We start from the raw sequence: 143,766 nt of genomic DNA, 5'->3' as shown, positions 1-143,766 counted from the left end.
ATTGAGGATGCAAACACAAACCATTTTTTCCAGTTATTCTCCAAATAGGTTTTTGGGTCAGACTTCCAGGAAAAAGGAAAAATATGAAAATTTAGGTCTGAAAACATCTTTTCTTTCTTTCTTCCTCTTAAAGGTAGATATTTTATTCAGATTTAGCCCTTGATTCTTGGGCTAAAAATCCTGTCAGTGCTGAAATGCATGGAAATTATCTTAAAGACTTCATGAACGCCAGAACGTCACTTATTCTATACTAACTTTTAAAATGTAAATCAGAAATTATAGTTTCTGTGTGACCAGTTTATCTAGAACTGGAAAAATAAGACATAGTGAAAGAAGTAACTTGAATGCCTTAACTGGTACTGAAGCTGCATGTATGCTGACTCAAATCCTCTTAACATTTAAATTTCAGTGCAGCTCCACTCATATCTAATGACAGGTGGAATATTTTGAATACATAAGTCACTGATGATTACTGTCATGCCCTCTGTGCCAGGATGATAAAAATACGTCTTCAGTCTCTACTACCACTTCCACTGTTAACTCTATTGAGAAATTTTCAAGTAACAGACAAAATTCAGGGAACACTGAGACCAAAAAAACCCATTCCTTGTTTTAAAGTGTTCATCATATTACTTATCTTTTGCTTTTTTGCCTTTCCAAACTTTAATTTACTCATATTTCCAATTCTTCTACATACAGACTTACAAAAATATACTTCGTGCTGTGTCTTTCCTTAGTACTTGCCCATGTGAAGGGAGGGCAGTGTCTTTCATTAAATCACTACTCACTAAGTTCATACTGTAAAGAAAATGATCTGATTTGAAATTTTCTAGCAGCATGCTTCTGTATGGAATGTTTTTTCCCTCATTTTTATTAGAAAATGCTGATTCCTGGAAACCAAAATGTTTCAACAACAACAAAAAAAAGACACTTTGTCACACTGCTACCAAATGACAGATTTCTGCTCAACTGAAGCAAAAGCTTCTTGTGGTTAGTAATCTTTGGGTCTCACAATGCCACAGAAGCCACACACATACCACAGAATTTCCTGGTACTCTGCTACAGAGTTCTCAGGTTTTAGGGCCCTGCTTTACTTGAAGGCATTGTTCAGGGTTACTGCCTCAGCTGTTTCAGAAAAAAAAAATGATGTGAGGAATTCATCCAAGATAGGAATGGCAATTTACTACATCTTCAAAGATACACATTCAAGTAATACTTGGTTTTCAGAAACAGGATTTCTTTTTTGGTAGGAAATTCTAGGACTTTCTAAACTTTTGTTCTCCTCTAGAGGCATTTTTTTTTAATATGAATTTCCTAATTTCCTGGAGAACACATATTTGGAATTGGTGCCAGTTAGACATTTCCGGTGAGACAACTTTTTAGACAGTTAAGCAACCAGATAAACATATAGTTAAAAAAAACCAAACCAAAACAAATCCTCTTTAAAGTTTTTAAACATGTGTCGGAAAACTATCTACCATCTGGTAAAACCCACCTGAGCACAAGGCATACTTCTGTTCTTCCTTCATAGAGGCACTTCGTTTTATCTTCACAAGTGTCCTTGTTTGTTTTTGACAGTGAGACACAGGCTATTATGATCTGCTCCTTAGTGGGCATTTGCTTTTCAGTGAGGTGATCATAATCCAGGTGTGGCAGATAGGGAATCTGATGATTACTTCAGCTGCATGTCTTTCTTTCTTCTCCTGTAATTCTGTGAAGTATGGCAGGTCAAGCAGCCTGGAATGTCACCCACAACTTGTCCCTGCCATGAGAAAGACAAAATATCAGGGAAAGTATTACCAAGTTAGATTATCAAGTAACTCAAGTACAGATTGAAGAATAACATAAAATCCTCTCTACAAACAAGAGGCCTAGGCCCAGTCATCCCCTATTATATAAGGAGTGCAACCATCTCAGCATTTCAGGTGTTTCTTAAGGCCTCATGCAACCAGGAGTGCTCAGATCTCCTGGTTTCTGCCAAAACACAGCCTCTGAAATCCAGCCAACAGGAGAAAGAAGGATGTGCTTTAACTAGATGAGCTAACCAGACTGGCTTTGGTAGCAGCCAAGAGCAGACTTCAAAGGTTACTCCTTAATTATTTGAAGGTCTCATAAGCACCTCTTATCTCAGGCAGTTGATTGTAGTATACTCCTTTTATATTCATATGAATGTGCTATGTATGTTGGTATTATTTGTCTTTTACAAGTGTGGTGAAGACTAATTTGTTTGAGAAGTCCTTTTTAATCTGGGGGAATTCTGTAGATTGTTTGCTCCTGTAAAGCAGGCAGGAGGAATGCCAAGATCCAGAGCCTTAACTTTACACCTCTAATGAAGACATCATGTCGAAAAAAAGCACCTCCCACTCTGCTCTTGCTCACCCCACTCTTGTTCCTTTAATTTTTGTTTATTTTTAGACATTGTGAAGTTTGTAAAAAAACCACTGTTGCTATTAACCCATAGGAGAGGTATCAATAAAAGCAAACTTGCCTCAAAGACACAAGTGAACCTTGAGCCACCAAAGATGCAATGAGAAATCATGTCACCTTGTCTTGTTGTGAGAAACGGCAGACACAACATGAAGGACAGTTGAGGATAATTTAACTTTGAAAAGCTACTCTTGTTCTTACCATACACAATGTTTCCCATGCAACAGTGTAATAATGGCTTGAAGACACTGGAGAACTACTTAATATGCAGAAATGAACTGCTACTAAAGTCTTACCAGCAGTGTTTGCATTGGAGCCATCATTGTCCAACCTTAGTTTAGATTCCTTACTGTGAATTAATGGCATAGAGTACATTCCTTTTGTTTACATAGAGCCCAGCCATAGGCAGCTTCTCTGATTTGATGTTACTATTCAGTAAAACAGAAGCCCTGTATAAGAAAATAACAATATGTAAGGGAAGGTTTAATGGCAAAATGAAACAGATGAGCAATTTACATTAGCAAGATGTGCCACGGCTGGGTGAAGTCAGGTTTCAGAGGATTGCCAAGGGTATTGCAAACCTCTCTGCTTTAATGGATTGAATGAAAAGACATTCATCTGAGACTAGCAGATTATTTAAAATCAAATGTAGACCATCTTGTGCTTGAAAAGGAAAGCACTCAGAAAAGATGCTGTAAACAGTATTTCCTCTGTTTTTCTGGCTGCCCTCACACATTTTTAAGAAGGCAAACAAAGCAGTATGACTATGACTCTAAACAAACTCTGATAAAGCAAGTCTGAAGCTCAGATTTTCTATATATTACACTTGTCAGGTGGTGGCACTTGAAAGGGCAGAGCATCAATCAAGCACAAGACACATAGGGCTTGTGTCTTCATAAAGGTTTAGAGAAGCAATGCTCCCAATTAGAATTTTTTGGAGGCTACCATCACAAATGAGGCTGAAAATTAAAAAAAAAAAATCTTATTTGCTAAAATAGTATTAAATATATAATATGGGCATTTTTCCAAACCTTCACAATTGCAGCTTCATTGTTGTTGATGATTCTTTTAGACTGTCATATGAAGGCTCTGAGGTACTGAAAAAACACCTCATGAAAAAAAGAGTGTACATTCTTATTGTGTGGCATAAGTAAGCAGTCAGGACAGATCCAGTTAGTGACCAGAGGGAAACTACCTCACATTCTCCTCGTCCCCCTCATTCACCTGAAAGGGTAAGAGTATGGTTCCTGCTACATGCTGTGAGGAGGTGCATCTGATTTATAAGGAGAGGAGTTTCTTGGGAGCTTGGCTGTTCTTCCTCTTCCCTTGTGATCTCTGCATACCTGAGGTAATTGAGAGAGCATCTGCAGATGGAAGTATGCCCTTCCTTAAGGGCTGCAGAGGAAGGTCAGACATTTTCTGAAGGTGTATGCAGTCAATTCCCAAAATACACCACCACTGCTGAAATCAGTGACAAAATAGGCCTTGATTTGGGAACTGATAGTATTTTTGCACTTTAAATGTAACTCATTTACTCTGTGATACAAAAGGCACAGCTAATAGTGAACGTGAATCACACAATTACAGAATCACAGAAATTATAACTATTGCTTACTTCTTTTTAACAAAATCTTGGTTTGCATGCTAACATTCTGTATTCTCTAAAAATGTTAGAGATTCTATAATGTGACAGCATGACTGGTAATTTAAATTCTGCAAATACTAATCTTTTTCAGATTTGCATCTGTGAATTAAATCTTATATAAGTCCTTTCAGAAGAAATTAATACAAAGATTCTGTGGCTAAACATACTTAAGGGCTACATAGCCAAGAATCAGAAGAATTTTCTCAAAATGAACTGTAATCTCCTCTAAATTTCAGGTTTTTGCAATAGTTTGTCCAAATAATAGCAGTTTTAAAGAAAAGTATTTTCTGCTGGTAGAAAATATGGATGCAAAGAACTACTAAATTACAGATAATGTCAATACATCTGGTTTTAATTATCTCTGGTTAGGCTATGCTTACTAAGGGCAGAGAGAATTGAAAGGATTAGCTGGTATCTGAAAGTGTAGCCCGGAGCAGGACATGAATTATGTTACCTATTGTCCAGCTCCTCATAATGATGACCATGTCTACTGTGGGATAGTTCTTGGGGTGCAGAACCTTCATAGACAGATGTGAAAGCAGACACTAACAGGACTCCAAAAACAAGGGTGCTAATCTTAGAATCCACCTCTTGAAGACAGCTATGTTTATGCTTACCAGCTATGCTTAAATTTAAAGAGAGTATTTATCACTCCTGTTATGATTACTTACTGGTTTCATTGTAAGGCAATTAAATATTTGCTGGTTTATGAAGTTTTGCCGTGTACTACTTTAACTATTTGGATTGCTGGCAACTGGAAAAAAACCTAGAGCTATTTTAATGCCATAAAAAAAGACTGTTTGATTTTTGGATTTATTAATTGAGAGATTCTTCCTGACTTTAACTAAGAGGCACTGTTCAAAATTCAGAGGAAAGGTCATTAATAAGAAACAAAGGGCAGAGAACAGAGACAATTTCTGATTTATCACAAAGTTCAGACCATTTTTGGTGTTTCCAGCTAATCTACCATGAAATAACAATTACAAGTATTTAAAATGCCACAAACTACAGATGATATTATGTAAGCAAATACCACCTTCTATATCCATTTTCAAAAAACTGAAGTTTAGCTTATGAAATATAGTTTGAATTTTTGTTTCCAAACAAATAAAAGGTTAGATTTTGAATATGTTAATTTACTAGTTTATCTTCCCTCATTTAGACCGTTTCCTTGCCTATGTAAGCAAAAAGCTGTGCAAATGAAAAGTTGGGAGGTTTTTTTGCTAAATATAGTGGTGTTAGTAGTAGTAGCTTCATGGATTGTGTTCTAATATCTAAGCCTGTGAGCTACACATTGTGGACATCTTACAAGGTATCATTTAATAACTGAAAAATTGAATTTCCCAGAAGTTCAGGAGTAAATAAAAATTCGTCTTCAAATTAATAAGATGTATACATGCTTCCTATATTCAATGCGTGCTTTTACCTTTTCTAGGTTAAATGGTTTCACACATAACAGGAAGATGGAAATAAAATCTAACAAAACAGAATTCTATTTTTGTTTAACTTGGTTCATTTCCCACTGTTTCATAAATATATTTTTCCTGACTGGCAAATCACTAAAAAAATCTGTTTCACCAAAGCATGTTTCAATCTAACTATAAGACAGTCTTTGTCATAAAGATGTAGAGTTTTGGCTGGATAGTTAACCTAAATAGACTGACAGCACACTGCATGAAAGTGAAGACCAGAAAGATATCAATCAGGATTTCTTGAGGTTTCATTCACCTCCTACATCACAATAAATTATAGCTACCTCTGAATGGGCAGTCAGTGTACTTAGTATTTTCTCTGGTATATCAGAGAATTCTAGATAAACTACAGATAATATTTAACCATCCTTTCAGAGGAAGAAAAGAATATGCAGCTGTGTTCTGGCTGCACTTACATGCACTGGATGTAGGGTGGTAGAGACTTAGTCATTGAGACTGTGAGTAGAGAATAATTAAATAATTAAGGAAATGAGACGTGAAAAAAAAGGCAGGAATAGGAACCTAACTACATAGGAATAATTATCCTTTTAGGCCAGACCTATAGTAGGTGGATATCGGCATAAATCCACAGGTGGTTATACTTAATCTCTAGAAGCTCTCAACTTCATCACTCAGTAGCAAGGCAGTTAGCACATTTAAAAGGAAATAAACTTGGGAGGTGTGTTTTATGGGAAAGCTCATCAATTCCAGAGTTTGCAAAGAAAATAGTATTTCTGAACGGCCTTTACAAGATGCAGTCCAGTAGCAGTTACAACACACCAACCCTTCATACTGTGGAAGAGCCACACCCTGCAGTGGTGCCAAAGACAAGCACACACCTTTCATGTTGCTACTTGTAGAAGAAGCTAATTGCAAAGCACTCTGCAATCCTCACTGTGACGAATTCATTAACTTTAAAGGGCAAAAACAGATTTACTGACTCCAACGAGCTTTCATTTTTATGTTTGGATGGAAGCAGCAGACTGAAGTCTCCAAGGGTGATCCAAGACCGTTGGTCATAGATGAGGAAATTATCAATTAATCAAGGCTTAAATCTACAAACAAGTTTTAGTGCTGTCATTCTCATTTAAATCCTGCAAAGTTAGCTTGTTGCTTAAGAACTGTGGACAGAGACAGCTCCCAGACCTTTGTCTGATGACTTCTGCCTAAAGTAAATGTACTGAGACAGTGCATGTTTTGGAAGGTGGTGTTGCATAGCAGGAAGACCTGATCTCTCCTATCTCTCAAGCCAGGTATACTCCTGAGGCAGAAGCTGTGGAGTCAGACATGGATGGAGTTGGGAAGCTCTAGTCCTTGCTTTCCCTTTACCTACAGTGGGCAGGATCTGGACGGTATTTAGACCCCAGTAAAAAAGTAACATTTTAGTGCATATACAAAGTTCTTTCTTGAAATTATGGTCACTAAAGCCTTTAGCACTGTTTGTGCACAGGGACCATGAAGAATGCCCTTCAAGCAGGGATCTTGTAACTGTTGCTATTTAATCCAAAAGTCAGTTTACACCAGCCTTTTCCAGCCTCTGGCACTCCTACCCATTCAAATATGTTCAAAAACTAACAGCTTTACTAGACTCATTAACATTTTCATAAGGTTCCTGAAAACATCAAATTAATTTGATATATTTGTTAAATTCTATGATCTGTAACATTCTGTAATCTGTATTTGATAACACAAACTCTTCCAGTAATTATATGCCTTCAATTTACTAAAAAAACAAGACTGTAGATGTAGCATGATAATTTCAAATATCATGAAGATTTGAATATGCCTGCAGATTTTACAGACTAAACAAAAGTCAGTTTACAGAAAAAAAAACAAGTCCAAGTAAGAATATTTGCCTATATGAAACAGTCATGGCAGCTGTTCAGAATTTTACTGCCATTTGTTTGAAGTTATTCCTTTATATCAGCTGCCAGCCTGGTAGCGTGAGCCAAATAAAGAATTGGGTATGGGTTTGGATACCTGTCACTCTGTTAGGGCCTTATGCAGGCCTGGCATAAAATACTCGTCATGGTGCCAGTATCTCTGTAGTGGGTAGCAGGAATTTAAAAATCACTGATCCAACCCCTGTAAATAATGGGTTTGTGTACAAACTCCATGCCTGAAGGCACGCTTACTGACCGGGGTCACAAATGTTCTACCTCTGTTTCTGTAATTTTTGCAGCATGTTAGGACCAGCTCTGGTAACTAAAAAGCAGTGGGAGCCTTTTCACAGACTTCAGTGGAAAATGGATGAGGCCTGAAGTAAAGCAAACAACTGCCTGCTAGTGAATATGGCCAAAAGCAAAATGAGGAACGTCTCATTCATTTTCCCAAGCTCAAAAAAGATATTTACAAGATGCTTTTAGTGGGGAGGATGGACCTCTGTTGAAATCCTGAATTAAAACAGTTCCAGGCAATTTGCTCTTCCTTCTTCTTGCCAAGATGCTACTTGAGTAAAACAGCGGTAAAGATACCCACTCATGTAGGTGCTGTTGGAAAAGAGGTTCTTTGTAAAGAACAGGTTAACAAGAGAAGCTGTGGATGAACCATTCCTGGAAGTGTCCAAGACCAGGCTGGATGAGGCCCTGAGTAACCTGGTGAAAGGTGTCCTTGGCCATGGCAGGAGGGCTGGAACTCAATGCTTTTTTAAGGTTCTTTCTGACCCAAACAATTCTCTGATTCTATGACATGCTAAAGAAATACAAGCATTAGAGAGAACAGAAGATGTGAAATTGGAAAAAAAAAAAAAAAAACCCAACAAAATTGAGAACAACAGCAAGAAAAGTAAAGCAATAAATATTAAATAAATATCTGGCTGGGCATACCTGCCATCCCAAGGCCATTTCCATTCTCTGACCATACATTTTTATTAGTCACCAGACCTCTTTCCTGATAAAGCATCACTGTTGTTGCTGTAAACAATCAGAAATATGAAACCTGTTTTTCCTGGTGTATCTCAGTGAAGCCAGCTACGCAATCCAAGAAGCTCTCTATGATCTGTGAGTCCTTAATTAAAGAGCCACTTTGCATATCTCCTCCTTCATCTGGCTTTTCTCATGGTACAGGCCTGTGAGGCAGGTATAAATTTTTAACCCTGTAATACAGACTAGAGTTGGGTTAAATTATTGGTTTAGTAATTTAAATTAAAAACAAACTGGTGTTAAATGCTGTGGTAATGACATTTCCAATTACTAGTAAATTCCTAGGAGTTCTGAAACACTTCAAAATCTAGTGTAAAATTTAAAGGAAGAAAAAATAAAGTTAAATAGAATGTGTCATGCATATATGAGCCCTCAGTTGGCTTTTTCAGAAATATTTTTATGTCTATATTTAATATTTATTAATAATAACATGGATGCTGATAATATTATCCAGAAGAAAAATGCTGATGTTCAATTTACAAGGTCTGGTGGGCCTGAATCTTCAGAAGAAATCACCTGTGTGCTTGCTTTCCCACAAGAAGGGATCTGTTTTTTCATCTGCATTTAAAATTAACACAGAGGTTATAGAAAATACCAGTGTTATCCTGCAGTTTAGCAACAGACCCCTTTAGATAGGAGACCCACCCTCAAAATGAAGAATGTGGTATAGAAGGGTAAGCATCCAAACAAATCCTTGCAATTGTTTTAACCAGATGGCATAAGACAAACCTGGGAGAATGAATGAAACCCAGTGAAAGAAACAGAACCAAGATGAAACTATAAAACCAGGAGCAACACTTTTTAAATTACTTTTCTTAAAACAGGCATCTACTAACATCTAATTTAATTTCTATCCTTATTAAAAACAGACTAGAAAAAGGAGCTGGAAGAGATTTAGAGAAGTCAGATGCATTTAATTAGAGGAGCCAAACAACTGCAAGTATTTGGTGGTGGTCACCCACAAATATCTTAGTTCCTTGTTGTATGTAAACTTTTCAGGGTTAGGTCAGTAGCCCGACTTTCTCCATAAAGTTATGACAATTATTTTTAATATGAAAAATCATAATTATGATTGAACAATACATAGAGCAAATAGCATTTCATCAGTTCTTTTTATGACCTGTATGATGCATTGTGCCTCACTGCACTGTGAGACACTAAGAAGTGGTGAAGGAGACAAGAGTGTGCCTGCAATTTATCTCCATGAAATATCCACCTGCAGCTCATGTCATGTATTCCAGGCACCCAGAAGGCTGCTCCCAACTGCTAAATATACATGTTGTATATTTACAATATATGTATATTTATATTTATTGTATATTATTATTTATAAATGATATATTCTATATTTAAATTTTCTAGTAAGCCAAAACGCACCCTGTCCTCACAACAAATGGGAAGTTCAATTTTCAAAGCGATTTCCATCTAACAATTAGATATAGCAATTTAGATATCATAGTGCTTTGGGGCTGCTTGAAAAAATGGTGGCATTTGACTCCAAGAAGGGACTTGTAGAGGGTACAGGGTCCTTCACCTCCATGTTTCTTCACCTCCACCTGACTTGCACACAAGATAGAAGTGGTGTTTTTCCTCTTCCCAAGTCAATATCCTCCAATGCCAAACTCTCCACAGACTATTCATCTGTCTCAGCAAAATTCTGTCCACCAAAGACTGTGCCCAGTTTTATGTTTCTGAGTGAAGAAGGTAGATGAAAAACAATCAACCAAAATAAACCCAGCCTATTGTTAGACACCCAACTAAGATATGACTCCAGGCTGCAGAAAAAAAGCTAGGTTGCACAGCAATTCACCTCTATCGTGTCCATTATTGTTCACATTGTCCATATCCTTATACAGCTTCATGCTCTCTGCACTAATTCACAGCTTCAAGGAAGTGCTCATAGTGCACCACCCTGCCTGCTAGGAAGGCAGATGTTGCCATGTCCAAAAGGGGTGGAAGTTCCAACTATAATGAGACCTGGATAAGGGCTAAATATGTTGGTATAGAAACCCCCCATGAGAGTTTGCAGAGCTTTGACAAACAGCAAGATGCTCAGAGGACAGCTAAAATGGGAATCAAGGAGTTATTATTCTCTAGTTTTATGGCTTGTGTTACATGCCTCTGCAGAGAGCACAGGGACTAACACTATCAGCCCTGTATCCTGGCTACTGGGTCCAGGTGCATATTGGATAAGTGAAGCCACTAACCCAGTCATGTCCTTCCTTGAACAAGCAGGTTGGGAGGAATGGAAGATGAGCAGAGCTCTCAGTACAAAATCCACCCACTTGACTAAGCACACCCTGCTAATCTCCCAAGTCCCTCCCCAAGCAGTATCAGCCTTAAGTGGCAGATTTCAGTTTTGTTTCATCAATGACCTTTCCTTAAGACCTCTCTACAGGGAATTACGTGATTTTGCAATCTTTTAAATTCTGTTTCACATGAGAATCTTGAGGAGCTTTGTAAACATTGATGGTAAATATTATTAAATACATTAGGCTCAGATAGAAAGGGATCTAGTAAGATGTCCAAGATCATGTAAGTTGCCGGTGGTTAAGCTAGACATTGACCTAGACATGTACACAGCAGAGATCCTTTGACTGTGAGGAGCAGCCAACTTTGAAAGTCTATCTGATTTTTTTACTTCATCATCTTGTATTCCATATACCTGTTGTTCAGCTCTTCACTTCTATTGCTCACTTCATCCCTCTGAGAGCAATAATTCAAGTATTTTTTAAATTTTTTTATCTAACAGCCAAATTTATATATATTTCACTGCCATGACTGATCTTGAGAAGGAAGCAGAGAGAGTTTGAGGCTGGCTAAACTAACACAAAGCTAGGAGGAATGTATTTAGTCCTGCCTTTGGCTGACATACTTTTCAATCAGATACTCTATCTGCACTGCTCTACACGCATATATGAGGACATGCCTCCAGTACTTTTATCTAGTCCTGAAGCAGCTATAAAAATGTGCAGATCATCACAGTAGTATTAGGGAAACCAAATCATTAAAGGAAAAAATGAGCACAGAAGCGGGTCAATTTTTTTTTGTAAAACATAATAAAAATCAAATAATAAAATCAAAGTAATAAAAATCAAAGTAATGTTATTTCTTCAAGCCAATCTTTCTTGCTGTTCCAATTTTGCCATAAAATATTGCTCAGTATAAACTTTTTGCTGACCAGGCTAAGCATAAATATTTAAGAACACTAAGCCAGCTGTCATGGCACTAACACAGGAATCTGGTGACAGCATCAGCATATAGCAGTATCAGAAGCAACATTTTACTTCCAACCTGATGGGCCATCAGGATCTCCAAATCCTTGTAAACATGCTCATGTCCTATGAAAGGGAACACTTTGCTTGCAGGGAGACCTCATGATCTATTTGTACCAGAAAAGTTATCTTCAACTAGATGATTTAATCAGCTGATTGCAGAGCTTTGGGGACCTTGGTAATATAGAAGACCTCAGAGCAGTTGCATCACAGACTGTCTCAGGTATTCTCAGTGTTTGGATAAGCTCTGTGCTCTTATAAAAACTGCAGGCCAGGATCCAGAATCCATGAGGGCAAATGACAGATATATTTCAGAGAGTTCTCTAAAACAGGTGATTTTAAGACATGATATGTCTCATAGGTGGGAAGACAACAGCACTCATTTAAATAATCAGAAAATATGGTGTTTCCTGCGTAAGCCCCAAACAATCAGCTTTTTTGTTGCTCTTCCTTTTCTTGGCTTTGCAAACACACTACATAGCAACTGGAAGGTGACATACAGAGACCAGCCAAAAAATGCAGGCTCCATGTTTTGCTGCAGCATCAATTCTTTTGGCCTTTGGGCTACTCAGTTCCCCAAGGAGTCAAGCAGTGATAATACCCAGTTCCATGAGGAATAATATGCCAGTGTATTATACAATACATTGTAGCATATACACTTCATGCATGGAAAACTGCTTGACTTTATGCAGCCACTTTCTAGTAAACCTGTTATTATGAATGATGATTTCCCATGTAAGATTAAATCTGCATATACTTATAATTTTGCCAGTATACAGGAACTGTCAGTTAAATAGCAAGATACAACAATAGAAATTCGGGAACTGTGCTGCAGATACAAAATTATACAAGTTAACTTTAATAACTTGTAAGTAATTAATGCTTATAATTACTTATTAGCAAAGATTTATTTTTTTTTTACATTTAAACCTAGCCTGCTTTAAAAATTTCAATGTTTCTTCCTTGGAGAATTGATCAAGCAGTGTAAATCTTAACTATCCTGATACTTCCTCCATTCCTTGATACTATTTAAGCACTCTAGTTGGTAATCAGAGAATGGCTGGTGTATTTGGGAGCTACCATACATTTTATACACTTGGCCAGTTCTGTATGGGGATGCTCCAGGGCATTAAGGTTATCTTGTGCTATGATAGAAGACTCAAATATAAGCAGCATGAAGAAGTCTAGCGCCTGTCCTGTAAGACAACTGTGGTTGCAGCTGCACTATGGCGGGTATATTTTCCTCAGTAAATTATTCACAAACAAGAACTTAGTGGGTAAGAGTTGTAGACACAGAAATCCATGACCTGCTGCTGGGCATTCCCTTTACCAAATTAAGAAAATAAACCTGTGATAACAGACCTAGCAAATGGGAGATCCCAAAAGACAGGAAAGGGTATGGACAGGCTAGTAGAAGCTGGTTGTCTTGACCCTTTAGGTGTTCATCTGTGATTAAGAAAACTCCAACAGCTGCCAGGCTACACAGTGCACTGACAGATGCACTGGCAGAATACTGAAAGGAAGTGTGCACAATCTTGAGATCGCTGACACAGAAGAGTAAGAGGCTGCCTGTGAGCACAAGAGCTAAGGGTGGAATCAATAGTCTTGCAAACTTAATAGCTCAGAGACATCAAGAGCATGCAGCTCTACACTGGAGCATTTCAGAAATTATTTGTTACAGCCAGAAGGAAATGGATGCCACATTTTTAGAAAACAACAGAATAGATGGTATCACTTCATTCTGTCCCCATTTATTTGGTCATGGAGCTGATCCTCCATGCTAGGATGCTGGATGTCTCTGCAGCACTTTTAACCTTCACCAGCCAAGGAATTTCAGTTCTGCAGCCCCAGTGGCACCTGACCAACTTCATGGCCAGCATCAGGAATAAAATGAACTTTCTTTTTTTTTAACATGGCAATGTCCTTAAAGAAATCAAAAGATCAGTGCAGAGTAAGTAGTTCTTCCCTTCAGATCATCAAATCTGTCCATTTTTTAGGCAGAACTGATATAATGCCTTGTGAAGAACTTTTCAGTTAGTCCATTAGTTCTCCCATTCAGAGCAAAAGTGCAATTCTGTCAAATATATGTGATCAGATGCTTTCCAGCAGGAAAAGGCTTAATATAATATCTGAAAGCAGTCAGGCACCCTGTATTCTACTAGCAAAGAGTAGTGGATCTGCAGTGGCTCTGTAGAAAACCTTGTTGGCAGATGACCAGAGATAATCAGAGAAAGACTGGATATTTTAAAAAAGATTATATCCAAAAATCAAGGAGTTATTGTTTGACAATTTCTCTCTTATGCTAATCCATACTTCAGTTAAATCAGACATTCAGAATAGCTGTTCAGGTATTTCATATTCTATTCTAACCACCTCTGCTAAGAGCCATATAACTCTTACGTCTTTTTTCACAGATGTTGGATGAGAGTGAGAAGCTGATTGTGATGGGTGCCTGCCTGGCATCAATTTGCACAGCAGGAGCTAGACAGGAAGAAAACAGATTGCAGTGCTTAGGATCATACACTGAAGGGTGAGTCTGCTTTCAAAAACATAAACCCAAAGGTATTTTTGGGTTTTGGGGTTTGGTTTGTTTTGTTTTTAAAGAGGAAGACTGCATAGCACCTACAGAGCTAGAATGGGCTTGGCCCCAACCTGTGGTTCTGCACTGAAGATTACTTACACTTGCTGAATGAAATGCTCTTGATGCAAATATTTTTGCTGGCGCAATATATTATGACTCTATCACTCACCTTGAAAGAGGAGACTAAAAATGCTTTGATAAATGGTTTGAAACATTGCCCAGTTTCACTGGCTTTGTTCTTCTAAGTGTTTGTACCTCTTGCTTCAGCTGCAAAGTTATTTCATCATGTCCTAAAACACTGCTATGCAGAGAACTGCAGTATAACAAGCTATAAAGTTGGCCTAATCAGCCAGCTGAGAGAGTAGACTTAAGAGAAAGTGCTTTCTACCCTTTGGAGGCCAAACATTACAACACAGCACATTTACACAGCATGACCGTACCTTTACTTCTGAGAGACGTGTTTGGTGCTGTCTCAGGTTTTCTTTTTTCCTTTGTAGTGCAGGCTGGTAAAGCAAAGCCTTTCTTGCATTGTTCTCTTCCGATGGCAGTGATTTCCCACTCTGTACATCTGGATTCAAGAGCACCACTTTCAGCCTCCTCTGAGACTTGGCTTCACCTGGTTCCCACTCTTCTGTACAGCAGTGACTTCTGGGGCTAATTATGGTAACCAATCCCCTCAATGAGTTCTCTCCAGCTACAGGTTAGCATGTTACCAGTCTCATACCAGCAAGGAGCTGGGACTTCTCTCCAAGTTCCTGCAACATGCTGGTGGCCACGGACTTATTCATTATGTTCAGTGGTGACTTCTCATCCACCTGTGGGATCAAAGATGTTGGGCAGATCCTTGGGTTTGAGCCCTCCATAGTGGTTTTACACAGGACACATCATAAAACTGGATATTTTTCTTTCCTTGTTGTATCACTTTTTAAAAAAGCATCTTCATGCCCTTTGGTATGCTCCTCTGTACAGATGACACTCCTACCTTGAATTGGGCTGAGGAGAAAAAAATGCTGCATTATTCAGTGAGACCAGTACCAGATAAAAACACTAGAAAACAGACTGGGCATCTTTGTTGCCACAATCATGTTGCCACAATCACATCAATATGTGAACAGGCTGGCAGCGCGTCCTTACACAGCTGAGACTGAGCCACATTTCCTCCCAAGGAAGACACTCCTAAATCAAGCTTAGAAACACCTGTGCAGAGCAGCATGAGGAGATTTAGTGCAGCCAGTGCCAAACCAGGATCTTTGCACTGACAGTGTATGGTTTGGACTATGCCTGCTGAAGTGCATGTAATTTAACATGGTCATTGATTTCTTCTCTCCTATGTAAAATTATTTTTTCGTGCCCCAGAGAATGGTAATCAAATAAATCCAAATTTTTCATTTCTTAGATGTCACATGTGAAGAACTTTTTGATGTAGTAAAACTTTGAGTGTCTGAAAAAGTCTTCTCCAGTATCTACTGATTTAATCTCTCTTATTTTCTGTTCAGTTTTGGGGTTTTTTTGGTTGGTTTTTTTTTTTTTTTTTTCTGGTTTGGAAACTGATTTTCCGGGGTTTTGGGAGGGCCATATTTATTATAATTAGAGGTCTGCCAATGTGAAAAATTTCTTAACAATTTTTTTGAGTGTTAAAATCTGAAATACAAAGAAAGTTTACCAAGAAAAGTCTTAGTCTTCAAGCCTCTAAACACAAACAAGCTTAGCTGTAACCACATGGTTACCCTTTCCAGTTTCAATGGTATCTTTTTTCACTCCCTGAATGCACACAAATAACTTCATAAATTAAAACAATCTGGAGTAAACTTCTGAAATTCCAAAGCAAGTTTGGCAAAACAAGGTTTGTCCTTGGAACAAAAATATCAGTTTAAAGCAAATGTGATGAGATCTGAACTTAAAACCCAGTTATCCTGGGGAGTCACACCCCAGAGGAATGCTGTGAACACTGGCTCCCAGTACATTAGTCAGCAGACATGAATTTCATTAAATCCACAGAGCTCCACACCCAGCAATGTGCTATTGTTCAGTCCAAGCCAAAACAGTAGAACAAAGCTAATATGTGGCATTATACAACTAACTGTTCAAGGCTTTTAAGTTAAATATATTAAACTCACAAAATGCTGACAGCAGAAATGAACATTAGGTATCACAGCTCAAGGAGGCAGGGTTAGATATAGGACACTGTCACCTTCCCAGTTTTCTCTCTCTGCTCACACTGCATGGCAGAGTGCCAGTTCTGGCCCTGTGCTTCCCCTGTCTGTACTGCTCTGTCCTGACCACATCTACCTTGGGAGTAATTTTTGTGCCTTCTTTGAAAAAGTAGTTGATAGAAACTTCCTTGGTCCCACCACTAATGGTGTCACACCATTACGTGGCAGTAAAGCCAGGGGGAAGATCTGTAGTGAAATACAAGGACAGTTATGGTTTCTTGCCTTTCTCTTTCATTCTAGTTTTCATCTACAGCAAAATGAATGACTGTTTCCAATTTAAGACTGGAGGAGGTGTGAAGGTGAAATAGGAGACTAGCCAGGATATAAAAGAAAATACCTGGTGAAAGAAATATACAGGTACTGCCTCCAGCACTGCAGCTGTAAACACTACTTCCATTACTTCCCCAGAATGAAGAAGGAGTGGAGCAACCCAGAAGAAAGTTGCTACATCGGCAGGCTGTGGAAAGGAAATTGTTAGTGCTTTTCACGCTAACAGTGAAGCTGAGAAATTACTTTCTGTGTGAGGTCTTGAAAATTTTCTTCAGGTAAGAACTTCCACTGTGTGAATGGGAATACATTAATACATCAGTGTATTAAATGATATAAAATTGATTACAACTCTCCAGTTCAAAATATAACTTTCTGATACTTTAGGTTCATACCACTCTAAACTAGGGTTTTCAGGAGATATGACCTACAACTATTTCTGAGGCTATACAGTGTCTCAGTTTGTTATGTGAAAGACTGCTTCCATCTGCAGTTATGACTCAGTACATCAAGAAAGATGCTTTTATTATAAAAAATAGTTTTTATTACTTTATCGTAAATACCACAAACAGCAGTCCAGAGACCCTTGGCTGTCTGTAGCCTTTCATTCTTTACCAAGACTAGGCACAGGCACAGAGATGTGCTGTCAGGGAGATGCTCACTGCAGCATGTCCTAATGTATGTTTCTGCATACCTGCCTAATGCAATAGCTCCTTGTCACAGAAATATAAAGAGTCTTCCTGAGACACTGTTTTGTTCATGTGAATCTTGTAGCTTAAAAGCAATTTGAAAAGGAAGCTCTAAAGAAGGCCATAAGCTGACTTTTATATTTCACAGCATGCATCTATTGATGCAAACTGAGAAGCATATTTGCTTTGTCCCAGTCTGAGTACACACACAGCAGTCTGTGCTTCTCACGGTGACTTTCACCACTGAGATGAAATTTACTTCTTTTCAGAAGCACTCATACATCCCTTGAAACCTGTCCTCCAAGGGACACAGATGTTGGGACACAAGCTGAGGCATGGCAGTATGTTTGGATTACAGCTGACAGGCTGTAATCTAACTGGTGTTTGGCAAAAAGAAAAAAAAAAAAAAAAGCAATCACTAAGGAATGTGGAAAGAAGGCCACAGTGAACAGAGTTAAATGTGAACTTTTTGCCTGTTTTTGCCACTCTGATCTTGCTACTTCATCTAGGTTATAAGAAAATTTTAGAGATGGCTGAGGAAGCACAAGAATCCTTTGTCCTCAGCAATGGGTGACAGGGAATATCTTTCCTTCTAGAGTTCGTAAGACATATTTGCTGTCATGCAGGAAACATCTTCCTTGTCTAATTCCAGGATTTAGGCCTAATATTAGACCTCCAGTCATAAAAATTTTCCCATTAACTTTGGTGAATTTTTACAGCTGAGTAAGGACTATGAGTTTTGGCCCTAAGCTAGGAAAAAGAGTATTGAAGTGTCATAAACACATAAATATTGGCATCAGGCTCAGAAATACAAACAGAAACAAATACAACATCCCACTATTCAACTCTTCTGGGGGCTGATATAGGCCACTTACTCCCTAGTTGTCCTTGCCCACTCCCTTTCCAGGATTAAACCACAGCTGTTGGAGACAGCTCCCCCGCTCCATTCCATGCCATTTCTTGACACTTACATATGGTTTGAAAAGAAAACATGAAAGAAAACATAACATACCCTAAAAAAAAGTCTTTTTCTGAAGATCATAACTTCATTTGCTCGGAAAATACTGCAATTTGAGCAGTCTCCTTAGAAGAAAAATAAGAGGAGGTGACTCTCTGTGTTGTCTTTCAGGAAAGTGTTTTAAATCCTGCTGATGTTTTGGACTGCATTCAGCCCTTCCCTCAATTCCCCAGCCACTGCCTGCCTTTGTCCAGGAGGTTGGTTAAGAAAAACGAATAGTAAGAAAACAAAAACCTCCAGCTAAAAATGGTACTCACAGGTCTTTCCTGGCCTATGGCCTGCTGATACTTTCACCTTATCATGTTGTCTAGTACAGCATGAAATTGGGAAAAATAGCATCCATTAATATAATGTGTATTAAACCCTGACTGGCAATAATAGAAGAAGGACAAAAAACACTGAGCTGATAAGGACATTCTATAAGATGTGTCTCATTCTCTCTGCACCTGTGAGCTTGGATCATCTTAAAAGCAGCCAGATGGGGAATATGGAACCTGTTGTCAGCCTGTTCATGTTAATGTTTGTTTTGTCAATGCAGTCAGGCCAGCTTCTTTCTCCCACTCTGCAATATTTTTTACAGAGCATTCCTATTTTTGCACATTGGTTGTCACACTATTATATATGGTGCTAATTCTGGGCCTGGAAGTAGCATAACCCGGAAAATTCTTTACTTTGCTTTGTCCAATGTGCCCTCTTCACTCAGAGCCTGATGCACACAGCCTGGTCCAATAACACCATCTCAAACTGCAGAGACACTCAGTTAATCCTTCTTCTTCTAGCTCACACAGTTTGCTTTCACTCTGCTGGACTTTATTATATTCTGTGTTAAGTGTGACACAACTCTACAATTTACTTTCAGCCTACTTTTTTTAAGAAAGGAGGTTTACTTGAAGGTTCATTTTCAGACAAAATTGGTGGAATAACACACCCAAACGTAATGATGCTTGGACACACTTTCTAAAAATCATCATCTGAGTAGACAATAGCAGCTCAAAGAAATGTTCCCACGTAAACAGAGAGAGGCCAAACTGCTGAACCATGTGGCGCAAGTCATCTCTCCCCCTCTGTAGGGGTATCACAGTGACTATGAATGGTGCCAGAGTCATTCTGGGGAGGAAAGAAACAATGCCCTGAGAAAACTGCCTTTGTGAGTTCAGCTGATCACAGAAACATTTATTCTGCTTGTGAATTTTTTTCCTCTGATGCATTTCCAAATCTCACATTTGCAGCTTCTGCATGAGATGTATTCTTGTTTTATCTATCTCTGGCTAGTATATCTCCTTCTGTCTTCCCTGTGCTTCTGCAGACTTTATGGACTCCTTTATCTGTCATTTCACCTCTAGAGTCAACAAAATCCAGGGTCTGGCAACCTGTTTTGGCATACACCAGATCAAATGGAACAGGAGCAGAAGCACTCTTTTTCAAGCTGTCAAAGGCACCAGAGGGGTTAGAAGAAGAGGTAGAGAAGTCTGATGTATGAGAGGCTAATGGAATAAAGTAAGCCACAAAATCACTGCTGTCAGATATCCTGGGACCATTACACTGTCCAACTTAATAAACACATAACAGGAAGATGTAAGATGACCCAAAAGAGAGAATGCAGGGAATTTGGCCATTGATGCTCCCCCTTTCTCCTGCCACCATCCACAATAAAACCCAAACCCAAACCAGATTGGCTCTGTAGATTCTGCTTTTACCTTATTTCTATTTCTAGAATAGAAAGCAATAAATCCAGAGTGTTCTAGGCAGCATTAGTGCACATGCATTCTCAGTGTGAGAGCAGTGGATATCGTGCTGCAGTGACACTTGTTTGGAGCAGGATGGACTTTGATCAGTACTAGAGCATGAGCTTAGTCTTTCTGAGTCCTTTTCTTGCTGGGAATTACATCAAGTCAGGAGTGAAGAGATGCCCATGGGTGTGAGCCAGGGAAGGGGCAGGTGGAACCAGACGGCCTCTGTGGGGCCAAGGGGACAGAATTGGTACCTCAGTGAGGAACAAGGCATTACCAGTTTTCCCAAAGACCTGCCTGCATAGCTAAGCAAAACAAGGCCTGTTTTTAACCTTTATATGTTATCAGTTATAATGGCACTACATTATACTGTGTTGTGTTCAAGTATACCAAGGAGGAAAAGCATTTTTCAGCCAGCATGGTTATACTAGTAGAAAACCTGTGAAAAGTATAAACTCAGTAAATTAATTTTAAGGATTGGGCTGATTAATACTTCATTAGTAGATGCTGGTAATATTGGCATTTTGCCTTGGTTTTCTACGTAGTAGTAGAAATGGGACAAGGCAGTGTCCTCTATCATGTATTAGAATCTTCCCATTTTTGATCTATGTGACTTGAAACAAGTGATTTTTTCCCCCTTGGTATTATTTTCCTTCCGTACACAAGTTATCTCTCGTGTAAGTTACATTTCCTCAGTGCCCTCAAATGGTAAAACCTTGACAATCATACATGCCGTAAGGGAATGTAGCAGCTGTTCCTTCTGACGGAAAGAGCTGTTTTTTAAAGATTTCTTCTTTCCATTTTTTATCGCTCCCCGCACACCGCAGTTACCCCGGCCACGCCCCCGCCGCCCCCTCATGGGCCCGCGCGCGCACACCGGCGGCAGCGCGCGTGCGCGGCCGAGGGCCCGCCCCCTCCCGGCCGAGTCCTCCGCCGTCCCGGCGTGCCCCGCGCGCACCACAGAGCGTGGCGCCGGCCCCGCCGCTCTCCCCGGCTCGCTCCGTGCGCGCGAGGCGGCGCGGCCGCGGCGACATGGCGGGCGTGGGGCGGGCGGAGGAGCGGGAGCAGCACCTGAACGGCGAGCTGCCCCCCGAGCCCGACGACAAGGACGGCGCGGCCGGGCTGGGCGCCGAGGATGGCGCCAAGAAGAAACGCAAGAAGAAGAAGAAGGGCAGAACGGGCCCCGCGGGTAGGGGCCGGGCCGCGCCGCGACCCTGCGCTGACGGGCTGGGCGGCGTGAGGGGCCGCGGGCCGGCACACCCGGGAGCGGCCGCGGCGGTGGGCGGGCGTGGGTGGCTGAAGGGTCCCGGAGTGCGGGTGCGGGGCGCCACCGAGGCCGCTGTCCCGGCCCGTGGCAGCGGTGCGGGCTAAGGGGGATCTCTGCGGCTCGGACGGGGCTGGCGGTACCCGGAGGATGCTGCTGCCGTTCGGCTGGAGCTGGGGTTGTCCTCGGTCCGGTGTGCGCAAGAGAAGCCACCGCTTCCCTCAAGCTCTCCTATGCCCCGGGGGGAGAAAGGTGTAAGACTGCTGCTGTAAAAGTCATCCCGCCTGATGGCGGCTCTGCACCCCTCCCAAGTTCTCGGAGAGAGCTGGAGCAAGTCTGGGCAAATAGCATAAAGGCGCGATGGTTTGGGTTTGTTTTAGCAGGCCATCAGTTAGCGATGATCGTGCTGTGCGTTTATAATTATCTACTTTACGCCCATATTATCTCACAAGAGCAGCTTGCTGCTATGGGAAGAAGAATTAGCTACCCTGGCAGAAAAAAGTAATCAGATGTGTCAATGTGCACAGTTACAGCCCCTTACACTTTGGGGCTGCTTTAAGACAGAAAATAGCATTAGGTGCTCAGGTGTCTGTAGGATGAGTACAACATAACGTTTTTATAAAGTTTTCGGGGCTATTGTTACTAACGTGGAGTTAATGTTTTACTGTAAGTTGTACTTTAACTTTACAAACAGGACAGGAAACTGATAAAGAAATGGAAGGTGCTGTTGATGATGTAGCAAGACAATTGGACAAGCAAGCACTGGAAGAGAAGGAAAAAGATGATGATGATGATGGCAAGTATAACTTATATTTTCTCTTAACATTTCCAGTTTCACCTTCTTTCAAGGCTCCCTCTTAACAGACTGTTTACAGGTGTTTGATTTTGGTTAGGCTTCTTTTTGGAGAGGTGAGATGCAGCTGTCTATACTTTCTACTTTTTGTCAATGATTTTGCTGTCACAGAGGCATACATATAAAAAATAAAAGAAATACAAGACTTATTAAAGGTTTGTGTCTTCAAAGACCTACTGAAGGGCAGTGTTTAGTTTAAGATAAGGTAAGCTATAAATCTTTCTTACTTGCATTACCATGGTCAGTAGACATTTATGTTCCAAATTATGTCTCTTATTCTTGGCTTGAACCAAAACATATAGGGAAAATTTTAAGGGAGCATTTTAATAAATAGGTTTTAGAGTCTTTACCAGTGACTTGAAACCAGCTCATCTATAATTACAATTTTTCATTAAAATTAAATGGGGGGAGATTAATACATAAGCAAGACACATGCTTTGTGTGTGTTGCTTGTGCTGTGTAGTTGATTTTCTAAGGAAGAACCTTGAAAGTGTCTGTATTGAAATTCTGACCAGGTCTGTCTTTTCTGTAGAAGTATCAGATAAAGGTGCTGTGTTTCCTTTGATTTGATGAATAGTTCTAAACAGAAACGGGTGTTTAAGAAAATCTTAAATTAGTAATTTAGTTTCATTTTTCTGAATTATATAAAGTTGGCTCAGCACTTTGAGTAGTCTGCTTAGAAATCTTAGTTCACTTGCTGGAATTTGTCCTTCCAGAGTTTTGTTTTAATGAGTTGGTTATGGAAGTTTTAAAAAATTAATTCAGAGTGATGAGATGTATTAAGTAGAAAATTTATCTTTGACCATTACCAATCTGCAGCATTAAGTTTAATGCAGGTACTTCACATAGAAATGTGTTCTTATGGTTTGTTTTGTGGTATCTTTCAGGTTATGGAGTTGAAATTAATGCAATATGTGCTTTGCCATCATTGCAACTTGGGGAAGAAGTATTGAGGAGGGTAGTGAAAACTGTAAACAATGAAAAGAAATCTTAGAAATCATTAGAATAGTTGGAGTTCTGTCTCAGGAAAAATAACAAGATAGTTGTAGATCAAATGCTGTGCTCTCTTACCTTTTTTACACTATTAGCAATTGTATTACAGTATTAGAAAGCATAAAAAAATGAAGTGAATAATTTTCCCCTTTTTTCACGTATTAGACTTGGATGTGTTTTTAGTAAAACTGATACTTTGCAGAAAATTAAAACTAATTAAAGTTTTTTTGAAGACAGCTATGTTCTTGCCTGTGCTGGTTCTCACTATTTGCCATCTTAATTGTATTGTTTATTTAAGACATGCTGCTTTAGATGAAAATCAATAAAATACCTACTCCCTTTTTTCTTTTTTTTTTTCCTCTTGATAAGCCTGTAACTGAGCAGCCTCAAAAAGGAGACTCTAAAACTTCTGAACTCTAGGAGAGATTAGGAAGTGCGCTTTGTATTTCTCTTGCCATGTTAAAATATACTGATATGTAACATTTTTACATGATACTGTGCTAAGTTATTAAATGGCTATACCAAAATGATACAAGGTTGGACTTCTGTTTTGTGAAAATCTGAAATTGCTCTTTTTGGTGACCTTTTTTTTTCTTTAGCTGAATAACCTGAAGACAAGCAGAGTATCAGTCAGATGCAGTAGTTATGTTTCTGGCAGCACGGTTAGTCTGCAGCAGTCTTCAAGGACATGAAAGCATAGACAGGGTTTGTTTGGCTTGCCGTTGGCAGTTTCACGTGCAGTGATGTATGAAAAAGCTACAATATGCAGATAACAACAGCAGCAATGTTTAAGAAATGCTGGGGTTTTTTCCCTTCAGTTTAGGCCTGGCCTTTTAAAAAAAATCCAAAAATCACTTGATGGGTGAATTGAAGTATGTCTAATTTCTTTATGAATGGTTTGGACACTGCTCAAGGTCAAGACAAATGTGACAAAGTTACCACATTTAAAATAAATTTATATGTATTGGTAAGGATTTTCGGTTGCCTATGAAATACAGATTGATGAAAAATCTGGTAGGTTGGAACTTTATTATAGATACAAAATATTTTTATTTGTAATTTTTTAGAGAAACTTAGATACTTAGTGCTAAAATGAGCTGGGGAGGGACAGGAGTGACATTACTAAAATTTGCCCCAGATGCAGAATTACAGCACTCATCATGGCATAAAATTGCAGATGGGGTTGACCATCATGAGAGGCTTGAAATCTATTGACTGGAGCAGCTGGTCAGTGTTTTGGTTTGGTCTTGTTTTTAAATACAAACTTCTGTATGAACACACTAAAAATGGAATGCTTTGATTTGATTCTAGGAGTTCTTTTAATTTTACTTCCTCTTGTATATGAAAATGTTCTACATGTAGATGACTAGTACTTGTCTACTTTGAAAAGAATTTGTGTTTAGGACCAGAAGGTTTAGGTAGCTGATAGCACCTGAGATATTGAGTATGAAGTAAGTAGGCATCTGATGTAGCCAAATGTGAAGCCTGTAGGGTTGTTGTTACCTCCCAGATGTGACTTTAAATGATGTGGCTGATTGTTGCTTCTTACCTGCTGTGCTCCCTGGAACCTCCCATTGGTGTTGGATTCATGGAATGTTTTGGGCTGGAAGGGACCTTTAAAGGTCATCTGGTCCCAGCCTCTGCAGTGAGCTGGGATGTCTTCAGCTAGATCACATTGCTCAAAGCCCCATTCAGGCTGACCCTGACTTATTTCCAGAGATTAGGCATCTTCCGCCTCTCTGGGAAACCTGTTTTAGTCTTTGACCACCCTTGTATCTCCCAAATTCAGTGGTTTTGCTGAGTGTTGTTTGTGACATTCCCTGTTATCTCAAGATTAAACTTATCCTGGCCTAGAGTGCTGTCATCTTTACTTCTTTGGGGTCTTTATCCTTCCAGATGCAGTAAGTTCTTTTAGCTGAAGCATCAAAAGATGGGGTGGAAGTAGCAGTTTCTAGCTTTTTGTTAGCTGTTGTGTCTAATACAGTTCTCTCTCATGTCCTTCAACAATTCCTGGGCATCTAATTGCCTGAAATGAGAACAGATGAGTATGAGGTAGGACGTTCTGTAAACACTTCACTTGAACTCTCTTTTTTCCTCTGTTTGATGATGCGTTTGTTGTTGACTTTCAAAACTATTTTCTTAGGTCTGTGTTTGGTGTAGGGACTGAAAATGCTGATGGTTTGGCAGCAGCTTCTAGAGGTTGTTTTTTAATCCATTAAATTCTGCTGTAATAGGAGTGTTTTCAGATTGCCTAGATGTTTTTGTGTTTTATTCAAACTCCTTTCATTCTTTTAAGATTATTTTATGTTCAGCTGAGCGCTTTCTTTCCTATAGATGGAGAGGGTGAAGGAGATGGAGCAACGGGGAAAAAGAAGAAGAAGAAGAAAAAGAAGAAAGGACGTAGGTATCAAGCACAAAAATACAGATTATGTGAATGTTTGGCATTAAGTGTGTGCAAGTGCTGTTCTTGCAGCTGAAACAAATTTAGGGGTGCAGTTAGTGTTTGTAGGCTGAATTGTCTTCTTTCTGGTATCCGTGAATGCCATTGAGGGCATTCATTGGCCTTGAGCATTGGCTAAACAAAGTCATGTGAGGGCATTGTGATACAATGTTGTCTTGGTAGAAACCCAAACTCCAGTTAATGGGATCTTTAATAACTTCTGCTGTTTACCTTTTATGGTGGAAATAAGATGGTTAATGTTTCCAGAGTCCCATGTGTAACACTTTCTTAAATGATACTCAACAGCTAAGGTCCAGACAGATCCACCTTCTATTCCAATATGTGAGCTATTTCCCAGCAACGTATTCCCAAAGGGAGAAGAATGTGAATATCCACCAACACAAGATGGGTGAGTGTTTTAAGCTTTAGAAATAAGTGCTTTCATTTTGATGTGCTGAAAAAAATATTAATGTACAGCTAAATGGCCAAAATTAGTAATGTACTTTGGGTTTTGCCCTCTTTTTCTTTAACTGGATTATCCAGGAACTCAATGAACACAGGTTTTCAGGCCAGAAATGTTTGTCTTTCCCTTTTAATTAAGGTGTAGCCCATATGAGCATAATTGCCATGAGGCAGGGGGCCCTTGAGACCCAGGGTACTGACAGACTTCCAGGAGGCAGCTTGTAAGAAAAACATTGTCTGAATTAGAAGTGAGTGAAGGTTTAAAACTGAGGGAGATAAGACACTGTTATGCAGCAGTTTTGTGACCATTGGGATGCCAACTTTGTTACTTATTTTTTGGTAGAGGCATGTCAATTTCTTAATTTCATTTAAAAGCCTACATGGTATATTTTGTACTTTGCTTCTCTCTCTTGGAATGAATATATCGTTATTGTAACCTCACCTGTTTTTGTAACTCATAGTGATGTGGGACTAATGTGCAGTTGCACTAAACAAGCAATAGCTTCCAGTGGTTCACTGGAACAGAAGTCTGCACCCTTATGTTTTTACAGGAGACTACTGTTTCTTTATGCATTGTTAGAAACTAGGGAATACCAACCTGAATGAGTTTTCCTGATTTATTTTTTTTTCTTTTCCTATGTGATGTGTTGTGGAAGGTCATATTTTACAGAGACACAGGATACATGGCATAGAATTAGCTTGAATTGTATGCAAACTTGAATGAAAAGACCAAGTATTACTGAAAACTTTGAAACTTCACAGGAAATACTGAAACAAAGGTCTCAAAAAATAGTTTGAACCAAAGGGAGGGAGTAGGTAAATATTTGTATGTCTGAAAGCATTGTCTAGTTTTCAATTACTTTTTTTTCAGAATGAAATTATTTTGAAAATTTTTTATTGGTTATTTTAATTTAATGCCTGTTTCTTAGAGAATGTAAGTAAAATAAGTAAGAGTCCAATACCCCCTAAAAATTGTGTTCAGATAATACAGTTGCATTTTTATGAGATTAAAATTTGCTTTTAAGGAAGCTTTTTCTTCTTTTTCATTACTTCAGTTTGAGCACAAGGTGTACTCCTATTTATTTATAAATAGACTGCCCTGTTTGCGTGCTCAAGATCAGCATGTTAATGAGGAGCTTGCACAGGATAGTTCTGACAGGCTGATCCAGGAGTGATTCTTTAATGTTTGAGTTAAGTATTTAACATGTGCCATGTTTGTAAGAATATGATTTAAGTAAACTGGGAACTTAGATAATAAACAACTTAATCATGTACGTAGTTTATTAACTAATAACACACTATCTTTACACCTCTAATACATATTCAGCTGTTGAAGATTAAAATATTTGCCCTGGTTTAACTACTATTTATTGAAAAGGAAAAGAATAAAAAGCCATAAAAACAAACCTCCTCTCATAGCAGGGGTGTCTTTTCTGTACTGCAGTGTTCAGCTATGGAGGAAGAGTATATACTTCTAAGGAACCTGAAGTAGTCTCCTCATGTCATGTGCTTAATCAAATATGTGCTTATTTTTGTTCCTCGTTCAAATATTTAAATCTTACTACTTTAGCATTCCCTAATACGAGCAACTACTTAAATTATTAGCTGGCATTAATGCCAGGATATTTCATATTCTGAGTAACAGCTTCATTTTATATACTGGTGGAGCATTTTTGTGCCGTCCCTTATTCATGCTGAGGTCAGTAGGGTTTTGTCTTTGATTTTTTTAAGTGTCGCACTTCTATTCTTAACTGTTGATGTCATGTGCTTTCTAAAGTTACCTCTCATCAACCTACAACTGTATATTTTGTGTGAGAAGTTCAACTAGAAATGGATGTCATTCAAATTTCAGGGAAAAAAAAAAAAGCAGATAATCAGTACTTCCACAGACAACAGACTAACAGGTTTAACGTTTTTATATCTCCAGTATTTTTTTTTTTTTTTGGAAGCTTGTTTTTTTTTGAAGACGTGGGAATTTGAAATTACACAGCTGGGACAGCAGAAAATAAGCAGTATTTCATGATACATCAATTTTGTTAAAGTAGAATTAAGGAATTCTTGACCCTGCCTACTTGTTTCTGCCTATGTGCTGTTACAGAGTCAGACTGGTTCGCTTTGGAAGATATGTTGAAGATCAGCTAGTTCCAAGCTCCCTGCCATGGGCAGAGACACCTTCACAACTTCTCCAGGCAACCTCTTCCAGTGCCTCAATGCCCTCACAGCAAAGGATTTCTCCCTAGCTTCTAATCTAAACCTACCATCTTTCAGTTCATTGCCATTACCCCTTGTCTTGCCACTCTGTGACTTTGGAAAAACCCTTTCAGTTTCTGGAAGGTGCTATAAGGTCTCTCCAGAGCCTTCTCTTCTCCAGGCTGAACGGCCCCAACTCTTCTCAGCCTTTATTCATGGGGGTGGTGCTACACCCATGATCATGTTCATGGCCCTCCTCTGCACTCACTGAAAGAGCTCCATATCTTTCTTTTGTTGGGGGCCCCAGGGCTGAATGAAGTATTCCGGATGGGGTCTCACAAGAACGGAGTAGAGGGGCAGAGTCACTTTCCTTGACCTGCTGGTCGCACTGCTTTTGACGCAGCCCCGTGTATGATTTGGCTTTCTTGGCTGTGAGTGGACATTGCTGGGTCATGTGGAACTTCTTGTCCACCAATACCCCCAAATCCTTCTCCTCAGGGCTGCTCTCAATCCGTTCTTCACCCAGCCTGTATTTGTGGTGGGGTTGTCCTGACCCAGGATGCAGAACCTTGCACTTGGCCTTGTTGAACTTCATGAGGTTCACGTAGGCCCACCTCTCAAGCCTGGAATGGTCCCTCTGGATGGCTGGATTATCTGGGTGAAGATAATCTGGGGAAATTTTCTAGAATTCTTTGATCACTAGAATCTAGTTTACAATGTGATCCTGCAGTGAAAACTGCAGGCTGTGAACTGGAGTGAAAAGCCAGACCACGTGGCTTGGAGCAAGAGTTGAATTTCTTCAGCTGACATATAGTAGGCAGCACATTAAGAAACTGTCAAAAGCTTGCTAGTTAGCTTATGTACCTGGTGGAGGACTTGATGTTTGGTGTGAAGCCTTCATCTGACCAACTGATTTTTCATGTGTCCTGAAGTGCTTAGGCCCTAGCAGGAATTCTTGTTGCCTCCCTTCCTGAGCTCCCAGGTGGCAGTACAGCTTTGTCAGCAAAATGCTTTGATACAGTGTTCTTACATGTAGAGGCTGTTCTGTCCCCCAGTCGACTTGAGTGAGGTGACTATATGCTGAAATACAGTAAGACAGAGTGAGGATGGCTTCCTGCCAGTTTGCTGGAGTTTGCACTCAAGTCTGTGACAGATGGCAGAGCAGCTGCCCAGACTCTGTCAGCAGTTCTTGCTAGCAAGGGGTGTTCGCTGCTGGAATCCAGAACAGTCTGAAAGGATCCTTGAGTCTCTGTCCCCAGTGTTTTTCTGCAGTGCACCTTTTCCATCTTCAATGACTACTGTGATGGCAGAAGTCCAGTTTTCTAGTGGCAGTGCGGGGGACCAGGTTTTGCAGCCCATTGCTGTCTTTTTTTTTCCCAGATTGAGGCAAACTGTAAGAGTAGTATGTGTGATACTTGATATTGGATTAAGAAAACTGCTCAGAAAGGTAAATGTAAATTGCACTTTTATCTGAAAAGGAGCAGAAAGTTCAATGAAAACAAGTGAAAGGGTCTCAAAATATTTTGCATCCTCTGATCATCCTGACAAAGATGCATGGAATATTTGCCTGTCATCCTCCTTTAAATTTTCAACTTTTTTGAAGTACTCAGTATAAATAGATATATATACTTATGAATTTACATACAAGTATTTATTCTTAGTACAAAGTGCAGCAAAACTGCAGGGCATAGTCTCTTGGTTCACTTGTACCTGTTTTTTGGATGTCAAGAAAACTCAGAGTGGAGCTAGGTTACAAGTCTATGAAACAGGTGAAAAGCTACACCTTTGGATTTCAAAAACTAATCTTTTACACTCTGGGTACTCAGTTGTTTGCTTAGAATCAATTAATTTGCATTAATTTCTAAATTTGAAAACCGGTGTACTTTAGCATCTTTAGTCCATCTTTTCCACCGCACATTTTTTTAAGATCACCTGCCAGCACGTGTAGCTGTGTATTGTTATTAGTAGTTTTTGTGTTGCATAGCATGTATGGAGTTCTTTGAGTCATCACTAGGCTTTTTTGCACTATTATGTGGTTGCAGCTTCACCATTTGAAGGGTTGTCTCTACTTTGTAGTCAGAGTAGTCTTCTAGCCAAGTTCTGACAGTTGTTGGAGGACTTAAATTACATTTTTGTTTGTTTGCTTTCATGGAACCTTAGTTGCTATGTATTTTTGCATAATGCAAAATATATTCAAAGCTAATCTTACACTTAGCCCTTTATTAAAAGATATTTGTATATTTATTCTGTGAACCTACCAAAGAGACAGAATGAGTGGTGCTCTCCCATAAGAAATGTTAATTCACCATCCAGCCCATTTAGAAAGTAACATTCTGGCATGTGTCATAGTTACCATGCACTGTGTTAGGTGTTATTACCTAAGCATTCTGAGTGTGAATGAAAATAATACTGGAACTGCAAGCTCTTAAATTTTGAAGATGCTTATTGTCTGTGTCAGCAGCGGTTTCTGGGCCAAGCAGCCACACTGCAGTGCTGAGGTTCATCTCTATACAGGAGCAACGCTGTTTGAATGAATAAGATTGGGAAAAAAACACCCCACTTTTGCATGAGTAGAACCTGTTGCAGTATTTTGCCCTGCTAAACTTAAGGTGGAATTGCAAGCATTAATATGAATTTTATGCCTGTCCTATCTCTTTGAAAACTTGCTAATCCTTCGAGCACTGTGCTTGTCTGGGCCTTTGGTAGGATGTTACTGCCTTTCACAGCTGCTAGTGTGTAGTACTGATAGATTTCTTTTTTTTAAATAGCCTTCTTTTATTCTGAAAATTGTATAAATCAGAATATTTTCTTTTACACAGGAAAATGTAGACCTGACTGGTTAATAAACACTGTGCAGGCTTTAGACAGAAGTTGTAATGACTGCTGTGATTATAGTAACTTGTTTGAAATATTTCCTTTATTTTCAAGGCGAACTGCTGCTTGGAGAACAACTAATGAAGAAAAGAAAGCACTAGACCAAGCCAGTGAGGAAATCTGGAATGATTTTCGGGAGGCTGCAGAGGCACATAGACAAGTGAGGAAATACGTTATGAGCTGGATAAAACCTGGAATGACAATGATAGAAATCTGGTGAGGACACACATCTACTGGAAGACTACTATAGATTTTTCTTCATTTTCCAGAAGGGGAGAGATTTAGTCTTAGTTTTATGTGCTGAATTCACTGTGTAATGAGTGTTGGAGAGATTTGTGTTTGAAGTACATAACCAGTGTTGCCAATTATTTCCTTTAAGTTTCCTCTTGTATTTTTAGCTTATGCAGCTTTACAGGGCCTGGGATTATACGGAATTTTAAACTAAGCTTTCCGTGATGTTCACTTACTTTGATTATATGCTTCATTTAGATTTCAGTGCCTTTGCTACTCTGCAGCGCTGCTTGGAGAAGCAGCAATAACAGTAGCACTGCTGCTGCTTGCCAGAATTATCATGAAATGCCATGTGGACAGTGCAGGTGCAGTCTGTGCCTGGGACTGAGCAAAGAGGCATAAAACCAGCATGGCTGTGTATTCAGTCCAGGGCAGGAAGGTTTGTACTATGTTTAGTCTTCATTGACTGACTGATGTTTCTGGTGGAAACACAGTGGGGTTTTTTATTATTCTCAGTAAGAAGTAACTGAGAAAATGGATTCAGGTGAACATGAATTTGATTAAGTTTAAAGAAATAATTAGCCTAGACTGATTTTTGTGACTCTTCCAACTATTACTTTTTCTGTCCTTCAGTTTATCTAGATTGAATGTCTACTGTCCAAGTACTGCACCTATCCAGAACAGTTTAGCTTCCAAAATCAGGTGCATTCAGCCTGGTGTGACTGAGGACTGTGCTGACAAGAGTAGGATAGTAAGAAAGCTAATGAGAGCTGATCCCCAAGGTAACTGTGCAAGGATAACAGAAAGACATAATATACCACGAGGAAATGTAGAAGAAAAGCAGCTCACTAGTCTGGCTGAAACAAATCTGTCAAATTACAGTTTGACTGCTCTAAGCAGTCATTTTCTCAAAATATGACTATTCTTCCTAAAGTACCTCATGCAGTGGGGCCTTGCTGATTAAAACATGCTCTCTTTTTTCATATTTCTCTTGCTTTCTTAAAATCAGTGTTTGGTGCACTGCAGTGAGCAGCAGTTTACCTCATTCACTGACACTGAAGGGGAATGTACTGATGGACATGTATTTGTGGATTTGCAGTAGCTAGCATTTTGAGATTAGACAAAACCAAAAAACAAATGCTAGTCTCACAAGGTTTTATTTTATCACAGTTATCACTCAATTTTTTTTAAAATATCCTTTAATAATGAAAAGTTGAGGTTTTTTTAATAAAGGAGAGGCTTTACTTCCTTTTTCCCACCTCCTTTTAAATCACAGTAATTGTAAAGAATGCATTTAATTTGCCTGAACTTTGGTTGTCTAACCTCTGCTGCTCAGGAAGAATGGGTTAAATGTAGCTTGTAAGGATAAATATTTTAAACTTAGATTATAAACAATAGAGAAGGATTCATCTTTTCCCAAGAAAGGGTAGAGAAAACAACACAAAGAACTGAAAATTGTTGTGTTCTGCTTATGTTTTCCAGCCTAGGGTTGTCTATCTACTTGGCATACAAATAGTTTGATTTGACATAAAAGCATTTACTTTAATATTTCTTTAATATATTAAAGCATTTACTTTAATATTTACTTTAATATTTGTTCTTGCATTGATTTATTTGAAATTATCATAAGAAATACTAATCACAGCTGTCTTGTTCTTTTTTTTTTTCTTCTCCCTCTCCTCTGCATTTTAGTGAAAAACTAGAAGACTGCTCACGTAAGCTGATAAAGGAAAATGGTTTAAATGCAGGTCTTGCATTTCCTACGGGATGTTCTCTGAATAATTGTGCTGCCCACTACACTCCCAATGCTGGAGATCCAACAGTCCTGCAATACAATGATATTTGCAAAATAGATTTTGGAACACATATTAGTGGTTAGTTTTCATTTATTAATTAAAACTTTGAGAATGTTATTCAATGCAAATGCTATGAAGCTAACCAACCTCTGCTGATTTCAGGTCGTATTATTGACTGTGCTTTTACAGTCACATTCAATCCAAAATATGACAGACTATTACAAGCTGTAAAGGATGCAACAAATACTGGAATAAAGGTATGACCATTATGTAAGTAATTCACAAAGTCTTTTTCAGTAAATGTTGTGATTATTGTCCATTTAAATTTGCACTTTATTTTTCAGTGTGCTGGAATAGATGTGCGTCTCTGTGATGTGGGAGAGGCCATACAAGAAGTTATGGAGTCTTATGAAGTTGAAATTGATGGCAAAACATATCAAGGCAAGTTATTTTCTTTATATAGGGGTAGTTGTTTTAGAAGTGTGTATCTGTATATAGATTTGTACAAATATTGATTTTGATGTAGGATATTGAAAAGACTTTCCTGCTAGAAGTATGGTATGAGTCTTGCATAGATACATGTTCATGGCTGGCTTGCCTTTCCTTTGGAGAAATGGTCTTGGCTTATCCTTCTAAGTATTGTATCTTTAACAGATAAGATGAATGCTAAACAACACTTTTGAACTGTGCAGATAATTTGTTACTTGCTATTTGGCTTTATTAAGAAGCTTTTATTACTCTTGGAGTTGCTGCTCTTAAATAATGAAGCCTTGCTAAAGCATACAACTAACTTGTGTCTTGGCTGGTGTTTGTACAAGATGTGTGGATAATTCTGTGTTTGGTTCCTCCGCAATATGACGACACACTACTGTACTTTTTATATGGTATAAGAAACCAAATTGCCCTAAAGGGTTTAACATTTGCTAGGAAATTGCCTGTAATATTAATGTTTTCTTCCAAAGTGAAGCCAATTCGTAATTTGAATGGACACTCCATTGGGCCATATAGGATACATGCAGGAAAAACAGTCCCCATTGTGAAAGGAGGAGAAGCCACAAGAATGGAGGTAAGTCAAGTTCTTTATTCTTTCTGTTAAATTTCCCCAGTATCATTGCACGAACAGTATTTCCTGTGCACTTTCAATTTGTAGTTTTTGTCATCCTGGTGAATAATTGTAGTGGAGTAATGGCTGTACTGTGTAATGATCCTGTACAGGAGTAGTTTTGTCTCAGTGGCTTCTTCATTTTAGCCCTGGAGTGTTCAGCTATCTCACACTTTCTGAAAATTGAAGCCTCAGAACTCTGCTATTTAAAAAACAACCAAAAAACAAAAAAACGTCACCAAAAGAGAAATCCACCGCTGCTGAAATCTGAATGCCATAGTAATACGTACTGAAATTCCTGCATATTTATTTCTCAGTGTGTATATGATATTAAATGGTGTGTTTGAATGTTGCATTTAGGAGCATGGAAAAGGACAGGAATATTTAGGGGTGAACTGGAATTCAGGAAATCAGAGTTTTCCTGGATGACTCGCAGGTCATTCATACTCCTGTTTGTTTCTTCTGTAATGAAATCTTCTCTCACTCAAGTAATTCTTGTAGTGTAGTTTTGGATGACTTTTTGTGAGTACTGTTAGATATAGTATTTTTCTTGAAAAGCTTCCAATGCAGTCTTTCTCTGAAGATACAAAATAACTAAAATGTATTTGTAGTTAATGTGAGAGGCTAGTTGAAAGATGTTGTTTGGATAGTGTTCTGGAGCAGGGGAAGGGCAATGGCTGTAGATGATGTGACAAAGTACCAGTTGGCAAGGCAGTATTCAAACATGGAACCTGAGATTTAGCCATCATTTTCACTGAAGCTCTTGTTCTAATGAGATAAGATTTAAAAGTTGGGTGATGAGACAAGAAGCTTTTAATTTCATTATAAGCCTCATCACTAATGATCACCAGTAAGTCTATCAGGATAGATAAAACTTGTAAGACCTGATTAGGCACAGGTGTGGTCTGGACAGGATTGTTTTTTGAGGTAGGCTCACTCTCATCACCCAAGACTTGTATCATAGTTATTGACCTATGATGTGCACAAAAAGACAAAGTTTTAATTATCATCTTATCTATAAGGCTGCAAAGGGATTAAGAGTATTGGAAAAGGAAGGTAAAAAAGCTTGTGTGTTCTTCTTAGTTTGACTTAGTTAATGGTTTGGTTTTGGGGAGAAGACATTTTTTAATTTCTTCAACTTCTGTAGGTTACTTAGGACACAATCCTACATCATTAAACACAGTGAGTTTGGCAATGAAGAATGTGGAGCATAGCCAAGGTCTTAATGTACTGCGCTATTTATAGTATCAAACTGCAACCCAGTGAGTTTTTTGTGACTAACAGAGCCTCTCATGATCCTTATTCAGAAAAAGTGGGTGTTAAGTGAATCTTGTGGCAGCGTTGCGTGGGGGTTTTTGAGGGTTTGTGTTTTTTTTAATGAGTCAGTTGAATATTCAGGGATATCTTCAAGAGTTTTTCTTGAATTTGAAGCCCATGTTACTGCTTTTCATATGGCTTCTTATTTTGGGCTTGTGACTTTAAAAGTAGCTTAATAAAATAAACAGTGCAACTCAGTGTCCCTGTCACAGTCCTACTGTTAAGGATGTGTGAATGCTCTTGGCAGAAATAAATTTGTATAATGGCACTTCAGTATGTTCTTGGCTAGAATTTTGATAATGCCCTTGCAGATATACATCACCTTCATTTCTTGAAGAAATTCATCTTGTGGAATGGAAATGAGCAGGTTAAGGGTATATACTAGCACCTGTTCTCAGAAAATTCTTGCAGAAATTGGGCAGAAAGTTCATCAGTGTAGTGTCTGTAATCAACACCAGTTTGCTACTTCTAAACTACACATTTCCTAGGACTTATATCTAAATAGCACAGGAGAAGTGCTTCCAGTTAGCAAATGTAGTTTCTCAGCTGTGTTAGATATAGGCCTTGACAATGTTTCAACTGCAAGGACTTTGAAAAATTGTGTCTAGAAACATGCTGATGCTTCTGGCTTGAAATAAAATGGTACTAATGTAAATAGTTGATGATTTGGAGATAACTGCAACCCTAATGTGTGAAATCTCCTTGCTGAATTTTTTTCTACGTTGATTTGGTGATTGAATCGGTTCACATTTAATTACTTGTATTCAGAAGTTGTCATACTGAGATGTTGTATCAGAATGACACAATGTTACATATTCATATTGCAACATGTTCCTTTTTTCTCTCCTTAGGAAGGTGAAGTGTATGCTATAGAAACCTTTGGTAGCACAGGAAAAGGTGTTGTTCATGATGATATGGAGTGTTCTCATTATATGAAGAACTTTGATGTCGGGCATGTGCCAATAAGGTTGGATTTTGTTGGTGTATTTTGATAGAGCTACCACTCCCTTGGGATTCAAATTTGATATAATGCATGTTCTTCACTAACAGCACTGTCAGAGGACTCAAAGGACAGTGTTAGCAACTTTACAAAATACACTCTGTTAATGTGGAACAATATGGAATTATTTCCAAGAAACAGAAAATATGTTTTGAGAATTTCGTATTGTTTTTTTAACAATCTTCCTACCATTATTTTTTCATGATTTCATGATGATGAGTAATATATAGATTATATTTGTGTATTTATCTGTGTGTTAAATGTACAGTGGGTTTTTTTAGTCAATAGCTATTCTGTGGTTGTGTGCCACAATTTTTGTCTTACTGCTGTTCCCAGAATCTATTACGCTATTTGAACTGTTTTACTTTATGATATTTTGAGAGTTTTGAGTTTCTGTTTTAGTGCCTTGCTGTAAAATGAAGAAATTACTCATTGTTAGGTTCACTGGCTTTGCATTTTGGCATTTCTAAGGAGTGCAGCCTATTTTCTGAAACAAAGATACTCTGGTGGTAAACAGCAGGCATACGTGCTTTTCCATAGCACATACTAGGAATGTGAGAGATGACGGGAAGAATTAGACTAAAGATTGCAGAGGAACTGCTTCACTGCAAATAAGCTTAGTCCTTCGTAGATCTATAAATATATATTTTTAATGCCTGTATATTGTAAAAAGTATGAATAAAAAGCTTACTGAGTATTTGGCTACAGAAGTGAAAACTCAGCATTTTAAACCACCAAACTTCTGCCAAAATTAGTTCAGATTACTGATCACACTGGATCAGGAAGAGTTCTGTTTTTCTTTATGAAATTAAATGTCCTTTTATTTTTAAAGAGAAAGATTCCTGTCTCTATGTTTAATGTAGGTTTGCAGATAGGTTCACAATCTGTTTTGAAGGTTACCTATTTGCAGGAGGAGAGTCCATTTTATTTTCTAAAGAGAACATATGATTGATGTAGAAAGACATCTCCAAGTCTAGGCAATCTGAAAAGACCTTGCATTCTAACCTTATTCTTAATTGGTGTGCTTTACTTCTGTAGTGAATGCATGCTGGTGATACCTATTTCTTCTCCAACGCATTCTTGTTTGGTTTTTTTTCATTTCAAGGCTTCCAAGAGCGAAACACTTGCTAAATGTTATCAATGAAAACTTTGGTACTCTTGCCTTCTGCCGCCGGTGGCTGGATCGCCTGGGGGAGAGCAAATACCTGATGGCGCTGAAGAACCTGTGCGACCTGGGCATCGTGGATCCGTACCCGCCCCTGTGCGACATCAAGGGCTCGTACACGGCGCAGTTTGAGCACACCATCCTGCTGCGCCCCACCTGCAAGGAGGTCGTCAGCAGGGGCGACGACTACTAACTCAGAGCCACCTCAGCACCTTTATACTCTAGGCTTTCTTGGAACATACTATACCAGAATTAATTTGCAACACATTGTCTGTTTTAACAGTGGACTGATGTTAATACTTTCCATATTTGGAAAGGAAAGAATTTAAGCTAAGGCAAGTCTTCTAATTGTAACTAACCATGGAAAAAAAAAATGCTTTCAGGCCTTTAGAAATACTTCAAAAATTTTTTCTGTTCAGGGAAATATGTGCTATGAAGCTCAATTTTCAGTTTGGAATGAGTTATACATTTTGTTCTGAACATTTATGATAAAAGATGCTTTTCAAATATTTATATGACCATATTCCTACTTGAATGCTTTGAATGACTACACCTGATTTCTGCACCCCAGTCCTCTATGATATTGCCTTTTAAACTTCCTGGAATCCATTTTGTAAAAAATAAAGATAAATTTTCAGATCTGAAAATATATATACTTTTTAGAAGTCTGGTTATGATTCTGGTCAGGAGTCCACTGGGAAACTGCTCTATTAAATATTTTACAAACTTGATTTGCCATTTCTTGTCTTGAAACTGGACCTTGTCTTATCCTTCATATGAAACTTGGCCTTTCATGCTTGTTTAAATAGTCTTGTCAGTGCTGCAATACAGGGCAAGAAGTCATCAACACTTTACAGGACAAAATGTAACAACTACAGTAAAGGTGTGTGGTAAAGATTTTGAGTGTGCCAGTCTTTAGACTTCAGCTGTATTAGAACATGTCAAATGCAGCTGATGGTCTCTGCTGCTGGTGCCATCAACATGCAGCTTTGAGCTGAAGTCAACTCAATTTCAGTGTATGTGCCTATGTAATCTTTGCCATTGGCTTGCCCTCTTGCATAGAGTCAAATTTCATGTGATTTCCCATCTTTCTAACGTTCACATTTGATTGCACAATTGGTGGGGATATTTATTTTTGAGTATGCAGGCATACTTTGAGTATGCTGCAACTTCATGCAGGCAGAATAACCTGGAGTATTTGACGTTTTCATGACGTAAAAAGTCATTATCTGTCTTCCTGCTGCAGTGAAATCTGACTGTTGAATCTCATTTGTAAAGGTAAACTAAATCCCATGGCTCTGCAGGCCTATATGCAATGTCTTCCAATTCTGTACCTTTGCCTCATTATTTGCATATTAAAATTTTCAGTAGGTACTGGTGATAAAAATGACAGCTCTGGTAATAGGTCAGTAACAGTGCCTTAAACATAAGTGCTTAGGAAACAGACACTTCACCTGCTCCTTTATAGTCACAGTCTGTCTCCATAGAAGAGTTCATATTAACTTAGAAGTATCAGTTCTTTTCTCCTCTGTTTTTGGATTTGGAAAAGCTGGATTTTTGTCCTTTCAAACCTGATTATGTGAGCTGCAATTTAGAAGGGCGCAATGTCATGTACTGCCTATAAGACACTGATGGGGTTTTTTCCCCAATTACAATTATTGTTTAAACTCAGTGCTGTTTAAATGTGCAGAAATGGATGAAATGGGATACAGAAATGTGTATTTCTGCTGTTGCTGTTTGGGAATCTTGGCATCCCAGCAATGAATTTTAATTTCTGCAACCGTGTGAACTTCCCAGGAAACACTGGCTAGTGTAAGTGCTTGTGCATTGCAAAGTGAAAGCTGGCACTTGAAAGAATATCTGGTGAGTGGGGTTGCTGGGTATATTGCTGCTGCTATTTTCATTTATGCTAACAAGACCATACTCTTCTGCACTTCTTGACGTGATAGGAGCAGGTTCTTGTAGCCTGGCTGGCTTCCAGCTCACCTATTTTTGTACTAAGTCTGCTAGAAACAAGCAAGACAAATCTGTTTCAGTTCTTGCCTGCTTATCAGCAATTTCCAGACTTTTCTCTCTGGAAGGTGCCTGTTTAGTAGTAGCTCAGTGAGGCTTGGTATTGTTTCTACAGTTTAAGGCTTTCTTAACTTCACTCATGGTTACTTTAGATCCATTTGGTTTTACAGATGTGTTTTCTTCCCTTTGTTCTTTTTTGGGTTTTTTAAACCCGAATATAATAGACCCAGACTAGTAGAGCTAGTTTGGACTATGGCCTCAATTTTTAAATTGCTGGCTGTTTGTTAGTTCACATGTGTAGGCTGATAATCATGTGTAACAAACTGCAGTGGAAATTACTCAGAAAAATACTTGCAGAGTGTGCTGATTATTGCCAATAAATTTAACTGGGTGTATCTGAATACAAATGTCCTGTGCTGCTGGCCCTCCTGCATCCTCCAGCCCAGCAGTATAAAAGGCAAGCCCTATTTCTTCTACCTCCTTAAAATAAATTAATTTCCTATTGCTTTCATGCTCTTCAGGCAGCTTTTTCCTGTTGCTCTAAGTGTTAACAGTAAGTCAAGCAAACTTACCTGCTGTGCTGTCTGCTAAGTGAGCCATGCTCTCTTGTCACTTGACAGGACCAAAAGACTTTTGAGCCAGATGTTGAAGTCTGTTTTCAAATACCCAGAAGATGGGGTCATCTTTTCTTTTACATGCAGCACCAGAAATGGTGATTCTTTTCATAGAAATTATTAGAAGCCAGAGTTCAGAAGCTACTTGGTAGGGTTTTTCTTACACACACACCCTGTGGGACACATCATTATAGCAGGTATGGCTTGACCCTGTGTGACACATCCTTTTGATGAAGGCATGGCCTAAGATGTTCCTAATTTTAGACTCAACTACCATGCTTCTCCTCTTAGATGTGGGTAAGACCAGGCTGGTGGGTACAACAAATGCATCTGGGTGAGTATAAACATTTCAAAGAGAAGGATGAAATAGGGCATGTGGGGTAGCAAGAAAGCTGCTGCTCCGTCTATTTGGTTTTTGGTTGTGTCATGTTCGCTTCAGTGTATCAGAACACTATTTGTATTTCAGAACAGTACAATAATACAGTAAGATGGTATGGAAACTTAATGATGGGATGTGTAAACATAACTGGAATTTGTTAATTTGACTTTTACAGCTACCATTCGTGGAGATGGAAGAATTTTGCCAAATCCTGTTTTGTTTTGTTTTTTAAAAAAGAGGCTTTTCATTGTTATTCATTTCCCAGGATTATGCACTATTGGTACTCAGCCTTCTGTGGAACATCAGTCAGCTGTCCAGAATGGGAGGTGGGCAGTATACTTTCCTCAGTCCAAACACTTTCACAAAGGTGTGTTTAGAGATAAAGACTGCGTAGCCTGAGAAAAGCATGGCATGCTTTGAAGCAGGTTATAATTTTTTAAGACTTATGCGTAATTATTTTTTTCTGCAAGGATTTAAGAGGCTTTTCCGTTTTCATAATTTTGAATGTTTCAGTATTTAAGTAAAAAAAACCCAGACAACTCTGCTGTGACTCTTCTATCATTTTTGACTTGTGTTTTTGCCATGACAGGAACCCAACTCTTATAATTCAAAGTCATACTCATTTTAGCTTTGCTTTGCATTTCTACCAATGCTTTCATCTCGCTTCTTTTACATAGGTACGGGGCTCTAGATAAAAAACACAAGCTGTGTAGGCTAGTCAGCAGTTCAGATGAACAGTAAATCTTTTACCTAGTTGTTTTGGAAGTGCCTGTGTCCCCAGTTTTTGAAACTATTTTTTTTTTTCTTTCAGTAAGGCTAAATCTCTGAATCCTGTAAATGGGAGAGAGCTCTACAGAAGCCTTCCCTACTACTAGAGAAAATGCATGCACTGTCAAGATGCAAAATTAAATTACCACCTGGGACTGGAAACTGTTACTATTTTTCAGTTCAATGTGAGGCTACTTTGGCCTACCAGCTGTGTCCCTGTGATCTCTCATCAAGTTTGCAGATGACACAAAGCAGGAGTGGCTGGTAAACCAGCTGGGGGCACTGCCACACAAGGGGAGCAGGACAGGCTTAGGAAATGAGACAAGAGGAACCTCATGCAGTTCTTCAAGTGGAATCACCACTCCTGCTCCTGGGCAGGAATCACAGGCTGGGTGGGAAGCAGCTGCCCAGAGAAGGACCGGGGGTAGAAGCTGTCCATGAGCCAGTAATGTGCCCTTATGGCAAAGGAAGCCAACAGCTTTAATCTGGTTAAAGGGCGCAGAGCTACTTACTACCTGAACTAGCAGAAGCTGTGGAGAAGTGCACCTGAATTAGCTCATCCTTGTGGTGGACTGCACTAATCATCTCTGCTCTCCCCCCTGCCTTGAGTCAGAGGACTAGAACTCTTTCTCCTCCCCTTCTCTTGTTCTACCCAAGAGCAGCAATGGGAAGAAAATTGGATTTGCTTTTGTAAAGCTAATGATGTCTTTCAGAGAAAGCCTTGAGACTCGCAATCTTTGCTGCAATGCAGGAGAATAGTTGGAAGCACAGCCTAAGCAATTTTCCTAGTCAAGATGGCAGGGTAAGATTCCACCTAAGGGACTTGAGTATGTGCTTAATAGTGATGATTGAGACTAATAAACTCTCACACCCAAGTTGTTCTCTACATGTCCAAGGACACTCTTCCATTAATGCTTGAGTCTCTGACAATCCCTATGGATCTCTTAAGAGATGTGCTTGGAGAAAAAAAAAGTATCAGAAACCTGAAAGGCAAATTTTCTGAACTATCTGTAAGTAGAAAAAAGTGTTTAAATTACGTTCATTTCCTCACCAGCAAGGATAGCAAAGTATTTGAAAGTCTGAACAGTCATAACAAGTGCATTTGTCAGATCACTCACTTCAGCACATCTTTTGGCTAAAAAAAAAAAAAAAAAAAAAAAAAAAACCCATAAAAAAGCCAACCAATCAAAAAATTCTGCAAACCAACACTTGAACTGTTTTGCACACTTAATTATGATGAGTACAAGACCAAGAAGTTTGAGATCTGAGGCTGCCATGTGCTTGCTATGATATGGCATCTTTCAGAAACATAAATGATAGCAGAAGTCATTAATAAAACCAGCTGTTAAGTCACTGACAGATGCACAAAGCGGTTGTATAGTTAATGCCTTAACTCCCGTTAGACAAAATCTTAATAATAATTTTTAAAAATGTAATGATAATGTAGGAATTGATTCCAGTACACACATGCTTTTCTGTCCATAGCACGGCATTTTATTGAGGTATAAATTTTGCAGAAGATGAGGTAACAATTTGCATAGGACTTACACAAAATAACTTCACAATTAAAATGTAACTGGCATTAACTACTGTATGTGGAGGATTGATAATTCCTGCTTGTTAAATTCTCCTCACTGCACAGTTCTGTTAATGCTAGTGGTAGGACCATGTAGTATAAGGTACAGCAGTTGTGGGTAATGAAACCAGACTGAGAATGCTTTCATGCAAACATTGCAGCTGCTTCTCATCAGCTGTTTGTTCAAGGATGACTGAGAGACAATGCTTGCTACAGCTTAAAGTGAGCTGGTCCAATTCAAGAAAAGGGATGCTAATGTTCTTGTAGCAATGACAGTGGGGTGAGTGTGGTTTTATTTTTGGGGGGGTTACTGAGTTTTTTACTTGTTTGTTTAAGAAAACTTTTTAAACTTTTGGAATAAAAAAGCCCCTGGCTGTTAAATTACTTTGAATTTGGCACTTAAGTTTTAAGTTGTCAGGTTTGTTAAGGCTAAAACATGCAAGTCTTGATAAAGATACATTCTTGTGTTATTAAACACTCCTCTTACATACTTACATGAAAATAACTTCATGCTCTATTCCCTCAAGTTCATATTTTAAGAAATTCTATCAGTGTATCTTTAGATAGCCATCCAAGCTTGCAAAATAATTTCATAGAAAGTTGCCTACGAAAAATTCAGTTACTATTTGACGTGTTTTAACATTACTTGCTGGTGAATGTCAATATTCTAAGACCTAGTAGCAATTCCTGCAAGACAGTAAGGATCATGGTATCATTAGAACTATACTATAAAATGTACACAAGCATATACAGAAAATTAACCAGAAAAATATCAGTTGCCCATTGAAGTAAATTTTCTAAACCAATTCAAAAATATTATCAAAATACAAAACCAGCTTAAAAAAATAGCCTGAGGTAAAAGTTAAATGCACATAGCAATCTCTTCCTTAAAAAAATAGCTGTATTGAAATTCTAGGTACTTAGAAAGTTACTTATTGTCAATAAAAACTTTTGCTAACCATTATAAAGAGTACTTCAACTAATACAAAACTATATAGACATTGAGAAAGTACAACTGTACTTCCTTTTAAAAATACATAGTAATGACAATTTAAACCTTTACCATACACACAGTTAACTGGCTTTGGATTAGCTGCTACTGTTGTCCATGGAACAGCCAGCTAATTCTGTGTGCTGCTGACTTTCAGCTGTGCTAGGACAGGGGACTCTACCATGTCCATTTGCCTGAGTAAGTCGTTGGCTGTAAAACAAAATGTAGGCTTGAGCCTTGCATACTTCTTCCATAGTGCACATGTTGAGTTTCGAATCATTGCAGTGTACCCAAAATCCTATGATAAGGAAATATATCAGAAAAAAAATGTCATCAGGACACTCATTTTAAGTAATTGCATCATATTTAATAATTAATTAGTGTTTGGTCCTGTTTAATGAGCTGTGTACAAACAGTAAACTGTTCCAGTTTACTGAAATATATCTGGTTTATTTACCTCAATGTTTTAAAAGCCCAGCTTAGCTTCCTGAGATTTACAAGAGATTTTATAGCTAGAACACATTGAACAAGGCAATACAAAAACTGAACTGCTGGTCTACAGAGCTACACTTCTCACTCCAGACAGGTCAGCTACAATGGATTCCCTTTTGCTTTTGAGAAAAGACAGTCATTGTACCAGTTTAGAATTAGGAACACCCCTTTCTCCCTCATTGCTCATTTCCCAGCTGGTTCCTACCTCCTTCAGAATTGTAGCAGTAGGCAGTGTAGTGCCCTGAGCCAAATCCTTTCCCGTGATGCATTACCACAGCGGACAAGTCGTAGATGAAGCAGTCAGGCAGGAGAGACTTGAGGGATTCCCTGCAGCAATAAGGCTCCATGTTTAGCATTTGATCAAAACTAACATGTACACCAATCTTCTCACGGTGATTGCGTCCTGACCACCTGGAACGTTAAATGAAAACTTACGTTTTTTTTAAAGAAAGAGCACAGCATTCTGAATTGTGTTTGAACATAACATAATATTTTCACTATTATTCTGTGCACAAAATAAATGCTAGGGTTTTTTTCCCTAGGCTTCCTCTTTCACTTCTTTATTTCAAGGCCTTTTAAATGTGTCTATGGTACCTACTGTTCTCATTTTCTGAAGTATCCATCTTAAGATCTGTGCAGTGGTGAGTAGGAAGTATTTCCCACCTGTTACACCTCTTTGGTATTTCTCATTTATTCTATCTCATTTTCAGTTTCCTTTGTAGGAGGGACAGATGGTACTGATGTTGGGCTATGAGTTCACAGAGATGCAGCGTCCACTTCCCTACTCTGAAGCTAAATGTATTTATGTATGTGGATATAGGAAGGTTGTCTGAGACTTCCACTGAATATAGTTCAGGTTTGTGCATTAGTGGTTATGAGCATCCTACTCTACCTCAAGTTATCACACAATTAATTTTTACCAAGAGTTCAGAGCAAGGTTAGTAGATTTTGACCAGAAACAAGGATAAAATAATTTTGGTACTAAAGTAGCAAGTATCTGAAATCCAAAAAGTTAATTCCCTACTTATAACTAACATATTTTACTGATGTTCCAAGTGAACAAGAAAAAGAAGTTTCTAGTAACTATTTCTCACCATACTAGTAAAGGAAATGAAACTGATGCTGAAAAATATTGATCCTAAGCAATGGTAGAGCAAGACTGAATCGGTCAGTTTGCAACACTTTTTGTAGTGGTTCTACTTACCTAAACCGTTTAAGGTGTAATCTGAGAACCTGAGGTAGTCGACACACCATAAGCTGCTTCTGAGCTTCTGTGAGTATAACTGGTTTAGAAGAAAACTTCCTTCGTTTTGCTGAGGTCAAACACACAGTTACACAATACAAATCTTGGTAACAGCCTTGTATTTCAGTCTAAGGTTTGTCCACAGAATTTGTGTGGACCCAAATATCTATATGCCTCCTTAAAAAGGATACACTCTAAGAGCTGTTTTGCAAGGTTTATTTTATGATGCAAGTGAAATATACTTGTGGTCACTTACATTAGTCACCTTAATTTAAAAAGGTGATGGCTTCTTCAGCTGGGAGTACTAGAAACCCCATTAGTGTGTCATGAGACTGTATCTAAAATGAAGCATCACACTTCAAAACATCTTTTGAACAATTTAATCTTCTAGTGGGCAAGTAACAGCTGTCAAGTGACCACAATAGGACATATGAAGGTCTGTGTTCACAGTACACTTCTAAGACTTCTATACTTGCACTATCAGTTTATATTTTACACAGAGAACATATGCATGAGTACATACTGCCTTTACTCACTGTTGCACTGATCACATGCATATATCTTTCCTTCCAAGGCTTCAGTTTCTGTAAACTTGGCCAGCATTTCTGTCAGCAGACATGGATACTGAGACGATATCTCCTTGCCATTGCAGTGATACCTCTCGGGAAACTCCAGGGACAGGTCCCAGAAAGGTTCTATGGTATTTGATTTATTGTCACAGGCAAGACATGTAACCTGTAAAAAAGATATTTCACCAGCTGCTTACACTCAAAAACGTACTTTGCTAAACATGTACCACAACACAGCTCTAAAAAGAGATTCTTTTTCCTAGAGATAACCAAGAGTAACCAAAGACAAGACAAAGCAATTTAACAAGAGAGATGATACACCTAATTTCTTTTCTCTGAAGCAGCATGTCCAAAACTGTTACCACAGACAAGTGTTCTTATGTTTTACTGAGAAACAAAAACAGTGTCAAAATGTTCTGTCTGGGACTGTCCAAAAGAAAGCAGCTGGTGAAGTCTCAGGAGTCTTTTCTCCAAAAGGAAAATTTACATGAGAAATTACAATATAGGTTAATTTTAAAATAATTAAAAATAAATAAAAAACACACACACACAAAAGAAAAAAAATAAAAATAATAATAAAAAAAGGAACAGCTGGGGATTTTAAAGTCATATCCTTCTTACTTTGTAAGTCTTCCAGGGAAGCCTGGATTAGGAAGCACACTTCTTCAAAGAAAAATTAACAGGTAAAAATAATTTATTTCTTCTTTCAGTAAGTGGATCCATCGTCACACTAGGGAAAGGACAAGCAGTAAGACAACATAAATAAAATGTAAAGAAGTGAAGTGAGTCAATCTGGAAAATGCAGATACTACAGCAGGAGACAATTAATTTATTATAACATTCAATGCTTAGGAAACTGCTGTTCTATATAAATTCAGTGTAGTTCCCTTCAGTTTGGTTAGTAAGCCTACGGAAGTGTGAAAGTACACTCAAGTTTTGTTCAGATGCTCCTTTGTTTTCCTCTGAAGGTTTGCTGTTAGGTAATTATTCACCCTGCTTTGGTATTTCAATATCATTTATATAAGGATCTATCTGTCATCTCATGTTGTCTTCCTCCTAAGTGTTCTTGTAATTGCACTCAGTAGCTGCGACAGCTTATACTCCATCTCTGCATTAGCCACCTAGTGCTATGTGGATTTGTGTCCCAGCATGAACATTTAGCAGTGCAGTTAGGAAAGCTGTTAACTGCTCTAGGATGAAAATGCCCCTGCCTTGCTCTTAGAAAACAAAACTTCAAGCTTACATGGCAGAAAAGAGGAGTTTCCTCTGTTTTAATTTACACTGTCAGGAGCATCTTTTGTAAGTGCTAATATCTGGCAACATTTCAAAGCCACAAATTATTAGTAATTCAGAGCTGAAATCTAGACATGGGAGACAAAATGGTATGTTTGGCCACAGTTTAAACACACTCCAGCTTAAACTCAGAATGACTAATAAATTCCTGCCATACAAATGGGCAATTTTGTTGGGCCAAAAGTTTATTTAATTGATGAGTTACTTAAGAATTGGCTGTGCATGAATGCACACTTAAGATTAAGGAGCTCAGGATGTAGAACACACATGACCTCAATACAGATAATTTTAACACATTCTGAGATTTTAAATTTAGTGTATTATATTAATAATCTAGGTTAAGATCTTATTTCCCAACTAGCTAATGAGTACTATCCCAGAGAAAAAGAAATTAATAATAGACCCAGCTTCCAATTTTTGCCAGTCAAAAAACCTGATGAACACAAACAGATGGCATAAATCAACTTTTCATCTCATCATGCTACTGTGAGCAAAGCTTATTTGTGGGGACAAAACCCTGAACTTACATACAGCTGCACTTATTCCTCAAATGCAAGCCAGTCCTCACTGCAGCAGAGTTAAACTCTGGGATTTATGTAGCTGCCAACAGTGTGGTAACCCGACACACCCGGCCAAGCACGCCCAACCCCATCAGCCCCCGTGCGCTCCTTGCTGCTCCTGGACGTGGTAGGAAAGGACAGCCAAGCATGGCTACAACAAGGGTGGAAGTATTTTTCCTAGCCAGGCCTGTGCTTACCCACTGGATTAGTCAAGAAACAGGAGGACTCCCAGCCTACCGTGGAATCCATCTGCACTGGCCTGTCCATTGGCACTGGCTTCACGACATTGCCATTGCTCTTCTTTCTGTCCTAAATGCGACTCCTTTATCTCACACTCCATTATCATTCACACAGTGCCAATGGCACTGTCTGCAATCCAGAAAGTCTGCAACCCAGACTTTCTTTCTCCATGAGAGGAGCAGAAATTGTAAAAACTGTTCAAAAGTTGGTTGAATGAGATGAGATGTTATAAAACACAAAACAAAAATAATCCCAAACATGATCTCAAAGGGTAAAAACTTTATGCATTTGTCCAGTGTAACTTTATATACTATAAAGTATGCACAATAATAACAGGGAAGTGAGTCTACTCTAGCAATGTGGTTAGTGATGTCTGTCTTTATGATTGTACTTTATAAATTCAGAGTTTGATTCCACCTTCCCATTACAATTCAGAATTGCTATTATAGGAATCTTTAGTGCTGTCATTTATAACAAAGCAAATGAGAAGTTCACATTAGAGCAAAGTAAATTACAGATTTTAACTAGTCTGAAATCTCTACCTTATGTTCTGCCCTGACCACCCTCTCATGCCTCAAAACACGGGTACTAAATACAATTGTTTGGTTAAAGCTTAGTATTCAATCATGGGCCAAAGGCCAGACTGAAAAGAGCTGGATCAAATTGCTTGATTCAAGCTAAGCACTGAGACTACTCAGACAAGCATCATTGTGGCCACAATAACGTGATAGACAGCCACTGCCCTGGATGGCATTCAGTGAAAATGCAGCCACAGAAAATAGTTAACATATTGCTGCAGAAAAAGCCAACTCCATCATCAACTGTTTTGCCTATGTTCCCTGCACTTGCATGGAAGAAAGAAAACTTTTACCCACCTCTGCCCCAACTCTTTTCTCCCCCTTTGTTGTTTTTAAGAAGAGTAAAATAGCTGGTCCCATTTTTGTGCTTTCAGTAGATGAGACATATATATAATGATTAGTAACTCAATTTTTGCACAGGAAAGTAATTGAAGTTGAAGGGGATCTCTGGAATACAGCTACAATGCAGAATTCATATGACAGTCAGCATAAAAAAACCCCAACTGAACTTTGTAGTGATAAGCATACAGCATCATCAAAATTATCTATTTAGCTAAATAACATAAAGCATAACCACAGCTAACTGTGGACTGTGATTCAATGGCCTCTTATAGATTAATTTAAAATGTTACTTTCATCTAGCTGAAAAACAACTTGAAAACCATTTTGTCTGTCAGGCTAAACATAAAAGCACAAAGACTAACACCAAAATATAGAAATCAGTATACATGACATCAACTGGTTTAAGTGCAAATCTTCCCATTACCTACCTGAAGTTCTTGTCTTTTTAAGTCTTTGGACTTAATACCCAGCAGTACACAGATCACCCTCAGCATTCTCCCCCAAACTCTAACTCCCAGCATACTACCCAAAACTGAAGGCTTTCAAACAACTCAAAAATCACATTTCACCTCTTCTCAGACAATCTGTCCTGAAATATGCTTTAAGAATAGTTTACATACTACACTGGTTAGAACCTACTTCATCACTCTGAGACTTGGCATATTTGTTTCTCTGATGACTGCATGCTGTTATTCTGGTGTGCTGAGCAGGAGCAGGGGGAAGCATTTTGTTCAGATTCCATCCCAAAAATGATCAGGATGAAATGAAACTGCTTAGGAAGTTTTAAGCATGCCCAGAGGTAGGTCCGTGAGGCAGTAATGTGCCCTTATGGCAAAGGAGGCACACAGCCTCTGGAGCTGCATTTGGCAGAGCATCACCAGCAGGTTCAAGCAGGTGACCCCTGCCCTCTCCTCAGCTCCCAAACAGCTGAAGTGTTGGGCCCAGTGCTCAGAAAAAAGGGAGACATGAATATGCTAGACTGAGTCCACCAAAGGGCCAAAGAGTCAATGAAAGGCCTTGGACATATCTGACCTACGACAAAAGGCTGAGAGAGCTGGGACTGTTCAGCCCGGAGAAGGAAACTCAAGGTGCATTTTATCCTTGTAGGAGAATTTCTGCTCATACAATTTCAGAGCACATGTGGCACACAATAAAATCTGCTATTTCAGTTTCTACACCTGTCCCCTTCCTTGCTTCATATGGACAAAGTTGAAATAAAGATACTTTAAAAATTGTTGCATACTGTGCTATTTAGTTGGTACCATTTGAAAATAACACAAGCCATAAAACTCTTGAGACAACAGTGAACATACTTGAGCTCTTGAAGTGTAAAGATCTGTCAGCCAGTGTGGGTCAGTTTACCACTGCCACATGAGCTCATAGCACAGGAGTTTCTCCTTCCCCACTGAAGGACTGAGGACAGGAGACAGTAAGTACCTTCCACAAGAGTACAAGCACTGAGGGATTGAAAACAAGTAGGATTTTAATAGACATATTGGGATCTCAGAGTCCCAATGGGTTTGAGAGGTAGGAGCCACTGTCTCCAGACAATCGCTGCAGGAAGACTAGAACAGAGGGGAAGGGTTTTTACACCTACAATGCAAATCTTTACTTCTCTTAGATGTACCAGGTATTGCAGTTTCACAGCCCTGCAAAGTAAAAAGCTGAAAGCCTAAAACAGGTATTAAATTAAATATAAAATAAAAAAACAGACATTACCTAGTCTAGTACTCCATGAAACAGTAACATATTTCAAGTAGCAGATGAAGAAAACGTACTTTAAATCAACTGAGAACACAGCAAAACAAAAACGACTACCTCTTATAAAACATTCAATTGTTTTGACATCACCCAAACCTTTTTCTAGTTATCAAAAAGTAATCTGTGTAAGATTCTCAAACACTCAATTCTCTGCCTTCTTAACCTTGTATCTTAAGTTCAGTTAGTGCTGAACCAGGCAGCACTTCAATAGCAACAGACTGATGGCAAACTCAGGATTATGACTTCCCCTCAAGTTAAATTAGAACTAGAAGAAGGGGGAAAAAGTTTAGCTGCACATGTGAAAGTAATGTGATACCTAAGTAAACACACAGCTTATCAGCACTGTAAGGGATCCTCTGCGTACTTTATCAAGAGTAATTCACAGTGTTCCTGAGGTTTGAAGGTCAGGGAGATTGACTTCATGGCACTTGAGTATCTCACAGAATCAAGTATCTTGAATTTGTATTTTCTGTAAAAATGGCCAGTAAGTATGGTAACATTTTAGGGGTTCTAAAATGGAAGGCAACTGCACATAGAAACATGCTTCCCAGTTCCCCTTTTTCAACGAAGTAAGATGTAACTTAACACTCTAGACTAAAATCCCGTCTTATTTTTAATAAGGGCAGCTGGGAACAGCTCCAACTGTCTTCTAGAGAGAAACTGTAGTACTGTCACAGTATTACATATTACTTTATTTTTATTACTGTATTTATCACAATATTACTTTATCTTGTGGGTAGATAAAGTAAGGCCTGTAAGGACTAAATGTACACTCCTTGCTTTTAAGAGCTAACACTGTCCAAGATGTGATGACACAGCAAGAAGTTTGGGGGTTTTCTTCAGCCCTGCATGGGTGTTTTCTTGCCGTTTTTGTTAACTTCATTAAAGCAGTTCTGACAAATGCCTAGTAAAATCACGATGTAGGAATATTACTGAGGAAAGAAAAATAATTGCCTAACAGAGTTTTTAAAGTTCATGTTTCCATGTGCAAACACCAGGGACTAAATCACCAAGATGACCTAAATATATTTTACAAGGAAGAAATTTAAATCTTCAGGGCTTACCTTTTCCTTATAATATTTATCATGTTCAAAACCACAAGTGAAAACTAAACTAAAAAAAGGAGTGGCAGAAGACAAAGGGAACACTGGGAGGGGTAAAGTGTTGAACAGTCCGTGGGAACTGCCTAGCAAGCCAGGGAAAAATTACTAGATAACAGCCTCAATACTCTTTTCCTTGTTCCTCTCACTTCAGGCATTCTTGAGTTCATCAAGGCTGTATTCTGCACACAGATATGGAGCAGCTGCAGTAAGAGCTCTGTTTAGTCACAGAAGTCACAGGATACCTCAAAAGTGCTTAATTCCCTTTCTGTTTTGCTCAATAGCGTGGAAGTGAGGAGTCTTTTTGTTTTGTATTGGTTTTGGTTTTGTTTGTTTTAGTTTACTCATTAGTGAATTCTCACTACTCCCCTCCTGGTCTCAGGAAGGTGGGAGGGTTTCTAGTCACAAACCTCTTTACATAAAGCTAAAAATATGTGGGAGTAGTTATTACTGAAATGATGCTGTGTCTCTAGAGCCTTGAAAATTCTTACCAAAGCAATGAATCCTGTAAGGAGGTTTGCAACGCAAGCAAACCTTGTCAGTATTCCTAGAAAATGACTTTATTTTCCTGACAAAACTGCTATTTTGGAGAGGAATGGAATTTTCAAACAAAACACTCTTTAATGACATAATATACTAAACACGTCCAGTTGTGCAACACTGACACAAGATACGTACTAGCCAAGGAGAAGAAGTATGCCACAGAAGTGCTTGTACACTGGGCCAGACGGAATAATCTGGTGATCCAGTTTTATTGACAGATCTTACATTTTCCAGTAGTTTCACAAAACCTAAAATGACTGAGGGCTGACATATGCTGCAAACAATCCTGTTAACCTCCTGTGAAGTTTACAGGTATTCTAGCCATAAACAATCCTACCTTAGTCAAAAACCACTTAGATTTCCAGTTTTACATATTAAAACATTAAACCATCTATCAAATAGTCAGAATACCAGGAACAGACATTGTTGTGTTAAGCCTTTTCTTTACACACAATATTCATCAAATGCTTCTGCACTCCCTCAGTAAGATAATCATGTATACAAGAGATCCATTCCAGGAGCCAGGAATTTCCCAACTTCTGTTCTTGCTGCAATGTGGTTAGTTTTTAGATTAATTCAACAGAAACAAGCATTTGTTTGTTCAGTCAGTATTCAGACATTTGTACACACACACTGCTGGGATATGCATAATAGCAGTGAACACACTGAAATACTTAACAGGGAGCTGAAAAGTAGGAAAAAAAACCAAAAAGCAGTCATGCAGAAAGAGGGAAAACCACCATTGCCTCCACCCCACAAATTTGGTTCTGGTGTTGACAGAGCCTTCTGCATCTTTGTGTTGTAATAGAAAAGAAGTATTAGTATTTCTGTACATAAAATCATGACATGCATTTACTCACTGGTAATCAATCTCAAATTCAAGCTATTTAGTGAAATAATATCCTGTTTGACATCCATTACCTAATCAGTTTCTACTTACAGGAGATTAACACCTTTTATCTAGTAGCACTATAGTGATAAGCCAGATACTTAAAATTGTAAATTCTTTGTTCGTTCAAATGAGTTGGTGCTTAACAGCAAATACAAGCATTTCTTGGTAGGTGGAAAGATGCATTTTAAAATAACAAATTTAAGACTTTTATGATTAACAGGTGTATTGGGTTTGAATGGCCTGGTTTTTGGTAGTGGGAGGGCTAGAGGGTGGCTTCTATTGAAACTGTAATATTTCTTCTGAAACTGTGTAATATATCCTCACCATCCCTCCTCAATAGTTATAAATGTATAAAGCTTCGAAGTATGTCCATTCCTGAGTGACCAGAGTAAATCCAGAACTAAATCACTAAACACCTTAAAAAAAGTAATCATAAAACATACCTGACTTAATAGCTGTCCATGAAAAATGTTGTTAACCACATTCAAAACCTGCTTTATAAGTTTTCTTTGAGAAGCAGGGATGAGAGCTGGATATCTGGTCCCTGTAGTCTCCAGTTCCTGCTGTACTTTATCCAAAAGTTCACAGAGAAATTCCTGAGCATCTTGTTGGGCATAGCCTCTGAAGGCTGGAATTAGTCTCCACACAGAATGAAGCATGGCAAAAGGAGACACCAGTGCCCATTTGCCAGACCACATAACCTGGAATAGAGTATGCAGCTCGTGACAGAGAGAAATATGCTTTGAACTGGGCTCCCTGGGCTGAATAAGTTCCATGCTTTTTGATGCTCCTCCACTTAATCCAGAGGATAAACTAGGCCGCCTCACAGAATATGATCCCTTTACTGTCTCTTGGTTCTCATTCATGTGTAATGTTGAGGCAGCTATTGACAGGTGTTTAGATGAAGATCTTGTTTTACCATTGGTTGCTGTTGCCAGCAGTTCCTGAGTTTGGTTGAGATCAAGCTTTAAAAAGCATTCTCGGAAAATAAGTAAGTGACTTAATACCTGCAGGACAGAATTCATATAGCATGTGTTTCCCAGGTTTCTCAGTCCTGTTACTCCAGGAGTCACTGTAGGCCTTCGTTTAATTGGAGAGTCACTTATTTTTTTCAATCTCAGTTCTTCTGAGGTATATGTTTCTTTCAACTCTGCCAAAAATGCCATGTTCTGTGACATTTTTTGAGGGCAGGGTTCTGGTTTTGAGGACATTCTAATCTGATTTTGTAAACGACTGCTCTTTCTCGGAGGCATCTTTTCCATCTCTGCTTTCAACTCACGCTTTCGTTCTTGTCTTCTCTTCCTAGCTTTGTCCCTTTTTAGCTCTGCTTCTTCTTCATGTCTTTCCTCTTCCAAAATCCTTTTTCCAGTAGGTGTCAACTCAAGCCACGATCTGAATACTTTGCCAAGGACCGCACGCCGTCGGTGCCAGAGAGCTGTGAACATCCTATCTTCATTCCGAAGCATGGCCTGAGCACCACCGTGTGCAAGGTAGGAATCATCACTTACAGCCATAGAACGCAAAGTCCTCCCACTTCGAGTAGTGCACTCATAGTTTTGACTCTTGATTGCACTTAATGTACTCCGCAGGAGTTTTAAATCACCGGTTGCGTTGTCATTGAGAACATAATCATCGCAGAGATAACAGAAAACATACAGCTCATTTACTTCCAACGCCACCGGGTGGCTGCTCTCCTGAAAGTGCTTTAGTGCATGTTCCTCGATGTATCTTCCACACGCCACATGCGAGCAGCTGAGGCACGCCCACACGGATTCCGTAGTATTGCAGTCCATGCAATGCCATTTCTGAGGATTGAGAATGGAGTGATCTTGGGCCAGTCGCAGACGTCCTACGTGCTTACACTTATCCATTGTTAAAAGTGAAATTGCAGAGATATGTTGGCAAAATGCATCATCCAAACTATTTTCTGCCCATGATATTTCAATCTGCAACTAAAAAAAAAAAAAAAAAAGGAAGTTATAGTTCATATATACCCAACTGTATCCCTTTTGCAGGAGACAGTGTATGAAATTCATATTGAGATGAAGATCACTATCATCATCCAGCTGAGTCCCACACTCACACTCAACACCTTCAACAGCAATTCCACCTTCACACTAAATTGCCTGAATACCACTGTTTATATTCCCAGTGTTTTGTGGCTCAGGGCTGAAGCATACTAGCTACACTTTAGGCCTGGTTTGGTTTTTCTTATTAAAGGGCACTGATTCTGTTAAAAGATGTCGTTACTGAGTTCAGATACAAACACAGCTTAAAGTGAGAAAGGCTGCTCAGAGAAGCTGTGGATGCCCCCATCCCTAGAACTGGGATTGGATTTTAAACAACTGGGTCTAATTGGCACACAGCAGGGGATTGGACGACAGGATCTTTATGGTCCCTTGCAACTCAAACCATTCTGTGATTCCAAAATTCTCCTTTTAATTCTACTCCTAAGTATACAGGTGCAGAAGTGCAAAGTTCACTTAAATTTATTATGTTTATACAGTGCCAACAGTTGAGACAAATGAGGCTTTATACAACTGAAACCCCTAATTAATCCATACCTTTAATTAAATCACTCCCCCCCTGTGCTCAGTCAACCCCATTATACCATTTCTATAATAATGTATCTTAAATATCTACATTTTAACACATCATCCTAACACCTCTGAAAGAGTAATTTGGCAAAGCAGAACTTGATTTCTTGAGACAGAAACACCAGGAGGTCTCCCGTCAGTTACCACAAACTTTGTAAAAACTTTCTAATCCAGGTCTTCAAAAGATCACTTAAAAATCTGGCTAGCACTGTCTTACATCCTTTATAAAGTTTTTATTTGTTCAAAGCTGCTGTTTTTGCTTCCTCCTGTAAGATGCATTTACCTAAAATAGTCTCTGATTAGGAAAAAATTAAAGAGACAGTGATTAATTATTGTTTTTACCATTTTCTTTGACTATCTCATTTAGATATAACATCTAGACATAAATAATAACAGTGCTATAATGCATCTGGAAGTGATTACACTTGATCTGGGGCATTTATGCCCACCACATCACTGACCAGAAGGGTCAAAGAGCACACAGCACCAGTGCCATTATGCACAGTACTTGCCAGACGAAACAATGAATTCACCTGAGGAGTTCAAGGCTTTGTCAAATATTCAATCTATGCCAAGTGAGATGAGTTTGCCATTACAAATATATGCTCTGGACCTGGCCTAGGCTATACGGTATCAAGGTCCTGGATTCTATGTTTTACAGGTAAATAAACCATACTACAAAAGTACTCAGTGATTTACACAACTTGGATAGAACAAAAAAAAACAGCTATTAGCCTTAAATATGCCAATACTTATCAATTTCTACAGTTCTGAAACACACAAGAATAGGTTACTCAATATAGAACAGATGTTTAGTGTAAAATAAGCATTAGATAGAGGGAATACTGATCTACAACATGGCACCACTAAGTAAGGGAAACAGGTGAAAGGTTGCAGACGGCTAGAAAAGAAGCTCCAATTTTCATCTGGTACTTTGAGAAAAACTGTTGTTAAAAGATTCAACCAAAAATAGCTTTGTTCAGTTAATTGGTCCATGGCTAGTGCCTTTTAAAATGTTAGAATACAGATACCAACATAAGAGCTGCAATAACTCTCTAAGCACATAATCAGCACCCAGCATTGCATGTGCTGTATAGAATTTATTCTGTAATGAAGAAAAGCTTGAACCAGCTGTAGAGAAACTAAAAAATTGTACACAGTTTTACATGCCCATATTAATCTCTCATTCATTCTGGCTAAGAGTGGCTTCCAGTCCATACTGACTGCACTGAAGAATTTCAGGCACCACAACCCTTGGGGAGCCATTCAGCAGCTCCCAGATCAAGTACCAGCCATAGTGTCTTAAGGGGAGGTTGAGGTCTCTTGTGTGCTGTGGTCAACAGATCACAAAAGTAACAGCTTGCTAGACTTTTTCATCTTGCTTGGACCCATAACATTCATTCCTTCTAAAAGGCAGTCTTATCTGCAGGCTGCAAATTAAGAGTCTTCTACAAATAGTTGTGCTGGTAAGATTGTTTTTTATATTGTCTCTATAAATAAGACCATCAGCATTATCTCATGTCTTCTAGTCTGACAACCTCTTTTCCACAACAAAGTGGAACTTTTGTAACACTGATAAAATTCAGGATAGTAATATGTATGTAAAGTGTGCTGCAATAATTAAATATGGTAGAGAGAATTTTTAAGGGACAAGACTCACGTTTGTGTTTTTGGGCTAACATACATAAATTCTACTGCATAACATATTAGTAACAGTCCTTTCCAACAGACCAGAAAAAAACACTAAACCCTGCCTTCCCACAGGGCCATCACACACAGCAATGCTGTTAGAGAGAGGAATCTGACAGCTCAACTCTTTCTGGATTTGTTAAAGTCACGGCATAAACCCTGTGACTTATTTTTCCTTCCTTTTAATACTATATAAGCAGATTATTTTTTTCACACTTTTAGAAACATTCTCAAGACTAAAACTGCTTACATGCCTCAGTGTAAGCAGATACTGGACTGAGGACAAAAGTAGTCCACTGATTTCTGGACAGCCACCGTGTAAATTAGGACTGCACACTCAAGCTCTTCATGCAAAAGCTGCACGATTCTGCGAAAGCGCAAGATCAGCACCTCCAAGGGAAAAATCTAAAGATTCAGCTCCCCCACCAGCAACCAAGCCAGCATGACATTTTCCCACCTACATCGATGAGGGGAGAAAAGAAACAGGCTGGAAGGGGGAGGGGGGAGGAAACATCTTAGCATGGGAGAAGTCTTTGAAAAAAAAGAGAAGAAATCAAAGTGCACTTTGGTCAAAAAGACAGCAATATCTGAAAACATTGCAAAAAAGCTTAGAGTACAAAAATGAGATGAAGAAAAATTCAGATGAATGTCAAGCAGCACATTGACATCATGAACGTTTGAAGCACTGAGACTGCACCAACCCACATTTAAAAGCTGTACCTTAGAACCAAAACTTGGCAAAAGATCTCAGGGTAAAAATAGGAGTGATGTGACAGATAATGATGGAAGAAGCCAGAAAAATACTGCATACTCATTCACACACCTGAAAACTGCAGCTGGAATAAAATAGTACAATCTAATACTCCAATGTTAAAATTCCCTAAAGGAAGTTATTCAACCCTAGTTTCTGCATTCTTCTCTCCTGAGGTTCAGTTCTGTGCACACACACAAAGAAACTTTGAATTAGTTGACCAGCACTTCAGAGATCAAGCCCCCCTCTGTGTTCTTACCACAGACCTGAGCTGAAGTAGTAAGCAAAATAACAAGTACTAGAAAATAGAATAGTACTATTGAAAGCATTAAGTTGTCTGGAAACAGAGATATATATACAGAAGTTTTTTTATTGCACCAGTTTCACAAGCTAGAAACAAAGATATATATAGAAAAGGATCTTTTTGTTGTACCATATTTCAACCTTACTGACACACTCATTCCCTTTGTTCCACTCAAGAATGGCTGGCAAAATGTACAATTTTGGGTAATTCATGAGCTGAAAAAGTACTTGATGCCAAACCAACTTAGAAGTCACGAAAATTGATGTTTTTCTTCCATTTCTGTTCCATGGAAAAAAAAAATTTTAACAGTTGAAGGGTCATTTTCACATCTGATAAATTTTAAAAATGTAACTATAAATATAAGCAAAATGATGTATTTTACCCTTAGTCACTACTTGTGTAATTAACTGCCTGACACATAAACGAGAAGGCTCAAACATTAGACTAGAAATGAAGTACAGAATTTTACAATAATATATATACACGTGCGTGTGGCTCTTGTGCCCCATTTATATTCTGGCTTTTAAATCGGATGACTGTTTACAACAGATTTTCATCAGGTTCAGAGTACCTGCTGAATATCTGAAAACACAGGAATCATGGGTACTTAAACAACTCAGTTTTAGATAACAAATACACTAACTGGAAGGCGGATTACTGCTTTATTGTTTTTTTTAACGAGTTTTCTTTAAGAAAACAACTCAACACTTACGTGCGTAACTTCAAGCTGCAGTACAGTCCTGCAGGCGTAACAATTTAGCCTTGAAATCAAAGCAGCACTTCAAAAAGAAATTTTGTGAATTATTTCCGATTTCCAACAGAACGGCCTTTGACAAGAAACCCCACTAGTGTCCTCTCTTTCGATCCCTGCAGGTCGCCATTTAATTTTTTTTTCTCTATTTTTTTTTATTACCAGCTAAAGAATGTACATGCAAGTGTGCTGCCTAGAAGCGGCCATCTACCCCAGGACACCACAGACAGCGGTACGGCTTTACATTCGACGTCTACTACTGCAAATAACCGCGCGTTTCCTGCAGTGCAGATTTCACGATAAACAATACAGACTGAAACACTTTCAAACACCAAAAACACGGCATTTCTTACTGATCTAAGTTACACTTGACAGTTCTTCCCGCTTAGAAAACCGAGCATCTCTGACTGCTCTGACAGCTCCTGTTCTGACAGCCCCTGCGAGGACGGACACCCCGGCCAGGCTGGCCCAGGGCTCGCAGCCGCGGTGCCGTTCCCACAGGAGGTCCGGCGCTTCCCGGCGCACCGCGACATGGCGCGACTTCGCCTTTGGCCACAACAGCCAGGAGCCGAGAGCAGGGGGCCCTGCTCTCTGCCGCCCTCCGCTCCTCCCCGCGCTCTCCCTCACCTCGACGTCCTCCCGGCCCCTCAGGGACGTGTAAGGGAGCGGGCCCCGTGCACGGGTTCCCCGCCACACACCGAGCGCGGCGGGAAGGCGGCAGAACCCCTGCTGCCCGGCGCGGGTGGCCGGTCCCAGGGTCCCGCTCCCCCGACCCCACGCCGTGCCGTGCCCGGCTCGCCCCCGCGGCAACGAGCGCCTCCTCCTCAGGTGCCACTCCGCAGGCATCGCGCCGCCGCTACCGTCCCTCCCCGGGGAAAAGGCGCCGGTGTCGCCCGCCCCGCGCTCCCCTCCGCCGGGCACCTGCTCCCCGCAAGCCGGCCCCGGGCGGGCTGGCAGCGCCGCCGTGCCGCTGCCGCTCCCGCCCGCCGGTCCCGCACGCACCCTTCACCCGCCGCCATCTTGGGCGCCCCGAGCTGCCGCCGCCTCGGAGCGGCCCCTCCGCGACGTCAGTGCGGCGCGGGGCCGCCCCGCCCGGGCGGGGAGCGCGGCGGGCGGCGGGGGGCCAGAGGGGAAAGGCACGGCGGCGGCGGGGGAGCGCCGCGAACATCCCCGCACTCGCCCACCACCCGCACCCCCGCGGCCGCCCCGGGCCCTGTCGCCGCCCCGCACCCACCTGCCCATCGCCATGTGCCGGCAGCGTCTCTGTCACCAGATTTGTAGTGGCAACCGAAGTCCTTCCCACGTCTCCTCCCACCTCCTCCGGCCTCCCCCGCCCGCCGGGCCGAGCGGGCCGGTCCCGCGGAGCCGGACGCGGGCAGCCTGGTGGGGAGCGCCGCGGGGCCGTTGGGAGCCGGTTCCCGAGGAGCTGCCGCTGCCCCGGCCCGTGCCCGCGGGGCACCTGTTTGCCCTGAGGTGTGTCTGTACCCAGCCGGGAAGAAGCGGGGTCTTGGGCCTCCCAGGAGTGGGTGACCAGATTTCCCTCCTACGTTTTCACCCGTGATTTGTCATCGGTGGCGTCGTCCTTGTCCGAGCGCAGCACAGCCGGGAGCTGTGTGGGCTGAGCACTGCCCTGCACCCCAGGCCTCGCCCGGTGGCTCCCCCGGCTCGCAGGTGCTGCCAGGAGTCATCTCTGGCTTAGGCGCTGCCTGGGCGCGACAGCCACACACCGCACCGGGGATCTCAGCCCGTAAAACTCCTTCATATCATATCGCTGTGCATGTTGTTTGTGGAAACTTCTGCAAGGCAGCTCACGTGATGAAAAACCCCAATCTCTTATCAGGTCCCTGTTACTCGTCTGTTGACTACTTTTTCAGGCTCAGGTTTCATTACAGAAACTTAAATAGGCAAAATACTTGTAAACTCACATCCTGCAGATATCCTGGTTTTTAAATTTGATGCCTCTTTACACTGATACTCTTAGAACCAAAGTTTCTGTACTGCAGCCAACTGTTTCTAGCTGCTTTCCAGTTCTGCCAGCGCTGAATTAATTTACACTTGTGCATGCCTTCTGCTCTGCCCTGTGTACATCCAGGCTGTGTTTGGGACAAGAGGAATCTGGTGTAAGCTCCCTCCTGAATGGACAGCATCACTTTCTGCATCCATGCTGAAGCAGGCTAGCTTGTGGTTTATGTGAACCTGCTCAGAAAGTCCATGCATGGTGCTGCTGGCTGTTGCAAAATGTAGTTGTGATGTGTGAGTTGCTGCTTAGTCACAATAAACAAGCAATGCTTTGATGCAGAGTGTGAGCATTTCAAGACACTCCCCCCATCTTGTTTTGGATCTGTTATGCGTTAGGATGTTTTCATGACAGCATCAAAATCTCACACATCTGTTTCTGTGTTTCTAGTTGTGTCATCAGAGAAAATGTGTTTCAGTTTAAACGTTTAAATCTATAGGCACTGGTTGCCTCAATTCTGCTCTGGTGGTGCATTCCCATTCTTTATGTTTCTGATAAGGCTGCTGAGATGGTATTAGCAGGATGTATCCAAGAGGCACAATTCCATTTGTCTGCAGGGTCTCTTTATCATGGTGCTTTCAGAAGCTCATAAAAAAATGTATACAGATAAAGTCACCAGGCTTCAAATGTTTCAAACTTCTAACTTTAAAGTGAGAAATACTGTTATGTAATCAAAATATTTATAGAAATTGTTCATGCTTAGTGATTCCACAAATTTGCATATCCCTGTTAGGTGTTTTAAGATATCTTTAACAATTTTCAAATAACTATTTTGTCAAGTTCCTATCTCCATCTTTAAAAGTAGCAGCTTCTTCTTGAGTCATGTTTGGCAAACTAACCCATCAATGCTTTTTCTTGCTGGAATCCTATTGCACTATTCCCACACTCAGGACATCAATCCAGTCTGTGCATTGGTTAAGCGGATATTGGATCTGCTCCCAAGACCAGACTGACTCGCCATCCCTACTGCGACCTCTTCAGCTGCCTTTGCAGGCTGCTTTCACCCGGGCTGCTCAGCTCCGGGAGCCTCTAGAGAGGGAGTCCGAGTTCCTGATGCTGCCACACACATTGGAGGTCTTGTCCACGTTGTCCGGGTGAATGAAGTATAGGTGAGACTCAGGGTATTACCATCCAGGGCACTGAGAAAGAATCCCAAATCCTGTTTTTCCGAAGCATCCTGAGGAGACTTTGATCTGGGCTGCTCACAGGAAGGCTGAGGCCAGCAATGCAAATGGGAAGTGGAGGCTCTCAGCCATGCACATACTTACCCCCACTCCCAGCCGGTGGCTCACTCAGACACAGCCTGAGGCCTTGTCACCAGCTCCCTTTATATCCTAAATGGCCACTTTAAGCAGCTATTCCCAAAGTGATTATGATCCTCAAAAATTCGTTTTTATTTATGCCCATTTTAAATTTTGTAGTCTTATCATCTTTCTTATCATCTCTCTTATCATCTCTCCAACACCCCTTTCTCCTTCATCAAATAGTGCCTATATGTCCAAACCCTGTTTCAGTGATAACAGAGAATTGCCATGTCTCTGCTGTCTCTGCAAGTGTCTGATTTAACACAGAATAAAGTTAGTAATTTCTTTTATTTTCCTGTTTGTGTGTGATTTCCCTCCGCTAATGGACAACATTTCAGCTGATATTCACTGAGCACATTTCATACCCTTACTGGGTTAAGGCAGACTTCAATCTTTGTTCCTGGCACGTTGGCTAATCCACTGCAGAACATTGATTTGGAGCTGGGATTTGGCTTTGGCATAATGAGTAAATCACTGAATTGCCATGTGCTGCTCTTACCGTATATTCTCTGCTTCATGTGTGCCATTAGTGACATCCTGCTTAAAATTTTTCACCTTCCTTTAGCCTTTCTCTGACTCATGTATTTATTCTTCTAAGTAACATCCACCTTAAAAAGATTCAAGGCTGATAAGAGAATTCCTGAGCCTTAGGGACACATAATAAGACTCAAGTAATTTCCACCATCCAGACATTACAGCTAGAATATTGTGATTTATTGAAACAGACAGAAAATTATTTCCCAAATGTAGTTTAATTTAAAATTCATTGGACATTTATAAAATGGATGACAGATACAGAATATATTGTCAAGAAGCAAGCAAGCAAATGTAATAAATTCCTACAAGTAATAAGTAACCTCCTATGATGCATGAAAACATTCTCTGGAGGTGAAAACCACCTCTAACTGAAACACAATGTCTCACTTAATGTTAAAATGTTCCAATATGGCGAAGAGTTTTAATGTGTTTTTAAATGGTTGCTAGAATTATATGCAACAGCTCCATTAATACAACTGAAAAAAATTTACTTAGTGCATTTGACAGAAGGAAGCATCATAAGCTATTATTCAAGTGAGGCATCTAACCTTGTGCTAATGTATGAAATTTCAAATTTCTATCAAATATAAATGTAATTATAAAATAGTAATAGCTTTTGATAATCAAGAACAATGAAGTGATAGGCTAACCAAGTCTTCTGGGTCTGTCTGAAAAGAGAGTTGATATGGTACCAGGTGTCTTTTTCTCCACTAGGTTTGGGTCTGATTTTAAGGTTTGAATGCTCAAAACTGGTGAAAAGGAAGAGAAAGTCCTGTGTAAGCTAAAGAAAGGAAAGCAAGCTTTAAACAAACACGGAGTCATCTTTTGCTTTTGCTGGTGTGAACACTTTTACTTGTTTGCAGCTGCCCATTTAGTTAGGAGTGGTGCTCATGGACGTCCCTGGCTTGCAGGGTGTGATGTCATCCTGGCAGCCGCAGTTTTCAGATATGAGCTCACTGATCTGTTTTCACTCTGCCTGCGCCCACACTGCTTGCACCAGGAACTGTCTTGAGGTCAAGCTGCTCCTATATGAAATTTCTCCTCCTGTAGACCCAGCTGGCTTCCCTGAAGTGCAAGGCAATATTGGCTATCAGGAATCCTGTTCTGTTGCTTTTACAGCAGTATATTCATGTCCTGTGTAGATGTTGGCAGATGGGCCTGACTACATGGAGTTAATTGCACATCCAAGGTGCAGAAAATAGATGACATGAGGGGAGCGATAATAAATCACAAATTTACATATGTTAATATAAGCAGCTTGATGCTTTCTAGCCCTAGATGATAAATAGAAAAACTTTTTTTTTTTTTTCCCTAAAACAATGTGAGCATTTTAAAATAGCACAAAAGAAGGTGAACCTTGAAAAGTGTATCTAAAAGCTCAGTACACATATGCACCAGTATTTGCCTGTTTGGGGAACGTTTGCATGCTTACTGCTTACCTTCATGCAACATCTGCAGTGGGAATTCATTATGTTGCCATGTTTATTGATACAAAAAAAACCCACTTCAATTTATCTATAAACAGATTCAGGGCTCAAAGAGAAATTCTGTGTGTAACCCTGAAAATAACAGGACTTTCTCCAGTGCCTGTGAAGCTTTTGGGCTGCAGTTCAGTTCAAGATGAAGACTCATACATGTTAGTGTCTACATATGAACAGTGTTAATTCCCAGTAGGGCTGGGGGAACTTGTGTAAGATATACCTGAGGTACTTCTGTGGTGTGAGATGTTCAAACAGGGCTGACCCACCTGGGATGTAACCTGTAGGGCCGTAATGCCTTTCTGGAGCAGCAGCTGGAGACAAGATGGGCTAACCTGTGACTTCTCAAATGGTACTGGGTGCTGAACTGAGCACTAGAGCTCTGCTTAGGCTGAGCCTATGTAGAGAGCTGATGGCTGGTTCAGTGAATCTCCAGAATGCAATCTCCTTTGAATCCACCCAGAAAGAGCTCATTTAGTTCTATGCACATCAAGTGCCACTTGAGAAGCTTTGGGATGTCCTTCCTGATCTGTGGGAATCCTTCTGGAAATACATCAGTTCTCATATGTCCTGTGCCATACCTGCTGGCTCTGGGCAGGTGTCTCAGAACCTTAGGGGTTCTCACACTGCTTTAGATGCCTTCACGTAGGCAAGTGAATAAAGCCTTGGATCTCCATTGCCTGTAGCAGGAATGCAGACATGCTTAGTTGCTTAAATATAGGCTCTATAGGTGCCTCTGGGCACCAAAGGCATCCTTGGAGGATGATTGGCATGAGATGGAGTCTGAGAAGAACCAAAACTTCCTGGAGCTGCTTGTGGGCCTGAGTGCCTCTCCCCAGCCCAGATGCCTCAGGGCTGACAGATGCCTTATTTATCCTTAGGCAATTGAGTCCTGCACTTAGCCTGTGTAAGGATACTTCTGTTTGGGTGTCTGCTGGTGTGCTGGATCCCACCCCTACTCATTTCATCCAACTTCAGCGGGGTCCAAACACAGATGTATTTTGTAAATATGCATTTTTCAAAAGTGGGGTGAAAGTTTATGATGATTCCTGAGTTTTCAAATAATCCTCAGATTTAAAAGCAAAACAAAAATTGTAAAGTGTACGTATGACATTAGGAATCACTAGAAATTTTTCCAAGACTTTCCATACTTTCCTTCGTAAGAATAAAGAAAACAGAAAATACTAACTTTAATACTGTTTTGAGTGAAAATTGTCATTGTCAAGGTTAATGCCATGCTTATTCCATCCTTCTTCCTCCCATTTGATTTCCCTTTACTTCTTCACATTGGCTTTGCCAGACAAATGCAGTCAAACCTATCTCCACCGGTAAAATGGTTAAACAATACAGACATATTGGACGTAGGGCTTTGAAGGCCTATTAACAATGTTAAATACATGAAAATACTTAATGATTTTTAGGGTAGTTCTGTTGGGTTTTTTTGTTGGTTTTTTTTCTTATTATTTCGCATTTTTAAAGAGGTTGAGATAGAAATGAATATTTAATAAACAGTTGTTTAGGCATGTGCTGTTGATTTTTATTGAAAATAAAAGACTCTAAGGTTCTATTTCATAATTAACTATTTGGCTTGTTCTCCTTGTGCTGCTGGTGAGCATCTGAATTCCAACTCTAACACAAATATTGCTACTAAAAGTAATCAGACAGGTCCTGGTTTTGCCAGTCTTTCATAGAAAACAGCTGAAAATGCATTGGAAGTGTCAAGAGGTAAAATTTAATGCAACAGAATTCTATAAGTCAAATTTTCCCACTGCTTCTTGTAGAAACAAGTGTACAGGGTAAAATGTTTTTAATTTTCAGGCTCAGGAGCTATCACTTATGACTGTGAATCCAAACTATACTGGTGAAAAGACCTTTGTCAATATTTTCTTCACCTGCTACACTGAGTCGTGCTCTAGGAGCATACCACATGAAGGATATCTGATTTGGAGATACTTAGATTTGAACTGACTTTGAGTCTAGACAGAAGGAGATTTCTTAGTGATGTTGGGGTTAACAAGCAAACTAATATTGGTCCAATTAATTCTTAATTCAAGGACAATGTTACACTCCTATCAACCAGAAGGAAAAGTAAGTGCTCTCCCCTGCAGAAACCTTCATATTGTGGATTTGGCTGCCAGATGAGAAAGTGCCCAGAATCTCTTGTATTTTCCGCTTTCCCTAAATCCTATATTCCTCTGCCTTTGCTCCCCATGAGCCTGGAGAGTCATCGTCCCACGTCCTTCCCAGAATACAAAGCACCCTCAGTGCATGACCCCTCTCCTTGGCCAAATGCTGAGTCCTTTTCTTCTACTCTAAGAGCTTGTTCTGCATGACAGTGCTTCTGTCTTTAATACGTCTTTTGTGTAGCAGGTTCTGCCCTAAGATTTGCTATGGATCTCCCATCGAGGTCAATGGATGTGGGAAGTATGTCTGCATAGCTCAACCCTGCTTTACTGTAATTGCAAAGAAAGGCGAAGTGCTCAGATGTGATAAATGTGACATTCTTCGTTCTGGATGCTGGCTATCACAGCTACTGTAGTTCACTGGCTCCTCAGAGAGACTGAGGGCACAGCTTGCTTTTCCTCCCAGCCCTTCTCCTCCTCTCATCCTCCCATTGGAGCATCCATACAGTCCCGCAGAGAATGACCCTATGACAGATGTCTTTATTCCACCCTCTTCATCACAAGGGAACTGGCCAGAACAGATGCACTGATGGGTTTGGACTTAAATGATTTTAGGCCAGAAAGTTTGCTTCAACCAACCTGGAGATTCAGTTTCAGCTTATTTCAGCGGCGAGCGCGTATGTCCAGGGACTTCGGTGGGAGCAGTGTCTGCAAATAGATCTGAACCTGCAAATATTCGAACTAGCAAAAGAAACTGCACTTGATTTGGCCCCTTACACACCCTGTAATTCCATTAAAGAAGCAGAAGGATGTGCTTTTCTATTTGTTTTGCTGCTACATACTTTTTGTTTGGTTAGTTTTGTAGGTGCAGAGTTGATGGTGTGTTATTCCCCTTGATTTTATCTGGTGTCCGTCTCCATTGCTCTGAAGTCGGACTGTACCCTTTAATACATTTTTAAAACTTTTATGAGGTTATTAAATAAGCTTCTTGTTACTAAGTATCTCAGACTTTGCTCAGTATCTCAATTGATAATCAGCTCTTTGCAATACCTCTGCAACTGGAAAAAAATTACCTGTAAAAAAATTGGATTTTGGGGGAATTCTTGCTGCTACTGCACCACATGGTACAATGCCACTATTTCTGCCTTCAGATGTAAATGTCTGTGCAAATGTAGCTTTTCAATTAAACTGTAGTACAATTCGTTGAAGTTTAGCCAAAGAAAGCCTGTGAATTGAAACACTTAAACGATACATTAGGATTTAGTTACAGACTTTGCATTTGCTTTCTCAACCAAATGTAAAACAATTGTTTAGTGGCCCATAGGAGAGAAGATTTTACTTGGGTTTTGTTTGAGCGTCAGTGTTAACGATCAGTGCTCAAGCGTTTTAGATTTCAATCTTAAATTAGCAATTTAAAGACAACAAAGAATGATTTTCATGCTTGTCAGTTCTGATTAATGTAACATTAACCCCTAGAGAACAGTATATTGCTCCAGTACTTTATTTCAACTTGCAAGAGACCAGTCCTGCGAAACAATGAAAGATTGTTTTGGGCTTTAATTTTTTTATTTTTTTATTTTTTTTTTTTTTAACGTAAAATGTAAAGGTAACGCTATTGGTGTTATCATGTTTTTTATTGCGGGCCTTATGGTTGTTATCTTCCAAGGTATGTGACAACGTGAGATTTCCTAAATCACACCTCTACCAAGTTAATACTCTTCCTACAGATCCCGGCGCTGATTTTGCCGCTCTCGTGCGTATCCTGAGCAGCCCCAGCTTGCTACCTGCTGATCTGAGCTTTCAAGGGCAAAAACTTCTGGCAGCATGCACAGGAAATTTATATGTCTCTCCCCTGCTGACTAAATTACAGAGAGGAAACAAAACCAGAATGTGAAAGTGGCACATAAAATAAGGGCAGTTTTGCTGTAAAAGCAGTTGCTTTTTGATAACTCCCTGTAAACCCAAAATTTGTTGTTGTTTTCCTGCCTGTAGAACAGCAGTTTAAATGGTTGCTTTTAGTTATCCACAATTCAGAAATGGTGAGACAAGCATATGAAGAGGATGATGGAGATAAGGGGAGACCAGGAAATAAGGAATTTGCCATCGGGGTGGATTAGGACGTAAATGGGGGGGTCCTCAGGTTCCCCTCGTCCCTTCCCACAGTAGCGTCAGACAAAAACCCTGCCCATACGAGACAGTAAGAGATCTGCCATTGACACAGTTAGAGTGCCCCCGAATAAACCAATGGAAACCTGGTGAGATGTTAGCAGTGTGATCAGTCAATTCTCTGCCAGACATTGCTCCTCATGCATGTTTAAAGGAGGGCTTTGGGGCAGGAAAAAGGGGTTGCCGTAGGAAAAAAAAAAAAATAAAAAGAAGGAAAGCAGCCTAGAAAAGTTTCAGTTTCCTAGTTGCAACAATTAAACCGTTTTGCATAGAGATGTCACCAGACTTTCAAATAATTCAAATGTGTCATGGCTGAGATAACTCTTACCTAGAAACCCCTCTGTGGAAGGAATAAAGACCATAAAACCTTAGAGGCACAGGGAAAAAACTTGTTTCTTCCACCCCAGCTCTTTATATTTAGTTGTGCATTTCCAGGGGCTTAGACCACATTTTGTTTTGTTTCCCTTCTGTTACTGCCTAAACACTGGGGGTGGAAAGCCAACAGCTGCCTCACATGAGCCCATCACACAGCAAAGAGTGCAGCATGCTTACATGTGCTTACAATATTTCCCTTGACTCCAGTGGGAGCTTGAGGATCTGCAAGAACTACAGACCTGGTCTTGAAGGATGATTTATGCTCCCTATATTTATTTTCCCTTGGTATTTGTGTATTTGGAGACATTCACAGGTTTGGATGGAAGATCAGGACATGCCCACGTACATGTACATGTTTGTCTCCCACAAGATGACAGACTGATGGCAGCATCCTGCTCCTTTAGTCATGGTAAAAATGCATAGCAAGAGGAATTTCCTACAGTGAAGAGACTGCATTTAAATGGATGATACAGACCCAGGGGATAGGCGAGGAAGTGTATGATATTAATTATTATATTTGTCATGCTTCTTGGGCTGCTTCACCTGCATGGGGTTCAGCACCAGTAAATTCTTCTGGGTGACAGCTGGCTTGACCTTGAGGTGTCTTTCAGAAAGCCCTTACATAAAGAAAAAACTAATTTAACATCTGGAAATATGATGGAAAATTATTGATGTTTTCTCAGAGGGTGGAAGTCCCCTCCCCAGACGACAGGGAGGGGCCAGGAAAGCAGAGTGAAGGCTGGACTTCCCCACGGAAGGAGCTCAGAAATCAGCCTCTTCGCTCACCCAAGCCTTGGCTGTGAACAAGAGGAGGGAAGGGGAAGGGTGGCCAGATCCAGGAGCAGGGGTGCTCCCTCAGCCCCTAGGGTAACCCCTGGCTGTAATGCCTGTTCTGAACATGAACTGTTCTGTACATGAAAGCACACTTCTTCCTTCCTGTTAAGAGCTTTTTATTTTTTAAAATACATGCCTGATGCTATTTGAATAATAATGGCAATAGAACAATTTACGTTTCACTTTTTTGTAAACTTTTTGGAGGCTTTTCTTTCCTCCATTTTTTGTTGCTTACAGGGGAAAAATGTAAAAAGAAAGTATTGACTTTTGAGCCTAACCTAGGATTATGACAACTTCTAGTTATCCAATGCTGACATTTAGCACAGTTTACTGCACAGTCACCCAGTGCCGTTGCAGCAAAGTTTCATAAGAGCTGCAACAGCAATTACAAAACAGATGTGACACTCTAGCTTACGTAGAGGAGGAGATGATGTAATTTTTGTGGTTCTACTGCAAGATTAATCAGGAACCAGGACTCTCTGCAGACTTGTGCTCTTTGTGGGTAGTGAGAAGTTCAAGCTGTCTCTTTGAGAAACTAAGTAGAAAACCCAGTTCTGGAAAAAAAAAATCACCTAATATGGGCAAAACTACCTCCTTAGTGTACTAGAGCCTGAAGCAATTCAAGGAAATGTCTTTCCTGTTTGTTTATTTCAAACCTTCAACAACTTTGTGGACTTACTGGCTGTATCCTTTCTCTGACCGTTTGGGAATTTTTTTGTGCCCCACCACTCAAGTGAGCCTTTTGTGAAATAAAGGTGAAAAAATTATGCAGTAAAATGGGAGACCAAGATTGTGAAATCACTGCTTGTTGCAAAGGGCATTTGGCAGGCATGACTTTAGAAACCACTTTGATTTTTTAAAACTGACTGGATTTCAAGGTCCTATTTCTGACTTCCTGGGCTTTTCAAAGCAATTAATCTTTTTGGTGGGCCTCTCCTTGGGCCATACACTGACCTGGGAATACAGCACTGAACTAGATCCTCCTATACACTGCATGCACCCTATTTCAAATGTCTTTTTGTGTTGGAGAGGGCTTGTTCTCCAGACTCCCAGGCAGGATGCTCATCCTTGGCACAGAACTGTCATCTTGCCACTGTGTCCAGCAGGGACTGGGGCTTCACAGTCACACTGTACAGCAGGATGAAAAGATGGTCCCTCCACTTTGTTTAGAGCAAATCAGAAGCAAGGGAAATAAACATCAGTACAGACAGGGAAGTAGGAAGAAAGATGGAGAAAATAACACCACTCTTGCATCTCAGCTAGGCTCAAAAGTCCTTGGATATGTCAGCAGCAACCTCTTGCAAGTAGCAGCAGAAAGGAAGTTGTTGATAGTGTTCACAACAATGCCACGGGCATGTCTTGCTCTAATTATAGATGCTGTGGTGACTTGGGCATGACACAAGGGACATCACATGGACTTGCCAGACTGCTACTGTGTAGCAAATTGCAATGTCCAGGCCTTAAATGGTGTGGTCACTGGTGATAAGAACTGGGGCTTTCCAGTGGTGACCACTGTGGATAGTTTGTGGTCAGGAGGATGGCAACCACAGTGAAGAGTTTTCAAACTGTAATTTAAAACAAAAGGTAAAACCAGCAGGAGTCTGTGAGCATTTGCAAAGATATCCAGACTGTTGTAGGGAAAACAAGGCCACCACTGAGGCTGCAGAAAATGCCCGTTTTTACCAATGTCCTCAGTTAACAGAGCTATTTTTAAAACTAAAAAAACCCTTGTGATTCTTTTTTCCTTGCAATTTTGTTAAACACTGACCAACATTTTTCAGAAAATCCAGACTTTGCTTTCATTGGGTTATAAACTAATGGGTCTAGAGATACCTCTGCTACTCCCTGGTACCTAAGTCCCAGGGCCAGATCTGTGCAGGCTCCTCTGAGACACCTTAAGCAGAGGTTTTACTCTCACCTCATGGGGGAAGGATGCGTCTTTCTGGTGAGAAAGCTCATTTGGAGCTCTCACATCTCATGATTCAGATATCTTGGATGTCAGCATGTGTGAGAAAGTTGAATAAACCCAAGCATTGCTGGGTGAGGCTGGGCAAAGACAGGTTTAGACCTAGCTGGTCCAGGGTTAATCTGGAGCAAAGGCAGCTCCTCATCCTCACTACAATTGCAATTGCACTGCACTGAATTGGCCTATTTTTTTTTTAATTTTTAATTTTGCATGGGATTTCCTTGCTTGTGCCATACCCACTTTATTACTGGGAGAGAATAGAGATAAAGGAATTATGCAGTCGAAGGAACCATGTCACATATTTAATAGTTTTGATGATTTAAAGACCCTTTTAAAAACTTTCTTTATCCAGGACACCTCATGTACAGCTTCCTCTCCCTCTCTGAAGAAGCAGGAGGTATGGGGTGCTGCATGCCCTCCACAGAGGGCTGTCAGAGGCTCCAAGTTGGTCTGTTGAGGATGAGGGAAGATATACGTCTTGCTGCCTGTCTGCCACCACATGTGGGGAAAACAGCTGGGAAAAAATAAAAGCATGGAATATGTGCCTCAGCCTGCAAGGTCCCAAGGGCAGTAGAGAGCCTTTTTAAAGGTTCACTGAGGCAGTAATGGCCTGGGAAGAGTGTCTGGCTCAGGGACCAGGGCAAAAATATGTTTGGGTCCTGTGTGCAAACATCGGGGTTTGCTGGATCTCAGGTGCCTGAGGACAAGAACCAGGAAACAAACTCCACTCACAGCAGCCCAGGAGGAAACAACTGGAAAGGGAGAGTGTCTTTTGGCGCTGACACAGCTGCCCTTTACTGGGTCATGTTCAAACCTACTATTGTTTGGGGGACTGGAGTCTGGGCTTCATGGACCAAAGCTGGCAGCCTGGAAAGTAGAGCCTTGAATGTTACATTCCTGCACAAGTGGAATGGAGCCTGTAAAAGTCCTCGGGCTCATGCAATCCATCATCCAAGATGGATAAGGCAGTAAACGTAATGATGTTCATCTCCACTTAATACACAGGAAAGCAGATAGCTGAGGGAGAGAAGTGACTTATTCTGAGTCACTACAGGGAGTGCAGCCCCATTTCCCAAGCTGAATTAGCAGGTAAGTGAGTTTCTCCTGGGGAAAAAGAGTTTTCACAGCAGGGGCATCTGTGCATTAGAAAGGAACCAGACCTTTATTTATTTTGCTTCCTCACTGGTTTTGTGTGTTGAATTTTGGTCTTCTGGCAACTCAGCGCTTTCTTGTTTATACTCTTCTAATTTTGAAGGAAGATATTTTACTGACATTCATACAATACAACTGTTTCTCATGTCAAATCCATAGAAAAGTTCTGAAGTTGCTGTTTTGTGGTTATAAATGGGCTCCCTTCTTAGTCTGTGCAGGACTGTAACGCATTAACCAGGTGTGACTCCTGGTTTTGCAATCAAAAGCACAGGGTATTGGTTTTCCAGATTGAATTTCTAAATAAAAGAGGTCACATCGAGGCTTCATAACATCAGGCAAGGTAACATACACTAAGAGCTGGGTGCCAAATGGGACTGAAAAAATGTTGATGAGTCAAATATCTGTTCCTGTCCTCCACTTACCTTGCAAACTATAAATCAGCTGTAAGAGGAAATAACTTCTTCCAGAGGGCTGTATGGTCAAACAGGTGATGTATGTCCCTTCCCCAGCCTGTGAGCTGTTGCCACCAGGAGAGAGCTGTAGCTCAGACACACTGATGCTGGAGGGAGAATGTAAATAGACAGTGGATTAAATAATCTCTGTCTGCACGGCAGGAAATGCAAGACAGTTTTTCTCCAGGTCACTGTTTGAACAAGCAAAGCTGCCACTATAGTTTCCTTTCTCTGCCTGGGAATTCGAGCAATTGGCAAGGGTCTCTACACCGCAGGTGGCATCCTTGGTGTTTTTCCTTGTCACAAAGCTACAAAAGACCCAGGGCGCTGTCCTAGAAAAAAAGCAGCAGTGGCTTAGGCTGATTTGGAAGCAGAGCGGGTTTTTTTTGGCTTCCTTCCTGAGCCAGACCTTGCTTCCAAAACGTCACCTGAGCTATCAGTTCCTTGCTCTGATGGGTACAGACTACTTTCTGCTAAGTTGTGCTAAGGTGTGTTTGTACCCGGGCGGATGCGCGGACACCCGCGGTGCCTGCGGGCTGTGAGCAGGGACAAGCAGCTGGCTGTGGGACACCCCGCTGCTGTCCTCTAGCGGCTGGATGTGGAGGAGCTCGGACACATCCCAGCCCTGCGGGGAACATGGGGTTAAGCATCCCAGCTGGACGTGGCCAGTGCCACACGGCGAGGCTCCAAGTGTCCAGGCGGTCACCGCAGTGAGCACCCTGAAGGCTTAGGGGGCACTGAAAGTGCACTCTTCAGTCCTCTCTCTACCATTTGGGCAGACTGCATGTTTGAAGTAAGTGACTGCTGTTTTTTTAAGGCATTTGTATATTGAATAAATGATATGAATGCACAGATTAGGTCGAGTCCTTCCCACCCTTGCTCTAAAATGGCGAGAAACTCCTTCGCATGTATCTTTTTTCACTCATAGAAGAGGCCACCGTGTGTGGGGCAAGATGAGCTCCCTGCGGAGCCGCAGCCAGGACCAAAGTGGTCAGAGCAGCATCGAAGAGCAGGGTGGAGGCTGCAGATTACCCTGCCTGCTTGCTCATTTCCACCCAAGCAGAGCTCTACAACATTGACACATTTGTCCACAGCCAGCTGAAGTGGCCTTTAGGATCACTTTGGTGGCCGCAATTCTTCTGTCCTGGTTTTCTGGTGCTGTCTGAAGCATGGCAGAGCTCACGCTTCAGCAAAACCTTGTCACAGCTGGCCCTGTGTCTGAGAAAATCCTCCAGTTTGTAGGGATTTGGAGACCACTGAGAGCCTTCATCCTGCACAAAAATCACACTTCCAAGAAGTCAGACCTTCTCTAGTGTGTGTGAAGAGCAGTGTGTATGTGTGTGTAAAGCACAAGAGAGTGAGAAAACTTCCTGAACACACGCACCAGCTGGGCATGCTTCTGCCAGAGGAGGAAGGATGGACAAACACAAGGGTACCAGGTATTGGCCAAGCTGCTGATCAGGGAAATGGCAGTGCTTGGGACTGGCAGGATGACTCGGTGACAGGACCAGTGTGGGACAGAAACCAATCAGGCAACCGTGGCTTCTTCCCTCTCATTGTTCTGTAATTTTTAAGACTGGACTTTTCAGTAACTGAACTTTTGAAAAGCCTAAGAAAACTTACAGTTTAAAATTTTGCCGTAAGAGGGCAGTCTGAGATAACCACATAAACAAGTTACCTTGCAAGGACCTTAGTTTTTTTTCCCTCAAAAAAAATAAAAAGAAAGACTGATAGGAATAAATTACTTGTCTCAAGCTGAAGTCTTAGGTTAAACTTTAGAAGGGATTTTTGCAACTGGTGACACAGAACGAGTGTAAAAGGAAGCATTTGCAGTAAACACAAATATCTGTTTTCCTGTAAGAGACATAAAATGTTGTCTGAGACCTGAACTCAGGAGTCAGGAGGATGAGATTTCCTCTTTGCACGGCTGTATTCTCCCACTAGGAACATGGGTTTTGAATTTTCCTTTCAGTGGAAAAAGTATGTGGTCTAATGTGGGAAGTAAATCAAGATGCCCATGGTGAAAGAGCAGGGTAACTGCAATTCAGGGATAGGGTACTATGGCATCTTTAGAGATGCATTTATAAGGGGCTCTGAGGTCTTGCTGTTGAGAAGGCTAAGTCCTGCCAAAAGGGGACTGGCAGCCATGACCCTCCCAGTTCCTGCTGAGTTTCTCCCAGTGCACATAATCTCTAATGTTGAAAATGCCAGCATGGCATTTAACTCAAAAGGTTGCCTGCTGCTAGTCTGATTGCTGGGGTCTGGAAGACAAAATCTCATCCCCTTTAAGCCCCAACTTATCTTTCTGTGGTTCTGGGCAAGGCACTTGTGTCCCCTAAGCATAAGCCCCTAATGAATGGAGGCAGGATGCTTCCCACAGCGTTGTTCAAAGACTGCCTCTTGCAGAGCGCCTTCAAATGCTGCCAGCACTGCTCTTCCATGTCAGATATATAATGCACTGGCATTCCAGCCCTTGTTTGCTGTTGTTGGCCACTCCCTGGCACAAAAAGTGGAGGAAAAGAGAATTAGAACTGCAGTGGCTGCTGCCTCTCAAGGTACTGCTGAGGCACCAGTGGGGCAGTGGCAAATAGGACAACCCCAAGCCTGGCTGTAAGCACATGAGGTCCAGAGTTGGGAGAGCTAGTGGGATGCCACCTCTTCTTCCTTCTTCTGCCATCATGGTGGCTCCAAGCAAGTGCAAAACATCTTTTGTTAAAACGTCTTTCTGCTGTGCTCTTTGTCCAATACATTTTACACTTTATTAGCTCAGACAAATTAATTTGCTTCATGGCGCAGCTCAAGGGCAGCTGTTCAGTCAGTAAAAAAACTAAAAGAGAGCAAATGTTGTTTATGCCCTAGTATTGCTCTGCAAAGCAAAACCAATCAAATTTGGCCCTTCCTGCAAGAAGAACCGTGAAGGGAGGCACACACCAGAGAGGGCTGGTGACAGTGCGATGTTAGAGCACAGAAGCAGGCTACATTCAAACCACAGCAACATTCAAGGGTGGGAGATTCAATCCCTGGCCTTCAGACTCAGGGTGTGGAGTGCACTCCGGTGTTCATGGCAGACCCCTGCTGTCCCTCTCCTGCAGTGATGAGATGACATGTCTTCTGATAATGCACTATGCTTGTCTTGAGCTCCATCAGTCCAGTATAGATCAACCTAGAACTAATCTTGTCTGAAATGAAGTACTGGTTTGTATGGGAATGGGCAAGGTTATAGCAAACTACAACTGGACTCGGCCGTAAATTTCGGATGCAAAATTAGCTCTGATTTGATTTCAGTAGTTCCAGTTAAAGTTGTTTGCTGTGCATTTTTCAGTGTTATTTTGCAAGAGTGGAAACCAAAAGTACATAAAATATTTTCTAGTCCCTCCTCAGGTCTGCTTTTATTATCGCATATAATGCACAGCATAAATTGTTAAAAGTAAAACACCAGATAGTCAGAAATAACAGCCTGTGGGAGGAAGAAATTGGAAATTCCCCAAGATGTTCCAATCCCAGTAATCTGAAAATAGTCCCACATGGATTTCATGGATGTGCTAAGAAGGAAAGAACATTTTTTTTTTAAACTCAAGTTCACAACACGTAATACTTAATAAAGCTGCTCCTGGGAAGATCTACAGTAAATCAATATACACCCCATCTCACTATAATTACTGTATTAAATACAATTAAGTGTTTAACTAGTAGTTAGAAATAGAGATGATCTTGCTTTTTATGGGTAGGAGACAGATTTTTAGTGAAAGTGATCCTTTGCCTTTTCTGTTCATATTAAAACTGAGGGAACAGGCAAACAGCTTCACAGTCCAAAGAGAGTTTGCAGTTTGCTACAAATGCATACATAGGCTTCATAGGAACAAAGTGAACTCCTCAGCTGTATATGGGCAGATTCCTTAAATCAGTGCAGTCATCCTCACAGAAGTAAAAAATGGACCTGTCATCTCTGAGAAGCAGTTAGTCCACTGCTCTGCTCCCATGGGAAAGGGAAAGGCAATTTTCCCAACAGAAGGAATTGCTCCGTAATGTGAGAGGTCATTGAAATGCAAGTAACAAACCAAAACAGATGAAATATGTGCAAAGTAAATAGATCAAAGACATTGAGATAATTAATTATCGGTGGTCTAGTTCTCAGAGAAAGACAATTCATTCACAAAGAAGCCACTGTACTCGACACTTCCCAATATTGGTGTCTGCAGCATGCATTTACTGATGTTTGTTAATGAGTAAAGACAGAATTATTATGCCAGATAACTGTCTGCCCTAAAAGTTTATGTTCTGTTACCATAATGCCTTGGCCTACAAATAAACTCCACTACATTCATAACATTTCAGTTTAAGAAAAAATGCCAAGTCCATTTTTGTGTTTACTAATGTGGAAGTTTTGATCTCTATATGCTAATCATTTGTGACTTTACACAGCCATTTCAAAAGAAAACTCAACAGTGTTTTGAACTCAAATTCTCTTAATTCTTAGTGCCTGGATACCCATCTTTTTAATCCCATTAGCACAGCAGGAATATTTCTGCTGCAAGAGCAGAAAGTGTGGAAAGGATGAAGTCCTTTCAGCCAGTCCTAGTGCTGGCTCTTTGGCTGCCTACACACTGAGATGGCTCCCTTTCCCTGAGGAATTATGGGAATGATAAAAAAATTGATGGAATTTTCTTTTGTGCTGCACACCCTGGTCTCATTGGAATCTGAGCACCTTGAAGACACAGCAAACCTTGTGGTTACAGGGCTATTTCTGTGAGGAGGAGCATAATATGAAGTGTGAGCAGTAAATGGTAGTTGCTCTGAGTCTGCAAACCCAAAGGTTTGCCAAGTGGGAGGATTTGCTGGGAGCAGACAGTAAGCTGAAAGGCAGCAGGAGTAAGGAGAGAAAGATGCTGATTGCTACCCAGGGGTGGCACCTACCTTCTGCAGAAAACACCAAGAGCTTGTTTTAGGTTAGGCTTCTCTCTCTGAAGAGTAACATTTGAAGCATCCCAGGGAAGCTGCATGTTTCTCAGAAGTATTCTGGGGGATGCTGAAGACACTCATCCCACCCATTCCCAGCACCATTTCTGTCACCTTTTTTTGTTTTGTGATCTTCAACCTCTAATTTTTACTCCTTTAACAGGGGACTGAAGGCACAGGGTTGGAGGTACAGACCCTGTAATTTCTCACTCCTTAAAAGAAAGCAAAGCGCTCTCCTGTCATAGCCATACTCTCAGAGGAGTAAGGCTGTGGTGGAAAAGTCAGGGCAAGTGATAGGAAAGGTCTCTCATGTCTGTAAGTGCTAGCAATTTGGGACTTCCAGCATCCCAGCTCTAGTTCTGCACCCCTAGAAATTTTGACTCCACTTAGGTGGGACCATGGTCTTGTGGAGCTGCCTGGAAGATGCATGGTGCCATAGCCTGGGATTTCACCCACTCACGCAGGATCTGTGAGCCCACCAAGGGATGGACCAGGTGACTCCACCAGCCATGGCAGGAACAGTGTTATGGGACAATAGGGGGGTGAGGGGACAACAACCATGTTCCCCACACACCTGGGGAGCATGACTGGGAGAGAGAAAAAAGTGAGGGTGCACAATACAGTGCTCCAGTTGGCTGTGGACAAGACTGGGATGATACCTTGAGGGGAATGGAAGCACATGTGAGGAGCAAAATTGTGCTTTGCAGCATGTTTGATATGCAGTTGTGGTGGAGTAGTCTTTCCTCACCCTCTCTTTTCCTTTTTTGTCCCCAAAAAACATGTCAGCCGTCACCTGGATGGATGCATGTTTGTGTGAATCATTGACAAGGGATGGCTGGTTCATCCTCTTCCAGATTACCCCCCAGACAATTATATCCCAATTGACCATGTTCAAACCAGATGGGCTTTCGAGTCTGAAAACTTGTCACGGATTCTCTCTCCCTTTTAACAGCATCTCAGTAACTATAAAATTAATGTGGATAAAACACTCTCTATTTAGATGAACATGGGGGATGCAGCACATCAGTTGTGTGCCTTGGGCTTCATATCTGGCAAAGACCCCACCACTGTCAGTACACAACTGCAACTCCAGCTTTAACACTCTCCCAGAACAGTGTTCTCTCACCAAGTTAATAGAACCTAAGCAAAGGGATTTAAGGAGCAGCAAGCAAGTGATAGGGGACAAATGTGAAGGCTTAGTTTACTTTGTTTAGCAGAGAGCTTTAATTTTAGCCACCACAAATATAATAAGGCCTTTTCTTTATTTATCTATGCAGCCATGGGGCAGAAAGGGCAGAGGAGCTTAAAAGATTTATTCATGCAAGCAGGGTTGCTGTGCTAAGTCCTCTATTTACATACTGCAAATGTGTTTCATTCACATTAATGCAATGTGAAGGAAAATGGATGCAAATTCTGTGTCTCCATCTCTGTGGAAGTACAGAGGCTAACAGTGCAAACAGAGGCCAGTAATATTGTTATTTTCCCTTCCACTAAATGGAAAATTCATCTACACAAAAGGGCTGAAAGTGTTTTCTAAGCCATCCCAAACAGAACAAAATTTGCTTGTGTTCTGTGGCTCAGGGACTGCTATAAAAATTCTCTGTCATCTTCCTGCCTGCTCTATTTCAAGCAGAATGGTTTCCCAGCTAAGGGAAAAATAGTTTGAGACATTATTAGCATTTTTCAAGAATTCCTGCTCCCAGTCTCTTGCTCGTGGCAGGCAAATTTGTTTTGCTGAACTTTGGCACAGTTTATGCAGAATCTATCCAGGCAGACTTTTGGGCTGTAGGTTGGTACAAGCAGCGGAAAATGGCAAAAACATAAATCATCTTTTCAAGGTGCATCTCTGAAGCTGTTTTCCTGTATCCATGCACCTTTCTTCTATTGATACCTGTAAGCCAGAAATAAACTGGGTTTTTAAGAAAAGAAGAATTAAAAGTCAAGACCAAGATAGCTTCTTTGCCTCCAGAAGCCTGTGGCAGGACTTTGGGAGGAGTGCTGCATGTCAGGGTGCCACCTATTCTCGGCAGCTGGAAGTGCTGTGGGAACCCTGCCCTAGGGTCGTGGCCAGCTTTTACCAGCCCCTCCCAGCACCTGGGGTCATTCAGCAAATTCTGATGAAGCTGTGACAACCTCTTAGCTGCTCTTACAGGTGCATTCGGTGCCATGCAGAAGCAACGTGCCCCAGTCATGCTTGGCCACTGTCACTACAGTCACTATTCTTGAGCCAGGACTCCGCGCAGTGCCTTGGGTGCCATTGTGGGACAACAAATCAGTAAAGCCTTTGCTGCTTCTGCATCCTGTCCAACACCAGCACCTCCTTCTCTCCAGCTCCATAACAGACGAAAGTACCCAGGTAACAGCCTGTCAGTCCTACTGGGTGATGATTCCTGAAATAACACCTTTTGCCACCCCTCCTTTGCCTGGAGTGGGTTTTTTTGTGAGCTCTAATCAACATAAGGACTAACCTGCACCATGGGAACACCTATTTAAAGAGATACATTTTAGCTGTTTCTTTTCGTAGCCAAAGTGCCTGGAGAAAGGCCAGGAGTGATTCTCAGACATCTCTGAACTGCTGTAGGAGAACCATGGGTAAAGGAGTCAGGGTAATGGCAGAAGATCAGTTTTATCTGGCTCACAGATTTACAGTCACTCTTTCCAGGAACACATTCCTAACTACTCCGGTTCAAAAAGTGCGTTTCTTTGTGCAGCCATCACTGCTTTCCAGCTCATTTTCTGATTTCTGTCCTGGCTTAAATATTTAAAGGAAGGATGCATCTTGGAAAGTCACTGCTGGAAAGCTGCAGCCTTCTTTCATGTCTCTCAAGGACTACCAAGGTACCAGAGACCAGAACACATGTTTTGCCTACTGCACTAAACATTCTGAATGTATTCTAAAAATGTTAATACATTATTGAAGGGCCTGGAATTTTTCCTTCAGGTGTGATGCCTTTAGGCCATTTCTGCTTCACACAGGATTGCAGGTAAGGGCTTGTTACACTGCCAGAAACATGCACTTAATGAAAAGTTATTCACTGTCTTATTATAGTCAATAAGAGAGCTCAGCAGTAACTCAGCTTTAATGTACCCTACTTTTTCCTCAAAAGCTTTGCTCTTTGCTCTTTGCTCTCACCCAGGGGTTGGGAGCCATACATCCCAGGCACTGCCTGCAGGGATCCAGTCAGTCCCAGTGGCCCAGTGAGATTGTGGGTTGCTTTGCACCAGGAAAGTTTAGTGGCACAAGCCCTTGTGCTTGGAGAAGCTCCTTATGGCTCTCAACAGTTTTGCAGAAGCTGGCTATAAGTTGGCTGCTCAGGTAATACCCCAGTGGAGTGTCCATCTCAGGGCTCCCTGGGTGACTTCATGTTTCCTTTCTGACTAGCTTTGTCATCAGTTGTGATGTGACTATTTCATTCTGATTGCATATTATTAGTTAAAATAGTCCCATACTGACTCACCTTTTCCTGAAGCCTCAAAGAACCAGCAGGCTCAGCTCTCAGGAAGGAGCTGATCAATACCTCTGGATAAGAGCTGGAGTTCTGCAGTATACTTGAATCAACATCAGGTTTCATTGGATTTCTCAATTTAGGTTTAACTTCAGGCAGTTTGAAGATGTTAAGGTACCAAAGGGCACATTCCCAGCTAGCTGCACTCAACACAAACACACAGGTTTTCTTGCTGGGTATTGGCAGGGTCTTGAGGTACAATGCACAATCAGGGCCTCAGAGTTCATGAAAAAAATTTCATTTGCAAGCAGATGGATCCACATGGTTTGCAGAAAGGAAGGATTTTGGGAGGGGGTCACTGGGCTGAGCTGTATGCCTGAACCATGCTATGTGCCTCAGACCTCACTGAACTGGCTGGGATGTGTGCTGTCCTCTCCCACCGCTGTCCTCACCACCTTGCAGGACAATGCCCATATTTTGACTCCTGAACGCGTGGCCTCAGCGTGGCCGGGCGCTGATCCCAGCTTCTCCAGCAAGCAGAGCGTGTTGTTCCGCCTGTCTGCTCGCAGCTTTTGCCTTTCTTCTGTCCTCCTGCTATTCTATCGCTACCATAAAATGCAGTTCTGACCTTTTTGTCCTCAGCAACCTATTCATTTAAAATACAAATGCTGTCCTCAAACAGCAGCCATTAATATGAGGCAGCAAATTCTTTTCTTTGTTCTTTATTGTTGATTTCCCCCCATTGGGAAACCGGGTGGCAGGAGAACTGCATAGCTGCAGGAGCAGCTTGCTAATTGCATACTTTCAAATACTAATTTGTATGGGTTGGTTTGGTTAAAAAGGGGAAAAGAAACAAGGCAGGGGGTGATAAAAAAATGTCAAGGTTATAAACTCCACAGAAGTTCTCCAGCTTGGAATTTTTATTAATTCTTTAAATGTAAATTGCAGGCTATGGCTGCACATCCATGCCTCCCGCGGAGTGCCAGGTAGTGTGGTGTAATTTGCCCTGCAGACCTTCAGTGCAGCAATCAACCCGAGGAACTGAGCTCTGCCCTGGGCTGCCCGGAGCAAGGCCGGCGAGGTGCCAGCCGAGAGCCATTCCCAATGCGGACATTGCTCCCAGCTGGCGCCTGGCTGGCTGTGGGCAGGAGCCAGCCCACCCCAAGTGGGGCCAGGCACATCTTTGCCTTTAGGGAGCTGGGGTTTGGAGCGCTATCGAGTCAGCCTTGTGTCCTTGTGATGGTCTAAGGGAAGAGGTGAAAGAAGGTACTCATCATGGAGTGACATTCTTTACTAAACCAAGAGGTATAGCTGAAAAAAAGGCAAGTCTTTGAGCACCTGTGCTGAGACTGCTGCTCAGAGGTTCCCCAACATGCAACGCCATACCTGCCAATGGTGGTGCTTACTAAACATGAACTGCAAGCTTTCAGTGTTTTGTAATGTGCCTGGATGATTTGTATTGGAAAAGAAAACAAGACTTATGGATATTCAGCTCTTTCAAGCCCTTGACTACCAGGTCCTGATAGGTTATTTGAGGTGGTTATTATTATTTTGAGGGGTTGCCTTTCCCCACTTTCAGTTTTTTTGCCATACTTGATGTCTTCGTTCAGATTTTTCCTTGCCACCAACTAATGTTTGCCATTTCTCTTTGTAAAAGGATATTTTTAGATGCTTTCTTCTGAGAAGCTCACAGAGCCCATGCAGAGTACTCATGCATAGTGGAGACATTTCTGCCTGCAGAAACCATCTCAGTTCCATTTGAACATTATTGTCACTTCACCTCCTTTTCTGTCTCTGTCCCTGTGCAGTCACTTGTTTGGAGAAGCTCCCTGTGCTCACCCTCAGTACCAGTACTGCCCTTGCACCAAGAACCATGGCAGCCAGCAGCCCCTGCTGCTTGCAAGGATGTTCTCCCAGCACAGCTGCTGCCCACACAAGGATGCCCCAAAATGTGAACGTGGGAGAAAAGCAGCCCTAGGGCCCTCTGTGCTGCTCCTGCATGAAGGATGTGACAGAAGCCAGTGTCAGGAAGGACCTTCCCAGGGCAGAGAGGGTTGGAGGGACAGGCAGGGCACAGGGATCTGGAATTCACTGTCACACTGAGCACAGCAGCCAGCATATCAGCAGCTAAAGATACTGGAGGGCTCCAAGGCTGTGAATGTGAGGGAGGCAAAGTCAAGGAAAAATTTTATTAACTGTGTTATTTTGTGTCTGTTTGCTCAGAACAGTAGCTTATCTCTGTTTGTTCACTCTCTTGTCACACAATGTGATACAGAGTCAAAATGGATTTTATTGTGTACCATTTGCATTTTTAAAAAATAGTCCTTCCCAGTGTATGCTCTAATAGGTCACTGTTATTATTTCCCTCTCTGCTTAATATAGTTATCATGGATGCATGGCAGCATGAAGGGGAAAAAAGTATGCGGAGGCACCAGCTCTCTCAAAAATAACTTGGATTTCATTGATGAGAAAAGGTCAGAATCCTTGGCCAAGTCCCACAGCTCAAGTGGGTTTGCAATGGAAAACTGCCATAACTGCAGCCTTGAGCAGCAACAAAACCAATATCTAATTATAACACATGCAAATGTTGTGTTGGCTGGGAACTGATACCTGAAGGTTTTTTCTCAGTTTATAAAAGGCAAAACAGCAGATCCCTTAACAGAAATCTAATTTTTTTTTAGTTTTGTGATGCTTAATATAACTGACCAGTTGAGCGTTTCCTCAATGGTAAGAGAAAGGAAGAGTCAGTAATCTTTATGGCTTATTATTAAAATAGTGTTTAATCAGTGAGTGGCAGGGAGAAAATTGCAGTGGAAGTGGTACTTAGCATCTTGTGAGTCACTGGGATAAACCCACTTGGTTGCAGCTAGTGAGGTCTGTAGCACCTCTGGTTTACAGACTGTGACCTTTACTGGCTCTGCACAATCACCAAGGGATCTCCTCCTGCCCCAAGCCTATTAGAAGTGGTCTTTGGTGGGCTCCAAAGCCTCATTTTATGCTTTGTGACAGCTTTCACATGTGCTGGAAAACAGAATCACAATGGTTTGGAGTTAGAAGGGACCTTAAAGAGCATTTGATTGCAACCCCTCTGCCACGAGCAGGGTCACTTCCCACTACACCAGGTTGCTCACAGTGCCATCCAACCTGAACCCTGAGCACTTCCAGGGATGGGAAGGTGGGTGGATTCAAAGCAGAGAGTTTGAGGTGCCATGTATTATTGGTTCTCAGCAGGCTTGTTCCACAGCAGCTAAGCTGTCACCAGCAGGCTGTGAGCTAGCACGTGTTTCCTGGGACTGGGGCTCCTGCAGCCACACAGTGGCTTCTGCCTCCACCCTGGGGCATCTACTGCTTGACGGGGGCCTGCTGGTAGAGGGCATGGGCTGCAAAGCCTCTGTCAGAACTGTGGAGAGTGGGAGGTGTGGTGGTATTACCATGTGAGCACTGCCAGCCATGAGGGCCCAGCTCCACACTGCTCCCAAGTAATGCCAGGGAAAGAAAACAAAAAGAAGACAAAGAGGACAACACTTTTCCCCTAAACTCTAGTTTTCTAGAAGCCCTCACACACTGCAGTCTTTTGGGAGAAAACTTCTTTGGACAGCACTTAGTATAACCCAACACCAGCATCCACCAACAGAGTGCAATTCTGCACCAATTTGAGAGGGGAAATTGGGAAGACACGTATCTCCATGGATTACAGATAATTAAAATAAAAATGTTTCTTCATTTTAATGAAGAAGCATTTATAACATTACAGAAATCGTACTAAAATGATGGTAACACTCATATTCTTTTGCCAGCAAAGCTATAGGCTTTCTTTGCTAAAAGTCACTCAGCAAAAAACCTAAAACCTTCCTTAACATAACATGGAAGCAAAATCCTTGCTTCCCCAGGTGAGGGAAACTTGGAGATTACCCATGTATGTCTGTTTTTCAGGATGCCTTCAGATAAGCTGCTCCTCAGAATAAGCTGCACTGCTAACACACTGCAGAAAAAAATATCAGTGCATGAATTGTAACATGAAGCAAGAAGTTATCACAGTTGTGGGCTCAAGTTTGAAGCTGGCATCCAGCTGGCAGAGACTGGATGATTATTAAATATGTCAACAGCCCCAGATGAATGCCAGGATAGCCTTGTGAACAGGAACTCCTGATGGTGTTTTTTTTCTTGTACTGTTGCTATTTTTGTTCTTTTTGATTTCTCTCTATTTTGGTGGTTACATAGAGGATAAAAAAAGACTGCTAGAGAAATCAAAGTCCTGGAAGGAAAAGAACAAGGATGCCAGCTAGTCACTCCTCCTTTGCCCCTGGCTAGTATAACTGCAGTGTATTTGATTTTTTCAAGTCACAGAGGGTTTAAACGACAGGTATGGTATGGCCTCAGCGTATGTCATCATCTGCTGGGTATTCAAGGATTTCTGAGGATTTAAGCTTGCCTGCTGTTTGAATACGGGATGAGCAGTGATTTCTGTTTTCTGGCATGTGTTGTGTTTCCCTGAGGGTGGAAAGGGAGACTGGAATTTAAAGTGATTCTCATTTATGTAGTATTCCCCTGTACAAAAGTGGGGAGTTTTCCAAAGCTGACTGGAGTGCAGTCATTTGTGGAGAACAACCCGTGGCTGCTACCTGGGTTACGTCGGCATGTAACAATACCTGTCTGCCCCATGAATGCCAGACAAAGCTGTCATAAATCTTGAAGGTCAGGCAGTAAAATTAATGGGAATTGCAGAGAGCAGGACCTTGTCAGCTTCATAATAGTGCTGTGGGTGGAAAAAAAAATTCTCATGGTTTTCTTCAGGCTTTAGGCAACCCACCTACTGATGCTCCGTGGCCATTATCCAATTATAAGTGCTTTTTGCTCAGAAGAATTCCGTCGTTACTGCCTTTAATGTGTCGGATGGTCACCAGAACGGAGCACAGGTAAGGGAGCAGACCCCGCTGCGGTCTGCGGCAGAAGCACCAGGGATCGTCTCCTCCTCTTGCCCGTCTCTGTGGAAGCTCTTTGCAGCGCTGCTTGCATTTTGTCATTTGCAATAATGCTTTGTCATTTCAGAGGTGACCGGGGCGCGCCGGGGCCCCGGCCTCTTCCCTCTTCTGCCTTGTCCAGCTGATCGCTATCAGCCAGAGGTGGGGCGTCCTGTTTATGTCCCCGAGCAGGACTGGGAGTGCTGGCCCGTCCCACCGGCACCGCCGCCGTCCCCGCTCCCTGGAGCGCTGCCGCCGGGGCCGCTCCGAGCAGCGCCGGGCCCGCGCTGATTGTCCGCAGTGCATTGTATTTACAGGGCCTTTCGGGGTTTCTGCCGGTCACCCGCCGCCACCGGGGAAATATTTTTATTCCCCCTCTGCCGCGTAACTTGGCTTCTGTTTTCTTGTTGTTGTTTTTTTCCTCCTGCCTTTGTAGATGTTGGCTGCGGCCAGGGCCAAGTCACGGGGCAGGCAGGATGTGCTGCATCTGCGGAGGTACAGGCATGCGAATAAATGACACGGATTTCTGCAGCTTCGCCGGGCTCTGGCAGGTGGGAATCTGTACCGAGAGCTGTCAGCTTGGCTCCTGGCACAGCCCTGCACCGCTTCATCCCCTCCTGACCCCCTGGCTGGGGGCTGCCCAGGGGCAGCATCCCTCCCAAAATGTCTGTGTTAGAGGTGTTTGATGGCACAGACCGGGGTTGCTTGTGTTGCAGGCTGGCTCTGGGCACGTTTATTTTGCACACACAGCTCCACATGAGCATTTTCAACCTCCTTAGGCAACTGCAAGCTGCATGTGTTGCTGTAACCTTATTCAGACTCCCTTGAATCGACCTCCCTGCTCCAGCCACACCAGCAGCTCTGGGGGCCTTCTCGAGGACCTGCTCTGCAGATCAAGGAATGGCCTCTTCTTGTAGCTCTCTAGGGAAAGAGGCTGATCAGGTCCAGGCAGCCATGCCCAGAAAGGGGCAAATGCTGAGGCTTCCTTGTCTCCTGTGGCTGGGGTCCCTTGTCACAGCCCACAGCTGCAGAGGTGACAGTGTCCCTGCTTGGACTTCTGTTCTTTTTAACTTCCCTTAAGCATTAGTTTAATCCCCTGCTTCTATGCCAAGAACACCTGGTTGATGCTCCTCAAGCTGTACAAGTACCTGTGCATCTTCCTGCCCCAGCAGGGCTGCCCTTGCAGCTGTAATGACCTCTCAGGGTCTCCAGGGTCTCTTCTGCAATCCTGGGGTGATCGCGGGATCCTGTCCTGACCACCATGTGCCACCAGCACCTCACACTAGATGAGGTGAATCTCTTCTTGTTTGTGTATCTGAAATAATGTTTTCTGATCTCCTACAGGTGTTACTCAGATAAAGCCCAAGCAGAGATTATGCAGCAGATTTGACCACACAGAGGCTTCACAAATTCTTGAGGTCCAGATGCAAGTTGCACCTGATACAAATGAAGGAAAGCTCTGATGAACAGCAGAGACAGAGAGCAAACATATTTTTTAAATGTATACACCTTGAGGTAATAATGTGAGAAATGTCTTCTACTAATCCAGGAAGAGATTGTGTGTGAATTTGCTACAGGAAATGCAGTGAGGAATACCCTTTCTTCCAGGTTAATGCCAGCCTAATGGATGGTTGTTTGGTTTTGATATTTTTTCACCTGTTTATGTACCTTGGCATGTGCTCTGAGCCTGGAGCTGGGCTGCATTTTGCACCTGCTAGAAGGGGTGCATATCCATGTCCACAGCAACTCAGTTCAGGGAAATTTCATTAATGTTTGCATTAGGAACCAACTTTATTCTTCTCAGAAATTTGTATACAGATCTGAAGGCCTTTTGCCAGCCCTCATTTCCAGATGGCTTAAAAGCCATGTTCTGTGCTAAATAACTGTATTTAATTTCTCTGTATAAGTCTGAGACAAGAGGTCAAAGAAAGAAATTACATCAGTGTGAGTAACCTGCTTGGTCAGGGGGAGCTCAGAGACATGGGCAGGGAGAGTATCCTCTGGGAAATGAAGAAATGAGCATGGGGATGCACATAAACACCTTCATCCATGCTTACAATCCCCCTAGACCTTTCAGCAGTCTGGCAAACTGTTTTTATGTATCTTCTACAGCCCAGAAAACGTCCAGGTAGTACTTGGAGATACCTAGAACTGCACATGGCATTGCAACAAAGCTTGAGCATGATGACATTTTTCTGGGCTACAGGACATGGTTGGGCTTAAGTGTACCTGTGAGTGCATCACACCAGTGATACATCACATCACATCAGTGATACATCAAGCAACCCAGCATTATTTTTGCTCCAAAGGACCCCTTAAAGTGATGGAGAAGTTAGGAGATGAGCTAGACACAGAGAGTGGCTCTCCTAATGCCTGCTGTAACACATTGGCCTCTTGGCCATGATAACATTTTCAGTATGCTTACAAGTTTCCCATATATAGTGTATTTCCCAGCATTTGAGCCTTGCTGAGGCATCACTGCCTTCCCTTGGAGCAATACAAGCCATTCGTGAAGTTTCTGTGCTGAACTGTGGGAATAGAGAGGCAAGAAGCTGTGACCCCTGGGTAAGAACATGCTTTGGAAACACCATCATCAAAAAATGAACACATCAGCCCAGAAGGCCCACAGACAGCTGATCCTCTCCAGCCTTATCAGAGAGAGAGCTCCTGTGGATGCTGAGGCAGCAGCCACCGGACATTTTTGAGATGTTTATTCTATCCTGTGTTGATATGAAGTCAATACGATAACTAAAAATAAAGATTAAAAAAAAAGTACACAGCAGCTATTTGTTCCTGAATTGTTATGTTTACCCATACCAGCCCAGATTTCCATTTAGGCAGGCCTGTAGTCCCAGATGTTCAGTCATTTTCAGCAACACGGTCATATCCCAGAAGATTTAGCCTGCTGGAGCAACTATATTAAACATGCCTGTAATTTTCCACTGTAACTGGAAGATTGCATTCCTCAGAGGTGAGCAATCACTGACTGGACAGGCCCCGTGCACATGTAGGCAGCACAGCTCTGAGTCCTCTGCAGCCTCTCACCAGGGCAGGAGGGCACAGCACTTCTGTAGCCCAACAAGGCTTGATCTGGGATGAGGAGGCTCCCATCAGCAGCACTCCCTAGGAGAGGTGGCCATGCAGCTGGACATCCCTGGCCAGTTGCTGCTGCAGGGATGGATGTTGCTGGGCCTGAAGGTGGCTTCTCTGCTGGCCCTCCTGGCACTCAGAGCTGTAGGCTTTTTGCATCACCTCTGTTGAGGTGATCCAAAGAGAAAAATGGCCTTTAACTGAATAAAAACAGATGTTTCACCCAATCACCTCCTGCTTCCTGATGAATGGGCTGGGCAGAGGCACCCATCACAAGGTCCTGCACAGCTGCGGAGTCTCACCCTGCTTCCAGGTACTGGTGTAAGGCCACTTCTCTGGGGAAGGATGGGGCATGTCTCTGAGTACAGCCTCCTCTAAGAACCCAGCTTCAGGTCAGTGAGAACTAATGGACAGATCTGTGTGGTTTATTCTGCTTTCTTCTACAGGTAGCAGTGGTGGCAGAGGACAGTGGAGAAAGCCACAGCAGCTTAGTGCCTGTTCCTGACAATACTTATGGCACAGGATTTGCCTTGGAGAGTGCAAGGAGTCATTGAAATCCAGCTGGAGCCAGGTGTTCCCTTCTCTGTGCCAAAGCATCTGCTGAGAGTTCATGAGCCAGAGAGTGGAGTGCTCATGTCCACCAGAAGGAGAGAAAGAGGTGTCCTGTGAGTGCCTTGGAGGAACACAGGTTTGGATGCTGCTGTGCTGGAGGGGCTGTATTGCCCTCATAGCCAGGGTCAGTGTTGTGGTGGCAGCTGGTTCCAACACACCTGCCTTACCTCCTCCAGCCGAGCACAGGTTACCAACATGACTCACTCCTGCAGTGCTGACAGACAACCAGGAACACAGGGGCTCTGGCAGGCAGCTTAGCCCCTATCACTGATCCCTGGCCACTGCTTACATCTGGCCTCCAGCCTTGGAGAAAGGAAGACTCCACCATGCTTCCTTCAGCAGCAGAGAGGTAGTTGTTCTTTTGGTGCCGGTAAGGCATAAGGACATCTCTAGGGAGAACTGTGGAAATTCCCATCTTTAGTTCCTGAAAATCCAGCACTCACCTCTTGACAGGAGCAGAATGATCCAGAAAGGGCAGCCTGGCCTCAGCTGCCAGCTTTGCCTGTATCAGTGGGGCAATTCTGGAAGAAAAGACCCCTAACTTTGATTATGACTGGGTTGGTTTTCCTGCCACTGATTTTTGTCACACAGAAGGATTGGTCAAGGCATTGCTGCTCCTGGAATCATCAAGCAATGTATCTGCTCTTCAGGTGGGCAGAGCCAGACATCCTCTTCTCAGTCACATAACAGAGGGGAGTAAACAGATAAATCAGGCAGGCTGCTTCCATTAACTCACTGAGCTGCAAAGACTTAGTGTCCAAAGCAGCTTTTCCTGCTAAGGAGGGCCTGGCTGGCCATCTTGTGATCTCATGTGAATAGAGGGATAGAGCAAAGGTCTAGAGGGTAAGTCCTGTGAGAAATGGCTAAGGGAGCTTGATTGTTCAGCCTGGAGAGAAGGAAGCTCAGAGACCTCTCTCTCTACAGCCACCTGAAAGGAGACAAGACAAGACAAGAGGACATAGTCTCAAGCTGTGCCAGGTTCAGGTTGGACATCAGGATGAATTCCTTCATAGGAAGGATATTAAACACTGTAATGGACTGCTCAGGGAGCTGGTGGAGTCACCATCCCTGGAGGTGTTCAAGAAACATGTGGACATGGCACTTAGAGCCATGGTCTAGCTAATCAGCTGGTGATTGGTCAAAGCTTGAATTCAATGATATCAGAGGTTTTTTCCAACCCAACCGATTCTGTGATTCTTTGATATCCAGCTCACCTGCTCCTGGTAGTGGGACACTTCTTCCAGCCAAAATCCTCTGACAGAAGTTTCTCATGGGCAGATTTGCCCCACAGAAGTTAACCCTTTTCCTTCATAAAACCATCAGTGCCCTCCTCCAAGGCCAGGACAGGAGTCAGACAAGATGCATAAGCAGCACTGCCGACAAAGCCATCCTGGTTTCCTACAGTTCTCGAGCTGGCTGGGACAGTGGGATCACACCCTCCAGCTTCCACAAGGTCACATGAATCAACTAGCCATTGCCAATGTATTTTTAGTGGCATTAAAATAGAATGAAGGTAAAAATATGTCAAGCAGGTAAACACACAGTTTCAAATCAAAACAGAGCTATTGGAGGCTCTTGGTCACTGAGGGCCTCATAGGAGAGCCTGTCCCTTCAGTCTCCTCCAGCAGGGAGATGGGTGCTGCCGTAGTCACTGATTAACCACCCACCCAGGGAGCTGCTGCCCACACTGTGGATTATGTCTTGACCCCCTGGCCACTAATTTCTGATGCTTGACTTCACTCTGCAGTGTTTTTGTAGACCTTTTGCTGAAGCATTTGTTTCCCACAGCTTTTTGTTTCCCCTTAGTAGCTTCAAAGGTAGGGAACAAACCTTATTTCTTGCTTCTTATAAGTACCTGCTCTGCACCTCAGCCTTCAAGCCTGTGTGGAGGCAAGGATCTGGTCAGCTTTGAAAATATTTAGGTACAGTTCCCCTTCTTATATGAAGAGCTTATAAACTTCCCAAAACTAGAGGTGAAATGGGATTTTTTTGAGCCATCCATGCTACCTCTCTTTCTACCACATGTTGCATTTTATCTCCCAACCAGAGAGGAAAATATCCCCCATGGCAGCTTCTCCTCACCCAGTGCAATCTTTGCTTGTGCTCTTTAGTGCAGGCATGAAGACCCTGCTGCCATTGGCAACAACAGTAACAGGAGAAGATGTTGAAATCATATTATATTTATTACATACATGAGATACAAAAACAAATTACCAAAATAGTATCTTTTTTTTTTTGTGAGTCCACAGGACCTTGAAAGAAAAAATACATACGTAAAGTGGATTGATAGACCAGTGACTTTTCTGGTGTTGTATGTCTTCTTTCCCCTCACACTCATGAACAAAATACACTCTATGAAATGTGGTTTAAAGATGCTTTACAGAAAATATATATTTTAGTGCTGAAAACTGCAGTAAACTGTGCTATATTTCATACTGGTGTTAATGAGGAAGTATAATGGCTGTATATATTGCAAACAATAACATAGAAGAAAACAAATAAAATGTTCAGTTTTAAATACTAACATAAAAATAAAATAAACTCCAGGCCCACCATGAATCGCTGGGTTGTGATATGTGAATGCAAGTCCTTTCCATTCTCTGCATCCACTCCTTTTCCTGCAGTCAGAGATTTTCTCCTCCGGCAAACTGCATTTTTATCTCAAAGTCTCTTTTCCTTGCTCTATTTGCAAAGTCTTGCTGGAGTCCTGCCCACGGGGTCCAAGTGCTGGTCTGAAGCTGGGACTTCAGTGCAAATACTCTATCTTTCAGATTGCATCCTCAGATATTCTGAGTGGCCAGTGCCAGGCTGGCCATTCCCTTTATACTGTTAACGCTGTCCAATTGCGGGGGGTCTTCAGGAGTGCTCCTGTTTCAGGGAGTTTTTTTCACGTGCCACCTTCAAATTCTTCTTTCCCCAACACAATTAGACTTCCCGCACCGTGAAGTGGCAGGTAGTAAAGTGCTTTATACAATGAAATATTTACACTAGGGCTAGGTTCATTTTTTAACACTTCAAGCTCAGAGACGCTGCACCCTCTGCAGCTGGCTCTTCTCTGCAGCCAAGCAGTGGGCGGAGAGCTGGCCTCTGCCCTGCATCCCCCCTGTGCCAAGGCAGAGGGATTCAATTCACTCCAGCAGCTCTCTCCTCAACAGCATCAGCAGAGAATCTAGCCCCTGAAACCTTCAGCAGGGCAAACAGGTTACAATCAAGTGGCACCCAATTCTCTTTGACGGGTGCCAGCTCCTAACCTGCAAGGGGGTGTTTCTAAAGAGTGGTTCTCACTGCTACGCTGGTGCCAGCACCTACCCACTGCTGTGGCCACTGCCTTCCCCACAGCATCCTCTGGGAGCCCCTGGAAGTCACTCAGGATCCACACTAGTAGTACTGGCAGTGTTTTCCTTCTCAGCAGTAGCTCTTCTAGGATGGCAATTTAGTCTTGGGTGAGCAGTGGCTTCATGGGAGTTGCTCCAACATTGCACTGGAGCGAGACAAGAATCCACCACCTTTCCTTATGTTTCCCTCAACATTACGATAAGCAGGGCTCAGGGTGAGGCCCTGACAAGGAAGCTATAGGCAAGTGAAAGAACATTGGCCAGAAAGAGTTAAATTAGACAGTGCCTACAACTCTGAATGCCTCACTACATGTGTGTTGGCACTATTTTCTTACATTCCAGTTTTCATGCTAGAGGTCTTCGCTCTGTGGGGGCTGTTGTATTTTGTGCATAAAGAAATGCCATTGGCAGTTGCACACCACTAGTTGCAGTCTCTTTTCAAAATCTCCAAGACCTTTCTTCCAAGAGCCGACTTCCACTGATGGACAAAACTTTTCATGTTGACAATGAGTCTGCCTGTTCGGACGTCCTCATGTCCTGCCACAAGATACTCCAAGCCTGCAAACCAGCAAAGCGGTCAGGGACTGCACAGTACCATGCTTAAGAGGCCTATTGAGCTGCAAAGTCAGCCTGGATATCTAGTCCCATGTAAAAAAGCACTTACACAAAGGAATATTTATATATATTGACTCTCACATATATCTGTATATCTATAGCTTCATCTGTATCTATGGCAAAACGACCCCTGTGGCTTCCTGTCAGTGAGATGCAGCACTCAAAACGTGATTTTGTTAGTTTCTACATATAAATGAAAGCTGAACTCTGGGGGCAGCACTGCAAGTTTTTATACCTTTTCTGGGAATTGCTATTACCTTCATTTGGCAGCCATCTGCCTCCTCCCTGAATAAATCTGGGCCTGGAAATCAGTTCAGCAAATTCAAGGAATGGAACAGTGCAGGATAGTCCAGTGCTTGGTATCTTGCTTGGAGTGGCCAGCGGCCCCTTGGAGGCAAAGGCATGCCAGACCCCAGTGAGAGGCAACACTAAATGTGCTGGCACCAGTACCCTAAAAGAGCCTGAAGGAGTGGCTGTCACACTGAAAAAAACCTGCTAATTTCTGCCTCTGCCAGATGTTTTGGAGACATGACAGCAGGGTCTGACAAGAAGGTCTGACTGGTTGTCCAGAAACAGATAGAAAGGTCTGGAGTGTGTCCCTGTAGTGCCCTGCTGCAGGTCTTTCCTCAGGCATCCAGGTCTGTGCTTGACCCTCAGGACACAACTCAAAAGAGTGCTTGGAACCGGGTAACTAATGATAAACAGGGAGATAGAGCAAAGCCTTTGGCTTGAATTAGCTAAAGAAACACTGCCACAGATCCAAAGAGCCTAAATGGGCCACAAATGTGCCATAAATGGGGATAATAAGGAGGATAATCCCTTTCATGGCAGGAGAAGCTCCCTGCCAGAGTCAGCATCCCACTGCAGCACATTTAGGATATAGCCAGCATTGGACTCCTCCTGTACCCACTCCTTCTTGCACCAGTCAGGGGAGCACAATGCGCTGGTGCAAGCCAGGAATGGGAGATGGGCCTTCCCTGGTGCTCTCAGTCATCCTGCTCCATCCTGGCTGCAGCTTGTGCTGTCTTGGGTTTTCATTTTGCAGTCCAGAATAAAGGGAGGGTACCTCCCAAAGTCAGAGGTCAAGCAATACAATTCGCTTTCTACTTTATCCGAGTTTTTGGGCATGCACATCCTCTCTTCTGCCAATTAAACACAGCATAAGTGTGTGGCAGCATTGTCCTTCACAAGGCATTAATTTTGGCCAAGTCAATCTTACTGTTACAAACATCACTTTTCAAGGGTTCCTAGATTTATTTTCCTCGAGACAGAAATGTGGTATGCACACTCAGAGAGCAAGCAAATATTGCCATGGTTGCTGACTGTGTAGGGCTTTCTAGATTTTCAGCCTGATGCTACAGAACTGTAAAATTAAAATGAATCAAATGACTGAGATGCCACAAGCCAGGACTTGAGGCTGTGCAGTTTGCCCTGGCAGGCTGCTCTCTGCCTCTCTGTGACTGCTTGGCAGAGCTGTGGAAGGGATGGGCTCCTCTTACCTTGAAAACAAGGTTTAAATCTTGCAGCTCAGTGTCTCCCCAGAAGCAGAATCTGCCTCTGTGCATGTGTGGAGCAGAAGGTGTGCAAGCGTGGTGAAAGGGTTCCCCTTGTAGGAACTTAAGCATGTTTTTCATCTGAAAATAGCCCACAGAGATTTGATAAATGCTTGGAGTTTTTTTTTCTTGTCAGAATCTTCAAGAGCCTACTCTACTTTCGGTATCCCTTTAGTTCTGTAAAATAGTATAAAAACACATCTGCCTTACTTTTATGTTTATCTTTGATCTCCTCTAGGTTTTTGAAGATGTGATTTTCATTATAGCTGTATGTCAGAAAATTGTTTTATGTCAGCTTGCCTTTTCATCCATCTGGTTATGGTTTATTCACCTGTAGGCCATAAGCTCTTACTGTCACAGAGGGTTGAATCTGCTGATATTTTATTGCAAGCCACTCAGAAGTGAATGTGGTAGCTAAAGAAAATAATGAATTAAAAAAAAATCTGGGATCCTTTTTTCCCTCTTTGACATTATTGAATCTCAGAGATTCACTCAACGGATGTTTTCAAGTTTCCTATTAGCAACAAATTTCATGACTTCTCTTCAACATGAAGGCTGAGATTAATTTATACTCATGGGACCAGCAGCTGCATTTCAAAACAATACCAAGTTTCACAGCATTAATCATGAGAGCTGGCAAGGAAGTAACAAGGGAGTTGCACCTGATGTGTCAGACACCTGGACTGTAACTAAAGACAGTTGCATCTCCACCTTTCTGCTGTTATCTAAGAGACCTCCATTGGTTCTGTGATTAATGCTGTCTTTTCATCAGTTGGGGAAAATCAGCGAAGCACCTCTGATGTTAGTCGAGTGGCAAAGCTGGGTCTCAGGTGTGAGGCTACCCTGCAGGCTCAGCTTTGGACAGCTTCCATTGCATTCCTTCAGGTTCATACTAAGGCAGCTGCATCTGGGCTTTCTTGATTGTGTTTTCATTGCATATGGAAAAATAAAACAGCTATATATAAAACATTTGATTAGTGATTTATGGTGTTCCAGCAATATCCAAAGTCTTACTGCACTTAAACAGTAGAGCCCTGCCTAATGCTGCTGGTTCATCTGACCTTTGCACCTGACAAGACTTCCTAGCTACAGCTGTGCTTGCCTTGGAAACCAGACAGTCACTCCTGTGGACATGAAAGAAGACTGCAAACACCTCATCAGTGAATAACCTTTCTGCACAACCCAGCCTCACAGACAGCCCTGTACCCCCTCCTTCCTAGTGCTGCACATGAAAGGGACCTCTCAGCACCTACATCAATGCTTCCATTGCCAATTTCCCAGAGGTGTATACACCTTATGGAAAGAAAGCCCTTTATCTGAATAAGCTGGTAGCTGCTCATTTATCTTGGAGTACTAAAGAGAGGTGTGTCAGCTGGAGCTCAGTTTTGCTCTGTGGAAGAAACCCCTGAATCTGCATGTCCTTGTCCATACTGGAGACTGCATGCCCAGTTTAGCCACCACTGGTTATACTCCATTTCAGTGAAAGAAGATGGGAAGAAACCGTGGAGCTCTCTCCTCACTGCATATGAAAATTTCCTCCAAATCTTGAAGATGTAAAGTTGTGTTACTTACAAAGAGAAATCTTCCCTTGAGTTTAGATTAGAACTTTAGTGCAGTATCACAACTCAAATTAGATTTAAATGTGTTTTTATGGATTCAAATTAGCTTTAGTTTTGAAAGATATATCATGCAGCTGGGGCGTGATGTGCACCTCCCTTCCTCTGGGAACAGAGACTGGTAAAACTGAAAGCCTGTTGCTGTGCTACATAAAGTGAACTGTATGTTTCAAAGTCCATAGGATGAACCAAGTTTTTCTCTGTGAAATTTCAATTTGATGGGGATTGCTGTTGGAATCCAAGTGGTGTAACAGCCAATAATTTTTAATCAGCACTGGGCTGCAATCTCAGCTCACTGGTATGAGGGGACAGAGGTGCAGGAAGGAAATCTGTGTATATGTGGTGGGGATATACTGTTCAGGGACTCAAACTTACCAGGATTGAGAATGGGACAAGTACAGCCTCTGTTAGTCCAGGATTCAGGGTAGAGTGTCCTCTTGCCCCGGAGGATCTTCAGCTTTGTAGATTTCAAGACTTTCTTGATCTTCACACTGACTTCTGCATGGGAGCCCTTGTCATGAGCTGATAAGATCTTTGTCTTGATCACTGGGAACACAGGAGTTCAAAACCAGGAATATACAGACAATTTACAGGGCTCTCTTTTTTTCCCTGGTCTAGTGCTGGTGTCTGGATGAAGCAGTGAGGACAGTTGCTTTGCCACAGTGGAGTTAGCCCAGTGCTCCTTGCTGGGGAGCCCAGGATCAGAGCAGGCACTGGGGAGCACATACATCCCCACACCCATGGGCAGAAATGCTGTCAGTTGTTTTGGCCACGGCCCCTGGAACTGCCATGAGGGCATGAGGTCCCATTTCCCCCCAGAGCTCAGCAAACCTTTTGTGTTCCTTAGCACTTTTGGAAATCAATTTGATTTAGGGATGGACCTGGAGGCTTTGCTGGCCTCAGCCTCATCCCACCCTGGTGGCAGTCCTGCTGCTTTGCAGAATGGCCAAATCCGAACTCAGTGGAGAAGAGTGAGACATTGGTGGGGACTGGGGCAATTCAGGGAGTACTTTGAGCTCACCATACCCACAGGCACATTTCTACCACCTGACATTCCACTGCTGAGCCCCTGCATGGTGGAGGTTCAGGGCTCAGCTCCTCCACCCCACCTGTACTGGTATCCCCATACAGTGGTGCTTTATTCAGCACGAACTTTGGGAAGCCTCTCACAGTGTGGCCTCCTGGAGCTCATGATGAGCCCCCTAATTCATCTGTCTCTCTAGTTTAGCTGACACCTTCACATGTTGACTGATGAAAGGAGGGGAAGCCTGAGTGCACTTTAGATAAGATTTATGAACTTGGAGATTTTGTGACTTTTTTTTTCCTTTCAGTTTCTTATCTTTTGCAAGATTAAACACGGTTACTATTGTGGCTGGGAAGCAAAACAGAGCAGAATCAAATTTTTTCCTAATATCACTAAGCCAGGGATACATTTCAACAACTGGCAGCCCCTTGAACTCCACTTGTGGGCTGCTCTGCAGCCTGCAGAGGTATGGGCTATCTCTCTGTGCATTTTCAACTTCAGTGTGAGATGAAACAGGTGCAAGAGACCCCTGCAAGAGATTCCTTGCAAAGGAAGGGAGTGCTGCACAGAGCATTCCTTGCTCTGCCACAGTATGAAGTTCATTGGCATACACCAGGGAAGTCTTGTGACAACTTGACACAAAGTGCCTCTTCTCATTCATTTATATCTAAGAGACACCTAGACACATACATCATCCCATTGCAACAGCTGAACTTTGTTGACAGGGGAAGATTCCCAGTAGCTGCTGGAATTATTTCATCCATGGAGTGGTGATCATGGTCCCTCCTTACTTTCAGTCTCAGATCACTCAGATACAGCCAGTTCTAGATTCCAATTAGGGCACCTTGTCTACAGACAGAGTTTCAGTGACCCATTTTTGGTAAGAGTGGTTTATAGTCCGTCTTGGACCTAAACAACCTCCCAAGGACACTCCCAGCTCTTGTTTTCCCATGATTTTTGTACAACGGTGTTTTGCTTGAGAGCAAGACAGAGGGGTAACAGAACAAGATGCTTCACCCACCTTGACTTGGAATCATGATAGCTATAAAGGTTGGTTGATGATCTGCCTTTAGACAAGAGTATCCTGTGGGTTTGCCAGGATGGAGTGGTGCACACACAGCACCTCTCGTGTTTTATATACACTTTAGCACTGACTTGTAGCACCTCCCTTTACAGCCCCCTCACCCACAACTCACCATAGGTGTACTTCATCCCGCAGAAGACCTTGGGATTCCCTAAAACTTGCTCTTTACATTCGCATTTACCTGGGGAAAAAGAAGGAAGCAAATGGCTGTGAATTGTGCTCTTAAGACAGGAGCATTTGCAGGCAGAGACTGGGAACTGCCAGAGGTTTTTCAAATGGTCCACAAGCCTCCTGCAAAAAAAAGGAATTTGCAACTGTTTTCAGATTGAGAGCGAATACAGACTCTTAGTCCAAGGGCAATTACTCCTTGTTTACAATAAGAAGAGAAGGAAAACAAAGGCCTTATTATTTTGCCTTGGGATGCAAATAACATGCGTATCTTTCCCTGTGGTATTTTCCACACCGTAATGTACCAGACAAAAATTTAAAAGGAAACGTTGCAGAGGTTAAGGCAGATTAATGACTTCCGTGATCTTAGAACAAAGAATAACATGATATACTTATTTACGTTTAAAATGAAATCTCCTAGACAAATGATGGAGCTTTCCCCTCAATTAACTCAATTATTGTATCTTCAAGATGTTATCAAGCCGCTCTCTGAAAATGGAGGAAATGACGATTGCCTGCTTGCATGCAGCAGCTACAAGGGAGGACAGCTTGATGCTGCCCCACGGGGCCAGCCTGCCTTGCACCAGCCTTCATGTAGCACCCACCTCCCACAGGCTGGGAACACAGGAGGAAAATGACTTCTCCAGCTGCATGCTAGACCATCTCAAATTGCATCATAAGCTGCAAGTGATGCCAAAACTGTTGTGGGTATCGGGGAAATAAATTCTGAGTTAGAAATCCCTTAATTGCCTGCCACTGAAGTGGCAAACCCCACCCTTTAAATAAAGTTGCTGGTTTGTTGAGTTTTAGGGAATATAAGGATACCTTTAAAACATGATGGTCAAGTAAAATGTGAGGGCATTCAGCCTTGAAATTCAGAGCTGGAACTGCAAATTCTTGCCTTACAACACCTAAATGCTGGGTACAGGTGTTCCCAGCTGCATGGAGCATCTGCCTAATGGGTTTGCACAAGCTTGCATTGATGGGATGAGCCATAAGGCTCCTCTGGCTCTTGGAGGGGAAGGAGGTTGTCACAAGGACATTCCTCCACATGTTAGTGGGGGAATGTCTCTTTCCCCCTGCAACTGCCAGGGTGCTAACTACAAGTCAGTGCAGAAGACGAGGTCTGCAGTGGCTGCTGGCGGGAGGGATTGGGCAGGTGGAACACGTGCAAAGCCGCAGTCCTACCAGAGTGCCGGAGTGCTGAGAAGCCCTGCTCATCCTCCCAGCCCCAGGTGGGCTCGCTCTCATTGAGCACTGCCTGGAAAGGAGGTGCTTCATTGTGCCAGGTCACATCTGAGCTGTTGGGGGGAAAGGAAGATGATTAGCTTTCTTCCAGGAGCCAGTGGAAGGGAGGGCCACTAGCAGCCCATCCTCCAGACACAATGTGACTGTGTGTCTTGATGACGGTAAATGCAAGAGGCAGTTTTGGAAGGTGAACGGGTTGAGTGTTGTCTGAGAGGATCATGGATCCATTTTGGGTTTGAAATACATAATAGGGATTAATATACCACAAATGTCTTCAGTTTGGTAAAAAAAGCAACATGTCAGATTTGGAGAGTGGGGTATTATTAAAATGTGCTGTTTTCTAAAAGTCAGAGCTTGACTCCAAGCCACAGTCAACATAAGCTGAGTTACAATAGCAAAATTAAGCCTTTTGTCTTCTCTCACTCAGATGTCCCTGAGGCCCACATTTGCTTGTGGAGAGGAAACGACTGTGAAGGTTATGGAAAACACTCGATACATTAGCACCAGCCTCAGCTCCCACTCTATCCCCGCTCCTTACCCATACCAAACCCCAAGGATTTTACACAATGGATACTTTTCAGCCTGCTTGCCACGTGTAAACAGAGCCTTCCCTGGCACTGAGATACAGAGGTGTGGTGAGGTATGGTGAGACCCCCCAACTCACCTGCTGCTGTGGCAGTCACCGGTGTGGGGGTCGCAGCTGCGGGCGCAGTCGCAGGGGCGGCAGCCGTAGGCACCGAAGCCCCAGTAGCCGGGGAGGCAGTGGTCACAGCGGGGCCCTGCCACGCCGGGCTTGCAGGGGCAGTCACCGCTGCTGGGGTCACAGAAGGTGCGGGGGCCCAGGGGGAGCACGGCCGATCCCACGGGGTGGCAGGAGCAAGCTGCAGCAGAGGGACACCGTGAGGGACAGAGCAGCTGTGAGCGCACAACCTCTGCTTCGCGAAGGCGCAGGAGATGCCTGCAAAACCACCTCTCTGCCTAGGGACACCTCTGGGGTTTCTGGGCTTTTTATCCCTCACCCAGAGAAATCTGAGCAGAGTCTCCCTTTGGAATCTGTAGAATTTTAACTTTTGTGAGCTAGTTTTTAATTAGTCAACCTACACTGATGTCGTGTTATGTTTTGCCAAACAGGCCTTTATTACTTTTCTTGCAGCATCTGGATTCTAATCCGGCCAAGCACCCAGGGATGTGCCTGCCTCACTGTGATGTTTAAGCAGCTGCGGGTGCTTCATTGCTAAAATGAATCAGAGCATAATTGCTTTTTAAAGTAATAACAACTGTCTTGCATCCAGGAGGTTAAAAAACCCCTCAGAACAGTCATTTTAATTAAAGTGAAGGCTGAGCAAAAAGTACCCCTCTGTCTGTGTCTGATTTTTAAAACCATCAATTAAAAACATTAGGAAAGAAGAATGAGGAAACTGACAGCTCAGAGATAGGCTTTTGCGTATTCTCCAGGACACAGGTTTGCAGAGCGCACATCAGAAATGTCAGCTGCTCTCTTTTGTCCCTCACAGCCCCCTGCATCAGAAAAATGCACTAGAAGCATGCTGTGGTGCATGTGGTGGTGTGAAGTCTTCCTTACCTACTCCTTAGGGGCTTTTTTTACATAAACATAATTTATGTCTGTTACAAGGTTACTGTCCCCCAAAGATGTTAATGTTTTCAAAGAACAGAAATATATTTTTAAGCATAAGCCAAACCTCTGGCTGTGTGGCCAGGTCAGCAGGCGATGCTGTGGCCCACAGAATCAGTAACTGGTTTGCTTGTGCTCTTCTTGCCCCAGGGTTTGGTTCTCTGACCAGGACGTGGTACAGTCAGCCTTACACATTACAGCAAAAAATTCCCTGCTGAGAGACCTTTGCCCAAAGCTTCATTTACATAAAATTGAGTTTCCTGAGAAAATTATACCTGTAGGGAATACTTTCACTAAATTCTAATACCAATCTTTCTATTTTGCAACTGTGAAGGCAATAGAGCAGGAAAGCCACTACAGGCAACATATTTCTTTCTCTTAAAATACTTATTGCTACACACTTACATTTAATTTTGCTCCAACAACATTTTTGTGGTTTCAGGAATCTGACATACCCAGAGTATAGTTTCAAAATATTAAAGGATAGATTAGTATTGGCAGTTAACTTAGAGGCGACTATGATTCCAACATCTTTGCCAAAGTAATCCCCAAATTTTCCCCACCCTTCCCACTCGCAAACAAATATAATTATATAAAATTAAAAGATTAGAAAGCCTCTCCACAAACTGTGTAAGTAGCTGCAGGCAGTGAACTCTGGTACCTTTAATAGCATAGTTTTCAACAGCGTGCACTGAGACTTGCATACCTTTCTCCTGAAGTCTGTGAAGTGTTTTACACCTGATACATATAGCCAAATGCTCTCTTTTCCTACTAGATCAGGAGGGTATTTCTGGCATTCCTCAGGCCCTTCAGGGGAAATATCAGGCACTTAAGGCTCTTCTATTCCCCTCCAGTTAATGAGATAAACCCACTGCTCAGCCAGAGATTTGGTCCTGTTTTGGTCAGGTTTCAGCTGAATTTTACATATAACCCCAATGGGGTTGGAGCTTTTATGTTTTAGACAATTCTTTTACACACTTTTTTATTTCTAATATAAAATTTAACATCAGTAGCAACCCTATGGTGAAGCATGAATATTAAATTTACAAAAGCTGTTATGAAAAAGAGCAGGAAACTCATAGGCTATCTAAAAGACAACTAAAAATGAGAATGTAGTTGGCTGTACATTTTAATAAAAGCCACAAAGAGATGTGTTGTAAAGGCTGGTAATTTCTAACAGGCCTGCATATCCACTTCCATTGATTCCATTCTTCCTGGCTGCTCCTCAATGAGCCACCAAGGTGTCAATCTGCTTTCCAATGGTGGCGGGCAAATTGAAGGTTTCTACTCTTGGATTTTGGGTGAAGGCCCAGGATGACACTAAAGGGCATTAATCTGAATGGTTTGGGTGGGAAATTTTGGAGTTATGGTTATGGAGTGCTTCCATACTATGGCAAGGGCAGGAGGGAAAAGATTGCAGGACTGATTATCCAATGTTTGAAAGCTGGAGCTATTGGTCCCTCATGGACAGCTGTGCTTTGCTGGGTTTAGATCCCATTTTCCTCCTTCCACACAATCTGCACCTCACTGTAGCACTAGCAGTAGGAGATCCACATCCAGGAAGGTGAGAGGAGCAGCTGAGCAGCACGAAAAGTAGCTGTGAGGGAAGGAATGGCTGGGCCCCAGCCTTGGATCAAGAGAAGGCTTCCACAAGCTTGCTCCTTTTGCTTTTTGATTTGTAAGCAGCATTGCTAAAAATGCCAATTTACCAGCCAGTACTACATAGCAGGAGTCTGCATGTGACTTCCATGCAGATTATGAATTAACAGCTGCCTGTCCTGGCATTGCATGGCTGGGATGGAAAATCAGCGAGTCGGATGACAGCAGAAATGGATTTCCCTGCCCTGGATTGGTGATACTGTTGTGGTTTCCTCAGCTACCAGCTAACCTTTGGAAATTACAAATATTTACCCTCAAAACCCTACAGTTGAAAAGCAAAATAAACTTGGCAATTATAAAACTCGATTTTATTGTCTGCAATTGTACCGTAGCTGAGTCTTAAAAACTCACGAGGATGGAAAGAAAAGGACTCATAGGTATGGTGGGGGGAAAGAGTCATCAGATTGGTGTTTTAAACAGCAGAATGTTTCATTTTATCAGGTACACACCTACTCCTGAACAAATATTATATACACTCTTTGCCTGCAAGAATCTTTAAAGTATCCTTAAAGATTACGGCTTAACAACTCCTTTATTTACTTTAACCTAGGTATTTTTAAATTTTCAGTGATTGAATAAAAATGGTGTCTTGAGCCAAAAACAAGCAGGCAATGCCATGGCCTTCCCAAGAAAGAATAATAGAGCTCCATGCATGTCCCTTATTATTGCAGACCACGGCATGGTCCTTGGAAATGTTCCAGGCATAGGCTGTAATTGATCTTATACAATTTAATTTAACAGTCATTAGTCATTTTCTACAGCCCTGCAGCTGCTATCTCCCCCTTGAGACGCTGGGTCCCTGGGTGCAGGGAGCATTCTCAGCAGCAGGAGACCAGAAGTGAAGAGGTGAAGGGGTCTTAGGGAGGAGTGCATTTGTGAGGGTTTGAAAAGCCCAGAGAGAAATCATCTGTGAGTCTGTAGTAACAGGGTCTCCGAAAGGAAAGCATTCAGATAATCCTTATATTTGTGGAATTCAGTTTGTGCTAGGAAAAGTTGTCTTCCTCAGATACTTGAGGGAGTATCATGCTCTGCAATTCATAAATGCAGGAAAAAAAAAGTGTCCTGAAGTAGATGTACTTAATGCAGAAGGTAAATAAATGTAAATTTTTTCTCACTATACTCAAGAGTATCTTACAGTTCTTGTTAAATATATGTTATCTTTGGCATTTAAACACCGTAGTTCATGAATATCTAGTGGTCCATAAAGCTGGATTGTTGCATTAAAGAGTAATGGAGGCACAATTTTTTTTTAAATGTGGAAAGTGGAATGCCATGGGCCAGTGATTCAGAGATTAATGCAGAAAGCCAAGAGAACCAAGCACTGGCATATGTCAACAAAAATACCCATTAATGATCAAATATCCACAGCTTCCTCTGACTCATAAAGGCAGGGAGAAACTTTTTAATCAAGAACCCTAGAATTTGGCTAAGACATAGTTAATGATGTGATGCACTGCCTGACTTCATTAGCAATGGTCTAACCTGCACACAGGCATGTACACAGGGTTGGCAGGCTTCCCTCTGAGCTGGGGCTGCTTTGCAGCAATATGTCCTGAGACCTCTTGTTTCCATCTGGCTTTGCAAGGAAGGAGGCTCTATGCTGGCCAGCCCAGGAGGTGCCACTTGACTTCCTCTTGGACCCCCCTGCAAACAGCCACAGATTATGGACTGGGCATTCTGGCACAAGGACAAGCCTACAATGAGTCCCTCGTGAAACTCCATCCTCCCAATGGACTGAATGAGGTGACAAAGGAGATAGAAGCCATCTTTACTGCTTCCAAAGTGAACACCGGTGTTTTTACACATCAGAAAACCACACCCAACCCAGTTCCAAAGCTTCACTTGTCTTCAATGGCCTCAGAAGAGTGCATATTCTTCCCTGAAGGGAGCTGGCATATAAAGAATATTAGGAATTACAACCCTAGCAAAGGTACCAGAACCACAGTATAATGATGTTTCAGAGCTTGAGGGTGCCATGCAGCAGTTATTTCAGTCTTCAGTCCTGCACTATCTACCAGCAGTCAGTTAATACTATTTGTTCTTGTTTTAATTAGCAAGGATGAATCCATGAGTTAGAAAAAAACATATAGCTTCTGCTTTGGGTCTAAATGCAAGACTTAAACTTGTTTTTTTCCTAATGAAATTCCGAAAGTTCATTGCCTAAGTTCTGGCAATAATTAAGAAGGGAAAGTATCTGATGTTACAGAGGAGACTCAGAACTTTGATGAATACAAGTAGGTAATGGAACTTTTTAAAGTAATTAAATTCACTGTTTTAAAAAAATTATTGTGTACATTCTACAGCAGTGAAGTAATTATTTACACAAGCAATTGAGAACTGTGGTCAATTCCGTTTCCATAAAGAGAACCAGGGTGGTAAAACAGGCAGGTCATCTGTTGCTGCCCCTCCTTGCAATGAGCGAAAGGTGGAGAGGAGGAGCACCTCTGCAACAGACTGGTGGGGCTGCCGGGAATCTCACGAGGATAATATGCAGCAAGGGAGCAGGACAAAAGCAGATGTTCCCCACCAGACTCAAAGAACAAACTGAAACCTCACACACCCTCCCCGCCTGGGGTGCAGCTCCCCACCACAGGAGGGTTCTCTCTTCCTTTACATGCAGGTACTTCTCCTTGAGAGGGGAGAGATGTGCTCAGTCTCCTCAAAAGACACAGGCAGGGTGTCAGCTGGATTTCTTTCTGTCACTTGTGAAGGTCCCCCTCATAGTAAGTGAGTCAGCGAGGAGAAATGCGGTGAAGCCGGCTGTAGGCTCAGGGAGAAGGGCACGCCTGCACCCCAAATTTAGCTGGCCAGTATAATGTTGTCAGCGTAATTTGGGGATCTGGAGTCCCCCCATGGTGAGTCACCATCCTCACAGTGGCCCCTGGGGAGTGTGGCTTTTGGATTGCTTCTTTCCTTGGGAAAGATTTAATTTCACATGTGCCTGAATCATTGCTTTTAGTCTTGCCTCCTCAGTGTCCCACCTTCTGGAATATCACTTAACTTGTTTTCCTGCCTGTCCTTCCATACCCACCTGCTGCTGCTGCGAACACGAACTGGTGGGCGATGCTATTTGTCAGCTGCACCCCTGCTGGCTGAGGAACCTGATTCTGAGGTTACAACAATCACCAAACAAGGAGAACATGAAAACAAGATGCAGCTTTTCCTCTCCAAAAATAGCAGTAGGAGAAAGTAAATGAATCATCTCTCTTCCCCTGCCCTCAGGCTAGAGGGATTCTTGGGACAAATTTGTCGACAGCATCTGCAAACTTTCACCCTGCAAATATCACCACTGCTCTTTGCAAGTAGTATCACAAAGAGGATTCAAAGAGCTCCCTGTCCTTCACTGAAGCAAGAAGATTGCTCCAAGGAAGGGCAAGATGATGTCACCTTTCGTTTGACACTTTCCCACTGGAGAAGTACAAGGTCACTACTGACTTACGTTTGCAGGCGTCTGGGGCAGAGAAGGGCTTCCTGAGGTCGCGGTAGAAGCCCAGCTTGCAGCGCTGGCAGTGCTGTCCCTCCGTGTTGTGCTGACAGTTGTCACAGACGCCGCCACTGCGATTGCCCGACGCCAGCCACGCATCCATGTCAAAATGACAAGTGTCAGCATGCCCATTACACTTGCATGCTGAGGCAAAGCCAAAGGTAACAGAAAGATACATTAAGGCAGTGAAAGATGCTGATTTATAGAAAAGAGATACAAAAACTCAAACTGTGTTTTGGAATGAGGACTTGACCTGTTACTCATTCAAATACATGAAGTATCACTACATTTTCATCCACACTTTCCAACCTCTGGAGATAATATTTAAGACAGAGTATTTTCTTTAAATCTTCTGTTTCCAATACAGGTTTTCCACTACAAGGACAGCCACAGGTAGTCAGGCTAGAAGAGAGATCCACATTCATTGGTCCTGCTGAGGAAGGGTCCTTCCCTCCCAGTCTTTGAAATCAGCACTGCCCTATACAACATCTGCCATGAGAGTGCTGTCAGGATGTTCCCTGCAGCTGATGGAGGAAAAAGGCAGGTGGAGGAGAGGTGTGTGAGAGAGGACAAGCATCCTCCTTAGGATTCCCCTGCCTCCAGCACTCACCCTAAGTGTCCTCCCTGGCACTGCAAAACTGATCTTCAAACCTCTAGAGCCCACCCTCAATGGCTGCTCCCACACTCAGTGCCCAGGGGTGAGCAGAGCCCACATTCAGCAACAGAAAGTCATAGCTCCTGCACAGGAGCTTGTCAGTGGTGTCCATGGAGAGGACAAATCTGGCCCCTTGTCACCTCCAAGCTACCCTGGCAGGCTGTAGTCTGCCCACAGCAGCAGACCTCATCCTCAGGAGATGCACTTGGGTCCCAGAGAAAGGCCAAACCAACAGACATCATGGTTTCATGAGGATTTCCAAGTGAGGGGCTGTGCAAACAGGGCTGTCCCTGCCACACAAATGTGTGGTGGGTGCTGGGCAGGGCCGTGGCAGTGGCTCTTCACTCACTGAGCTGCTCAGAAAGCACCTCCCCCCCACCCCGGGATGTGCTGCCTCTTGGACACACGGGAGACAGGCACACATGGAGGAAGCTTTTCCCTCTGGCAGAGGATCTGGAGACACGGTTCCTGCTGGCTACTTACACTGACACTCTTTGGGGGCTCCGGTTTTGCCGTCGGCAGCCTGCCAAGGCTGGTCGTTGTAGAGCGGGGCACAGTGCTGGCAGTGGGACCCTGCGGTGTTGTGCTTGCACATGCATTTCCCATGCACCTAGTAGGGGAAAGAGAGCAAGGATCACCCACAGTAAAGGCCAGAGTCTCCAGGGCACAAGCCCAGACACAGGAAATAGCATGCCAGCTACATGCTATTGCACTGACTAGAAGGAGGGATATAGCATGACGTCCATTCCAGCCAAGGGCAAATACTCTGTAGTTACACTTTCAGTTAGGTTAGTATGTGTAGATCTGCATGTCACTGTATAAAGAATTCCCAGGAGAGATTAAAAAAATGCCAGGATTCAAAGCATCCTTGGGAAAGACTGTAAAACCTTTCTCTTTTTCTCTCTCATAATTATGAATACACCTTTGCAATATAGCAGGAATAGCACCTACAATCTCAGCACCCAGCTCTGTGTGCCCAGCTGTCTCCAGCACAAGTAAATATGAGAGAAAAGAAAATCAGCCCCCTGAAAGATAACTATCTACCCATCTTAGGCAGAATTTTTGCCCCACAAAGGAAAAGTCAAGGATAGCACAAGGCCCGTGACTGACTATACTCGGACATGCTCATGACAGATAATTTAACAGCTAGACAGGCCAGTGTAAGGGAGTAATTAGAGATGAAAAGCCAGCACAGCACACTTGATGCCAGCTGCCCTGTCAGTCGCTGGCATTACTCACCCTGTTGGCAAATGCAAAGAAAACAGGATGTAGCCAGAGGGCACGAGCAGCGCGGCAGTGCCTGGATGCAACAAGATCAAGCTCTGCAGCAGCAAGGCTCTGCTGGCAAGACTGAAGGCCCTGCCTTTTCCCATGGAGCAAGGCAGGTAGCTACCTACTGTAGCTATTTTGATATGTGCCTGTGCTTGCAGCTTTACTGTGCTCCACATTTTGCTTTTAAATGCATGGTTCAGCTTCTCCCGCTGCTCATGACTGAGCTGAGGGTCTCAGTCTGCCCTGCCAGCGTGGCCCTGTGCTCAAGCCACAAACTGGCCATGAAACCAACAGAGCTGCACCAGCTGCTGGCTGCTTTTGGCATCCAGGGGAGCACAGGGTGGTTGGGGTGCCTGGTGATCCGGCCTGGAGCTGGGGCATGGCTTTAACTGCTACTGGAAACTGCTGCCTTCCACACAGTTTAACTTGTGGTTTTACAAGTGTGCTGTTCCTAACTGCATGACTTGCTGCCAAGACTGCCACAAAAAGGTTCCTGTGAAAAGCCTGAACAGTAAACAAAACAGAAGAGGACCTTGAACATGTTGTAAACAGCTTCTGCTTGTTACATATGTGCATACACACACACACCCACCACACACACTCCTGGCTATTGATGACTTTCTGATTTATTCATTTTTAATGAATAGATTTCAGCTGCTCTCACAGGAGTCAAATGCAACCAATACAGACAAAATTTCAAAACTGACCTGGAAAGTCCTTCAAACACTTTTATGCAGAAATGAAAATAGCAAGATCTTTCAAAAACTTATTGAATTCATTCCTGCCCTATTAAAATGTCAGATCATCAAAAAATACAGAGCAGGAACTGGGCTTTGTAAGCAATGAATAGGTACAGATGAAGTCAGAATGCACATGCATCTAAGCTAAAGTGAAAATACTAAGTTAATTGTTTTCTGTGCAAAAGTCTTTGAAGGACTTTCCAGGTACTACTTGGTCTGCCTGGCTTACCATATTGATATAATCTTAAATGTGTGTTAATGAGAATGAGAAGTAAATATAGAAAAGAAACAACAAATTTGCAGAGAGTATATGTAGTTCTCAAAGTGTGTCTTGTGTTTTCATATTTTCATTTTTGCTACACCAACAAAATGTTCTTCAAACTCTCAGATACCTCCCTCTTCTAAATTACTACTCATTCATAAATTTCTCTCATATTTTTTAGGCAAGGTCCACACACAAACCAAAGTTACAGAATCTCTTCACACACATTTAAAAGCATACACACCTGCATGGAAACAGAGGATGACTAAACTTGTACTGGTCATCTTCTGGTGGTTTTGATGGTGTCCTAACTCTTTGATGCCACTTTTGGTAGGAGTTTCTTGCAAGCCCTTTGGCCATTGAGTGGTTATGACTAGACATGTTGTACTAGCCTGAACCACATCTGTGGCAAGAGACATTCTCCAGAAATCCTTCCTCACAGGCCTGTCCCAGCTGTAAGGGTACAGGGACCCACCAGACCCAGGACATACATGATCAGGAAGGGAAGGTGACTGGAAGGAGTTGAAGGGTGCCATAGTCAAAATCAGGAGGTCCTTTGGTGCTTTTGCAATCATGATGCCAAAGTGAGAAGGACATGGGAGAAGAATTGCAAACAAAAATAGTCTCAGACATGGGGATACTTGGGATTACTGTGGAGGTGTGTGCTCCCCCTTTCTGTGCCCACAGCCTGTAGTCTCACCCTCCAAATTCAGTTTGCTCCTTGCCAAAGCCACACATAGAATCAGTGGGGACCCAATCAATCATTCAGAGGCTGCTCAGCATTAATAATCCAAAAACTCATCTGAAACTCAGCAGCATGTCAGAAACCCTCTATGGATTAAGCATCCCAAGACACCAGCAGAGAGCAAGGCAAAATGCTCCACCAAGGAGCATTCATGGTTCCAAAGAGCAAGAGCTGTGATTTTCTGAAAGCCCAAGTACTGTATAATAGAGCATGTTGCATTGCTAGAATAATGGAAGGTGAGTGAAAATAAAGCAGAATAGGATGGGTATCCCAAGAGTTTGCTGTGCCACCATTAATTTGGCACGCAGAACTAATAAGTAAACCACTGAATAGCTGGGCACCAACATATTAATATTAATCTGTATGTGAACTCTAAGGAAAGAAGTTGTATATAATTAAAAATCTGTTGCAGCCATAGAAGGTTTGTGGTCTTTCATGCTGTGGCAAGGAGAACTGCAGAAGAGCCAAGTCAGAGATGATGCAAATCAAGCCAGCTGGTGTTTATCTAGATAAACTCAGAGGCAGAGCATGGCATTGATCATACTCCTGGTATTGATTGCTTGTAAAGGTGCCATGCACCTGGGAGAAAGGAAACAAATGATCTGGCTGAAAAGCTTAAAAAATAACACAATAGCACGATTCCGACGTCTGCGTAAAGGCAAGTGCGGGACCAGCACAGAGGCCCTGTAGGCTTGGGCTCCTGCCTGGCTCAGTGGGTGCTGAGCTCCTGGGCCAGGAGGAATACGTTCCCCATTCTCATCATACGAGTGCTGTGTTGCAGTGTCCTCTCCTCAGGGTTTATCACAACCAGCCTCCATCAGCTGCTCCCTCCCAAGCGCAGATCCCACTGTGGATCCCTCTGCCCACCTGCGCAGGGCCGAGCACGGCTGTTCAGTAACCCAGCCTGCAATGCACCCTTTGCAAACCTCTGTGCTGAGCTTTGTCTGTGCTGTCCCACTTCTGACCCTTCTGTCCCACTTCTGACTTACAGCACTGCAGCTTAAATGGGCTGAGAAAACTTTGCCTCTCCCAAGGTCCCCTCAGGTCTCATGGTGGCCCCAAGCCCTCTCAGCCAGGCAGAGCAGGAGGTGCAGACCCACTAATGAAGAAGCTGAAGAGCCAAATGGGCAATCAAACCAAGGGAGCAGAGGGAAACAGTCTTTAACAGCTTGCTTCTCAGTACAACCGTTTAGTTAGTACCTTCTTTTCCATATTCCTTTTTCACAGAAGTTTAATGAAAAGTCAGACCTAAGTGATTCAAAAATCTTGCCTCAGGCTGATGTATTTGTTCTCTTAGAATAGCATTACAATGAATACCACCCAAAAGAACTCTGCTTTAAAATGTTCCTCAGACCTAGCTTTATCCCACTGAAGAAAATACCTTCTTTCTTTTACATAATTGCAGCATGACAGCAAACATTTTCATGCATTGGAAACAACAAAAAAGGTGGATACTAGCAAGCCCTTTCTTGCAGCCCATAGGTAGACATGCAGTTTTTTTAGTTATAAAGAAATACTGTGAGAGCAAGAAATACAAGAAGTATAGGACAAGAAGGGGTAATACAAGGAGAAGTGGCAGCAGGTGAAAAACAGCCAACAGACTGTCTACACTGGGCAAAATGAATGTCTGTAAGAGCTGTAGGAGGGCCACTTGCAAGACTGGTCTGCCATGCAAATACCCTGTCATGCCACAGAGCAGCTGGGAGACGGGGCTGAGAAACCAGCCCAGGAGCTCTGCTGAGACAAAGGTAGTCTGGGGAAATGATGTACCTGGCCTTCAGGATTTCTCCAGCATCTCAGCACCTTTGTGAAGGCAGAATGTGATCCCTGTGCATTGACAGGGAAAGGAGCACATATATTCTTCCCTTTGCATTCACCTCAACTTATAGCTAGCTGTAAGGCATACCCACTAGGGTCATTATGGAGCATCACTAAGTACACAAACACAATTCCCAGTATGTCTCACTCCTTTAAGCATTCACACGGCTCCTGACTCATTTAAGCAGCAAGGCCTTCTTATAACATTTTTCATTTTGTCACAGGGTCTTTATATCCCAGTTCACTTTCACACTGTTCCCCTTCTTAGCTTGACAGCCCCATCACAACGTCAGTCATTAGAGGGCACAATGCAAACACTGTTACAAAAGTTGCCTTCTGTAAGATAAACGAGCGACTGATTTCTCTATACAAAGACAGTTGCTAGGGCATGCTTCCTTCCAGAGCCTTTTGTTGCCAAATTATAACCTTCCAGTGCTTCCTTTCAGATTACAAATACATAGGGCTTTTTCTCTAGTTGAATCCTATAAAATCCTTTTCCCCATATTTATCATGTTAGGCAGTGACAAAGACTGTTGCACTGGAGGAAAAAAGCTTTCAGTCACCTGTTATGAATTGATTTATATTGCAAGAACTCACCCACTATATGGAGTCCAACACAAATGCACACTAAAAGAAAATCAATGTCCCAAAGACCTGATAGCTTAAACAGTCTAAATAGCTGGGAGGGGCAACTGCTTTTAATAGAATTTCCTTTTGGAAATGCTAAAACTGTATTTTTTTTTTTTTTTCCAGCTTTCATGGAAAACAGGCATGATACTAGCCTAAGGGAAAATGGCAGCATCCACACTGAGTCTCTAACCATAGCTTTTAAACTGTGTTGTGCTTGAACTGCTGTGCCAGTTTTAGAACCAATGCCTACTGGCGGCTGTCAGCATGCAGGGAGGTATTCTTTTCCCAAAGCACCAGACAACCAAATTTATGCATGAGAAAATTCTCATATCCTATCTTGTTCTTGTGAAAGAATACAAAGCTTGTTGTCCAGGGTGTGGGGGCTGTGTGGTGGGGTTTTTTTAATTCCTGGTACAATAGGCTTCTGTCAGCGTTACTCTGGAAGACCTTGAACATCCTTTGATGTCAGTAGCATGATAACAATTTATAACAGCCACTGGGTTGGCCACATGGGAAGTGGGGGAGAATATTCACCCTGCCTAACTACACAGAGGTGCTTTAGCCAAGTATCTTAGTCCACTCAGGATCCCAACCTAACCTGCAGGAATCTCTATTCTGGGAGGGCCAAGGAGTCTCTGAGATAGATGACCTCCAGCTCTCACCTTGAAACAGAACTGCACAGCCCAGGTGAGGTATCTCTGGGCTTGCTTTGCCTACTTTGGAGTCCTAAATTGCAAGATCCTACTTATCTCCAGGCTTGCACAACACTTGCCTCTCCTCTTACGCGCTGCTTGCCATAGCTGCAAGCAGGCCATGGGGATGCTTCAGCTGGTAAGAGGTCAGGCATGCAGTGCAATGGCTCCATGTGCAGAGCTACTGGCAAAGGGTGAGAAGCTACTCTGCCACAGATCAGAGGAAAAGAACAGTTTTCTCATGGCCACTGAAGATCAGGAGGGATCTCCTATACATGTGAATTTGTTTGTTTGCTCATATTTGTGGTTTGCCGTGTGATGCAGGTCACAAAGTGATCAACTGCTTAGCATGGTATGGCAGGAGGTCTCTTTGTACATGCATCTTTTCCTGAGTGTGCATTGGGCTGTTCCTGATGAGATTTGGGAAGTGACCCTTTGAATAAATTTGAGAGAACTGGGAGAGAGAGAAAGTGTATCTGTATCAAACTTGTCTCTGTATCAACAGCTGTCTGTTGCACATGAGTGTACAAAAAGGGACAGTCAGGATCATACTACCCATGAGGAGCAGCCCTTGCCATCCTAGGGAGGCAACCAGGTCTTCTCTGTGGCCTTCCTGGGGAGCTCATGGGAATACACCTTCCACTAGAGCAGAAGTTCTATCTGTATATTCAGAATTCAGCTAAAGGCTGACATGGCATTTCTGACACTCAAACAAAAACAGAGTTTTCCTACACAAATTCCATTCTCTTTTAGGATAAAGGGTAGGTAGGGGAATTGCCAGAAGGAGAGGAGCACCATGGAGAGTTCTGTAGCTAAACAGTGATGAGGGCACAGAAACAAATCTCTTATCAGACTCTATAAAGTTGAACTTTGACTCAGACAGATTGCAGATTGCAGAGGTTTCCCCACCCCAGAAAATGAAGCTAGAGGTGCTTCTGCCAGGGCAGAAGGATTTCCTCTTTGTTCATGAAGCCACCCTGTTTGCATCCCAACCCCACACCCTGAGGATATCCCAGGTAAGTATTATTTCATGGCCAAGTGGACTTGTAGCCTCACTTCAGCCACTCACAATATTTGCCATCAAAACTGTCACCTTCTCAACTCATAATTGCCAAGATCTCAAGAAAAAAATACATCCAATGTGAGGAATCTTGTGGTAGCAAGCTGGGCCCATGTCCCAAGCTGACCATCCTGGCCCCTTGGGTCAGGATCCTGCATCCAACCTGCCAGAGCAGCAGCCCCCAGCATTCTCACATACCCGTGTCCTTTTGTCAGATCGACTCTGGGTGAGGTGGCTGAAATGCTTCTGGTCACTTTGTGAGACCTGGCTGAGACCTGGCAGCTGTGCCCAGTGCTGCTGGGATAGCCCAGCTTACTGCTCAGAGCAGCCCAAGAGAAAAATAAATATATCACATCTCGGTCTTCTGCTGGCCAAGCAGGGACTGAAACTAAGGCTGCAGTTAGGATTTTGTTTGTAGGCTGAGAAAAAAGTGTGGGGTTAAGAAAACTTGCACATAGATTTTTTGGAAAAGTTGTTTGGTTTTTTTATTAAATGATCTTAATCATGCTCATATTTTGATGTTAACTCTCTGTCTTAGAGGATATTCTTCAGGGGTGCCTTTATCTAAACAAGCATAAAAACAGAGCTAGATTTTATAATCGTATTGTGAAATGATACTGTGTTTCCCTGCTTTTGTTTTCCTCAGTTTTACATTATTAAAACCCTTGGTAGACAGAGTTACATAAAGACTATACTGAAGTCTCCATCTCCCTCTTGAATGACTAGTCATAATTCTTTAGAATTATATTTGCTGTGAGTTTTTCAAATGTACAAAAATGCTCCCTGTCTGAAATCCTACTTTGTTCTCAGAAGTTTTCTGACTTCTCCCACTTAAACAGCCACAGACATCGCAATCTTTTGTCCCTTTTCATTCACATGTTTGATGAATTCCTATCACCTTGGAAATAATTCTCTCTTCCAGTCTTGACACAATGCACTGGCAAACCCTGGGATGGGTTGCACAAGGTGGGTGCCACTGCAATCCCCAGACAGCAATAGCCTCATGTCACAGGAGTCTGGCACAGACTAGGCTCAGCCAAAACTGCCCCAGTTCTATGATGGAAAAAGTGGTATTGGGAGAGGAAAGCTCTTACCATGCCTTGGCTGTCCCTGCAAACCATGGGGTTATGTCACCCCTACACTGGCACATCCCTCACGAGACATGCAGGATGAGGTGTAAGTAAAACACAGTACGACACAGCAAAATGAGTCAGCCTCACTGTGGAAACGTCACCTTTGGGACTCCTGCCACATAAACACTTATAACCGGAGTTGAATTTCCCCCTCGGGGCCAACACAGGGGTTTGTTGCTATTTCTTGCTCTGTTTTCAGTGTGATTTTGGCACTTGTTTCCTTCCCACAGCACTGCCTGTTACCTGCACACCATGGCTGCCACACTCTGTAGCTGTACTGGAAGCCTATTTGGCTGCAGGCTCTGTTACAACTCTCAGTGGTGCTCCGGGGCATGCTCCCATGCAATTGTATCCCACCAAAATAATCCTGAGCAAACAGCTCCTTTCAAAGATTTCACTCAGGGGACATCTGCGGAAAGCAGAGCAGCGCTACTCGAAACACTCTTATCAATCACAGTGCCGCATGCTTTCAAACTGGTGTATTTTCAAGATGTTGCAAGACTAGCTCTATTAGAAGGGAAACATCCTGTCTGCTTCATGCCTGAGACTGTAATTTCAGTGAAATGAGAGCTCCCCAAAGAGCTGGACTCCTTACCTTGACTAACTGCCTTCTTTTTTTTTTTTATGATTTTTCTCTTTCTAACATTTTCCAGCACAGTATGTTTGGCTGCTCTGTGTTTCCTTACTGCTCCTCTGCCAGCAAAGCCAGAGCTTTCAGAGCCAGCCTAGGTGAGCAGAAAGGACAAAATGTACTGGGGGCAGCAAGTGTCCCTGGACTGGCTGGGTGCAGGCATGCCAAGCCACAGGCATCCAACGTGTTGGCCACTGCTGTGTCCATCTCCTGCCCAATGGGTTAGCTGCTCTTGCTTCCCTGGAGTTTAGGTCTTGGTGGGTCCTTAGGGATTTGGGGTCAGAGCTCTTGTGAGAGCCCCCTTGAAACCAGAGCACAGGGGTTTTATGCACAGAAATGTATTGCAATGTGCAGTAGGAAGCCCATGAGTGAGAGTCAAAGCCCATCTCTATGCCCTTGGTTCAAGACCTAACCCAATATCCTAGGATCCTCCAGAAGCCATGGTAGTCACGTGATGATTCATATCTTCAGAGAAGCTCTCCTCCTTTTATGTTACCAAAATGCCCTGCATTTTTCATCCTTTAGATATTGTGTTATTGCAAGTCAGCATTTGGGGAAAGATGGGTGTCAGCAATTCAAATTTATTTTTAAAGATGTACTCTAAAGAAGTAAATAAATTACTGTGGAGCACCTTTGAAGGATGACAGTCCCACACCAAGACACAAAGGAAGTTCAGCACTTCAGCCCCACATGGAGACCACCTCCTTCGTAAAGACCATTTCTGCTCACTGTGCTTGGAATCCAGGGCATCACACGTCACATTTCGCATACTTGGACCTACACCATACTCTATACCCTCCCTTACTCTTTTTAAAATTCTGCTTTCCTGCAGCACAGACGCTGTTGGGTGCATGTACATACCACGTGGAAAACACCCCCTGCCTTGACGGGCTTGAATCCAGCGACGGGGATGCAGTGGTCAGCATGGCCATTGCAGAAGCAGCTGCCCTTCACGATGAAGTCGTAGATGGCGTAGTGCAGGGATGCTGGGGGCTGTGGGGCCGGGCTGGCCGGGAGGCAGGGGCAGCCCTGCCGCTCCAGCAGCCGCACCCGCAGGTTGGTGATCTTCAGCTGCGCCTGGGCCTCCGCGCTGTACGGATCCTCTGCGGCGTAAGGCGGTGACAGGGCTCGGAAGATCACCTGGGCAGAGAAACACAGCAGGTGAAGCAGAAAGGAGGATGCCAGCCAGCCCCAGGGTGGGCCATGGGGTGGAGCGGCAATGACAGCATCCTCTGGGAGCATGCAGCAGGCCCTCATGATGCTCTTCCCCCTCTACAAGGGGTGGGAGCAGCAAATCCACCGCCAAATCAGTGCGCACAGGGTGATCCACCCATGATTCCTTACGCTCCTCTCCACAAGGAGTAAGGACCTGACGGGTGTCAAGTGACATTTTGCCACTAACTCAAATCAGAGGTGGGTGCCCCTGCTATGTGGTGTGGCCCAGCACAAGGACCAGCACCCTGCTGGGGGATGCACAAGTGGGGGACCCTTCATTAACATTCCCTCTCCCAGAATGGGTGTATTTTTTAACAAATATAGCTCATATTTCCAAATATTTGGTTCCTATCAGTCCCAGGCTGCTTCCTAGTGGAAAAGTGATTAGGTGTGGCAATTAGTGACAGCAAGCTGATAATCAAGAGAACTGAGATAAGAAAGAAAGGAAAAAGGGGGGCTTCCAAAGTTTAAACAAATACTTATCATTCATTCTTTATTTTAACTTCAGTCTGATTGAATAGGCAAATATTGGCTCAAGCTGAATATTGAGAGTACTAGATAAAATTAACCAATTTTCTTGAAAAGGCTTATTTTAAAGTTTTTGGTCTAGCTGCCTACAATGAGAAATCAGAAACAGCATATACTTTATATGACTACCACTGACATAAACCAGCACATATGTGATAGTGATATGTATTAGTTACTGGTACATTCAACTTACAGTGACACTTTCTGAATAGTTAAGTAGTTCTTCAGTGAATAGTCACTGACAGCTTGATGAACTACAATAATTATAAACAACATTTGATCAAATCACTTGAGTGCTTGAGGGTGTGATGCAGGCTAATGACTCAATGCACTACTCCCAGCAGTGACTTAAAACCTCCTCAAACTGCAGTGCTGCCCCACTGAAGCCATCCAAAATGCTGGCCAGCAAGGAGGTGACCATTGTTTCCTGCCAGGTGAGAGGCAGGGCGCCAACTTGCCGCTGTTGCTAGCAGGGATCACAGCCTCCTAGCCCTAAATGCACTCCTTCCAAAGAAAGTGGCTGATACGCTTCAGCTGATGAAGGCTTCCCTTTTATTTGACCAGGATCCACAGATCCTGGAAATAATGATCACAGTGCTGCCAGCTGGCTGGCCCACAGGCTTTGCCTACCAGCTGCTGCCTCCATCAGCCCCACCACTGCTGGCACTGCTCCTGGCTGGGACCTGGCTTTCCTCCAGAGCTGACAGAATCCAGCCAGAGGAAGCTTTGTGTCGGCCTGGAAGGAGATTTAGCCCTTGTTTTGGAGCTGAATGGCTGCAGCATGCTTTTGCGTGCCCCGCCAGCCTGCCAAGCACAGTTGCCACCAGCATGCTGGTGACAGCGGGGCTCGGCCGTGCTGGAGCTGGGCATTGCATGCTGGCAAAGACATCATGGCTGCAGTTCTGCACTGCCCTCCTGCAAACACTCCCTCCTCCAGAAGAGCATCTTCTGCCAAAAAGACACAGATAAGGGAGAAGGTTTACTGGGAGAGGTGGTCAGAGGACAAGGCTGGTGAGTCTGCTCCTTGTGCAGAAGTATTGAGTCTGATGAGTCCTTTGGACACACTTCAAAAGGGGTCTTTCCCCCCATCTCTTTCAGGGATATACAGATTTATTTTTTTTTTCTTTCCTAAAATAAAGATACAAACCAGATATCAGTAGAAACCCAAGTGAACCCCAATTATCAAGTCCTCTACCCAAGGCTTGTTATTTACCCAAATTTAAATCAATGCCATTCTGATCACATTTACTTGCTAGTGGTTTTGTGAACACAAGATGCTTTCAGATATGGAAAGAAAATTCCTTGGAAAAAATCCAAACTGGAGACATTGATTTCCTTTTAGTGGAGTTGATAGAAAATGCCGGGTCAAGAATTTTCAGTAAAAACTAGCATTTTGGGTTTCTTCATATTACATAAATTGCATCTCAGAGAATCCTTTCTTTGTCCTTATTAAGATGAGAGCAGGGAAGAAATTATATAAATGAGAACAATTTATGCTAGATGGAGCTGCAGACTTTCCTCTCGTGTTTTCAGTTTTCCTTGTTTATCTATCCCTGTTTAATGCATGTGACTGATGTTTGTGGTTCTAGTAAAGACAACTGCAGCAAGAAAATCAATAACCCCTCTGCACTGACAGAGTTAAATCTTGTCCATGTGGAATTCAGGGGGAGTTATGCTGCTGATTTCAATGGAGCCAGTATTCCTGCTCAGACCCTAAAATGCTACAAACATTTCTTTTTATGGCTGCATGAAAATAGTGATGCTAAACATGAGTTCTGTCTGTAATTCCCAGGGGCTGTGGGCTCTCAGCTGCTCCCCCCTGCCTGTCCTGAGCTGCTCTGGCTGTGCCCAGCAGCCTGGCCTGGGCAGCTGCACTGTGCCCTGCAGCTTTGTACCAGAGTGAGCCTGGTCTCAGTGCTGCCAGGCCAGCAAGTATCCCCATCCCTCCCTTCCAGACCCCCGCAGCCCAGCTTTAACAAAATACTAACTGGCCATTATAACATGTAGGGCATCATACAAATAGCAATTTTCTGCTCTGACACAGCAGATTCAGGTGGGATTCTACAAGCCCTCAGACACTGCAGGATAAGGATAAGGATAAGGATAAGGATAAGGATAAGGATAAGGATAAGGATAAGGATAAGGATAAGGATAAGGATAAGGATAAGGATAAGGATAAGGATAAGGATAAGGATGTGTTTCCCAGCAAGATTTCCCTGTTCAGTCGTTAGCATCACTAATTTATCCCAGCTGGGATCAGGTCTCAGGAGTTTGCACAATACTGGGGCCACACTGGTCTTACACAGATGTCATGGGTTTGCACCCCTGAGCTTTCCAGCAGCCCAGCCACACCTACACACATAGACAGTGCCAGATATCCTGCTTTTACCTCTTAGGCTTTCCCATGCAATTGTCCCACCAATAGGATGGGCTTCAGCATCCTCTCTACTAATGAACCATGGTTTGCACAGCAGACCTGACCTCTGGTTCTGCTGGCAACTCCTAGCTACTGCAATCAGAGGTCTCCTCATCCAAAATATTGTTAAGTTTCAGCAGTGTAGGGGGTGGGGGGGGGTGGGGGGGGTTGTAGGAAAAATTGGAAAAGAACACTTTGTCAACATGTGTGCACATCTGATGATGTGATTTTATAAGCCCATTGTCTCCCTGGTACCAGTGTCCAGCCAGGACTCTCCTGGGCAGTGGTCCCCAGCCACTCTGCGGGCAGCAAGCCTCACCAGCAAGCACCCCAGAGTGACCAGACTTCTGTCTTTCCCACTCAAGTCCAGCTCTGTGTGTGAGGCCTTCTAACAAAACATCAATACCCAGCATCACAACGTTAGGCACACGGTGTGAATTATGCAGTAGTCAGCCCCATGTATGACAGCAAAGTGTGGGAGGCCCTGATCTTTACATCAGCAGCTCTGAAATGTATGCACCAACTATAATATTATATTTTGTAAAACAAGTCAGAAGTAATACATTGAACCATCCCTGCATTTCTGTCCTTTACATCCATATTATATCTTATCAGAAAGATGTTTTCATTCCCAGTGTTGCTAGCTCACAAAAATGTCTTAAGATATTTGGGATTCTTCTTAAAGGCAGTCTCAGGAACTGAATTTTTATCTCAGCTTCCATTTAAAATTAAGTAACCAGCAATAATTCATGTCACAAACCAGGAGGCAAATAGAACTGCTAAGAAACAAAATATCTAGTCCTTGGGGTAATGCTCCTTCTGTGACACGTGGAATGATGCTGTTGGATCCCACGTGCTTTAAAAGCAACCTTTGCATGAAGCAACATCAATTGAAGAGCGATTTAAAAGTTGCACAGAGATTTTTTTTTTTTTGGCAGGGTGGTGGTCTCTACACAGCCAAATAGGAGCTGCAGTCTGCAGTCTCTGAGTGAGCTGTAATCTGAGAGTCTCTGAGTCTCTGAATGTCACTGTTATGCCTCATGAGGGTTGGGTTCCCCTGACCCTTAGTGCAATGCATGTTGGTGGCAGGAGGGAGCCCACTCCACTCCCACGGGAAGCCCAATCCACTCCAAGAGAGCAGGAGTGGATAAGCTGTCCCACAGCACCTTGCACGTGCCATGAAGTAAAAATGCTCTGCTCTTCATCCAGACCACTGCAGCTGTCTGCAGTTTGGTCACATCATTACACAGCCTCTAATACCTTTCCATGGGATTTCGATTTCCTTATGGGTTGCCATGAGCAACTCTTGCTCCGTTGATTATTTCACAAGTTGCAGTGGCAGAAGAAGCCCAAGCTCCTCACCATTCCACAGATGCAGTAACATAGCCCTGTATATAAATAAAGCAGCAGCCACGGACGTGGTGCACTCAAGTAACCACTTGCACCACAATGACCTTGATATATAAATAAAGTCCCTTTGCAAGAAGTACCCTAATATGTTTACATGTGAGAGGCAATGAAAGGACATCTTTATATATATCTCTACAGTGGGAAGGAAAATGCTAAAGGATGATTCTGACAGCAACAAAATATGCTGTGAAGTCAAAGTTGCCTGAGGAAGTCAACAAACTCAGTGAAAGGCTTGCCAGGAGCAAAGGTTTCTCAATGAGTCACAGGCTCACCTCCACTGGATGCAGCTGCAAAGGCCTGGACCTTTGTCAAGATGCAAATGTCCAGAGCAATGGAGTGGGATCCTTGGGATACAAATGCCTGTGACATTCAAGAGACATGGATGATCCACAAAAAGTTTCTTCCCCACAGACCCTCAGAAACAGGCACAATTACAGAGGCTTTGTGCAGGGTCCTGCAGCTGCTGTGCATGTGCCTGTTCCCTGGGTCCCTGCACCTGGCCAGACGAGCCACGCTTCAACCTCCAACTGGGAGCCTGGCCTCAGCCAGGAAGGCAGCAGGAGATGGTTCATGAAATGGCAACATCAATAAATTACACAGAGAGAACAAATGGACAGAAGACTCAGAAATAAAAGCAATAAACAAATATGAAAAACATAACCACATTTTTACTTGGTTGTAAATGAAAACCAGGGTGGTAATATTGCATGAAGTGATGTGTGATTTCTTTCCAAAAGAGACTGATGAACTCTACCCCATACTGTCTGACCTGGATGCATGAAAATGTATCCATAAGTACTGTACAATAATGACATCCGTATTAGTGATTCGTGTAATTAGCTCAGGGACATTAGATAAAGTCAGTACTGGTTTATTTGGTATTTGCTGGTAGATTTATCCCTTTCAATGCATTTTACAGGAGCAAATGAAAAAACCCAGTATGGATAAAAAGAATGCAAAGTTTGTTGCTTTATCCAGATAGACAGCCAAAGCAATGAGGGATGTGCACTACTTTACAAAAGGGTGTATGATATCTAAGTAAGTGTTTAACAGAAAAGTTAAGGTTTGCATTAGGAGACTGCAGTGACTCTTGGTATGTAGGCACTAAATAAATGTGCTTAACTGGCCTGTATTCTGGGGCCCTGTGGAATCTCCACGTCACTGGAAGTGATCTGATTTATTTAGTGTCTGGACAAGACTCTCAAAATGTAGGCAGCAAATGTAGTGGTGGAGCTCTGCCAGCACATCCAGGACCTCAGCCCTTTACCTCCTGAAAAATTTCTCTCAAGCACAACAAGCAGCTGAGGTTAGCCCCTTGCCTGGTGCTGGAGCTGAGGTGAAAGCGAGCCCTTGTCTCTGACATCCTGGCCCTGGGATCCCCAGCTGTGTGCCCAGCATTGCCTCACATCTGCCTGTGCTCGCAGGCCTCGGCTGTCACTTCAGACTTTGGCACAAGCTGAGATAGTCCATGCTATATCCGCTGCATGGTGCACCTCTGTCATCCTCCAGCCACTGCACCCCATCCCCCTGCAGCTCCCTCCACAGCCAGCCCAGCCCAGGAACTCTCCTGTATGCACTGCCCAAAGCCTGGGCTGGTCTTGTCCTGAGAAGCTTAGTAGGGAAATTTTATTGTGGCAATTAAGTTTTCCTGCTCAATAGATGTAAAAGTCATAAGTAGTTAATTCTCTTGGTAAACATTATGGAAAGCTCCCAGGGAGCAATAATACAGGTTTGTAGAAATGTGTAACTGAAAATATTAATAATGATGCAGTATGTGTGCCAACTGTTGACCTGCCATAGTGTCTGCTTCCAACTCCCACCCAAGAAATGTACTAGGAGCAATAAGTTTGTCATCACCACACGATTGATGGAGCTGGATGTAAATTTAGCTGCAAGAAATGCAATGCCAGTCAGGTGCTCCCCCTTGGTTCTCACACCTCCTTCCTACACCCCTGCTTAGTGACCTTCAGTGCTGCAGAGGAACCTTGGAGCTTAACACTGTTCTGTGCTTGTCCCCCTCTGCCTTCCCAGGAAAGAGTAATTAAACTTCTCACACCACAACGCATGCAGGGAAAACTGAGGAAAGACTGTCTTACTGTTCATGTGAGGATGGCTTGACTTTCAAGGTTTGTGTCATACAGCGAGACTCAAGCTGCAGCAATGAATCTAATTTGGTATCTTTGGGGAACAGGGACAGTCCTACTTGCCTTGACACCTATGGGAATTTTTTTTTTTTTTTTTTACAGTGGGAAGATACAGGAGCTGCCTGGTTTAACAGGGCTCTCTCAGCAGGAGCAGCTCAGGCACAACTACTGTCAGATGTGTGGTCTAAACACCAGACCTAGTGCTGCCAACAGCCAGTAGGTTCCCTGCCCTCATATGCCTTCTGAGAGAGACACAGACTCTGCAGGTAGCTTCTTTTGTCTCCCACTTTCAGTATCGAGGGTGCAACTCTATGCTAGCATTTACCCTCCTGGTCGGTATTTTAGTTTCTGGGATTTCCTGCTTCAGTGTGGTCAAAATCTGCCAGGCTCTCCTTGGCTCTTCCTGGGGGGGACAGCTGTGTCTGCAGAGGAATATTTTGCTTGCAAAATTAGTTCCCTGCAGAAATGGGCCCTGTGCCATTGCACTGCATGTGTATCCATGTCCTGCCCATCAGCCCACTCTAAAAACTTGTCTAACTCCAGCCACCTTTTGGAGGTATATCTTAAAGATGTTAACCTCCTGAAAGTTTTAAGAAAACAATCTCATTGCTTCACAAAATCAGGCCTGTTGGACTACTACCCCCTGTGAAGAAGGCTGATAAAGCCACAGTGGTGGTACCTTCTACTGACAGAACACACTTATTTCATGTATTATCATGCCAAGCAACAGGATTTTAGGAGAGAAACTAATGTGCATCTCTGTGCTATGTTCATTGCAATGACCCTAGGCTAAAAAAAGACAGATCTGCTTTTGGCAGATGCTGCAAATAAATCACATGGTGTAGAAGGTTCATCAGCCTAAGCTGGGCAGGTCCTCTAAAACACTTCTCTGTTCTTCTGCCTTTCAGACCAAGTGGACCGCAGGGAAGAAGAGCCTCTTTTTCTTGTGGAGAGGTCTGACCACCCCCATGGTGCACACTTCAGCATCACCTGGATGAGCTGAAACAGCAACAGAAATTGGAAAACCTGCCTTGCCACTGCAGAGAGGAGACCATCAGAGACACTAAGACCACAGTGAGTACTGGAGTATTGCAGGCCACAGCGTTTGGCACTCCATCAACATCCCCAAGCAACCATGACAGAAACCCACTGTGCACCACCACCACCAGCAGTCCCTGAGCTGCTTGAGATGCAGGAGAAATGGCACTCCTGCAGCAGCCTTAACAAGGCTCCTTCATGTAATTTGACATAAGAAAGCATTTGGCCCATGCCTCCAGCCCTTCTGCAGTCTTTCACAGCACATAAATCAAGGCAAATAATCCCTTACCTCACCATCCAAAAGTTATGCAATCTTACAAAGACTTCAGGAGGAAAATCCAGCTATTTCAAATAATCAGCCCTCCCAAATTAATTTATACCAAGGTAACTTTTATCTTTTGGGAAACTCAAAGCATTTCTTCTGCCATTCTCAAAAGCGAGAAGCTGTACAGGAAGAGCTCCAACCCACATGCAGCAGTTGACCAGTGAGGGGCTGGAAAAGGCACAAGGAGAGCTAGGGAAGACTCTTGGGATTTCTACAGGATCCTTGAAATCTCTGGCAATAATCAGCCAGATGAGAGCCATCTTCTCAGCTTTTCTTCAACATTCAACATCACAATCTCATTAAATGAAAATGAAACACTGCTAGGTCATTCCTGCTTTCATGCAGTCAGTGACCACAAAAGTAATGTTCTTATCAGAAAGATCTCACTACAGCTCAAACCTCTTGGATTTCTTCATCTCTGGTTAATAGTGCTTCTCCAATAATTGATAATTTATTCCACAATGGCTCCATTTTGCTTAACCACTGCTTTCGCTCATCAAACAGAAACCCTCAGTTTCTTGGCTCACAAAACCCTCCAGATGTGTGATATCATTGGCTATGAACTATCAAGGGAAACAATTACTGCTTTTTCTCATCTTTAGAATCACCGTTTCCAAGGCTGCGCTAGCCCAGTCAGGAAAATGAACCAGCACATCTCAGCTGATGATATGAAGTCCTTTGACCCATCAGCAAGAAAGATGGTATTTAAATACTCCTCCCTCCAGCAATTCCCCTCCTTTCCCTATCCCCATAAAAGATTTATGTTCTCAGCCTTAGCCTGCTGGCAGTACCTGTTGTGCATATGGAAGACCAAAAAAATCCTGGAGCTACCTCCAAGGAGTCAAAGGACTGGACTTGCTTCTTCATTGGCAGGGCTGTAAGAAAAGCTGGCTCACTCCCCAGAGCTGCAGAATAACCTCTTTAACAGCTTCTGAGCACAACACACCACTGCAAAAGCCTGAAAGGCAGCAGGTTAGTGTTTCAGTAACAGCAATGGTACTAAGGATCAAGGGGATTTCTTTCAGCCTAAGAGTAACAAAATTCCATTAATATTTTTCAATTGCTCTTGTTTATAATGAAGAGGTTTTGTGTCTATAGGACTGTCTGCTTGAGCTACCCAGCTACCATGAGCTACACTTAATTCTAGGAAAAAAAACACTTGTCAGAATTATATGTAACTACACACTGTCAAAAAGATCACAAGAAACAGCACCCCTCTTTCAACCCATACCTATGGATTTTGACTACTGGAATGAGGGATGCTGCAGAGAGACTGAGGCAAAAGACTCATAGCATATGCATCTAGTAAACTGGGTTCTGGACATTAACTTCTTTTCCTCCTGTAAATGTTACCCATGGAGAATTTGAGAACTTCACCATTTGTGTAGGATTTTGCATGTTGTTAGAGTGGGTATCTCACACCGACACCCACTGTTGCATGGCAATTAATCTCAAATGAGCTCTTGATCTAAAGCTTCTGAGACATGTCAATACATTGCTTTAGGTTACACGCTTCCCATGTAACCAGTTGTATCCAGGAATCCCAAAGAGAAACATGGCAGTCCTTTCCAGCCAGAGAACTGGGAGCTGAATAAGTGAGTTAGCCTTCTCTTCATGCCAAAAATGAAGTGTGAAATGAAGCAGTGGGGTGCAGTGCCTGAAGAGAGGCTCCGGAGGCACCGTTAAAATCCCGTGGCACTTTTCTCAAGGGAAGCAATAGTCCTGCTAACAAGGCCAGATGCCAATTTAGAGAATTAAATTCTGCCTACCCAAACTCCTCTTGTTTCATGTGGGTACAGTGCTCTTCACGTCCTACATAAGAAGTTTGGAAAGGGTCTCCTGGAGCCCTGGAACCTATTCCCTCCTGCTGTTGGCAGCCTACAATATCCCCCCTTTCACAGACTGGTCAAGCTCCCTCCAAAGAATAATTTGTTTTAGCCATAATTGGAGGTTGATCCAGAAGCAGTTGTTAGAAACTTGCTGTTCCAAACAGGGGACTGCCGATATGCACTGTTAAACACTGGCTATGCTCCATCCCAGAGGGGGCTGCATTTCAAGAGCTGGCCAAGCAGAGGGCCAACCCCCAAGTGCCAAAAGCACTGGGAAATCCAGGAAGAAAAGGAGACGATCCTATGGGCTGGCTGGAATGGGAGAAATAGTGCAGAGGATCATGGGGCAGGTTGGAGAAGCATCTTGCTCTTCACAAGCCCTTGTCCTTCGGAGATGCTGAGCATCCAGGAGGCCTCATAACGGGACATGTCACTCCTCTAGGAAGGCCAGTGGGAGAGGGGGAGGGATTTGTCACAACCTGGCCCACAGATCTGGCAGTGTCATGCCAGGTACTCCACAGAGAGAAAACTTCAAAGGCAGGTGCTAGTGCCCTGAAAACAACAGTTGTGTTGCTCAGCCCTGCAATGACTGAGCTCTGAAGTATCTTTCATGGTAAAATTTGTCAGAGACCAAAGGTTCATCTTCATATATGCCCAGAATGACCCTTGTCTCTTGTCTTCCCAGACACAGGTGAAAGCTAAGCTAAAGTTTCCCCTTTCCCAATTCACTTTTTTCTGCCCCATTATTTAAAGGGAAAATCTCCTCTCCTCCACTGCTGGAAATTTGCACTGGCTTGGAAATACTCCACAGTGCTTGGGAAGGTGGACTTCCCTGCAGGAAGGAAAGCTTGAGGACCAAACCAAGGGATGCATTTCACCACAGCCATCAGCAAGGTGGCTGGTGTGAGATGGTGCCCTGCTGGTGTGCTGCTACTGCCAGCTGCCACAGCCTGGGATTTCTAGGCTCCTATAAAATTTTATTGACTCCAGCCTAGCCTCATTTACTTCATCTCATTAACTATTATCCTAGAAATCACTATTCTTGTGCTTATGAAACAGTGGTCCCCGTGTCTTGCTAGTTTTAGTGATATAATGTGAAGAGCTGGACAGGATTTGGCCATCACCTCAACCACCCGTAGCTGAACAGCCTCTCCTTTGCACATGGCATTTCTGAACAGAGCCCAACAATTTGTGTTTTTCCAAAGATAGGATGACCAGGAGGATGCTGTTAAAGAGGTCTTTTTCCTACAAAGTGCACTTCTATAAAGTGTAGAGATGGGACTTGAAAACATACTTCCATAGGTGTGTCCTCACAGCTAGGCATGTCCTGAGCTCTGCTGAATGCCTGCCAGGATCCCTCTTTCCTTCTCATCAGTTTGGGCCTTTGTTTTCTCTCTGTGCAGATGTCAGTGGCACAGAACAATTAAAAAAGATGTTTGCATCCCTCAATGGGTTGACATCCCAGGCTGTTTTGAGTTATTCTTGCGTATTTGCTCAGGTTCTTTGTGGAGACCTGCAAGTGACTGAACTGAAATCTCCTGTTACCCACAAGACCCTTGAAGGACCTCAGCACAATAAAAATGTAGCTTTAGTTAAGGACAACAATGATAAACTTGAAAACCAAGCTTATTTGGGCCAAAAATGTAAAAAACCCCAACCAGGCAGAAGTTTCTACAACCCAAAATCAGGACTAAAAAATAAAAGCTACTGACTGTAACTCCTATTTGTTTCAGCAGCGAGTGTTACAACCACTCACAGTCTGTCATGATCAGACTTCTGAGTAGAAGTACACAATTTACTTCTGCTCTGTGCAGCTAATTTCAGGTAAAACCTGTAGGACTGGTGTCCAAATCCTCAAGGAAGAGAGGCAGGCTGCATGCAGTAACAGAGAAAGGCAAAACACATGAAGGTTTTTCCGCTACGGAAGGCACGAGATCAATAAAATGCTCAGTAGGACATGCATCCCACAGCAAAACAGTGGTAATGTGATGTTTCAAAAGTTAAAAAGCATGTCAGAATTTGTTGCTGGAATACAGTCAAACTGCAAATATGCCTCCTCTATAAATAGCAAACAGCAACAATAGCCGAGGTCCCCAAGTGATTTATTAGCAGTATTCTGAATAGATGAACGCTAAAATAAGTTACCAAATTACTAAAATCTTGTCAAGGAGACTCTGCTTCAGTAAGCCCTTTTATCCTGGAGCTTGTCTAAATGGGGACACTCAGGCGAGCTAATCTGAATTGACCACAGATAGGAATGTAAAGTGAATGAGATAATTGCATTGCAGAGTGGACAGTCACTCTCACTCACAGTTAAAGAATTAACATCTGCTAAGGGCCCCTTGTGGATGAGCCCTCAACAGTGATCCCTAGCCAAGGATAATTTTAAGATTAGTGTGTTGAAAAGGAAATATTAATATGATCTGAACTATGGGAGGGAAAATAGCTTTTTATGCATACTAGTAAAATTAGTACTCCTGTCTGAGCATGAAGCTGAAAGAGTTTATTTCTGCATCTTGTTTACTTAGATCAGATTATGTTTGGCTGGTGAATCCAGTTCTGATTCCCTTTGCAATAATGTGGCTGAAGGGTTACACCCTGAAAACCAACAAAAATACTCAGCATTTGCAGCATTTTTGTATGATTCAGGCTAAAACTTGGCCGTAGCCTTTCTCTTAAAACACTGGTGATACAAGGCTAACATTTAGAGGTTTCTGCCTATGCTAAACAAACTGCTGTTGTGAAACTATTCACTTTATTAAGCATAGGGGAAGCCTAAAATGACCTCTCTGCATGCAGCTGATCTGAAATTATTCCCTGACATGGGAATGTGTCCCCTTTGCAATGCTGCAAATCCAACTCCTCGAACAGGCAGATGCTTGAAGCTTGCTGGAAATCCACTTTGGCTGTACCAAGGCTGGGATGCCAGGGGAGGAGATGGGCACCCACCATCTGCCTCCTTTCTTCCTCCTGTACTGAGGAGAGGCTCATTTGGTTAGTTTGACTTCTGTATACCTGCAAAGAAATCACTGACTACCTTGCTGGTTGTTGAAATAGTGGTTCTTCTTTGCATGAGGTGAGACTGCAGCCACGCTGCCCTGATATGGGGCTCAGCTCAGCAGAGCCCCTGAGGTCCCTGGACACATGCTGACCTGTGTCTCAGGCTTACTTCCACCAAGAAAACCATTTAGACCAAACCCAGAGCATTTCAATGCAGTGTTCCAAACATCAGCACAGCCTTCAACCTCTTTGCTTGGCAGTTTTGCCCTGATTTGTCCTGTCCTTCCTAATCCCACCACTGAGCTGTGGATCCTCCATCTCTTGCCTGCCTCAGGCTGGAGCCGCATCCACATCAGAGATAACCATGTCCTGTGGACTTGCAGCATTAGGGACAGGTAGCAAAGAAGAGCAGGGACCTGCCATGTCACCTGGTGAGGTGATTCTACCCATCAATAGACCATCCAAGTGCCACACATGGTGCGACATAATGTCTGGTTCCCACTGCTGAGGTGGCACCCAGCTGAGGTGACTGCAGCACCGTGCCGCCTTCCGAAAGTATTGCTCTCCATCACATCCCAATCCCACTACTGCAAAGGCAAGCCCAGAGCCACTCTGCTACAGAAGGATGAAAAGCATCTCTCAGAGCCATTTCAGCATTTCTGAGGTCTGGGTCTTTGAAATGAACCTAGAGGCTTGGCAGCTTGTTTTCTACACTATCGTAAATCTCCTCAAGATCAACAACATGGCAAATTCTGATGAGGGAGGATTTTTGCCATAAGAGTTGAAGTAGGCATCTAAGGAATGACTCATGATGATGAGAATGCAAAAAGTCTGATCTTACTTTTTAATCAAAAGTGGAGCAGATACACTTTTGACCCAAATTAAGACAGGTCATATACTGAAAATAGGCCCTAAGCCCCTGAGTGCTGTGGGGTTTTTCACACTGCTGCCTTGAATTGGGGCTTGCAGGCACCGTGACAATCAGCAGAAACCCAGGTGGACCAGCACCGCCTGTTCTTTACAGAGGGCAAAACCAGAAACCACCAGCCCAACAAGCCATAGGTCTGTGCCAAACTCCAGTGATATTTGGGGTGAGTCACCACCACCTGAGGCCTCACCTGAGACAAACTGCTCATCCAAGGGGACAGACAGCAGTGAGTGAGCTGCCAGCAGCATACAGAGAGACCCCAGCATCCTGCAAAGTCCTGCAAGCCCTTAGTGCCGAGCCCAGAAATGCACATGTGGCATTGGAATGTCTGAAGTGCGAGAAAGCAGCGTACAGACATGGTGACACATGGTTTGGATCACGGGTTACAGTTGTTACATCACAGTTGAAAAGAAATCTAAAAAAAGAAATCCAGTGGCACTCACAGAATTTGTAGTTGTGCTTTAAAGAAAATGAGTAATACCCTTCAGACGTGGACATTTTGGATGGCTGCATATTTGAAACCACTGTTTCAAGTGAAATTACCGTTTCCATATGTCTGAAATTAGGTGCTACCAAAGTGGGAGTAAAGCACAACATAACTCCAAACAGAACACAAAACTCTGGTGTTTCTTTAGGTCAGATACATGTTGCTATTGGCAGCTACTAGTAATTGCTGGAATGCAGCACACTGTAATAAATTAAACGTGATATTTGCTAAGCATGCAGGCTTGCCATCTGGAGAGCTGCTGCTATTACTTTGCAGGTAAAAAGTAGTGTTTGAGTGCAGGAAACTGAAGTGTACCATGTAAGAAAAGTCTTCTACACTCCAGCCCCTTGGATGCAATATTTGTTTAAAACTTGGAGCAATTAAATACTCTTGACTTTTATAGCTTCTTTGCAAAAACACAGACTAAAGTGATGCCAAAAGAAGAGGTCCCACGGGAGCAGGCTCTGTATATAGTCTCTTTTTGCAGCATGCTACTGCAGATGCATCAAACACCACCAAATTACTTTTCTTCTGGAGACAGGCATTCGTTTCTACACACAAGACCTTGATTCTACTGTCCCCACATTGCACCAGCCCAGAGGGGAACTTGCCCAAGGTTGGGATTTGTACAGGTTCTCTCTCTCCAGGCACAGCCCCCATCCTGGTGTGCAGTGACCACAATGGAAACTGCACCAGGATGCTAGCAACACAGGACCCAGTACCAGTGAGGCAAATACTGCCTTGTAGGATGCCCTGGGTTTCTCACCCCTGAGTAAAAATCCTTGAAAAGATAAGAAAAGGAGCTTGCAAATCATATACCCAAGAGAAGTCCCACTGGATGGCCTAAGAGCTGGGGATTTCTCCTGCCCTCCATCACAGGCTGGCATAACTTTATGATTCAGGTGGTGGGACCCAGAGTCTGGCACAAGTACTGAGGGCCTGAGAAATTCCCAGTGGTGTACATGCAGCCTTCCTTTTGTAGGTCTTACTTTGTAGTTAGTCCTGATTCAGAACCACAGAATTATTTGGCTGAGAAAAGACCTTCAAAGATAATCAAGTCCAACATTCCTGCCATGGGTAGGGAGGCATTTCAGTAGATCAGGTTGCTCAAAGCCCCATCCAAAGTGGCCTTGAACACTTACAGGGATGAGCCATCCACAGCTTCTCTGGGCAACCTGTGCCAGTGCCTCATGACCCTCATAATCAAAAAATGTCTTATGCCCAATCTAAATAAATTTCAGTATAAAACTGTTGCCCCTTGTCCTGTCAGAAAAGGCCATGTTGAAAAGTCTTTTTCCTCCTTTCTTGTAAGCGCCTTTATATACTGCACTCTGAAAGGAAGTTTAGGCAGCTTTTTGGGGGCACAAGCAAAAGGTGGCAGGAAAAGAAAGATAACATTTTTTCTCAGCAGCCATCTGAATTAAAATGTAATGGAATAGTCACCCTGGATCTGTCTGACAGGTCTGGAGATCCTTGTTTCTCAGCTGGTGAGAGCATGGAACAGCTTCTCCTCGAGCCAGACATCAGCTGCCTCCTGAGACACAGCTAACAGATGCACTTTAGTGAAAAACAGCTCTCAGTATTTCTGCAGAGTGGCTTCCTAGCCAGAGCATGGCTAGAGGTGACCACAAACGATTGCAAAGGGGTCTGAAAACATGATTTTTCTCAACACGAATGCTGGTCCTCAAGGATCGGGCTTTCACCTCACAGCAGTTCTCAGCAGAAACTACAATGATGTAAGTGATCTCCTGATTCACTAACCAGATTTTATCCTTTCTCTGTGCTAGGTCAGAGGGAAATTTTGATTAAGCTTTCAGGCAAGTTCATGAAATCAGGCCACTAGAGGGAGCAGCCTTTGAAGTCCGGAGCTGGTGACCGGGGATGTGTCCCCACGAGTCGGGGGACACAGGAGCGCGGTCCCACGGCCGCGACTCCCAGGGAAAGCTCCCCAGCACCGGGGGTCAGAATTGGACATTGGGAAGGGCATTATTGGTAAAGCCTCCAAAGGCATCACTTGTTATCTGCTGCTTCAGATACTGAAAATCATCCGACTTTCACGTATATTTTTCTTCTTAGCAAATATGATGTTTTCCTTCCTTTTTTCCCAAGTTCCTTTCATATAAGCGTGCACAGGAAAAAAAGAAGACAAGGTATAATTTTTAAAATTACCTGGCTAACCTGGTTTATGGGAACCATACTTCAGTGTGTGGCGAGTAGCTACGTTGACTGGTTACACGCCAACTTCTCAGTGAAGTCACTATTAAAAGTCAATCTGGTGACTTAATTTTAACACAGTTGCATGTTGGTCAGACTGATTTACATCACCCTAAAACCACACGACTGCAAGATCTGGAGAAAGCTGTGTAGAGTGACATTCCCTTTGGCGTTCCCGAGGAATCAGCAGCACGTGCCTAGGTTGCAGTTGTGTAGCGGAGTTCACCAGGTGAAAGGAAAGGAATTTTTTGGAAAAGAGAGGGACCACGAACGCAGCAAAGCAAGAGGCAGGGCGGTGCCTACATCACCTAGGAATGAATTACGTTAATTCGCCTCGTGAAATAAGTGCGATGGAGATGCAGGTGTAGTGAAATACGAAGCGTAAACACGGGCGCAGAGGTTGCAGAGAAATGGGGCCGGAGCAGGGGCTTTCTCGTCCCAGCCCAGGCAGACTTACCTCTCCTCCAGTGCAGGGGAAGGGGCTCGAATATCTGGAAGTGCAAATGGCTCCTCTCTGCCTCACATCATCCTCCAGCCCGAAGGTGGCCGAACAGTTAGCAGCAAAGTATTTGTAAGGCTTCCACGTCTCGCCGAAGTCCTGGGAGCGCTCCAGCACCATGGCAGCCGGCCTGGGCGACTTGAAGACCATAATCAAGTGAGTGAAGTAGAAGGCGGCTTCCAGGTCCAGGCGGATGGTCTCTCGGGGCGCATCCTGGGCCGCCTGCCACCAGGTGCGGGGCAGGCGGAACGGGGAGTCGGCCATGGCTGCGGGGGGATGCGCCAGCCCCGCCTGGGCCCCGCTGCAGCGGCCACACGAGGGGCGCCGGCAGCGCCGCTGCTCGTCCTCGCTGTAGCTGCAGAAGGGCTCGGCGGCGCGGCGGCCGCAGGACGTGTCGGTGCGCAGCGCCCGCCCGTGAGCCAGGTTGCCCATCCGAGGGTTGCAGGCCTTCTCGCAGGGACTGCTCGCCGCCGCCACGCCGCCCAGACCTGCGGGGCAGAGAGCGGCGGCTGAAGGCGGCTCCCGAGGTGGGGACACCTCGCCCAGCGACAGCAGGCGCTGCCCCCGCCGAAGCCGAGTGCCGCCGGTAGCCACGGAGCCCTGGAGGGGCCGTGCGACAGCGTGCGACACTGCTGCTCAGCTCTCCCCTCTGTGCAGCTCGGTGCGCCTATAAAAGAAACACACCCCCAAACCTTTCGGGGTTTCCCTGCGCTTGGGAAAATCCCTGCCTACCAAGAGATGCAGAGCGGGCAGCAGACAGGGGGAGAGATGAGTACACCCTGCCCTCCCGCGCCGGGGCACCGGAGCAGGGCTCAGGCTTCAGAGCCATGCCACCCATGCCCCGAGGCCTCCAAGGGGATCCAGGTGGCCCTGGGGAAGCGGAGAAAAGCAGAAGAAAGGCAAGCTGCCGCCAAGGCAGCATGCTGCCACGAGGCCAGGAGACTGCCATGGGGAACAGCACTGCAGCAACCCAGCCCAGGGTGCAGCACATCGGGTGTCAGGGGTGTGGAGCACTCAGGAGTATCACCTGCCAGCAAAGACCTCAAGTCTTCACCTCCTTTCACACCGCTCCATCCCTACCCCAAATCTTCCCACAATCAGAAACTGCTGTTGACATCAGTGTTTAATTGTAGCACCGCTTAAGTTTGGAAAGGCTGTTGCTAGTGTGTGTAAAGAGAAGGGAAAAAAAAAAAAAAAGTTTTGGTTGAAATTATGCTGGCAAGCTGCCGCACAGCTGAGGCTCTGTGGTTTTTGTTCAAGCTTTTCTGGAAGTCCTGTCAGTTTTGAAATCCAGTTACAGAGTCAAAGAAAAATAAAATCACCATGGGCTTTGCTGTGAAACCATGTCACTCTCACACATAATCAATGTAATTCTTGCTGCAGGAATGCTTGATTAGGGGCTCTCCAACTTTTTATTAATGAATGTATGAGTAGGTCAAAGTAGTATTTGGTGAATTGTTTAACATAAAAAAACAAAACTCTGTTGACTAGGATGTGTGCAGGTCAAAAAAATCTGAGGTTCATAATGTCTTCTTTTTCACCAGGCCAGTCATACACAGTCAGCTTTGTGCACCAATTAATGTCTTCTTGGCATTTTTGTTATGTCTGAAGGTCATTTCAGTTTAGCATCCAACAAATCCTTTCTCTGGGGCTTATTCAGCTTTTGCCTACAGTGTCATAGTTGCAATTAAGCTATATCATGCACTAGCAGTGCTAAGCCTTCCAAGCCTGACAGCATCCCCCACTTCTTCCGCTCCTCAAGAAGCACCCTGGATAAAAACCATTTTTACCACCAAAGCTAAATATCTATACAGGTTTTCTATAGTGTTTCCTCAGAACAGATGTGGACCCCTGCTTGCTATGCACCCAGTGCAAGGCACTTCTGAATCCAGTCTCTGGATTTCACTGGGTAAGCAGTCTTGGGAAGTTCTTAGTGAACAAGAAATGCTCAGTCAAGTTAGCTTCCTACAGTGTGCTGGTAAAGGTGTGTTGGACGTGACCTATAGTAACTGTGCAGAATACGATTGCTCTAGAAAAGTAAACAAATAGAGCTGTAAGGTCAATGTAATATCACTTACAACTCCTGAACATCCTTTTCAAAGCCTTGTATAAACATTAACTAACCTACGTAGCTCTCCTGAGGGGTAGGTAAGTTAAGTGCTATTATCATATTATCAGTTAGTCTAGCCAGTAGTTGGCCTAATTTATGTCTTTGGCTGCTTTCCTGGATTCTTTGGCTACGTGTAACACAGTGCAGTTGGCCGCTACACAAATAGATGAACATTTACTGCGGTTCCCTCAGTTGTGGGATTGCAAAGCAGATTTGGGAAGTGGTAGGAAGAGCAGGGCTCAGTCAGCACCATCAGACAGGTTGAGATTACTGTTTGTGTTCATCAAGTCCTTCTGTTTTTTGCACACCAGACTGCTGCCTCCAGGAATGCAGTGGAGGAGGACCTGGTCAATGGGAGGTTTCCCTGTGACTACAGTTGGTGTTAGGGCTGTCGTAGATGGCCCCAGGGCAGGGACAAGGCTCTGCCTGAGCCCAGATGGGAGGGGTTGGCTACAAAATCCCATGTCAGACCCCGGGAGCTGAGAGCATTTGATTGCTCCCAGCTCGGGGTGTGCTCCAGCCCTGGTCATGCACGGTCACTGACTGCAGTTGTCTTCGGGCCAGGCATAGAGGGTCCCTTCCTCAGCCGGGATCACATCTGGGGCAAGCGACCTTGGCTTCAGCAGGATTTGAGAAATGCTGCTGGCACACAGACGTGGGTCCCAGGGGCAGAAAGGGGGGAGAGGAAACCTCCTTTGAAAGGGTGTTTGTTTTCACTTGAATTGGAAAAGAGTTGCATGACCGATGCAGAGCACTTCACGTTATGAAAAGTGACAGCTTTCGAGTGTAACACTGGCTGCTACAGCAATTCAGTAAAAGGACAAACTGAGAGCATAGAGATTTCTATGCTGGCAGTCACAAGTTCACAACTGCTCCGACACAGCACTGGAAAAGGTGCTTTTCCTTATTGCACTTAATGCATCTTCCCAACTAAATCTTCCCATTCCATCTACTGCACATGCCACCGGACTGGGACCTTCAGTAATGAGTAAGAGCATGCAGCAAATATCATGACTCACCTGGGAAAACATCCATGGAAAATCATATGCTTCCTGCTTAAGCATTTTAGCAACACATGCCTTGTGATGTTTCGTTTATATCTTGTGCCTGATTAAATGTTTGTATCCCATCAGAGTTTTTTTTCTTTTTTAAAAAAATAAATTTGGCACTCGGCTTGCACCCGGCCGAGGAAGCGTTACGCAAACTGTTTATGCCCGAGTGTGTCTGCTGCGGGACCCCGCTGCGGGCAGCTCTGAGCGCCAAGTGTTTATGCTGCGGGAAGGGGCTTTGAAAACCCTGCCCGCCCTCCTCCGCACCCCGACCACTCGGGCCACCGCCGCCCAAAGCGCCCACGGAGCCCGCAGCGCCCCGCAGCCGGGCCCCGCTCCCGCGGCATCCCCCGAAGCCCCGGCCCGAGCCCACCCGGCCTCGCCGCCCCGCCGGACGCTCCGCGGGCAGGGGCGGCCCGGCGCGGTGCGGTGCGGCCGGACCCCTCTTTGTCTGCGGCGCGGGGCGCGGGGGAGACGCGCATCCCGGCCCTGCCTTTCCACAGCCGTCCGCGCACCCCGCGTACCGACGGCACCGCACGTGCGGACACACGCGCACCCGCCCTACGTGCGCGCACATCGGCGCGGGACAGGCGAGAGCGCGGGCGCGCGGACACGTGCGTGCGGAGACCGACGCGTGTGCGCCCAGCGCGCGCACGCCCGCGCGGTGCCCCGCGGGCGCGGCCGCCCCGCCGCACGCCCGTACCCGCACACGCGCGCGCATCCCCCTCGCGCTCCCGCGGAGGACGGAGAACGCCGAGCGCGGCCGGTCACGACCCACCTGCAGCGGCGGCGGCGGCGCCCAGCAGCAGCAGCAGCAGCGCCAGCCGCATCCCGCGCCCCATGGCCGAGCGCCCCGTGGCCGCCCGCCCTGCGCGCCCCGCCGCCCCGCGGCGCGCCCGGCCCCGCGCGGCATCAGCGCCCCGCGCCGCCCGCCGCCCGCCGCGCACCGCGCCGCCCCGCGCCGCCCGCCGCCCGCCGCGCAGCGCCCGCGCCCCGCCCCGCCCGCCGCCGCCGCCCTGCCCTCCCGGCCGCCCGCCCGCCGGGGCCGCCGCGCCGCGGGGGGCTGTTGCCGGTGCGCGGCCAGGCGCGGTACTGCAGCGCGGGGCGCCCCTCCACACACACGTACACACCCCCCTGCCCGTGCCCGCAGCCCCGGCGGCTCCGCCGCGGCAGCCCGAAGCTGGGAGACAGAGAGAGATCCGCGATCCCCCGGGACGGGGGGCTACCCCTCGCAAACCTCCGGAGGCTTCGGCTTCCGAGCCCGGGCGCGCTGTCGGGGCACAGAGGGTGGAAGTGAAGCTACAAAAGGCAGCCTTCCGCCGGCCCGGCTCGGTTTCAAACGAGGGACTTAATTTACCACAAGTAACCCCGGCTCGCTCAACTTGGAAGACGTTACTTGTTTTATCGGCTCCTCTGGTAACTGAGCGATGGAGCCACGTAAACGCAAGAGGTTTTCCCTTCCTTCCTAGGAACTGACCGTCTGTGTCTTAGCTGTCTATGTCTATTATCTATGTCTTACTGTCTGATGGGTTCGGTAGCATCGGTCACGACACCGCAACCGCAGCTTTGGGCTCTGAAAACAGGAAAAGACACAGTTGCATCCAGTGTTCGTCACCTTTTTAGATCTCAGCAAAGGACCATTAGGAGAGCAAGGGTGGAGCACTTCTGAGCAGTCATTTCTTTTTACTTACCTGAATCTAATCTGGGAGGCAAGCATATTGCAAGAGCTACAAAATGTTGCATATGTCATTCTCTGCACTTTGAACTTGGACAACTTCAGAACAATTCTGTTTTAAAAAGCAGCATGACAGTGTCTTAAGACTACCATGCTGCCTCCTGTAATGTGTTTCAAAAGTGCCTCACATTTTGAGCTGCTAGGATTATATCATCACCAAAATGAGCACTGAAAGGTATTTAGTGCACAATCATCTGACTGGACAGTGTTATCTCTATGTCTTTACCTCAAAAGGTACAGGAAGGTTGTTCTTTGCCATCTTTCCAGTTTTTCAGTGCTGAGTTATATGCCACGGGGAAGCATTTTGCTCGCCTTGCTACTGTCGTTTTCTCCACCCTCCAGGTGAGACAGTCTAGACAGGGACTTCTAGTCTCCAGGCACCTGTTGAGTCCCCATGTCTCAGGGGGCTCTTCAGGGGCTTTTCCTGCAGCCTGCTTGTCATGGTGTGACGTCTGAGCCTCCTTATAGCAGTGACCACAGAGAAAAGAGACTTTCTGCCTTGCATCTTTCAAAACAGTGATGTATTGCCAAGGAATCACACAAGGGTTTGTGTTGTTGCAGATAGATTGCAGCAGTCACATTCTGCAGGGCTGGGAAAAGAAAAGTGCAAGCCACAGGTGGGGAATTTATCTCCATTGCAACTCATAACTCATAGCTCCTTCTACGTCAACAGTGCCAGGTGGTAAGTCTGCTGTAGGCTGATAAGTCTGGGTGGACCTGAGCAAGAGCTCATGCTACTGTGTCAACCCATTTGGCATCAGGAGCACAGAGCAGGCCATAAACAGTAGGAGTAATTTTCTTGATAGGGCAGAAGGTAAGACTGACAGGAGCAGAGGATGGCTCTGGAGAAATCCCCGGGGCAGGAGGGAAGGAGATGATCTGGACCAAAGAACTGCAGAACAAAAATTTTGAAGGAGATGAATGGTGCTAGCACTGGCTGGAGAAAGTGTGCAACCAGGTTCAGGATTAAATTGGAAGAGGGAAGAGTAGTGCCCAGTGAATGGAAATGAAGATAAAGGTGACAGAGTGGGTGTGTAATTGTGGGGGTAGGAGACGGAGAGAGTGTGTGCTCAGAACAAACTCACAGCATTGTCAGAGGCAAGAGGTCAGATATTGCTGAAACAGATTAAGGGAATAGGAAACTGGAGAGAATAAAGAACAATTTCCAGATAACCTCAGAGATGACATCCAAAAGTCATCTTAGGTATCCACACATTTGAGAGCTTGATAGCGTGAGACCACTCCTTTGAGATGCTGCCTGGCTCATGTGCCTCAGTCCTCTTAAGCCAAATAACTCACATTTTCTTGCCTAGCAGTCTGCTCTTCCTACAGGACTTTGTTTTACTTTTTGGAGGCCTCACAGTCTGCAACACGGGCCACAGGGAGCTCGTGTCCTCTTGCACCCCTTCCCTGGCTCCTGGAGGCTCCATGGGACCTGCACACACCTGCAGCCATGACTGCACCCAAGCCAGTGGCTCAGTGAATGCATCCTGGGGAGCTGTGCATCGCCACAAACCGTGGACATCTTCCCAGGGCAGGTGTTGCTGCTTCACTGGGCTGCTGGGAGTTCACCAGAAGGTTAGAAGGGCACAGAGGTGTTTCAGCACAGTTTTCTTTTCTTTGTCTGTCAGTGCTGCCTCTTGAGTTGCCAGAGGAAATAAAATCACGTATTTGCAAGGAGGTGAATGATCACCTCTCACCAAATTTCTCCAGGATCATAAACTTTTGGGTTCATACTCTACTACTAATTAAGGAAGGGCAAGAGTTGTTTACAGCTCATCGTCACCTTTCACTGTGGGTGTGGTGAGGCACTGGAACAGAATGGCTCAGAGGAGTTGTGGATGCCCCATGACTGGAAGTGCTCAAGACCAGGTTAGATGGGGCTTTGAACAACCTGGGCTTATGGAAAGTGTCCCTCCCCATGGCAAAAGGTAGATGCTGGATGATATTTGGCCCCTTCCAACCCAGACCGTTCCGTGATTCCATGATTCCTGCAGTGTGGCTGTAGGCAGACAGGTAGATGGAAAGGCTCAGAATGTGAAGATCACCTGTCTGAGGCATGCATTTCTCAATTATACTTAAGAAGTCTTGAAAGTGTAATGATGTTCCCTCAATGAAGGTGTCACAGTAAATGTGAAGGAAATAATCGGGGATGGCAGGCCTGGGGGCATGGCCTCTGCCTTCTCAGAGATGCTGAGGAGGTAACCTGAAGGAAGGAGCCTGCTGCTTTGGTAGAGGCCCCCAAAAGCATGATGCTATCCCTGGGGGGTGGAAGCAGAAGCCTTTTGGCCTTACCTGTCAGTGTGAAATCCTGGGCCCTGCATTGTGTGAGGAGAGATGAT

General features: G+C 43.2%; 3 protein-coding genes and 1 long non-coding RNA gene across 7 annotated transcripts; 2 read left to right on the top strand and 2 right to left on the bottom strand.

The window, feature by feature from the left end:
• Positions 1–21,155: 21,155 nt before the first annotated feature.
• LOC131591927 (methionine aminopeptidase 2) lies at positions 21,156–38,656 on the top strand. Its single transcript, XM_058863056.1, has 11 exons — positions 21,156–21,427; positions 22,197–22,298; positions 25,683–25,748; positions 26,095–26,197; positions 31,369–31,530; positions 33,238–33,419; positions 33,504–33,598; positions 33,686–33,782; positions 34,304–34,407; positions 36,612–36,727; positions 37,866–38,656. Exons 1-11 carry the CDS (start codon positions 21,271–21,273, stop codon positions 38,116–38,118), a joined length of 1,437 nt encoding a protein of 478 aa, XP_058719039.1. The 5' UTR covers positions 21,156–21,270; the 3' UTR covers positions 38,119–38,656.
• A 4,534-nt stretch (positions 38,657–43,190) lies between these two features.
• LOC131591758 (ubiquitin carboxyl-terminal hydrolase 44-like) lies at positions 43,191–61,464 on the bottom strand. 3 transcript variants are annotated; one of them, XM_058862792.1, is made up of 6 exons: positions 61,206–61,464; positions 54,323–55,831; positions 46,538–46,736; positions 45,963–46,071; positions 44,964–45,169; positions 43,191–44,564 (listed from the first exon to the last, which is right to left on the bottom strand). In XM_058862792.1, the coding sequence occupies exons 2-6, from the start codon at positions 55,748–55,750 to the stop codon at positions 44,365–44,367; spliced, it is 2,142 nt and encodes a 713-aa protein (XP_058718775.1). In that variant the 5' UTR covers positions 55,751–55,831; positions 61,206–61,464; the 3' UTR covers positions 43,191–44,364. The 3 variants fall into 3 exon arrangements, with proteins under 3 accessions (XP_058718775.1, XP_058718773.1, XP_058718774.1); XM_058862790.1 differs by lacking the exon at positions 61,206–61,464 and adding an exon at positions 60,599–61,005; XM_058862791.1 differs by lacking the exons at positions 43,191–44,564; positions 45,963–46,071; positions 61,206–61,464 and adding an exon at positions 60,599–61,031 and having other exon boundaries at positions 44,970–45,169.
• Positions 61,465–87,568: 26,104 nt separating this feature from the next.
• LOC131591875 (uncharacterized) lies at positions 87,569–91,072 on the top strand. The gene is made up of 3 exons (XR_009280477.1): positions 87,569–88,289; positions 89,083–89,253; positions 90,181–91,072. It is a non-coding gene; the product is annotated as an uncharacterized LOC131591875 (long non-coding RNA).
• A 2,532-nt stretch (positions 91,073–93,604) lies between these two features.
• LOC131591886 (netrin-4-like) lies at positions 93,605–140,613 on the bottom strand. Of its 2 annotated transcripts, none has more exons than XM_058862995.1 (10): positions 140,468–140,613; positions 136,489–137,018; positions 119,359–119,637; positions 109,998–110,124; positions 108,815–109,003; positions 102,748–102,964; positions 102,024–102,136; positions 100,780–100,848; positions 98,935–99,105; positions 93,605–95,333 (listed from the first exon to the last, which is right to left on the bottom strand). In XM_058862995.1, the coding sequence occupies exons 1-10, from the start codon at positions 140,529–140,531 to the stop codon at positions 95,197–95,199; spliced, it is 1,896 nt and encodes a 631-aa protein (XP_058718978.1). In that variant the 5' UTR covers positions 140,532–140,613; the 3' UTR covers positions 93,605–95,196. The 2 variants fall into 2 exon arrangements, with proteins under 2 accessions (XP_058718978.1, XP_058718979.1); XM_058862996.1 differs by lacking the exon at positions 140,468–140,613 and adding an exon at positions 139,660–139,758.
• Between the last annotated feature and the right edge of the window lie 3,153 nt (positions 140,614–143,766).

Source organism: Poecile atricapillus, chromosome W (genome assembly GCF_030490865.1).
Source record: "Poecile atricapillus isolate bPoeAtr1 chromosome W, bPoeAtr1.hap1, whole genome shotgun sequence".
Lineage (NCBI taxonomy): Eukaryota > Metazoa > Chordata > Aves > Passeriformes > Paridae > Poecile > Poecile atricapillus.
This window is presented reverse-complemented; position numbering and strand designations above follow the sequence as displayed.

Excerpts from the sequence above, each read along its gene's own strand:
- LOC131591927 (XM_058863056.1), top strand. The coding sequence starts at position 21,271 with ATGGCGGGCGTGGGGCGGGCGGAGGAGCGGGAGCAGCACCTGAACGGC. Across the intron at positions 21,428-22,196 it reads GGGCAGAACGGGCCCCGCGG|GACAGGAAACTGATAAAGAA; the intron begins GTAGGGGCCGGG and ends CTTTACAAACAG. Across the intron at positions 33,783-34,303 it reads TGATGGCAAAACATATCAAG|TGAAGCCAATTCGTAATTTG; the intron begins GCAAGTTATTTT and ends TTTCTTCCAAAG.
- LOC131591758 (XM_058862790.1), bottom strand. The coding sequence starts at position 60,817 with ATGCCTGCGGAGTGGCACCTGAGGAGGAGGCGCTCGTTGCCGCGGGGG. Across the intron at positions 46,072-46,537 it reads TGCATGTGATCAGTGCAACA|CAAAACGAAGGAAGTTTTCT; the intron begins GTGAGTAAAGGC and ends GTTTGACCTCAG. Across the intron at positions 45,170-45,962 it reads TTACACCTTAAACGGTTTAG|GTGGTCAGGACGCAATCACC; the intron begins GTAAGTAGAACC and ends TTAACGTTCCAG.
- LOC131591886 (XM_058862995.1), bottom strand. The coding sequence starts at position 140,531 with ATGGGGCGCGGGATGCGGCTGGCGCTGCTGCTGCTGCTGCTGGGCGCC. Across the intron at positions 119,638-136,488 it reads TCCCCTGCACTGGAGGAGAG|GTGATCTTCCGAGCCCTGTC; the intron begins GTAAGTCTGCCT and ends TTCTCTGCCCAG. Across the intron at positions 102,137-102,747 it reads GGTGACTGCCACAGCAGCAG|CTCAGATGTGACCTGGCACA; the intron begins GTGAGTTGGGGG and ends TCCCCCCAACAG.